The sequence below is a fragment of the Rattus norvegicus genome, chromosome 7, assembly GCF_021556685.1.
Source record: "Rattus norvegicus strain SHRSP/BbbUtx chromosome 7, alternate assembly SHRSP_T2T, whole genome shotgun sequence".
In the NCBI taxonomy this organism is placed as follows: domain Eukaryota; kingdom Metazoa; phylum Chordata; class Mammalia; order Rodentia; family Muridae; genus Rattus; species Rattus norvegicus.
In genome coordinates, this window is record NC_141540.1 from 2679449 (window position 1) to 2823627 (window position 144179).

A 144179-nucleotide genomic window follows, 5' to 3' on the forward strand; every position below is an offset into this window, starting at 1 on the left:
CATGGGACATGCTTGTATGAGTGTGCTTTTCAATATATAGCAACATATAATGGAACGGAATCTAAGTATCTTGGTAAGTTCAATAGGTTCCCAATAGGATTCGCATGTAATAAGCTTGTTATGCAAGATAGGGCAACCATTTAACGAACTGAAACACTGTTTCTTCGTGAATTAAGTTAGTTCCAAGGTGCAGGCTCTTGTAATATGTGTACTTTTAAAGATTTATCAAAATTTGGTGAGCCGAATATCAGGAACTTGGTGAATTCACTTAGTTACAAATAGGCCGCAGTAGTAATAAGTGGACTGTTCGCATATAGAAAAATTTTCAGGAATGGAATCAAAATTTCTAGGCGAATTCAGTGAGTTCCCAATGGGACATGCTTGTGTGAGTGTGCTTACAATATATAGCAACATTTTAAGGAACGGATTCTAAGTATCATGGTGAATTCAATAGGTCCCAATAGGATTCGCAATTAATAGGCTTGTTATTCAAGATAGAGCAATGTTTTAACGAATTGAAACACTGTTTCTTTGTGAATTCAGTTAGTTCCCAGTAGCATTCTCTTGTAATATGTGTACTTTTAAAGATTTATCAAAATTTGGTGAGCCGAATCTCAGTAACTTTGTGAATTCACTTAGTTCCCAAAAGGCCGCAGTAGTAATAAGTGGACTCTTCGGGGTATCGAAAAATTTTCACGAATGAAATGTAAATATCTATGCGAATTCAGTGAGTTCCCAATGGGACATGCTTGTATGAGTGTGCTTTTCAATATATAGCAAAATTTTAAGGAACGGATTCTAAGTATCATGGTGAATTCAGTAGGTTCCCAATAGGATTCTCATGTAATAAGCTTGTTATTCAAGATTGAGCAACGTCTTAACGAACTGATACACTGTTTGTTTGTGAATTCAGTAAGGCCCAGTGGCAGACTCCTGTAATTGTGTGCTTTAAAAGATTTATCAAAATTTGGTCAGCCGAATCTCAGTAAGTTGGTGAATTCGGTTAGTTCCCAATAGGCCGCAGTAGTAATAAGTGGACTGTTCGGGATATAGAAAAATTTTCAGGAATGGAATCAAAATTTCTAGGCTTATACAGGGAGTTCCCAATGGGACATGCTTGTATGAGTGTGCTTTTCAATACATAGCAACATTTTAAGTAACGGAATCTAAGTACCATGGTGAATTCAGTAGATCTCCAATAGGATTCACAAGTAAATAGCTTGTTATTCAAGATAGAGCAACGTTTTAAGAACTGAAACACTGTTTCTTTGTGAATTCAGTTAGTTCCCAGTAGCATGCTCTTGTAATATGTGTACTTTTAAAGATTTATCAAAATTAGTTGAGCCGAATCTGAGTAACATGGTGAATTTGGTTAGTTCCCAATAGGCCGCAGTAGTAATAAGTGGAATCTTCGGGATATAGAAAAATTTTCAGGAATGGAATCAAAATTTGTAGGCGAATTCAGTGAGTTCCGAATGGGACATGCTTGTATGAGTGTGCTTTTCAATATATAGCAACAGTTTAATGAACGTAATCTAAGTATCATAGTGAATTCAGTAGGTTCCCAATAGGATTCGCATTTAATAAGCTTGTTATTCAAATTGAGCAACGTTTTAACGGACTGAAGCACTGTTTCTTTGTGAATTCAGTTAGTTCCCAGTAGCAGGCACTTGTAATATGTATACTTTTAAAGATTTATCAAAATTTGTTGAGCCGAATCTCACATACTTAGTGAATTCAGTTTCTTCCCAATAAGGCTCAGTAGTAAAAAGTGGACTGTTCGGGATATAGAAAGATTTTCAGGAATGGAATGAAAATTTCTAGACGAATTCAGTGAGTTCCCAATGGGACATGCTTGTATGAGTGTGCTTTTCAATATATAGCAACATTTTAAGGAACAGAATCTAAGTATCATGGTGATTCAATAGGTCCCAATAGGATTCGCAAGTAATAAGCTTGTTATTCAAGATAGAGCAATGTTTTAACGAATTGAAACACTGTTTCTTTGTGAATTCAGTGAGTTCCCAGTAGCAGGCTCTTGTAATATGTGTCCTTTAAAATTTATCAAAATTTGGTGAGCCGAAGCTGAGTAACATATTGAATTCGGTTAGTTCCCAATAGGCCGCAGTAGTAATAAGGGGACTCTTCGGGATATAGAAAAATTTTCAGGAATGGAATCAAAATTTCTTGGCTAATTCAGTGAGTTCCGAATTGGACATGCTTGTATGAGTGTGCTTTTCAATATATAGCAACAGTTGAACGAACGGAATCTAAGTATCATGGTGAATTCAGTAGGTCCCAATAGGATTCACAAGTAATAATCTTGTTATTCAAGATAGAGCAACGTTTTAACGTACTCAAATACTGTTTCTTTGTGAATTTAGTTAGTTCCCAGTAGCAGCCTCTTGTAATATGTGTGCTTTTAAAGATTTATCAAAATTTGGTGAGCAGAATCTCAGATACTTGGTAAATTGAGTTTCTTCCAAATAGGGCTCAGTAGTAATAAGTGGACTTTTCGGGATTTAGAAAAATTTTCACTAATGAAATCAAAATTTCTAGGCGAATTCAGTGAGTTCCCAATGGGACATGCTTGTATGAGTGTGCATTTCAATATATAGCAACATGTTAAGGAACGGATTCTAAGTATCATGGTGAATTCAATAGGTTCCCAGTAGGATTCGCATGTCATAAGCTTGTTATTCAAGATAGAGCAAAGTTTTAACGAAGTGAATCACTGTTTCTTTGTGAATTCAGTTAGTTCCCAGTAGCAGGCTCTTTTAATATGTGTACTTTTAAAGATTTTCAAAATTTGGTGAGCCGAATCTGAGTAACATGGTGAATTAAGTTAGTTCCCAATAGGCCGCAGTAGCAATAAGTGGACTCTTAGGGATATAGAAAAATTTTCAGGAGTGGAATCAAAATTTCTAGGCGAATTCAGTGAGTTCCCAATGGGACATGCTTCTATGAGTGTGCTATTCAATATATAGCAACATTTTAAGGAACGGAATCTAAGTATCATGGTGAATTCAATAGGTCCCAATAGGATTCACAAGTAATAAACTTGTTATTCAAGATAGAGCAACGTTTTAACGAACTCAAACACTGTTTCTTTGTGAATTTAGTTAGTTCCCAGTAGCAGGCTCTTGTAATATGTGTACTTTTAAAGATTTATCAAAATTTCCTGAGTCGAATCTCAGTAAGTTCGTGAATTCGGGTAGTTCCAAATAGGCCGCAGTAGTAATAAGTGGACTGTTCGGGATATAGAAAAATTTTCACGAATGGAATCAAAATTTCTCGGCGAATTCAGTGAGTTCCCAATGGGACATGCTTGTATGAGTCTGCTTTTCAATATAGAGCAACATTTTGTGGAACGGAATCTAAGTATCATGGTGAATTCAGTAGGTTCCCAATAGGATTCGCATGTAATAAGCTTGTTATTCAAGATAGAGCAACGTTTTAACGAACTGAAACACTGTTTCTTTGTGAATTCAGTTAGTTCCAAGTAGCAGGCTCTTGTAATTTTGTGCTTTTAAAGATTTATCAAAATTTGGTGAGCAGAATCTCAGATACTTTGTGATTTCAGTTTCTTCCCAATAGGGCTCATTAGTAATAAGTGGACTGTTCGGGATATAGAAAAATTTTCACGAATGAAATCAAAATTTCTAGGCGAATTCAGGGAGTTCCCAATAGGACATGGTTGTATGAGTGTGCTTTTCAATACATAGCAACAGTTTAACGAACGGAATCTAAGTATCATGGTGAATTCAGTAGGTTCCCAATAGGATTCGCATTTAATAAGCTTGTTATTCAAGATAGATCAATGTTTTAACGAACTGAAACACTGTTTCTTTGTGAATTCAGTTAGTTTCCTGTAGCAGGTCTTTTAATATGTATACTTTTAAAGATTTATCAAACTTTGATGAGCCGAATGTCAGGAACTTGGTGAATTCACTTAGTTACCAATAGGCCGCAGTAGTAATAAGTGGACTGTTCGCATATAGAAAAATTTTCACGAATGGAATCAAAATTTCTGGGCGAATTCAGGGAGTTCCCAATAGGACATGGTTGTATGAGTGTGCTTTTCAATACATAGCAACAGTTTAACGAACGGAATCTAAGTATCATGGTGAATTCAGTAGGTTCCCAATAGGATTCGCATTTAATAAGCTTGTTATTCAAGATAGATCAATGTTTTAACGAACTGAAACACTGTTTCTTTGTGAATTCAGTTAGTTCCCAGTAGCAGGCTCTTGTAATATGTATACATTTAAAGATTTATCAAAATTTGTTGAGCCGAATCTCACATACTTCGTGAATTCAGTTTCTTCGCAATAGGGCTCAGTAGTAATAAGTGGACTGTTCGAGATATAGAAAAATTTTCAGGAATGGAATGAAAATTTCTAGGCGAATTCAGTGAGTTCCCAATGGGACATGCTTGTATGAGTGTGCTTTTCAATATATAGCAACATTTTAAGGAACGGAATCTAAGTGTCATGGTGAATTCAGTAGGTCCCAATAGGATTCTCAAGTATTAATCTTGTTATTCAAGATAGAGCAACGTTTTAACGTACTCAAATACTGTTTCTTTGTGAATTTAGTTAGTTCCCAGTAGCAGCCTCTTGTAATATGTGTGCTTTTAAAGATTTATCAAAATTTGGTGAGCAGAATCTCAGATACTTGGTAAATTGAGTTTCTTCCAAATAGGGCTCAGTAGTAATAAGTGGACTTTTCGGGATATAGAAAAATTTTCACTAATGAAATCAAAATTTCTAGGCGAATTCAGTGAGTTCCCAATGGGACATGCTTGTATGAGTGTGCATTTCAATATATAGCAACATGTTAAGGAACGGATTCTAAGTATCATGGTGAATTCAATAGGTTCCCAGTAGGATTCGCATGTCATAAGCTTGTTATTCAAGATAGAGCAAAGTTTTAACGAAGTGAATCACTGTTTCTTTGTGAATTCAGTTAGTTCCCAGTAGCAGGCTCTTTTAATATGTGTACTTTTAAAGATTTTCAAAATTTGGTGAGCCGAATCTGAGTAACATGGTGAATTAAGTTAGTTCCCAATAGGCCGCAGTAGCAATAAGTGGACTCTTAGGGATATAGAAAAATTTTCAGGAGTGGAATCAAAATTTCTAGGCGAATTCAGTGAGTTCCCAATGGGACATGCTTGTATGAGTGTGCTATTCAATATATAGCAACATTTTAAGGAACGGAATCTAAGTATCATGGTGAATTCAATAGGTCCCAATAGGATTCACAAGTAATAAACTTGTTATTCAAGATAGAGCAACGTTTTAACGAACTCAAACACTGTTTCTTTGTGAATTTAGTTAGTTCCCAGTAGCAGGCTCTTGTAATATGTGTACTTTTAAAGATTTATCAAAATTTCCTGAGCCGAATCTCAGTAAGTTCGTGAATTCGGGTAGTTCCAAATAGGCCGCAGTAGTAATAAGTGGACTGTTCGGGATATAGAAAAATTTTCACGAATGGAATCAAAATTTCTAGGCGAATTAGTGAGTTCCCAATGGGACACGCTTGTATGAGTGTGCTTTTCAATATATAGCAACATTTTAAGGAACGGATTCTAAGTATCATGTTGAATTCAGTTGGTTCCCAAAAGGATTCGTATGTAATAAGCTTGTCATACAAGATAGAGCAACGTTTTAACGAAGTGAATCACTGTTTCTTTGTGAATTCAGTTAGTTCCCAGTAGCAGGCTCTTTTAATATGTGTACTTTTAAAGATTTTCAAAATTTGGTGAGCCGAATCTGAGTAACATGGTGAATTAAGTTAGTTCCCAATAGGCCGCAGTAGCAATAAGTGGACTCTTCGGGATATAGAAAAATTTTCAGGAATGGAATCAAAATTTCTAGGCGAATTCAGTGAGTTCCCAATGGGACATGCATGTATGAGTGTTCTTTTCAATATGTAGCAACATTTGAAGGAACGGATTCTAAGTATCATGGTGAATTCAATAGGTCCCAAAAGGATTCGCAAGTTACAAGCTTGTTATTCAAGATAGAGCAATGTTTTAACGAATTGAAACACTGTTTCTTTGTGAATTCAGTTAGTTCCCAGTAGCAGGCTCTTGTAATATGTGTACTTTTAAAGATTTATCAAAATTTGGTGAGCCGAATCTCAGTAAATTTGTGAATTCACTTAGTTCCCAATAGGCCGCAGTAGTAATAAGTGGAATGTTCGGGGTATCGAAAAATTTTCACGAATGAAATGAAAATATCTATGCGAATTAGGTGAGTTCCCCATAGGATATGTTTGTATGAGTGTGCTTTTCAATATATAGCAACATTTTAAGGAACGGATTCTAAGCATCATGGTGAAATCAGTAGGTTCACAATAGGATTAGCAAGTAATAAGCTTGTTATTCAAGATAGAGCAACGTTTTAACGAACTGAAACACTGTTTCTTTGCGAACTCAGTAAGGCCCAGTAGCAGGCTCTTGTAATTGTGTGCTTTTAAAGATTTATCAAAATTTGGTGAGCCGAATCTCAGTAAGTTGGTGAGGTCGGTTAGTTCCCAATAGGCCGCAGTAGTAATAAGTGGACTGTTCGGGATAGAGAAAAATTTTCAGGAATAGAATCATAATTTCTTGGCGAATTCAGGGAGTTCCCAATGGGACATGCTTGTATGAGTGTGCTTTTCAATACATAGCAAAATTTTAAGTAACGGAATCTAAGTTCCATGGTGAATTCAGTAGATCTCCAATAGGATTCACAAGTAATAAGCTTGTTATTAAAGATAGAGCAACGTTTTAACGAACTGAAACACTGTTTCTTTGTGAATTCAGTTAGTTCCCAGTAGCAGGCTCTTGTAATATGTTTCTTTAAAATTTATCAAAATTTGTTGAGCCTAATCTGAGTAACATGGTGAATTTGGTTAGTTCCCAATAGGCCGCAGTAGTAATAAGTGGACTCTTCGGAATATAGAAAAATTTTCACGAATGGAATCAAAATTTCTAGGCGAATTCAGTGAGTTCCCAATGGGACATGCTTGTATGAGTGTGCTTTTCAATATATAGCAATAGTTTAACGAACGGAATCTAAGTATCATGGTGAATTCAGTAGGTTCCCAGTAGGATTTGCATTTAATAAGCTTGTTATTCAAGATAGGGCAAGGTTTTAACGGACTGAAACACTGTTTCTTTGTGAATTCAGTTAGTTCCCAGTAGCAGCCTCTTGTAATATGTATACTTTTAAAGTTTATCAAAATTTGTTGAGCCGAATCTCACATACTTCGTGAATTCAGTTTCTTCCAGTAGGGCACTGTAGTAATAAGTGGACTGTTCGGGATATAGAAAAATTTTCACGAATGGAATCAAAATTTCTAGGCGAATTCAGTGAGTTCCCAATGGGACATGCTTGTATGAGTGTGCTTTTCAATATATAGTAACATTTTAAGGAACGGAATCTAAGTATCATGGTGAATTCAGTAGGTCCCAATAGGATTCACAAGTAATAAGCTTGTTATTCAAGATAGAGCAACGTTTTAACGTACTCAAACACTGTTTCTTTGTGAATTTAGTTAGATCCCAGTAGCAGGCTCATGTAATATGTGTACTTTTAAAGATTTATCAAAATTTCCTGAGCCGAATCTCAGTAAGTTCGTGAATTCTGGTAGTTCCATATAGGCCGCAGTAGTAATAAGTTGACTCTCGGGATATAGAAAAATTTTCTCGAATGGAATCAAAATTTCTACTCGAATTCAGTGAGTTCCCAATGGGACATGCTTGTATGAGTGTACATTTCAATATATAGCAACATTTTAAAGAACGGATTCTAAGTATCATTGTGAATGCATTAGGTTCCCAAAAGGATTCGCATGTAATACGCTTGCTATTCAAGATAGAGCAACGTTTTAACGAACTGAAACACTGTTTCTTTGTGAATTCAGTTAGTTCCAAGTAGCAGGCTCTTGTAATCTTGTGCTTTTAAATATTTATCAAAATTTGGTGAGCAGAATCTCAGATACATGGTGAATTCAGTTTTTTCCCAATACGGCTCAGTAGTAATAAGTGGACTGTTGGGGATATAGAAAAATTTTCACGAATGAAATCAAAATTTCTAGGCGAATTAGGTGAGTTCCCAATGGGACATTCTTGTATGAGTGTGCTTTTCAATATATAGCAACATATTAAGGAACGGAATCTAAGTATCATGGTAAATTCAATAGTTCCCAATAGGATTCGCTTGTAATAAGCTTGTTATTCAAGATAGAGCAACGTTTTAACGAACTGAAACACTGTTTCTTTGTGAATTCAGTTAGTTCCCAGGAACAGGTCTTGTAATATGTGTACTTTTAAAGATTTATCAAAATTTGGTGAGCCCAATCTCAGTAACTTGGTGAATTCAGTTTCTTCCCAATAGGGCTCAGGAGTAATAAGTGGACTGTTCGGGATATGGAAAAATTTTCACGAATGGATTCAAAATTTCTAGGCGAATTCAGTGAGTTCCTAATGGGACATGCTTGTAAGAGTGTGCTTTTCAATATATAGCAACATTTTAAGGAACAGAATCTACGTATCATGGTGAATTCAATAGATTCCCAATAGGATTCCCAAGTAACCAGCTTGTTATTAAATATAGAGCAATTGTTTAACAAACTCAAACACTGTTTCTTTGTGAACTAAGTTAGTTCCCAGTAGCAGGCTCTTGTGATATGTGTACTTTTAAAGATTTATCAAAATTTGGTGAGGCGAATCTCAGTAACTTTGTGAATTCACTTAGTTCCCTACAGGCCGCAGTAGTAATAAATGGACTGTTAGGGATATCGAAAAATTTTCACGAATGGAATGAAAATTTCTAGGCGAATTCAGTGAGTTCCCAATGGGACATGCTAGTATGAGTATGCTTTTCAATATATAGCAACATTTAAAGGAACGGAATCTAAGTATCATGGTGAATTCAGTAGATCTCCAATAGGATTCGCATGTAAAAAGCTTGTTATTCAAGATAGAGCAACGTTTTAACGAACTGAAACACTGTTTCTTTGTAAATTCAGTTAGTTCCCAGTGCAGGCTCTTGTAATATGTGTACTTTTAAAGATTTATCAAAATTTGGTGAGCCGAATATCAGGAACTTGGTGAATTCACTTAGTTCCCAATAGGCCGCAGTAGTAATAAGTGGTCTGTTGGGGATATAGAAAAATTTTCACGAATGGAATCAAAATTTCTAGGCGAATTTAGTGAGTTCCCAATGGGACATGCTTGTATGAGTGTGCTTTTCAATATATAGCAACATTTTAAGGAACAGAATCTAAGTATCATGGTGAATTCAGTAGGTTCCCAATAGGATTCGCATGTAATAAGCTTGTTATTCAAGATAGAGCAACGTTTTAACGAAGTGAAACACTGTTTCTTTGTGAACTCAGTTAGTTCCCAGTAGCAGGCTCTTTTCATATGTGTACTTTTAAAGATTTTCAAAATTTGGTGAGCCGAATCTGAGTAACATGGTGAATTTGGTTAGTTCCCAATAGGCCGCAGTAGTAATAAGTGGACTCTTCGGGATATAGAAAAATTTTCACGAATGGAATCAAACTTTCTAGGTGAATTCAGTGAGTTCCCAATGGGACATGCTTGTATGAGTGTGCTTTTCAAAATAGAGCAACATTTTAAGGAACGGAATCTAAGTATCATGGTGAATTCAGTAGGTTGCCAAAAGGATTCGCATTTAATAAGCATGTTATTCAAGATAGAGCAACGTTTTAAGGAACTGAAGCACTGTTTCTTCGTGAATTTAGTTAGTTCTCAGTAGCAGGCTCTTGTTATATGTATACTTTTAAAGATTTCTCAAATTTGTTGAGCCGAATCTTACATACTTCGTGATTTCAGTTTCTTCCAGTAGGGCTCAGTAGTAATAAGTGGACTGTTTGGGATATAGAAAAATTTTCAGGAATGCAATCAAAATTTCTAGGCGAATTCAGTGAGTTCCCAATGGGACATGCTTGTATGAGTGTGCTTTTCAATATATAGCAACATTTTAAGGAACGGAATCTAAGTATCATGGTGAATTCAGTAGGTCCCAATAGGATTCACAAGTAATAAGCTTGTTATTCAAGATAGAGCAACGTTTTAACATACTCAAACACTGTTTCTTTGTGAATTTAGTTAGTTTCCAGTAGCAGGCTCTTGTAATATGTGTACTTTTAAAGATTTATCAAAATTTCCTGAGCCGAATCTCAGTAACTTCGTGAATTCGGGTAGTTCCAAATAGGCCGCAGTAGTAATAAGTGGACTGTTCTGGATATAGAAAAATTTTCAGGAATGGAATCAAAATTTCTAGGCGAATTCAGTGAGTTCCCAATGGGACACGCTTGTATGAGTGTGCATTTCAATATATAGCAACATTTTAAGGAACGGATTCTAAGTATCATGTTGAATTCATTAGGTTCCCAAAAGGATTCACATGTAATAAGCTTGTCATTCAAGATAGAGCAACGTTGTAACGAACTGAAACACTGTTTCTTTTTGAATTCAGTTAGTTCCAAGTAGCAGTCTCTTGTAATTTTGTGCTTTTAAAGATTTATCAAAATTTGGTGATCAGAATCTCAGATACTTGGTGAATTCAGTTTCTTCCCAATAGGGCTCAGTAGTAATAAGTGGACTGTTCGGGATATAGAAAAATTTTCAGGAATGGAATCAAAATTTCTAGGCGAATTCAGTGAGTTCCCAATGGGACATGCTTGTATGAGTGTGCTTTTCAATATATAGCAACATTTTAAGGAACGGATTCTAAGTATCATTGTGAATTCAGTAGGTCCCAATAGGATTCACAAGTAATAAGCTTGTTATTCAAGATAGAGCAACGTTTTAACGTACTCAAACACCGTTTCTTTGTGAATTTAGTTAGTTCCCAGTAGCAGGCTCTTGTAATATGTGTGCTTTTAAGGATTTATCAAAATTTCCTGAGCCGAATCTCAGTAACTTCGTGAAGTGGGTAGTTCCAAATAGGCCGCAGTAGTAATAAGTGGACTCTTCGGGATATAGAAAAATTTTCACGAATGGAAACACAATTTCTAGTCGAATTCAGTGAGTTCCCAATGGGACATGCTTGTATGAGTGTGCTTTTCAATATATAGCAACATTTTAAGGAACGGATTCTAAGTATCATTGTGAATTCAGTAGGTCCCAATAGGATTCACAAGTAATAAGCTTGTTATTCAAGATAGAGCAACGTTTTAACGTACTCAAACACTGTTTCTTTGTGAATTCAGTTAGTTCCCAGTAGCAGGTTCTTGTAATATGTGTGCTTTTAAAGATTTATCAAAATTTCCTGAGCCGAATCTCAGTAACTTCGTGAAGTGGGTAGTTCCAAATAGGCCGCAGTAGTAATAAGTGGACTTTCGGGATATAGAAAAATTTTCACGAATGGAAACACAATTTCTAGTCGAATTCAGTGAGTTCCCAATGGGACATGCTTGTATGAGTGTGCTTTTCTATATATAGCAACATTTTAAAGAACGGATTCTAAGTATCATTGTGAATGCATTAGGTTCCCAAAAGGATTCGCATGTAATACGTTTGCTATTCAAGATAGAGCAACGTTTTAACGAACTGAAACACTGTTTCTTTGTGAATTCAGTTAGTTCCAAGTAGCAGGCTCTTGTAATTTTGTGCTTTTAAAGATTTATCAAAATTTGGTGAGCAGAATCTCAGATACTTGGTGAATTCAGTTTCTTCCCAATAGGGCTCAGTAGTAATAAGTGGACTGTTTGAATATAGAAAAATTTTCACGAATGAAATCAAAATTTCTAGGCGAATTAGGTGAGTTCCCAATGGGACATGCTTGTATGAGTGTGCTTTTCAATATATAGCAACATATTAAGGAACGGAATCTAAGTATCATGGTAAATTCAATAGTTCCCAATAGGATTCGCTTGTAATAAGCTTGTCATTTAAGATAGAGCAACGTTTTTACGAACTGAAACACTGTTTCTTTGTGAATTCAGTAGTTCCCAGTAGCAGGTCTAGTAATATGTGTACTTTTAAAGATTTATCAAAATTTGGTGAGCCCAATCTCAGTAACTTGGTGAATTCAGTTTCTTCCCAATAGGGCTCAGTAGTAATAAGTGGACTGTTCGGGATATGGAAAAATTTTCACGAATGGATTCAAAATTTCTAGGCGAATTCAGTGAGTTCCTAATGGGACATGCTTGTAAGAGTGTGCTTTTCAATATATAGCAACATTTTAAGGAACAGAATCTACGTATCATGGTGAATTCAATAGGTTCCCAATAGGATTCGCAAGTAACCAGCTTGTTATTCAATATAGAGCAATGGTTTAACAAACTCAAACACTGTTTCTTTGTGAACTCAGTTAGTTCCCAGTAGCAGGCTCTTGTAATATGTGTACTTTTAAGGATTTATCAAAATTTGGTGAGGCGAATCTCAGTAACTTTGTGAATTCACTTAGTTCCCTACAGGCCGCAGTAGTAATAAATGGACTGTTAGGGATATCGAAAAATTTTCAGGAATGGAATGAAAATTTCTAGGCGAATTCAGTGAGTTCCCAATGGGACATGCTTTTATGAGTATGCTTTTCAATATATAGCAACATTTTAAGGAACGGAATCTAAGTATCATGGTGAATTCAGTAGATCTCCAATAGTATTCGCATGTAATAAGCTTGTTATTCAAGATAGAGCAACGTTTTAACGAACTGAAACACTGTTTCTTTGTAAATTCAGTTAGTTCCCTGTGCAGGCTCTTGTAATATGTGTACTTTTAAAGATTTATCAAAATTTGGTGAGCCGAATATCAGGAACTTGGTGAATTCACTTAGTTCCCAATATGCCGCAGTAGTAATAAGTGGATTGTTGTGGATATAGAAAAATTTTCACGAATGGAATCAAAATTTCTAGGCGAATTCAGTGAGTTCCCAATGGGACATGCGTGTATGAGTGTGCTTTTCAATATATAGCAACATTTTAAGGAACAGAATCTAAGTATCATGGTGAATTCAGTAGGTTCCCAATAGGATTCGCATGTAATAAGCTTGTTATTCAAGATAGAGCAAAGTTTTAACGAAGTGAAACACTGTTTCTTTGTGAATTCAGTTAGTTCCCAGTAGCAGGCTCTTTTCATATGTGTACTTTTAAAGATTTTCAAAATTTGGTACGCCGAATCTGAGTAACATGGTGAATTTGGTTAGTTCCCAATAGGCCGCAGTAGTAATAAGTGGACTCTTCGGGATATAGAAAAATTTTCACGAATGGAATCAAACTTTCTAGGTGAATTCAGTGAGTTCCCAATGGGACATGCTTGTATGAGTGTGCTTTTCAATATATAGCAACAGTTTAACGAACGGAATCTAAGTATCATGGTGAATTCAGTAGGTTGCCAAAAGGATTCGCATTTAATAAGCATGTTATTCAAGATAGAGCAACGTTTTAAGGAACTGAAGCACTGTTTCTTCGTGAATTCAGTTAGTTCCCAGTAGCAGGCTCTTGTAATTTGTATACTTTTAAAGATTTCTCAAAATTTGTTGAGCCGAATCTCACATACTTCGTGATTTCAGTTTCTTCCAGTAGGGCTCAGTAGTAATAAGTGGACTGTTCGGGATATAGAAAAATTTTCAGGAATGCAATCAAAATTTCTAGGCGAATTCCGTGAGTTCCCAATGGGACATGCTTGTATGAGTGTGCTTTTCAATATATAGCAACATTTTAAGGAACGGAATCTAAGTATCATGGTGAATTCAGTAGGTCCCAATAGGATTCACAGGTAATAAGCTTGTTATTCAAGATAGAGCAACGTTTTAACGTACTCAAACACTGTTTCTTTTTGAATTTAGTTAGTTCCCAGTAGCAGGCTCTTGTAATATGTGTACATTTAAAGATTTATCAAAATTTCCTGAGCAAAATCTCAGTAACTTCGTGAATTCGGGTAGTTCCAAATAGGCCGCAGTTGAAATAAGTGGACTGTTCGGGATATAGAAAAATTTTCAGGAATGGAATCAAAATTTCTAGGCGAATTCAGTGAGTTCCCAATGGGACACGCTTGTATGAGTGTGTTTTCAATATATAGCAACATTTTAAGGAACGGATTCTAAGTATCATGTTGAATTCAGTAGATTCCCAAAAGGAATCGCATGTAATAAGCTTGTCATTCAAGATAGAGCAACGTTGTAACGAACTGAAACACTGTTTTTTTGTTAATTCAGTTAGTTCCAAGTAGCAGGCTCTTGTAATTTTGTGCTTTTAAAGATTTATCAAAATTTGGTGATCAGAATCTCAGATACTTGGTGAATTCAGTTTCTTCCCAATAGGGCTCAATAGTAATAAGTGGACTCTTCGGGATATAGAAAAATTTTAACGATTGGAATCAAAATTTCTAGGCGAATTCAGTGAGTTCCCGATGGGTCATGCTTGTATGAGTGTGCTTTTTAATATATAGCAACAGTTTAACGAACGGAATCTAAGTATCATGGTGATTTCTGTATGTTCCCAATAGGATTCGCATGTAATAAGCATCTTATTCAAGATAGAGCAACGTTTTAACGAACTGAAACACTGTTTCTTTGTGAATTAGTTAGTTCTCAGTAGCAGGCTCTTGTAATATGTATACTTTTAAAGATTTCTCAAAATTTGTTGAGATGAATCTCAAATACTTGGTGAATTCAATTTCTTCCCAATAGGGCTCAGTAGTAATAAGTGGACTACTCGGGATATTGAAAAATTTTGAGGAATGGAATCAAAATTTCTAGGCGTATTCAGTGAGATCCCAATGGGACATGCTTGTATGAGTGTGCTTTTCAATATATAGCAACATTTTAAGGAACGGAATCTAAGTATCATGGGGAATTCAGTAGTTCCCAATAGGATTCACAAATAATAAGATTGTTATTCAAGATAGAACAACGTTTTAACGTACTCAAACACTGTTTCTTTGTGAATTTAGTTAGTTCCCAGTAGCAGGCTCTTGTAATATGTGTACTTTTAAAGATTTATCAAATTTGGTTAGCCGAATCTCAGTAACTTTGTGAATTCACTTAGATCCCAATAGGCCGCAGTAGTAATAAGTGGACTGTTCGGGGTATCAAAAAATTTTCACGAATAAAATGAAAAGATCTATGTGAATTCAGTAAGTTCCCAATGGGACATGCTTGTATGAGTGTGTTTTCAATATATAGCAACATTTTAAGGAACGGATTCTAAGTATCATGGTGAATTCAGTAGGTTCCCAATAGGATTCTCATGTTAAGCTTGTTATTCAAGATAGAGCAACGTTTTAACGAACTGAAACACTGTTTCTTTGTGAATTCAGTAAGGCCCAGTAGCAGGCTCTTGTAATTGTGTGCTTTAAAAGATTTATCAAAATTTGGTGAGCCGAATCTCAGTAAGTTGGTGAATTCGGTTAGTTCCCAATAGGCCGAAGTAGTAATAAGTGGACTGTTCAGGATATAGAAAAATTTTCAGGAATGGAATCAAAATTTCTAGGCGAATTCAGGGAGTTCCCAATGGGACATGCTTGTATGAGTGTGCTTTTCAATACATAGCCACATTTTAAGTAACGGAATCTAAGTACCATGGTGAATTCAGTAGATCTCCAATAGGATTCACAAGTAATAAGCTTGTTATTCAAGATAGAGCAACGTATTAACGAACTGAAACACTGTTTCTTTGTGAATTCAGTTAGTTACCAGTAGCAAGCTCTTGTAATATGTTTCCTTTAAAGATTTATCAAAATTTGGTGAGCCGAATCTGAGTAACATGGTGAATTTGGTTAGTTCCCAATAGGCCGCAGTAGTAATAAGTGGACTCTTCGGGATATAGGAAAATTTTGAGGAATGGAATCAAAATTTCTAGGCGAATTCAGTGAGTTCCCAATGGGACATGCATGTATGAGTGTGCTTTTCAATATATAGCAACAGTTTAACGAACGGAATCTAAGTATCATGGTGAATTCATTAGGTTCCCAATAGGATTCTCATGTAATAAGCTTGTTATTCAAGACAGGTCAACGTTTTAACGAACTGAAACATGTTTCTTTGTGAATTCAGTTAGTTCCCAGTAGCAGGCTCTTGTAATATGTATACTTTTAAAGATTTATCAAAATTTGTTGAGCCAAATCTCAGATACTTGGTGAATTCAGTTTCTTCCCAATAGGGCTCAGTAGTAATAAGTGGACTGCTCGGGATATAGAAAAATTTTCACGAATGGAATCACAATTTCTAGGCGAATTCAGTGAGTTCCCAATGGGACATGCTTGTATGAGTGTGATTTTCAATATATAGCAACAGTTTCACGAACGGAATCCAAGTATGATGGTGAATTCAGTAGGTTCCCAAAAGGATTCGCATATAATAAGCTTGTTATTCAAGATAGAGCAACGTTTTAACGAACCGAAACACTGTTTCTTTGTGAATTCAGTTAGTTCCACGTAGCAGGCTCTTGTAATTTTGTGCTTTTCAAGATTTATCAAAATTCGGTGAGCAGAATCTCAGATACTTGGTAAATTCAGTTTCTTCCCAATAGGGCTCAGTAGTAATAAGTGGACTGTTTGGGATATATAAAATTTTCACGATGAAATCAAAATTTCTAGGCGAATTCAGTGAGTTCCCAATGGGACATGCTTGTATGAGTGTGCTTTTCAATATATAGCAACATTTTAAGGAACGGAATCTGAGTATCATGGTGAATTCAATAGGTCCCAATTGGATTCGCAAGTAATAACCTTGTTTTCAAGATAGAGCAATGTTTTAACGAATTGAAACACTGTTTCTTTGTGAATTCAGTTAGTTCCCAGTAGCAGGCTCTTGTAATATGTGTACTTTTAAAGATTTATCAAAATATGGTGAGCCGAATCTCAGTAACTTTGTGAATTGACTTAGTTCCCAATAGGCCGCATTAGTAATAAGTGGACTGTTCGGGATATCGAAAAATTTTCACGAATGGAATGAAAATTTCTATGCGAATTCATTGAGTTCCCAATGGGACATGCTTGTATGAATGTGCTTTTCAATATATAGCAACATTTTAAGGAACGGATTCTAAGTATCATGGTGAATTCAGTAGGTTCCCAATAGGATTCGCATGTAATAAGCTTGGTATTCAAGATAGAGCAACGTTATAACGAACTGAAACACTGTTTCTTTGGGAATTCAGTAAGGCCCAGTAGCAGGCTCCTGTAATTGTGTGCTTTTAAAGATTTATCAAAATTTGGTGAGCCGAATCTCACATACTTCGTGAATTCAGTTTCTTCCAGTAGTGCTCAGTAGTAATAAGTGGACTGTTCAGGATATAGAAAAATTTTCAGGAATGGAGTCAAAATTTCTTGGCGAATTCAGTGAGTTCCCAATGGGAAATGCTTGTATGAGTGTGCTTTTCAATATATAGCAACATTTTAAGGAACGGAATCTAAGTATCATGGTGTATTCAGTAGTTCCCAATAGGATTCACAAATAATAAGCTTGTTATTCAAGATAGAACAACGTTTTAACGTACTCAAACACTGTTTCTTTGTGAATTTAGTTAGTTCCCAGTAGCAGGCTCTTGTAATATGTGTACTTTTAAAGATTTATCAAAATTTCCTGAGCCGAATCTCAGTAACTTCGTGAATTCGGGTAGTTCCAAATAGGCCGCAGTAGTAATAAGTGGACTGTTCGGGATATAGAAAAATTTTCACGAATGGAATCAAAATTTCTAGGCGAATTCAGTGAGTTCCCAATGGGACATGCTTGTATGAGTGTGCTTTTCAATATATAGCAACATTTCAAAGAACAGAATCTAAGTATCCTGGTGAATTCAGTAGGTTCCCAATAGGATCCTCATGTAATAAGCTAGTTATTCAAGATAGAGCAACGTTTTAACGAACTGAAACACTGTTTCTTTGTGAATTCAGTAAGGACCAGTAGCAGCCTTTAGTAATTGTGTGCTTTTAAAGATTTATCAAAATTTGGTGAGCCGAATATCAGTAAGTTGTTGAATTCGTTTAGTTCCCAATAGGCCGCCGTAGTAATAAGTGGACTGTTCGGGATATAGAAAAATTTGTAGGAATGGAATCAAAATTTGTAGGCGAATTCAGGGAGTTCCCAAAGGGACATGCTTGTATGAGTGTGCTTTTCAATATATAGCTACATTTTAAGTAACGGAATCTAAGTATCATGGTGAATTCAGTAGATCTCCAGATGATTCGCATGTAATAAGCATGTTATTCAAGATAGAGCAACTTTTTAACGAACTGAAACAATGTTTGTTTGTGAATTCAGTTAGTTCCCAGTAGCAGGCTCTTGTAATATATGTACTTTTAAAGATTTATCAAAATTTGGTGAGCCGAATCTGAGTAACATGGTGAATTCGGTTAGTTCCCAATAGGCCGCAGTAGTAAAAAGTGGACTCTTCGGGATATAGAAAAATTTTCACGAATCGAATCAAAATTTCTAGGCGAATTCAGTGAGTTCCCAATGGGACATCTTGTATCAGTGTGCTTTTCAATATATAGCAACAGTTTAACGAACGGAATCTAAGTATCATGGTGAACTCATTAGGTTCCCAAAAGGATTCGCATGTAATACTCTTTCTATTCAAGATAGAGCAACGTTTTAACAACTGAAACACTGTTTCTTTGTGAATTCAGTTAGTTCCAAGTAGCAGGCTCTTGTAATTTTGTGCTTTTAAAGATTTATCAAAATTTGGTGAGCAGAATCTCAGATACTTGGTGAATTCAGTTTCTTCCCAATAGGGATCAGTAGTAATAAATGGACTGTTCGGGATATAGAAAAATTTTCACGAATGAAATCAAAATTTCTAGGCGAATTAGGTGAGTTCCCAATGGGACATGCTTGTATGAGTGTGCTTTTCAATATATAGCAACATATTAAGGGCCGGGATCTAAGTATCATGGTAAATTCAATAGCTTCCCAATAGGATTCGCATGTAATAAGCATGTTATTCAAGATAGAGCAACGTTTTAAAGAACTGAAACACTGTTTCTTTGTGAATTCAGTTAGTTCCCAGTAGCAGGTCTTGTAATATGTGTACTTTTAAAGATTTATCAAACTTTGGTGAGCCGAATGTCAGGAACTTGGTGAATTCACTTAGTTACCAATAGGCCGCTGTAGTAATAAGTGGACTGTTCGCATATAGAAAAATTTTCAGGTTCGAATCAAAATTTCTAGGCGAATTCAGTGAGTTCCCAATGGGACATGCTTGTATGAGTGTGCTTTTCAATATATAGCAACATTTTAGGAACGCATTCTAAGTATCTTGTTGAATTCAGTAGGTTCCCAAAAGGATTCGCATGTAATAAGCTTGTTATTCAAGATAGAGCAACGTTTTAACGAACTGAAACACTGTTTCTTTGTGAATTCAGTTAGTTCCAAGTAGCAGGCTCTTGTTATTTTGTTCTTTTAAAGATTTATCAAAATTTGGTGAGCAGAATCTCATATACTTTGTGAATTCAGTTTCTTCCCAATAGGGCTCAGTAGTAATAAGTGGACTGTTCGGGATGTAGAAAAATTTTCACGAATGAAATCAAAATTTCTAGGAGAATTCAGGGAGTTCCCAATGGGACATGCATGTATGAGTGTGCTTTTCAATATATAGCAACATATTAAGGGACGGAATCTAAGTATCATGGTGAATTCAGTAGATCTCCAATAGGATTCGCATGTAATAAGCTTGTTATTGAAGATAGAGCAACGTTTTAACAACTGAAACACTGTTTCTTTGTGAATTCAGTTAGTTCCAAGTAGCAGGCTCTTGTAATTTTGTGCTTTTCAAGATTTATCAAAATTTGGTGAGCAGAATCTCAGATACTTGGTGAATTCAGTTTCTTCCCAATAGGGATCAGTAGTAATAAATGGACTGTTCGGGATATAGAAAAATTTTCACGAATGAAATAAAAATTTCTAGGCGAATTAGGTGAGTTCCCAATGGGACATGCTTGTATGAGTGTGCTTTTCAATATATAGCAACATATTAAGGGCCGGGATCTAAGTATCATGGTAAATTCAATAGCTTCCCAATAGGATTCGCATGTAATAAGCATGTTATTCAAGATAGAGCAACGTTTTAAAGAACTGAAACACTGTTTCTTTGTGAATTCAGTTAGTTCCCAGTAGCAGGTCTTGTAATATGTGTACTTTTAAAGATTTATCAAACTTTGGTGAGCCGAATGTCAGGAACTTGGTGAATTCACTTAGTTACCAATAGGCCGCTGTAGTAATAAGTGGACTGTTCGCATATAGAAAAATTTTCAGGTTCGAATCAAAATTTCTAGGCGAATTCAATGAGTGACCAATGGGACATGCTTCTATGAGTGTGCTTTTCAATATATAGCAACAGTTTAACGAAAGGAATCTAAGTATCATGGTGAATTCAGTATGTTCCCAATAGGATTCGGATGTAATAAGCTTGTTATTCAAGAAATAGCAACGCTTTAACGAACTGAAACACTGTTTCTTTGTGAATTCAGTCAGTTCCCAGTAGCAGGCTCTAGTAATATGTATACTTTTAAAGATTTATCAAAATTTGTTGAGCCGAATCTCAAATACTTCGTGAATTCAGTTTCTTCCAGTAGGGCTCAGTAGTAATAAGTGGACTGTTCTGGATATAGAAAAATTTTCAGGAATGGAATCAAAATTTCTACGCGAATTCAGTGAGTTCCCAATGGGACATGCTTGTATGAGTGTGCTTTTCAATATAGCAACATTTTAAGGAACGGAATCTAAGTATCAGGTGAATTCAGTAGGTCCCAATAGGATTCACAAATAATAAGCTTGTTATTCAAGATAGAGGAACGTTTTAACATACTTAAACACTGTTTCTTTGTGAATTTAGTTAGTTCCCAGTAGCAGGCTCTTGTACTATGTGTACTTTTAAAGATTTATCAAAATTTCCTGAGCCGAATCTCAGTAACTTCGTGAATTCGGGTAGTTCCAAATAGGCCGCAGTAGTAATAAGTGGACTGTTCGGGATATAGAAAAATTTTCACGAATGGAATCAAAATTTCTAGGCGAATTCAGTGAGTTCCCAATGGGACATGCTTGTATGCGTGTGCTTTTCAATATATAGCAACAGTTTAAGGAACGCATTCTAAGTATCTTGTTGAATTCAGTAGGTTCCCAAAAGGATTCGCATGTAATAAGCTTGTTATTCAAGATAGAGCAACGTTTTAACGAACTGAAACACTGTTTCTTTGTGAATTCAGTTAGTTCCAAGTAGCAGGCTCTTGTTATTTTGTTCTTTTAAAGATTTATCAAAATTTGGTGAGCAGAATCTCATATACTTGGTGAATTCAGTTTCTTCCCAATAGGGCTCAGTAGTAATAAGTGGACTGTTCGGGATGTAGAAAAATTTTCACGAATGAAATCAAAATTTCTAGGGGAATTCAGGGAGTTCCCAATGGGACATGCATGTATGAGTGTGCTTTTCAATATATAGCAACATATTAAGGGACGGAATCTAAGTATCATGGTGAATTCAGTAGATCTCCAATAGGATTCGCATGTAATAAGCTTGTTATTGAAGATAGAGCAACGTTTTAACGAACTGAAACACTGTTTCTTTGAGAATTCAGTTAGTTCCCAGTAGCAGGTCTTGTAATATGTGTACTTTTAAAGATTTATCAAACTTTGGTGAGTCGAATGTCAGGAACTTGGTGAATTCACTTAGTTACCAATAGGCCGCTGTAGTAATAAGTGGACTGTTCGCATATAGAAAAATTTTCAGGTTCGATTCAAAATTTCTAGGCGAATTCAGTGAGTTCCCAATGGGACATGCTTGTATGAGTGTGCTTTTCAATATATAGCAACATTTTAGGAACGGATTCTAAGTATCATGGTGAATTCATAAGGTCCCAATAGGATTCACATTTAATAAGCTTGTTATTCAAGATAGAGCAATGTTTTAACGAATTGAAACACTGTTTCTTTGTGAATTCAGTTAGTTCCCAGTAGCAAGCTCTTGTTATATGTTTCCTTTAAAGATTTATCAAAATTTGGTGAGCCGAATCTGAGTAACTTGGTGAATTTGGTTAGTTCCCAATAGGCCGCAGTAGTAATAAGTGGACTCTTCGGGATATAGAAAAATTTTCAGGAATGAAATCAAAATTTCTAGGCGATTTCAGTGAGTTCCCAATGGGACATGCTTGTATGAGTGTGCTTTTCAATATATAGCAACAGTTTAAAGAACGGAATCTTAGTATCATGGTGAATTCAGTATGTTCCCAATAGGATTCTCATGTAATAAGCTTGTTATTCAAGACAGGTCCACGTTTTAACGAACTGAAACATGTTTCTTTGTGAATTCAGTTAGTTCCCAGTAGCAGGCTCTTGTAATATGTATACTTTTAAAGATTTATCAAAATTTTTTGAGCCGAATGTCAGAAACTTGGTGAATTCAGTTTCTTCCCAATAGGGCTCAGTAGTAATAAGTGGACTGCTCGGGATATAGAAAAATTTTCACGAATGGAATCACAATTTCTAGGAGAATTCAGTGAGTTCCCAATGGGACATGCTTGTATGAGTGTGCTTTTCAATATATAGCAACAGTTTCACGAACGGAATCTAAGTATGATGGTGAATTCAGTAGGTTCCCAAAAGGATTCGCATATAATAAGCTTGTTATTCAAGATAGAGCAACGTTTTAACGAACTGAAACACTGTTTCTTTGTGAATTCAGTTAGTTCCACATAGCTGGCTGTTGTAATTTTGTGCTTTTCAAGATTTATCAAAATTTGGTGAACAGAATCTCAGATACTTGGTAAATTCAGTTTCTTCCCAATAGGGCTCAGTAGTAATAAGTGGACTGTTTGGGATATATAAAATTTTCACGATGAAGGCAAAATTTCTAGGCGAATTCAGTGAGTTCCCAATGGGACATGCTTGTATGAGTGTGCTTTTCAATATATAGCAACATTTTAAGGAACGGAATCTGAGTATCATGGTGAATTCAATAGGTCCCAATAGGATTCGCAAGTAATAACCTTGTTATTCAAGATAGAGCAATGTTTTAACGAATTGAAACACTGTTTCTTTGTGAATTCAGTTAGTTCCCAGTAGCAGGCTCTTGTAATATGTGTACTTTTAAAGATTTATCAGAATATGGTGAGCCGAATCTCAGTAACATTGTGAATTGACTTAGTTCCCAATAGGCCGCATTAGTAATAAGTGGACTGTTCGGGATATCGAAAAATTTTCAGGAATGGAATGAAAATTTCTATGCGAATTCATTGAGTTCCCAATGGGACATGCTTGTATGAATGTGCTTTTCAATATATAGCAACATTTTAAGGAACGGATTCTAAGTATCATGGTGAATTCAGTAGGTTCCCAATAGGATTCGCATGTAATAAGCTTAGTATTCAAGATAGAGCAACGTTATAACGAACTGAAACACTGTTTCTTTGGGAATTCAGTAAGGCCCAGTAGCAGGCTCCTGTAATTGTGTGCTTTTAAAGATTTATCAAAATTTGGTGAGCCGAATCTCACATACTTCGTGAATTCAGTTTCTTCCAGTAGTGCTCAGTAGTAATAAGTGGACTGTTCAGGATATAGAAAAAATTTTCAGGAATGGAGTCAAAATTTCTAGGCGAATTCAGTGAGTTCCCAATGGGAAATGCTTGTATGAGTGTGCTTTTCAATATATAGCAACATTTTAAGGAACGGAATCTAAGTATCATGGTGAATTCAGTAGTTCCCAATAGGATTCACAAATAATAAGCTTGTTATTCAAGATAGAACAACGTTTTAACGTACTCAAACACTGTTTCTTTGTGAATTTAGTTAGTTCCCAGTAGCAGGCTCTTGTAATATGTGTACTTTTAAAGATTTATCAAAATTTCCTGAGCCGAATCTCAGTAACTTCGTGAATTCGGGTAGTTCCAAATAGGCCGCAGTAGTAATAAGTGGACTGTTCGGGATATAGAAAAATTTTCACGAATGGAATCAAAATTTCTAGGCGAATTCAGTGAGTTCCCAATGGGACATGCTTGTATGAGTGTGCTTTTCAATATATAGCAACATTTTAAAGAACAGAATCTAAGTATCATGGTGAATTCAGTAGGTTCCCAATAGGATCCGCATGTAAAAAGCTAGTTATTCAAGAGAGAGCAACGTTTTAACGAACTGAAACACTGTTTCTTTGTGAATTCAGTAAGGCCCAGTAGCAGCCTTTAGTAATTGTGTGCTTTTAAAGATTTATCAAAATTTGTTGAGCCGAATATCAGTAAGTTGGTGAATTCGGTTAGTTCCCAATAGGCCGCCGTAGTAATAAGTGGACTGTTCGGGGTGTCAAAAAATTTTCACGAATAAAATGAAAAGATCTATGTGAATTCAGTGAGTTCCCAATGGGACATGCTTGTATGAGTGTGTTTTCAATATATAGCAACATTTTAAGGAACGGATTCTAAGTATCATGGTGAATTCAGGAGGTTCCCAATAGGATTCTCATGTTAAGCTTGTTATTCAAGATAGAGCAACGTTTTAACGAACTGAAACACTGTTTCTTTGTGAATTCAGTAAGGCCCAGTAGCAGGCTCTTGTAATTGTGTGCTTTAAAAGATTTATCAAAATTTGGTGAGCCGAATCTCAGTAAGTTGGTGAATTTGGTTAGTTCCCAATAGGCCGCAGTAGTAATAAGTGGACTGTTCGGGATATAGAAAAATTTTCAGGAATGGAATCAAAATTTCTAGGCGAATTCAGGGAGTTCCCAATGGGACATGCTTGTATGAGTGTGCTTTTCAATACATAGCCACATTTTAAGTAACGGAATCTAAGTACCATGGTGAATTCAGTAGATCTCCAATAGGATTCACAAGTAATAAGCTTGTTATTCAAGATAGAGCCACGTATTAACGAACTGAAACACTGTTTCATTGTGAATTCAGTTAGTTCCCAGTAGCAAGCTCTTGTTATTTTGTTCTTTTAAAGATTTATCAAAATTTGGTGAGCAGAATCTCATATACTTGGTGAATTCAGTTTCTTCCCAATAGGGCTCAGTAGTAATAAGTGGACTGTTCGGGATGTAGAAAAATTTTCACGAATGAAATCAAAATTTCTAGGGGAATTCAGGGAGTTCCCAATGGGACATGCTTGTATGAGTGTGCTTTTCAATATATAGCAACATATTAAGGAACGGAATCTAAGTAACATGGTGAATTCAGTAGATCTCCAATAGGATTCGCATGTAATAAGCTTGTTATTGAAGATAGAGCAACGTTTTAACGAACTGAAACACTGTTTCTTTGAGAATTCAGTTAGTTCCCAGTAGCAGGTCTTGTAATATGTGTACTTTTAAAGATTTATCAAACTTTGGTGAGTCGAATGTCAGGAACTTGGTGAATTCACATAGTTACCAATAGGCCGCTGTAGTAATAAGTGGACTGTTCGCATATAGAAAAATTTTCAGGTTCGAATCAAAATTTCTAGGCGAATTCAGTGAGTTCCCAATGGGACATGCTTGTATGAGTGTGCTTTTCAATATATAGCAACATTTTAGGAACGGATTCTAAGTATCATGGTGAATTCATAAGGTCCCAATAGGATTCACATTTAATAAGCTTGTTATTCAAGATAGAGCAATGTTTTAACGAATTGAAACACTGTTTCTTTGTGAATTCAGTTAGTTCCCAGTAGCAGGATCGTGTAATATGTGTACTTTTAAAGATTTATCAAATTTGGTTAGCCGAATCTCAGTAACTTTGTGAATTCACTTAGATCCCAATAGGCCGCAGTAGTAATAAGTGGACTGTTCGGGGTGTCAAAAAATTTTCACGAATAAAATGAAAAGATCTATGTGAATTCAGTGAGTTCCCAATGGGACATGTTTGTATGAGTGTGTTTTCAATATATAGCAACATTTTAAGGAACGGATTCTAAGTATCATGGTGAATTCAGGAGGTTCCCAATAGGATTCTCATGTTAAGCTTGTTATTCAAGATAGAGCAACGTTTTAACGAACTGAAACACTGTTTCTTTGTGAATTCAGTAAGGCCCAGTAGCAGGCTCTTGTAATTGTGTGCTTTAAAAGATTTATCAAAATTTGGTGAGCCGAATCTCAGTAAGTTGGTGAATTTGGTTAGTTCCCAATAGGCCGCAGTAGTAATAAGTGGACTGTTCAGGATATAGAAAAATTTTCAGGAATGGAATCAAAATTTCTAGGCGAATTCAGGGAGTTCCCAATGGGACATGCTTGTATGAGTGTGCTTTTCAATACATAGCCACATTTTAAGTAACGGAATCTAAGTACCATGGTGAATTCAGTAGATCTCCAATAGGATTCTCAAGTAATAAGCTTGTTATTCAAGATAGAGCAACGTATTAACGAACTGAAACACTGTTTCTTTGTGAATTCAGTTAGTTCCCAGTAGCAAGCTCTTGTATTATGTTTCCTTTAAAGATTTATCAAAATTTGGTGAGCCGAATCTGAGTAACATGGTGAATTTGGTTAGTTCCCAATAGGCCGCAGTAGTAATAAGTGGACTCTTCGGGATATAGAAAAATTTTCAGGAATGGAATCAAAATTTCTAGGCGATTTCAGTGTGTTCCCAATGGGACATGCATGTATGAGTGTGCTTTTCAATATATAGCAACAGTTTAACGAACGGAATCTAAGTATCATGGTGAATTCATTAGGTTCCCAATAGGATTCGCATTTAATAAGCTTGTTATTCAAGATAGAGCAACGTTTTAATGAACTGAGGCACTGTTTCCTTGTGAATTCAGTTAGTTCCCTTTAGCAGGCTCTTGTAATATGTATACTTTTAAAGACTTATCAAAATTTGTTGAGCCGAATCTCACATACTTCGTGAATTCAGTTTCTTCCCAATAGGGCTCAGTAGTAATAAGTGGACTGTTCGGGATATAGAAAAATTTTCAGGAATGGAATGAAAATTTCTAGGCGAATTCAGTGAGTTCCCAATGGGACATGCTTGTATGAGTGTGCTTTTCAATATTTAGCAACATTTTAAGGAACAGAATCTAAGTATCATGGTGAATTCAGTAGGTCCCAACAGGATTCACAAGTAATAATCTTGTTATTCAAGATAGAACAACGTTTTAACGTACTCAAACACTGTTTCTTTGTGAATTTAGTTAGTTCCCCGTAGCAGGCTCTTGTACTATGTGTACTTTTAAAGATTTATCAAAATTTCCTGAGCCGAATCTCAGTAACTTCGTGAATTCGGGTAGTTCCAAATAGGCCGCAGTAGTAGTAAGTGGACTGTTCAAGATATAGAAAAAATTTCACGAATGGAATCAAAATTTCTAGGCGATTTCAGTGAGTTCCCAATGGGACATGCTTGTATGAGTGTGCTTTTCAATATATAGCAACAGTTTAAAGAATGGAATCTTAGTATCATGGTGAATTCAGTATGTTCCCAATAGGATTCTCATGTAATAAGCTTGTTATTCAAGACAGGTCAACGTTTTAACGAACTGAAACATGTTTCTTTGTGAATTCAGTTAGTTCCCAGTAGCAGGCTCTTGTAATATGTATACTTTTAAAGATTTATCAAAATTTGTTGAGCCGAATCTCAGATACTTGGTGAATTCAGTTTCTTCGCAATAGGGCTCAGTAGTAATAAGTGGACTGCTCGGGATATAGAAAAATTTTCACGAATGGAATCAAAATTTTTAGGCGAATTCAGTGAGTTCCCAATGGGACATGCTTGTATGAGTGTGCTTTTCAATATATAGCAACAGTTTCACGAACGGAATCTAAGTATGATGGTGATTTCAGTAGGTTCCCAAAAGGATTCGCATATAATAAGCTTGTTATTCAAGATAGAGCAACGTTTTAACGAACTGAAACACTGTTTCTTTGTGAATTCAGTTAGTTCTACGTAGCAGGCTCTTGTAATTTTGTGCTTTTCAAGATTTATCAAAATTTGGTGAGCAGAATCTCAGATACTTGGTAAATTCAGTTTCTTCCCAATAGGGCTCAGTAGTAATAAGTGGACTGTTTGGGATATATAAAATTTTCACGAATGAAATCAAAATTTCTAGGCGAATTCAGGGAGTTCCCAATGGGACATACTTGTATGAGTGTGCATTTCACTATATAGCAACATATTAAGGAACGGAATCTAAGTATCATGGTAAATTCAATAGGTTCCCAATAGGATTCGCATGTAATAAGCTTGTTATTCAAGATAGAGCAACGTTTTAACGTACTCAAACACTGTTTCTTTGTGAATTCAGTTAGTTCCCAGTAGCAGGCTCTTCTAATATGTTTCCTTTTACGATTTACCAAAATTTGGTGAGCCGAATCTGAGTAACATGGTGAATTTGTTAGTTCCCAATAGGCCGCAGTAGTAATAAGTGGACTCTTCGGGATATAGAAAAATTTTCAGGAATGGAATCAAAATTTCTAGGCGAATTCAGTGAGTTCCCAATGGGACATGCATGTATGAGTGTGCTTTTCAATATATAGCAACAGTTTAACGAACGGAATCTAAGTATCATGGTGAATTCATTAGGTTCCCAATAGGATTCGCATTTAATAAGCTTGTTATTCAAGATAGAGCAACGTTTTAACGAACTGAGGCACTGTTTCCTTGTGAATTCAGTTAGTTCCAAGTAGCAGGCTCTTGTTATTTTGTTCTTTTAAAGATTTATCAAAATTTGGTGAGCAGAATCTCATATACTTGGTGAATTCAGTTTCTTCCCAATAGGGCTCAGTAGTAATAAGTGGACTGTTCGGGATGTAGAAAAATTTTCACGAATGAAATCAAAATTTCTAGGGGAATTCAGGGAGTTCCCAATGGGACATGCTTGTATGAGTGTGCTTTTCAATATATAGCAACATATTAAGGAACGGAATCTAAGTATCATGGTGAATTCAGTAGATCTCCAATAGGATTCGCATGTAATAAGCTTGTTATTGAAGATAGAGCAACGTTTTAACGAACTGAAACACTGTTTCTTTGAGAATTCAGTTAGTTCCCAGTAGCAGGTCTTGTAATATGTGTACTTTTAAAGATTTATCAAACTTTGGTGAGTCGAATGTCAGGAACTTGGTGAATTCACATAGTTACCAATAGGCCGCTGTAGTAATAAGTGGACTGTTCGCATATAGAAAAATTTTCAGGTTCGAATCAAAATTTCTAGGCGAATTCAGTGAGTTCCCAATGGGACATGCTTGTATGAGTGTGCTTTTCAATATATAGCAACATTTTAGGAACGGATTCTAAGTATCATGGTGAATTCATAAGGTCCCAATAGGATTCACATTTAATAAGCTTGTTATTCAAGATAGAGCAATGTTTTAACGAATTGAAACACTGTTTCTTTGTGAATTCAGTTAGTTCCCAGTAGCAGGATCGTGTAATATGTGTACTTTTAAAGATTTATCAAATTTGGTTAGCCGAATCTCAGTAACTTTGTGAATTCACTTAGATCCCAATAGGCCGCAGTAGTAATAAGTGGACTGTTCGGGGTGTCAAAAAATTTTCACGAATAAAATGAAAAGATCTATGTGAATTCAGTGAGTTCCCAATGGGACATGTTTGTATGAGTGTGTTTTCAATATATAGCAACATTTTAAGGAACGGATTCTAAGTATCATGGTGAATTCAGGAGGTTCCCAATAGGATTCTCATGTTAAGCTTGTTATTCAAGATAGAGCAACGTTTTAACGAACTGAAACACTGTTTCTTTGTGAATTCAGTAAGGCCCAGTAGCAGGCTCTTGTAATTGTGTGCTTTAAAAGATTTATCAAAATTTGGTGAGCCGAATCTCAGTAAGTTGGTGAATTTGGTTAGTTCCCAATAGGCCGCAGTAGTAATAAGTGGACTGTTCAGGATATAGAAAAATTTTCAGGAATGGAATCAAAATTTCTAGGCGAATTCAGGGAGTTCCCAATGGGACATGCTTGTATGAGTGTGCTTTTCAATACATAGCCACATTTTAAGTAACGGAATCTAAGTACCATGGTGAATTCAGTAGATCTCCAATAGGATTCTCAAGTAATAAGCTTGTTATTCAAGATAGAGCAACGTATTAACGAACTGAAACACTGTTTCTTTGTGAATTCAGTTAGTTCCCAGTAGCAAGCTCTTGTATTATGTTTCCTTTAAAGATTTATCAAAATTTGGTGAGCCGAATCTGAGTAACATGGTGAATTTGGTTAGTTCCCAATAGGCCGCAGTAGTAATAAGTGGACTCTTCGGGATATAGAAAAATTTTCAGGAATGGAATCAAAATTTCTAGGCGAATTCAGTGTGTTCCCAATGGGACATGCATGTATGAGTGTGCTTTTCAATATATAGCAACAGTTTAACGAACGGAATCTAAGTATCATGGTGAATTCATTAGGTTCCCAATAGGATTCGCATTTAATAAGCTTGTTATTCAAGATAGAGCAACGTTTTAATGAACTGAGGCACTGTTTCCTTGTGAATTCAGTTAGTTCCCTTTAGCAGGCTCTTGTAATATGTATACTTTTAAAGACTTATCAAAATTTGTTGAGCCGAATCTCACATACTTCGTGAATTCAGTTTCTTCCCAATAGGGCTCAGTAGTAATAAGTGGACTGTTCGGGATATAGAAAAATTTTCAGGAATGGAATGAAAATTTCTAGGCGAATTCAGTGAGTTCCCAATGGGACATGCTTGTATGAGTGTGCTTTTCAATATTTAGCAACATTTTAAGGAACAGAATCTAAGTATCATGGTGAATTCAGTAGGTCCCAACAGGATTCACAAGTAATAATCTTGTTATTCAAGATAGAACAACGTTTTAACGTACTCAAACACTGTTTCTTTGTGAATTTAGTTAGTTCCCCGTAGCAGGCTCTTGTACTATGTGTACTTTTAAAGATTTATCAAAATTTCCTGAGCCGAATCTCAGTAACTTCGTGAATTCGGGTAGTTCCAAATAGGCCGCAGTAGTAATAAGTGTACTGTTCGGGATATAGAAAAATTTTCACGAATGGAATCAAAATTTCTAGGCGAATTCAGTGAGTTCCCAATGGGACATGCTTGTATGCGTGTGCTTTTCAATATATAGCAACAGTTTAAGGAACGCATTCTAAGTATCTTGTTGAATTCAGTAGGTTCCCAAAAGGATTCGCATGTAATAAGCTTGTTATTCAAGATAGAGCAACGTTTTAACGAACTGAAACACTGTTTCTTTGTGAATTCAGTTAGTTCCAAGTAGCAGGCTCTTGTTATTTTGTTCTTTTAAAGATTTATCAAAATTTGGTGAGCATAATCTCATATACTTGGTGAATTCAGTTTCTTCCCAATAGGGCTCAGTAGTAATAAGTGGACTGTTCGGCATGTAGAAAAATTTTCACGAATGAAATCAAAATTTCTAGGGGAATTCAGGGAGTTCCCAATGGGACATGCTTGTATGAGTGTGCTTTTCAATATATAGCAACATATTAAGGAACGGAATCTAAGTATCATGGTGAATTCAGTAGATCTCCAATAGGATTCGCATGTAATAAGCTTGTTACTGAAGATAGAGCAACGTTTTAACGAACTGAAACACTGTTTCTTTGAGAATTCAGTTAGTTCCCAGTAGCAGGTCTTGTAATATGTGTACTTTTAAAGATTTATCAAACTTTGGTGAGTCGAATGTCAGGAACTTGGTGAATTCACTTAGTTACCAATAGGCCGCTGTAGTAATGAGTGGACTGTTCGCATATAGAAAAATTTTCAGGTTCGAATCAAAATTTCTAGGCGAATTCAGTGAGTTCCCAATGGGACATGCTTGTATGAGTGTGCTTTTCAATATATAGCAACATTTTAAGGAACGGATTCTAAGTATCATGGTGAATTCATAAGGTCCCAATAGGATTCACATTTAATAAGCTTGTTATTCAAGATAGAGCAATGTTTTAACGAATTGAAACACTGTTTCTTTGTGAATTCTGTTAGTTCCCAGTAGCAGGATCGTGTAATATGTGTACTTTTAAAGATTTATCAAATTTGGTTAGCCGAATCTCAGTAACTTTGTGAATTCACTTAGATCCCAATAGGCCGCAGTAGTAATAAGTGGACTGTTCGGGGTATCAAAAAATTTTCACGAATAAAATGAAAAGATCTATGTGAATTCAGTGAGTTCCCAATGGGACATGCTTGATTGAATGTGTTTTCAATATATAGCAACATTTTAAGGAACGGATTCTAAGTATCATGGTGAATTCAGTAGGTTCCCAATAGGATTCTCATGTTAAGCTTGTTATTCAAGATAGAGCAACGTTTTAACGAACTGAAACACTGTTTCTTTGTGAATTCAGTAAGGCCCAGTAGCAGGCTCTTGTAATTGTGTGCTTTAAAAGATTTATCAAAATTTCGTGAGCCGAATATCAGAAAGTTGGTGAATTCGGTTAGTTCCCAATAGGCCGCCGTAGTAATAAGTGGACTGTTCGGGATATAGAAAAATTTTTAGGAATGGAATCAAAATTTGTAGGCGAATTCAGGGAGTTCCCAAAGGGACATGCTTGTATGAGTGTGCTTTTCAATATATAGCTACATTTTAAGTAACGGAATCTAAGTATCATGGTGAATTCAGTAGGTCCCAATAGGATTCACAAATAATAAGCTTGTTAATCAAGATAGAGCAACGTTTTAACGTACTTAAACACTGTTTCTTTGTGAATTTAGTTAGTTCCCAGTAGCAGGCTCTTGTAATATGTGTACTTTTAAAGATTTATCAAATTTTCCTGAGCCGAATCTCAGTAACTTCGTGAATTCGGGTAGTTCCAAATAGGCCGCAGTAGTAATAAGTGGACTGTTCGGGATATAGAAAAATTTTTACGAATGGAATCAAAATTTCTAGGCGAATTCAGTGAGTTCCCAATGGGACATGCTTGTATGCGTGTGCTTTTCAATATATAGCAAGAGTTTAAGGAACGCATTCTAAGTATCTTGTTGAATTCAGTAGGTTCCCAAAAGGATTCACATGTAATAAGCTTGTTATTCAAGATAGAGCAACGTTTTAACGAACTGAAACACTGTTTCTTTGTGAATTCAGTTAGTTCCAAGTAGCAGGCTCTTGTTATTTTGTTCTTTTAAAGATTTATCAAAATTTGGTGAGCAGAATCTCATATACTTGGTGAATTCAGTTTCTTCCCAATAGGGCTCAGTAGTAATAAGTGGACTGTTCGGGATGTAGAAAAATTTTCACGAATGAAATCAAAATTTCTAGGGGAATTCAGGGAGTTCCCAATGGGACATGCTTGTATGAGTGTGCTTTTCAATATATAGCAACATATTAAGGAACGGAATCTAAGTATCATGGTGAATTCAGTAGATCTCCAATAGGATTCGCATGTAATAAGCTTGTTATTGAAGATAGAGCAACGTTTTAACGAACTGAAACACTGTTTCTTTGAGAATTCAGTTAGTTCCCAGTAGCAGGTCTTGTAATATGTGTACTTTTAAAGATTTATCAAACTTTGGTGAGTCGAATGTCAGGAACTTGGTGAATTCACTTAGTTACCAATAGGCCGCTGTAGTAATAAGTGGACTGTTTGCATATAGAAAAATTTTCAGGTTCGAATCAAAATTTCTAGGCGAATTCAGTGAGTTCCCAATGGGACATGCTTGTATGAGTGTGCTTTTCAATATATAGCAACATTTTAGGAAAGGATTCTAAGTATCATGGTGAATTCATAAGGTCCCAATAGGATTCACATTTAATAAGCTTGTTATTCAAGATTGAGCAATGTTTTAACGAACTCAAACACTGTTTCTTTGTGAATTCAGTTAGTTCCCAGTAGCAGGCTCTTGTAATATGTGTACTTTTAAAGATTTATCAAAATTTGGTGAGCCGAATCTCAGTAACTTTGTGAATTCACTTACTTCCCAATAGGCCGCAGTAGTAATAAGTGGACTGCTCGGGATATAGAAAAATTTTCACGAATGCAATCAAAATTTCTAGGCGAATTCAGTGAGGTCCCAATGAGACATGCTTGTATGAGTTTGCTTTTCAAAATAGAGCAACATTTTAAGGAACGGAATCTAAGTATCATGTGAATTCAGTAGGTTCCCAATAGGATTCGCATGTAATAAGCTTGTTATTCAAGATAGAGCAACGTTTTAACGAACTGAAACACTGTTTCTTTGTGAATTCAGTTAGTTCCCAGTAGCAGGCTCTTGAAATATGTATACTTTTAAAGATTTATCAAAATGTGTTGAGCCGAATCTCAGACACTTGATGAATTCAGTTTCTTCCCAATCGGGCTCAGTAGTAATAAGTGGACTGTTCGGGATATAGAAAAATCTTTAGGAATGGAATCAAAATTTCTAGGCGAATTCAGTGAGTTCCCAATGGGACATGCTCGTATGAGTGTGCTTTCAATATATAGCAACAGTTTAACGAAAGGAATCTAAGTATCATCGTGAATTCAATAGGTCCCAATAGGATTCGCAAGTAATAAGCTTGTTATTCAAGATAGAACAACGTTTTAACGCACTGAAACGCTGTTTCTTTGTGAATTCAGTCAGTTCCCAGTAGCAGGCTCTTGTAATATGTATACTTTTAAAGATTTATCAAAATTTGGTGAGCCGAATCTCAGATACTTGGTGAATTCAGTTTTGTCCCAATAGGGATCAGTAGTAATAAGTGGACTGTTCGGGATTTAGAAAACTTTCAAGAATGGAATCAAAATTTCTAGGCGAATTCAGTGAGTTCCTAATGTGACATGCTTGTATGAGTGTGCTTTTCAATATATAGCAACATTTTAAGGAACGGAATCTAAGTATCATGGTGAATTCAGTAGGTTCCCAATAGGATTCGCATGTAATAAGTTTGTTATTCAAGATAGAGCAACGTTTTAACGAATTGGAGCACTGTTTCTTTGTGAATTCAGTTAGGTTCCAGTAGCTGGCTATTGTAATATGTATACTTTTAAAGATTTATCATAATTTGGTGAGCCAAATCTCAGTAAGTTGGTGAATTCGGTTATTTCCCAATCGGCCGCAGTAGTAATAAGTGGACTGTTCGGGATATAGAAAAATTTTCAGGAATGGAATCAAAATTTGTAGGGGAAATCAGGGAGTTCCCAATGGGACATGCTTGTATGAGTGTGCTTTTCAATAGATAGCAACATTTTAAGTAACCGAATCTAAGTATCATGGTGAATTCAGTAGATCTCCAATAGGATTCGCAAGTAATAAGCTTGTTATTCAAGATCGAACAAAGTTTTAACGAACTGAAACACTGTTTCTTTGTGAATTCAGATAGTTCCCAGTAGCAGGCTCTTGTAATATGTGTCCTTTAAAGATTTATCAAAATTTCCTGAGCCGAATCTCAGTAACTTCGTGAATTCGGGTAGTTCCAAATAGGCCGCAGTAGTAATAAGTGGACTACTCGGGATATAGAAAAATTTTCAGGAATGGAATCAATATTTCTAGGCGAATTCATTGAGTTCCCAATGGGACATGCTTGTATGAGTGTGCTTTTCAATATATAGCAACAGTTGAACGAACGGAATCAAAGTATCATGGTGAATTCAGTAGGTTCCCAATAGGATTCGCATGTAATAAGCTTGTTATTCAAGACAGAGCAACGTTTTAACGAACTGAAACACTGTTTATTTGTGAATTCAGTCAGTTCCCAGTAACAGGCTCTTGTAATATGTATACTTTTAAAGATTTATCAAAATTTGATGAGCCGAATCTCAGATTCTTGTTGAATTCAGTTTCTTCCCGATAGGGCTCAGTAGTAATAAGTGGACTGTTCGGGATATAGAAAATTTTCACGAATGGAATCAAAATGTCTAGGCGAATTCTGTGAGTTCCTAATGGGACATGCTTGTATGAGTGTTCTTTTCAATATATAGGAACATTTTAAGGAACGGAATCTAAGTATCATGGTGAATTCTATAGGTTCCCAATAGGATTCGTAAGTAACAAGCATGTTATTCAAGATAGAGCAAAGTTTTAACGAACTCAAACACTGTTTCTTTGTGAACTCAGTTAGTTCCCAGTAGCAGGCAATTGTAATATGTGTACTTTTAAAGATTTATCAAAATTTGGTGAGGCGAATCTCAGTAACTTTGTGAATTCACTTACTTCCCATTAGGCCGCAGTAGTAATAAGTGGACTGCTCGGGATATAGAAAAATTTTCACGAATGCAATCAAAATTTCTAGGCGAATTCAGTGAGTTCCCAATGAGACATGCTTGTATGAGTTTGCTTTTCAAAATAGAGCAACATTTTAAGGAACGGAATCTAAGAATCATGGTGAATTCAGTAGGTTCCCAATAGGATTCGCATGTAATAAGCTTGTTATTCAAGATAGAGCAACGTTTTAACGAACTGAAACACTGTTTCTTTGTGAATTCAGTTGGTTCCCAGTAGCAGGTTCTTGTAATATGTATACTTTTAAAGATTTATCAAAATTTGTGAGCCGAATCTCAGATACTTGGTGAATTCAGTATTGTCCCAATAGGGCTCAGTAGTAATAAGTGGACTGTTCGGGATATAGAAAAATTTTCAAGAATGGAATCAAAATTTCTAGGCGAATTCAGTAAGTTCCTAATGTGACATGCTTGTATGAGTGTGCTTTTCAATATATAGCAACATTTTAAGGAACGGAATCTAAGTATCATGGTGAATTCAGTAGGTTCCCAATAGGATTCGCATGTAACAAGCTTGTTATTCAAGATAGAGCAACCTTTTAACGAACTGGAGCACTGTTTCTTTGTGAATTCAGTTAGGTTCCAGTAGCTGGCTATTGTAATATGTATACTTTTAAAGATTTATCAAAATTTGTTGAGCCGAATCTCAGATACTTGGTGAATTCAGTTTTGTCGCAATAGGGCTCAGTAGTATTACGTGGACTGTTCGGGTTATAGAAAAATTTTCACGAATAAAATCAAAATTTCTAGGCGAATTCAGTGAGTTCCCAATGGGACATGCTTGTATGAGTGTGCTTTTCAATATATAGGAACATTTTAAGGAACTGAATCTAAGTATCATGGTGAATTCAATAGGTCCCAATAGGATTCGCAAGTAATAAGCTTGTTATTCAAGATAGAGCAACGTTTTAATCAACTCAAACACTGTTTCTTTGTGAATTCAGTTAGTTCCCAGTAGCAGGTCTTGTAATATGTGTACTTTTAAAGATTTATCAAACTTTGGTGAGCCGAATGTGAGGCACTTGTTGAATTCACGTAGTTAAAAATAGGCCGCAGTAGTAATAAGTGGACTGTTCGGGATATAGAAAAATTTTCACGAATGGAATCAAAATTTCTAGGCGAATTCAGTGAGTTCCCAATGGGACATGCTTGTATGAGTGTTCTTTTCAATATATAGCAACATATTAAGGAACGGATTCTAAGTATCATGGTGAGTTCAGTAGGTTCCCAATAGGATTCGCATGTAATAAGCTTGTTATTCAAGATAGAGCAACGTTTTAACGAACTGAAACACTGTTTCTTTGTGAATTCAGTTAGTTCCCAGTAGCAGGCTCTTGTAATATGTATACTCTTAAAGATTTATCAAAATTTGTTGGCCGAATCTCAGACACTTGGTGAATTCAGTTTCTTCCAAATAGGGTTCAGTAGTAATAGGTGGACTGTTCGGGATATAAAAAAATCTTCAGGAAGGGAATCAAAATTTCTAGGCGAATTCAGTGAGTTCCCCATGGGACATGCTCGTATGAGTGTGCTTTTCAATATATAGCAACATTTTAAGGAACAGAATCTAAGTATCATCGTGAATTCAATAGGTCCCAATAGGATTCGCAAGTAATAATCTTGTTATTCAAGAAAGAGCAACGTTTTAACGAACTGAAACACTGTTTCTTTGTGAATTCAGTTAGTTCCCAGTATTAGGCTCTTGTAATATGTATACTTTTAAAGATTTATCAAAATTTGTTGTGCCGAATCTCAGACACTTTGTGAATTCAGTTTCTTCCAAATAGGGTTCAGTAGTAATAAGTGGACTGTCTGGGATATAGAAAAATCTTCAGGAATGGATTCAAAATTTCTAGGCGAATTCTGTGAGTTTCCAATGGGATATGCTTCTATGAGCATGCTTTTCAATATATAGCAACATTTTAAGGAACGTAATCTAAGTATCATTGTGAATTCAGTAGATCTCCAATAGGATTCGCATGTAATAAGCTTGTTATTCAAGATAGAGCAACGTTTTAACGAACTGAAACACTGTTTCTTTGTAAATTCAGTTAGTTCCCAGTAGCAGGCTCTTGTAATATGTGTACTGTTAAAGACTTATCAAAATTTGGTGAGCCGAATCTCAGTAACTTCGTGAATTCGGGTAGTTCCAAATAGGTGGCAGTAGTAATAAGTGGACTGTTCGGGATATCGAAAAATTTTCACGAATGGAATCAAAATTTCTAGGCGAATTCAGTGAGTTCCTTATGGGACATGCTTGTATGGGTTTGATTTTCACTATATAGCAACATTTTAAGGAACGGAATCTAAGTATCATGGTGAATTCAATAGGTCCCAATAGTATTCGCAAGTAATAAGCTTGTTATTCAAGATAGAGCAACGTTTTAACGAACTCTAACAATGTTTCTTTGTGAATTTAGTTAGTTCCCAGTATTAGGCTCTTGTAATATGTATACGTTTAAAGATTTATCAAAATTTGTTGAGTCGAATCTCAGATACTTGGTGAATTCAGTTTTTTCCCAATAGGGCTCAGTAGTAATAAGTGGAGTGTTCGGGATATAGACAAATTTTCACGAATGAAATCAAAATTTCTAGGCGAATTCAGGGAATTCCCAATGGGACATGCTTGTATGAGTGTGCTTTTCCATATATAGCAACATTTTAAGGAACGGAATCTAAGTATCATGGTGAAATCAACAGGTTCCACATAGGATTCTCATGTAATAAGCTTGTTATTCAAGATCGAGCAACGTTTTAACGAATGAAACACTGTTCCTTTGTGAATTCAGATAGTTCCCAGTAGCAGGCTCTTGTACTATGTGTCCTTTAAAGATTTATCAAAATTTGGTGATCCGAATCTGAGTAACATGGTGAATTCGGTTAGTTCCCAATAGGCCGCAGTAGTAATAAGTCTACTCTTCGGGATATAGAAAAATTTTCACGAATGGAATCAAAATTTCTAGGCGAATTCAATGAGTTCCCAATGTGACATGCTTGTATGAGTATGCTTTTCAATATATAGCAACAGTTTAACGAACGGAATCTAAGTATCATGGTGAATTCAGTAGGTTCACAATAGGATTCGCATTTAATAAGCTTGTTATTCAAGATAGAGCAACTTTTAAAGAACTGAAGCACTGTTTCTTGTGAATTCAGTTAGGTCCCAGTAGCAGGCTCTTGTAATATGTATACTTTTAAAGATTTATCAAAATTTGTTGACCCGAATCTCAGATACTTGGTGAATTCAGTTTTGTCCCAATAGGGTTCAGTAGTAGTAAGTGGACTGTTCGGGATATAGAAAAATTTTCAGGAATGGAATCAAAATATCTAGGCGAATTCAGTGAGTTCCCAATGGGACATGCTTGTGTGAGTGTGCTTTTCAATATATAGCAACATTTTAAGGAACGGAATCTAAGTATCATTGTGAAGTCAGTAGGTCCCAATACGATTCACAAGAAATAAGCTTATTATTCAGGATAGAGCAAAGTTTTAACGTACTCAAACACTGTTTCTTTGTGAACTTCGTTAGTTCCCAGTAGCAGGCTCTTGTAATATGTGTACTTTTAAAGATTTATCAAAATTTCCTGAGCCGAATCTCAGTAACTTCGTGAATTCGGGTAGTTCCAAATAGGCCGCAGTAGTAATAAGTGCACTGTTCGGGATATAGAAAAATTTTCACGAATGCAATCAATATTTCTAGGCGAATTCAGTGAGTTCCCAATGGGACATGCTTGTATGAGTGTGCTTTTCAATATATAGCAACAGTTTAACGAACGGAATCTAAGTATCATAGGGAATTCAGTAGATCTCCCATAGGATTCGCAGGTAATAAGCTTGTTATTCAAGATAGAGCAACGTTTTAACGAACTGAAACACTGTTTCTTTGTGAATTCAGTTAGTACCCAGTAGCAGGCTCTTGTAATATGTATACTTTTAAAGATTTATCAAAATTTGTTGAGCCGAATCTCAGAATCTTGGTGAATTCAGTTTCTTCCCAATAGGGTTCAGTAGCAATAAGTGGACTGTTCGGGATATAGAAAAATCTTCAGGAATGGAATCAAAATTTCTAGGCGAATTCAGTGAGTTCCCAATGGGACATGCTCGTATGAGTGTGCTTTTCAATATATAGCAACATTTTAAGGGACGGAATCTAGTATCATCGTGAATTCAATAGGTCCCAATAGGATTCGCAAGTAATAAGCTTGTTATTCAAGATAGAGCAACGTTTTAACGAACTGAACCACTGTTTCTTTGTGAATTCAGTCAGTTCCCAGTAGCAGGCTCTTGTAATATGTATACTTTTAAAGATTTATCAAAATTTGGTGAGCCGAATCTCAGTAACTTTGTGAATTCACTTAGTTCCCAATAGGCCGCAGTAGTAATAAGTGGACTGTTAGGGATATCGAAAAATTTTCAAGAATGGAATGAAAATTTCTAGGCGAATTCAGTGAGTTTCCAATGGGACATGCTTGTATGAGTATGCTTTTCAAGATATAGCAAAATTTTAAGGAACGGAATCTAAGTATCATGGTGAATTCAGTAGATCTCCAATAGGATTCGCATGTAATAAGCTTGTTATTCAAGATAGAGCAACGTTTTAATCAACTCAAACACTGTTTCTTTGTGAATTCACTTAGTTCCCAGCAGCAGGTCTTGTAATATGTGTACTTTTAAAGATTTATCAAACTTTGGTGAGCCGAATGTCAGGAACTTTGTGAATTCACTTAGTTACCAATAGGCCGCAGTAGGAACAAGTGGACTGTTCGGGATATAGAAAAATTTTCACGAATGGAATCACAATTTCAAGGTGAATACAATGAGTTCCAAATGGGACATGCTTGTATGAGTGTGCTTTTCAATATATAGCAAGAGTTTAACGAACAGAATCTAAGTATCATGGTGAATTCAGTATGTTCCCAATAGGATTCGGATGTAATAAGCTTGTTATTCAAGATAGAGCAACGTTTTAACGAACTGAAACACTGTTTCTTTGTGAATTCAGTTAGTTCCCAGTAGCAGGCTCTTGTAATATTTATACTTTTAAAGATTTATCAAAATTTGTTGAGCCGAATCTCAGACACTTTGTGAATTCAGTTTCTTCCCAATAGGGTTCAGTAGTAATAAGTGGACTGTTTGGGATATGGAAAAATCTTCATTAATGGATTCAAAATTTCTAGGCGAATTCTGTGAGTTTCCAATGGGATATGCTTCTATGAGCATGCATTTCAATATATAGCAACATTTTAAGGAACGTAATCTAACTATCATGGTGAATTCAGTAGATCTCCAATAGGATTCGCATGTAATAAGCTTGTTATTCAAGATAGAGCAACGTTTTAACGAACTGAAACAATGTTTCTTTGTAAATTCAGTTAGTTCCCAGTAGCAGGCTCTTGTAATATGTGTACTGTTAAAGACTTATCAAAATTTGGTGAGCCGAATCTCAGTAACTTCGTGTATTCGGGTAGTTCCAAATAGGTGGCAGTAGTAATAAGTGGACTGTTCGGGATATCGAAAAATTTTCACGAATGGAATCAAAATTTCTAGGCGAATTCAGTGAGTTCCTTATGGGACATGCTTGTATGAGTTTGATTTTCACTATATAGCAACATTTTAAGGAACAGAATCTAAGTATCATGGTGAATTCAATAGGTCCCAATAGTATTCGCAAGTAATAAGCTTGTTATTCAAGATAGAGCAACGTTTTAACGAACTCAAACAATGTTTCTTTGTGAATTTAGTTAGTTCCCAGTATTAGGCTCTTGTAATATGTATACGTTTAAAGATTTATAAAAATTTGTTGAGCCGAATCTCAGATACTTGGTGAATTCAGTTTTTTCCCAATAGGGCTCAGTAGTAATAAGTGGAGTGTTCGGGATATAGACAAATTTTCACGAATGAAATCAAAATTTCTAGGCGAATTCAGGGAGTTCCCAATGGGACATGCTTGTATGAGTGTGCTTTTCCATATATACCAACATTTTAAGGAACGGAATCTAAGTATCATTGTGAATTCAACAGGTTCCACATAGGATTCTCATGTAATAAGCTTGTTATTCAAGTTCGAGCAACGTTTTAACGAATGAAACACTGTTCCTTTGTGAATTCAGATAGTTCCCAGTAGCAGGCTCTTGTACTATGTGTCCTTTAAAGATTTATCAAAATTTGGTGATGCGAATCTGAGTAACATGGTGAATTCGGTTAGTTCCCAATAGGCCGCAGTAGTAATAAGTGGACTCTTCGGGATATAGAAAAATTTTCACGAATGGAATCAAAATTTCTAGGCGAATTCAATGAGTTCCCAATGTGACATGCTTGTATGAGTATGCTTTTCAATATATAGCAACAGTTTAACGAACGGAATCTAAGTATCATGGTGAATTCAGTATGTTCCCAATAGGATTCGCATTTAATAAGCTTGTTATTCAAGATAGAGCAACTTTTAAAGAACTGAAGCACTGTTTCTTGTGAATTCAGTTAGGTCCCAGTAGCAGGCTCTTGTAATATGTATACTTTTAAAGATTTATCAAAATTTGTTGACCCGAATCTCAGATACTTTGTGAATTCAGTTTTGTCCCAATAGGGCTCAGTAGTAATAAGTGAACTGTTCGATATAGAAAAATTTTCAGGAATGGAATCAAAATTTCTAGGCGAATTCAGTGAGTTCCCAATAGGACATGCTTGTGTGAGTGTGCTTTTCAATATATAGCAACATTTTAAGGAACGGAATCTAAGTATCATTGTGAAGTCAGTAGGTCCCAATACGATTCACAAGAATTAAGCTTATTATTCAGGATAGAGCAAAGTTTTAACGTACTCAAACACTGTTTCTTTGTGAATTTCGTTAGTTCCCAGTAGCAGGCTCTTGTAATATGTGTACTTTTAAGATTTATCAAAATTTCCTGAGCCGAATCTCAGTAAATTCGTGAATTCGGGTAGTTCCAAATAGGCCGCAGTAGTAATAAGTGGACTGTTCGGGATATAGAAAAATTTTCACGAATGGAATCAATATTTCTAGGCGAATTCAGTGAGTTCCCAATGGGAAATGCTTGTATGAGTGTGCTTTTCAATATATAGCAAAAGTTTAACGAACGGAATCTAAGTATCATGGGGAATTCAGTAGATCTCCAATAGGATTCGCAGGTAATAAGCTTGTTATTCAAAAGAGAGCAACGTTTTAACGAACTGAAACACTGTTTCTTTGTGAATTCAGTCAGTTCCCAGTAGCAGGCTCTTGTAATATGTATACTTTTAAAGATTTATCAAACTTTGGTGAGCCGAAAGTCAGGAACTTGGTGAATTCACTTAGTTATAAATAGGCCGCAGTAGTAACAAGTGGACTGTTCGGGATATCGAAAAATTTTCACGAATGGAATGAAAATTTCTATGCGAATTCAGTGAGTTCCCAATGGGACATGCTTGTATGAGTGTGCTTTTCAATATATAGCAACATTTTAAGGAACGGAATCTAAGTATCATGGTGAATTCAATAGGTTCCCTATAGGATTCGCAAGTAACAAGCTTGTTATTCAAGATAGAGCAAAGTTTTAACGAACTGAAACAAAGTTTCTTTGTGAATTCAGTTAGTTCCCAGTAGCAGGCTCTTGTAATATGTGTACATTTAAAGATTTATCAAAATTAGGTGAGCCGATTCTCAGTAACTTTTTGAAGTCACTTAGTTCCCAAAAGGCCTCAGTAGTAATAAGTGGAGTGTTCGGGATATAGAAAAATTTTCACGAATGGAATGAAAATTTCTAGGCGAATTCAGTGAGTTTCCAATGGGACATGCTTGTATGAGTGTGCTTTTCAATATATAGCAACATTTTAAGGAACGGAACCTAAGTATCATGGTGAAATCAATAGGTCCCAAAAGATTCGTAAGTAATAAGCTTGTTATTCAAGGTAGAGCAATGTTTTAACAAACTGAAACACTGTTTCTTTGTAAATTCAGTTAGTTCCGAGTAGCAGGCTCTTGTAATATGTGTACTTTTAAAGATTTATCAAAATTTGGTGAGCCGAATCTCAGTAACTTCGTGATTTCAGGTAGTTCCAAATAGGCCACAGTAGTAATAAGTGGACTGTTCGGGATATAGAAAAATTTTCTAGAATGGAATCAAAATTTTTGGGCAAATTCAGTGAGTTACCAATGGGACTTGCTTCTATGAGTGTGCTTTTCAATATATAGCAACAGTTTAACGAACGGAATCTAATTATCATGGTGAATTCAGTAGGTTCCCAATAGGATTCGCATGTAATAAGCTTGTTTCAAGATAGAGCAACGTTTTAACGAACTGAAACACTGTTTCCTTGTGAATTCAGTTAGTTCCAAGTACCAGGCTCTTGTAATTGTGTGCTCTTAAAGATTTATCAAAATTTGTTGAGCAGAATCTTAGATACTTGGTGAATTCAGTTTCTTCCCAATAGGGCTCAGTAGTAATAAGTGGACTGTTCGGGATATAGAAAAATTTTCACGAATGGAATCAAAATTTCTAGGCGAATTCAGTGAGTTCCCAATGGGACATGCTTGTATGAGTGTGCTTTTCAATATATAGCAATATTTTAAGGAACGTAATCTAAGTATCATGCTGAATTCAGTAGGTTCCCAATAGGATTCGCATATAATAAGCTTGTTATTCAAGATAGAGCAACGTTTTAGCGAACTGAAGCACTGTTTCTTTTTGAATTCAGTTAGTTCCTAGTAAGTGTCTCTTGTAATATGTATACTTTTAAAGATTTATCATAATTTGTTGAGCCGAATCTCAGACACTTGGTGAATTCAGTTTTGTCCCAATAGGGCTCAGTAGTAATAAGTGGACTGTTAGGGATATAGAAAAATTTTCAGGAATGGAATCAAAATTTCTAGGCCAATTCAGTGAGTTCCTAAAGGGACATGCTTGTATGAGTTTGCTTTTCAAGATATAGGAACATTTTAAGGAACGGAATCTAAGTATCATGGTGAATTCAATAGGTCCCAATAGGATTCGCAAGTAATAAGCTTGTTATTCAAGATAGAGCAACGTTTTAATGAACTCAAACACTGTTTCTTTGTGAATTTAGTTAGTTCCCAGAAGCAGGCTCTTGTAATATGTGTACTTTTAAAGATTTATCAAAATTTGGTGAGATGAATCTCAGTAACTTTGTGAATTCACTTAGTTCCAAATAGGCCGCAGTAGCATTAAGTGGACTGTTGGGGATATAGAAAAATTTTCAGGAATGAAATCAAAATTTCTAGGCGAATTCAGTGAATTCCCAATGGGACATGCTTGTGTGAGTGTTCTTTTCAATATATAGCAACATTTTAAGGAACGGATTCTAAGTATCATGTTGAATTCAGTAGGTTCCCAAAAGGATTCGCATGTAATAAGCTTTTCATTCAAGATAGAGCAACGTTTTAACGAACTGAAAAACTGTTTCTTTGTGAATTCAGTTAGTTCCAAGTAGCAGGCTCTTGTAATTTTGTGCTTTTAAAGACTTATCAAAATTTGGTGAGCAGAATCTCAGATACTTGGTGAATTAAGTTTCTTCCCAATAGGGCTCTGTAGTAATAAGTGGACTGTTCGGAATATCGAAAAATTTTCACGAATGGAATGAAAATTTCTATGCGAATTCAGTGAGTTCCCAATGAGACATGCTTGTATGAGTGTGCTTTTCAATATATAGCAACATTTTAAGGAACGGATTCTAAATATCTTGGTGAATTCAGTCGGTTCCCAATAGGATTCGCATGTAATAAGCTTGTTATTCAAGATAAAGCAACGTTTTAATGAACTGAAACACTGTTTCTTTGTGAATTCAGTAAGGCCCAGTAGCAAGCTCTTGCAATTGTGTGCTTTTAAAGATTTGTCAAAATTTGGTGAGCCGAATCTCAGTAAATTGGTGAATTCGGTGAGTTCCCAATAGGCCGCAGTAGTAATAAGTAGACTGTTCGGGATATAGAAAAATTTTCAGGAATGGAATCAAAATTTCTAGGCGAATTCAGGGATTTCCCATAGGACATGCTTGTATGAGTGTGCTTTTCAATATATAGCAACATTTTAAGTAATGGAATCTAAGTATCATGGTGAATTCAGTAGATCTCCAATAGGATTCGCTTGTAATAAGCTTGTTATTCAAGTTAGAGCAACGTTTTAACGAAATGAAGCACTGTTTCTTTGTGAATTCAGTTAGTTCCCAGTAGCAGGCTCTTGTAATTGTGTGCTTCTAAAGATTTATCAAAAATTGGTGAGCCGAATCTCAGTAACTTCGTGAATTCGGGTACTTCCAAATAGGTCGCAGTAGTAATAAGTGGACTGTTCCAGACATAGAAAAATTTTCACGAATGGAATCAAAATTTCAATGCGAATTCAGTGAGTTCCCAATGGGACATGCTTGTATGAGTGTGCTTTTCAATATATAGCAACATTTTAAGGAACGGAATCTAAGTGCATGGTGAATTCAGTAGAATTCCAACAGGATTCGCATGTAATAAGCTTTTTATTCAAGATAGAGCAACGTTTTAACGAACTGAAACACTGTTTCTTTGTGAATTCAGTTAGTTCCAAGTAGCAGGCTCTTGTAATTTTGTGCTTTTAAAGATTTATCAAAATTTGGTGAGATGAATGTCAGTAACTTTGTGAATTCACTTAGTTCCCAATAGGCCGCAGTAGTAATAAGTGGATTGTTCGGGATATAGAAAAATTTTCACGAATGGAATCAAAATTTCTAGGGGAATGCAGTGAGATCCCAATGGGACATGCTTGTAAGAGTGTGCTTTTCAATATATAGCAACAGTTTAACGAACGGAATCTAAGTATCATGGTGAATTCAATAGGTCCCAATAGGATTCACAAGTAATAAGCTTGTTATTCAAGATAGAGCAACGTTTTAACGAACTGAAGCACTGTTTCTTTGTGAATTCCGTTAGGTCCCAGTAGCAGGCTCTTGTAATTGTGTGCTTCTAAAGATTTATCAAAGTTTGGTGAGCCGAATCTCAGTAACTTCGTGAATTCGGGTATTTCCAAATAGGTCGCAGTAGTAATAAGTGGACTGTTCCAGATATAGAAAAATTTTCACGAATGGAATCAAAATTTCAATGTGAATTCAGTGAGATCCCAATGGGACATTCTTGTATCAGTGTGCTTTTCAATATATAGCAACATTTTAAGGAACGTAATCTAAGTATCATGGTGAATTCAGTAGATCTCCAATAGGATTCGCATGTAATAAGCTTGTTATTCAAGATAGAGCAACGTTTTAACGAACTGAAACACTGTTTCTTTGTAAATTCAGTTAGTTCCCAGTAGCAGGCTCTTGTAATATGTGTACTTTTAAAGATTTATCAAAATTTGGTGAGCTGAATGTCAGGAACTTGGTGAATTCACTTAATTACCAAGAGGCCGCAGTAGTAATAAGTGGACTCTTCAGGATATAGAAAAATTTTAACGAATGGAATGAAAATTTCTAGGCGAATTCAGTGAGTTCCGAATGGGACATGCTTTTATGAGTATGCATTTCAATATATAGCAACAGTTTAACGAACGGAATCTCAGTATCATGGTGAATTCAGTAGGTTCCCAATAAGATTCGTGTATAATAAGCTTGATATTCAAGAAAGAGCAACGTTTTAACGAACAGAAGCACTGTTTCTTTGTGAATTCAATTAGTTCCCAGTAGCAGGCTCTTGTAATATGTGTACTTGTAAAGATTTATCAAAACTTGGTGAGCCGAATCTCACTTGCTTTGTGAATTAACTTAGTTCCCAATAGGCCGCAGTAGTAATAAGTGGACTGTTCGGGATATCGAAAAATTTTCACGAATGGAATGAAAATTTCTAGGCGAATTCAGTGAGTTCCCAATGGGACATGCTTGTAAGAGTGTGCTTTTAAATATATAGCAACATATTAAGGAACGGAATCTAAGTATCATGGTGAATTCAGTAGATCTCCATTAGGATTCACAAGTAATAAGCTTGTTATTCAAGATAGAGCAACGTTTAACGAAATGAAACACTGTTTCTTTGTAAATTCAGTTAGTTCCCAGTAGCAGGCTCTTGTAATTGTGTGCTTTAAAGATTTATCAAAATTTGGTGAGCCGAATATCAATAACGTGGTGTATTCGGTTAGTTCCCAATAGGCCGCAGTAGTAAAAAGTGGACAGTTCGGGATATAGAAAAATTTTCAGGAATGGAATGAAAATTTCTAGGCGAATTCAGTGAGTTCCCAATGGGACATGCTTGTATGAGTTTGCTTTTCAATATATAGCAACATTTCAATGAACGGATTCTAAGTATCATGGTGAATTGAATAGGTTCCATATCGGATTCGCATGTAATAAGCTTGTTATTCAAGACAGAGCAACGTTTTAACGAACTGAAACACTGTTTCTTTGTGAATTCTGTAAGGCCCAGTAGCAGGCTCTTGTAATTGTATGCTTTTAAAGATTTATCAATATTTGGTGAGCCAAATCTCAGTAAGTTGGTGAATTCGGTTAGTTCCCAATAGGCCGCAGTAGTAATAAGTGGACAGTTCGGGATATAGAAAAATTTTCCCTAATGGAAACAAAATTTCTAGGGAATTCAGGGAGTTCCCAATGGGACAAGCTTGTATCGGTGTGCTTTTCAATATAGCAACATTTTAAAGAACAGAATCTAAGTATCATTTTGAATTCAGTAGATCACGAATAGGATTCGCATGTAATAAGCTTGTTATTCAAGATAGAGCAACGTTTTAACGAACTGAAACACTGTTTCTTTGTTAATTCAGTTAGTTCCCAATAGCAGGCTCTTGTAATATGTGTATTTTTAAAGATTTATCAAAATTTGGTGAGCCGAGTCTGAGTAACATGGTGAATTCGATTAGTTCCCAATAGGCCGCAGTAGTAATAAGTGGATTGTTCGGGATATAGAAAAATTTTCACGAATGGAATCAAAATTTCTAGGGGAATTCAGTGAGTTCCCAATGGGACATGCTTGTATGAGTGTGCTTTTCAATATATAGCAACAGTTTAACGAACGGAATCTAAGTATCATGGTGAATTCAATAGGTCCCAATAGGATTCACAAGTAATAAGATTGTTATTCAAGATAGAGCAACGTTTTAACGAACTCAAACACTGTTTCTTTGTGATTTTAGTTAGTTCCCAGTAGCAGGCTCTTGTAATATGTGTACTTTTAAAGATTTATCAAAATTTGGTGAGTTGAATCTCAGTAACTTTGTGAATTCACTTAGTTCCCAATAGGCCGCAGTAGTAATAAGTAGACTGTTCAAGATATAGAAAAATTTTCACGAATGGAATAAAAATTTCTAGGCGAATTCAGTGAGATCCCAATGGGACATGCTTGTATGAGTGTGCTTTTCAATATATAGCAACATTTTAAGGAACGGAATCTAAGTATCATGGGGAACCCAGTAGGTTCCCAATAGGATTCGCATGTAATAAGCTTGTTATTCAAGATAGAGCAACGTTTTAACGAACTGAAACACTGTTTCTTTGTGAATGCAGTTAGTTCCCAGTAGCAGGCTCTTGTAATTGTGTGCTTTTAAAGATTTATCAAAATTTGGTGACCCGAATCTCAGTAACTTCGTGATTTCGAGTAGTTCCAAATAGGCCGGAATAGTAATAAGTGGACTGTTCGGATATAGAAAAATGTTCACGAATGAAATCAAAATTTCTAGGCGAATTCAGTGAGTTCCCAATGGGACATGCTTGTATGAGTGTGCTTTTCAATATATAGCAACATTTTAGGAACGGAATCTAAGTATAATGGTGAATTCAGAAGGTTCCCAATAGGATTCGCATGTAATAAGCTTGTTATTCAAGATACAGCAACGTTTTATCGAACTGAAACACTGTTTCATTGTGAATTCAGTTAGATCCCAGTGGCAGGCTCTTGTAATATGAGTACTTTTATAGATTTATCAAAATTTGGTGAGCCGATTCTCAGTAACTGGGTGAATTCACTTAGTTCCCAATAGGCCTCAGTAGCAATAAGTGGACTGTTCGGGATATAGAAAAATTTTCAGGATTGGAATCAAAATTTCTAGGTGAATTCAGTGCGTTCCCAATGGGACATGCTTTTATGTGCGTGCTTTTCAATATATAGCAACAGTTTAAGGGACGGAATCTAAGTATCATGGTGAATCTCTAGATTCCGTATAGGATTCGCATGTAATAAGCATGTTTTTCAAGATAGAGCAACGTTTTAACGAACTGAAGCACTGTTTCTTTGTGAATTCAGTTAGTTCCCAGTAGCAGGCTCTTGTAATATTTATACTTTTAAAGATTTACCAAAATATGTTGAGCCGAATCTCAGTAACTTTGTAAATTCAGTTTCTTCCCAATAGGGCTCAGTAGTGATATGTGGACTGTTCGGGATATATAAAAATTTTCACGAATGGAATCAAAATTTCTAGGCGAATTCAGTGAGTTCTCAATGGGACATGCTTGTATGAGTGTGCTTTTCAATATATAGCAACAGTTTAAAGGACGGAATCTAAGTATCATGGTGAATCTCTAGGTTCCCAATAGGATTCGCATGTAATAAGCTTGTTTTTCAAGATAGAGCAACGTTTTAACGATTTGAAACACTGTTTCTTTGTGAATTCAGTTAGTTCCCAGTAGCAGGCTCTTGTAATATTTATACCTTTAAAGATTTACCAAAATATGTTGAGCCGAATCTCAGTAACTTGGTGAATTCAGTTTCTTCCCAATAGGGCTCAGTAGTGATATGTGGACTGTTCAGGATATATAAAAATTTTCACGAATGGATGAAAATTTCTAGGCGAATTCAGTGAGTTCCCAATGGGACATGCTTGTATGAGTGTGCTTTTCAATATATAGCAACATTTTAAGGAACAGAATCTAAGTATCATGTTGAATTCAATAGGTCCCAATAGGATTCGCGAGTAATAAGCTTGTTATTCAAGATAGAGGAACGTATTAACGAACTGAAACACTGTTTCTTTGTGAATTCGGTTAGGTCCCAGTAGCAAGCTCTTGTAATTGTGTACTTTTAAAGATTTATCAAAATTTGGTGAGCCGAATGTCAGTAACTTTGTGAATTCACTTAGTTCCCAATAGGCCGCAGTCGTAATAAGTGGACTGTTCGGGATATTGAAATATTGTCACGAATGGAATGAAAATTTTTAGGCGAATTCAGTGAGTTCCCAATGGGACATGCTTGTATGAGTGTGCTTTTCAATATTTAGCAACATTTAAGGAACGGAATCTAAGTATCATGGTGAATTCAGTAGGTCCCAACAGGATTCACAAGTAATAATCTTGTTATTCAAGATAGAGCAACGTTTTAACGTACTCAAACACTGTTTCTTTGTGAATTTAGTTAGTTCCCAGTAGCAGGCTCTTGTACTATGTGTACTTTTAAAGATTTAGCAAAATTTCCTGAGCCGAATCTCAGTAAGTTCGTGAATTCGGGTAGTTCGAAATGGGCCGCAGTAGTAATAACTGGACTGTTCGGGATATAGAAAAATTTGCACGAATGGAATCAAAATTTCTAGTCGAATTCAGTGAGTTCCCAATGGGACATGCTTGTATGAGTGTGCTTTTTAATATATAGCAACATTTTAAGGAACGGATTCTAAGTATCATGGTGAAATCAGTAGGTTCCCAATAGGATTGGCATGTAATAAGCTTGTTATTCAAGATAGAGCAAAGTTTTAACGAACTGAAACACTGTTTCTTTGTGAATTCAGTTAGTTCCACGTAGCAGGCTCTTGTAATTTTGTGCTTTTCAAGATTTATCAAAATTTCGTGAGCAGAATCTCAGATACTTTGTAAATTCAGTTTCTTCCCAATAGGGCTCAGTAGTAATAAGTGGACTGTTTGGGATATATAAAATTTTCACGAATGGTATCAAAAATTCTAGGCGAATTCAGTGAGTTCCCAATGGGACATGCTTGTATGAGTGTGCATTTAAATATATAGCAACATATTAAGGAACGGAATCTAAGTATCATGGTAAATTCAATAGGTTCCCAAATAGGATTCGCATGTAATAAGCTTGTTATTCAAGATAGAGAAACGTTTTAACGAACTGACACAGTTTCTTTGTGAATTCAGTTAGTTCCCAGTAGCAGGCTCTTTTAATATGTGTATTTTTAAAGATTTATCAAAATTTGGTGAGCCGAATCTGAGTAACATGGTGAATTTGATTAGTTCCCAAAAGGCCGCAGTAGTAATAAGTGGACTCTTCAGAATATAGAAAAATTTTCAGGAATGGAATCAAAATTTCTAGGCGAATTCAGTGAGTTCCCAATGGGGCAATGTTGTATGAGTGTGCTTTTCAATATATAGCAACAGTTTAACGAACGGAATCTAAGTATCATGTTGAATTTAGTAGGTTCCCAGTAGGATTTGCATTTAATAAGCTTGTTATTCAAGATAGAGCAACGTTTTAACGAACTGAAGCACAGTTTCTTTGTGAATTCAGTTAGTTCCCAGTAAAAGGCTCTTGTAATATGTATACTTTTAAAGATTTATCAAAATTTGTTGAGCCGAATCTCACATACTTCGTGAATTCAGTTTCTTCCAGTAGTTCTCAGTAGTAATAAGTGGACTGTTCGGGATATAGAAAAATTTTCAGGAATGGAACCAAAATTTTAGGCGAATTCAGTGAGTTCCCAATGGGACATGCTTGTATGAGTGTTCTTTTTTAATATATAGTAACATTTTAAGGAACGGAATCTAAGTATCATGGTGAATTTAGTAGGTCCCAATAGGATTCACAAGTAATAAGCTTGTTATTCAAGAGAGAGCAACGTTTTAACGTACTCAAACACTGTTTCTTTGTGAATTTAGTTAGTTCCCAGTAGCAGGCTCTTATAATATGTGTACTTTTAAAGATTTATCAAAATTTCCTGAGCTGAATCTCAGTAACTTCGTGAATTCGGGTAGTTCCAAATAGGCCGCAGTAGTAATAAGTGGACTGTTCTGGATATAGAAAATTTTTCACGAATGAAATCAAAATTTCTAGGCGAATTAGGTGAGTTCCCAATGGGACATGCTTGTATGAGTGTGCTTTTCAATATGTAGCAACATATTAAGGACCGGAATCTAAGTATCATGGTAAATTCAATAGGTTCCCAATAGGATTCGCATGTAATAAGCTTGTTATTCAAGATAGAGCAACGTTTTAACGGACTGAAACACTGTTTCTTTGTGAATTCAGTTAGTTCCCAGTAGCAGGTCTTGTAATATGTGTACTTTTAAAGATTTATCAAACTTTGCTGAGCCGAATGTCAGGAACTTTGTGAATTCACTTAGTTACCAATAGGCCGCAGTAGTAATAAGTGGACTGTTCGGGATATAGAAAAATATTCACGAATGGAATCAAAATTTCTAGGCGAATTCAGTGAGTTCCCAATGGGACATGCTTGTATGAGTGTGCTTTTCAATATATAGCAACATTTTAAGGAACGGAATCTAAGTATCATGGTGAATTCAGTAGATCTCCAATAGGATTCACATGTAATAAGCTTGTTATTCAAGATAGAGCAACGTTTTAACGAACTGAAACAATGTTTCTGTGTAAATTCAGTTAGTTCCCAGTCGCAGGCAATTGTAATATATGTACTGTTAAAGACTTATCAAAATTTGGTGAAGCGAATCTCAGTAACTTCGTGAATTCGTGTAGTTCCAAATAGGCCGCAGTAGTAATAAGAGGACTGTTCAAGATTAGAAAAAATTTCACGAATGGAATCAAAATTTCTAGGCGATTTCAGTGAGTTCCCAAAGGGACATGCTTGTATGAGTGTGCTTTTCAATATATGGCAACAGTTTAAAGAACAGAATCTTAGTATCATGGTGAATTCAGTATGTTCCCAATAGTATTCTCATGTAATAAGCTTGTTATTCAAGACAGGTCAACGTTTTAACGAACTGAAACATGTTTCTTTGTGAATTCAGTTAGTTCCCAGTAGCAGGCTCTTGTAATATGTATACTTTTAAAGATTTATCAAAATTTGTTGAGCCGAATCTCAGATACTTGGTGAATTCAGTTTCTTCCCAATAGGGCTCATTAGTAATAAGTGGACTGTTCGGGATATAGAAAAATTTTCACGAATGGTATCAAAAATTCTAGGCGAATTCAGTGAGTTCCCAATGGGACATGCTTGTATGAGTGTGCTTTTCAATATATAGCAACAGTTTCACGAACGGAATCTAAGTATGATGGTGAATTCAGTAGGTTCCCAAAATGATTCGCATATAATAAGCTTGTTATTCAAGATAGAGCAACGTTTTAACGAACTCAAACACTGTTTCTTTGTGAATTTAGTTAGTTCCCACTAGAAGGCTCTTATAATATGTATACTTTTAAAGATTTATCAAAATTTGTTGAGCCGAATCTCAGATACTTGGTGAATTCAGTTTTTGCCCAATAGGGCTCAGTAGTAATAAGTGGACTGTTCGGGATATCGAAAAATTTTCACGAATGAAATCAAAATATCTAGGCGAATTCAGGGAGTTCCCAATGGGACATGCTTGTATGAGTGTGCTTTTTAATATATAGCAACATTTTAAGGAACGGATTCTAAGTATCATGGTGAATTCAGTAGGTTCCCAATAGGATTGGCATGTAATAAGCTTGTTATTCAAGATAGAGCAACGTTTTAACGAACTGAAACACTGTTTCTTTGTGAATTCAATTAGTTCCACGTAGCAGGCTCTTGTAATTTTGTGCTTTTCAAGATTTATCAAAATTTGGTGAGCAGAATCTCAGATACTTGGTAAATTCAGTATCTTCCCAATAGGGCTCAGTACTAATAAGTGGACTGTTTGGGATATATAAAATTTTCACGAATGAAATCAAAATTTCTAGGCGAATTCAGGGAGTTCCCAATGGGACATACTTGTATGAGTGTGCATTTCAATATATAGCAACATTTTAAGGAACAGAATCTAAGTATCATGGTAATTTCAATAGGTTCCCAATAGGATTCGCATGTAATAAGCTTGTTATTCAAGATAGTGCAACGTTTTAACGAACTGAAACACTGTTTCTTTGTGAATTCAGTTAGTTCCCAGTAGCAGGCTCTTGTAATATGTTTCCTTTAAAGATTTATCAAAATTTGGTGAGCCGAATTTGAGTAACATGGTGAATTTGGTTAGTTCCCAATGGGCCGCAAGGTAATAAGTGGACTCTTCGGTATATAGAAAAATTTTCAGGAATGGAATCAAAATTTCTAGGCGAATTCAGTGAGTTCCCAATGGGACATACATGTATGAGTGTGCTTTTCAATATATAGCAACAGTTTAACGAACAGAATCTAAGTATCATGGTGAATTCATTAGGTTCCCAATAAGATTCTCATTTAATAAGCTTGTTATTCAAGATAGAGCAACGTTTTAACGAACTGAAGCACTGTTTCCTTGTGAATTCAGTAGTTCCCAGTAGCAGGCTCTTGTAATATGTATACTTTTACAGACTTATCAAAATTTGTTGAGCCGAATTTCACATACTTCGTGAATTCAGTTTCTTCCCAATAGGGCTCAGTAGTAATAAGTGGACTGTTCGGGATATAGAAAAATTTTCAGGAATGGAATGAAAATTTCTAGGCGAATTCAGTGAGTTCCCAATGGGACATGCTTGTATGAGTGTGCTTTTCAATATTTAGCAAAATTTTAAGGAACGGAATCTAAGTGTCATAGTGAATTCAGTAGGTCCCAACAGGATTCACAAGTAATAATCTTGTTATTCAAGATAGAGCAACGTTTTAACGTACTCAAACACTGTTTCTTTGTGAATTTAGTTAGTTCCCAGTAGCAGGCTCTTGTACTATGTGTACTTTTAAATATTTAGCAAAATTTCCTGAGCCGAATCTCAGTAAGTTCGTGAATTCGGGTAGTTCCAAATAGGCCGCAGTAGTAATAACTGGACTGTTCGGGATATAGAAAAATTTGCACGAATGGAATCAAAATTTCTAGGCGAATTCAGTGAGTTCCCAATGGGACATGCTTGTATGAGTGTGCTTTTTAATATATAGCAACATTTTAGGAACGGATTCTAAGTATCATGGTGAAATCAGTAGGTTCCCAATAGGATTGGCATGTAATAAGCTTGTTATTCAAGATAGAGCAACGTTTTAACGAACTGAAACACTGTTTCTTTGTGAATTCAGTTAGTTCCACGTAGCAGGCTCTTGTAATTTTGTGCTTTTCAAGATTTATCAAAATTTGGTGAGCAGAATCTCAGATACTTTGTAAATTGAGTTTCTTCCCAATAGGGCTCAGTAGTAATAAGTGGACTGTTTGGGATATATAAAATTTTCACGAATGAAATCAAAATTTCTAGGCGAATTCAGGGAGTTCCCAATGGGACATACTTGTATGAGTGTGCATTTCAATATATAGCAACATATTAAGGAACAGAATCTAAGTATCATGGTAAATTCAATAGGTTCCCAATAGGATTTGCATGTAATAAGCTTGTTATTCAAGATAGAGCAACGTTTAACGAACTGAAACACTGTTTCTTTGTGAATTCAGTTAGTTCCCAGTAGCAGGCTCTTTTAATATGTGTACTTTTAAAGATTTATCAAAATTTGTTGAGCCGAATCTGAGTAACATGGAGAATTTGATTAGTTCCCAAAAGGCCGCAGTAGTAATAAGTGGACTCTTCGGAATATAGAAAAATTTTCAGGAATGGAATCAAAATTTCGAGGCGAATTCAGTGAGTTCCCAATGTGGCATGCTTGTATGAGTGTGCTTTTCAATATGTAGCAACAGTTTAACGAACGGAATCTAAGTATCATTTTGAATTTAGTAGGTGCCCAGTAGGATTTGCATTTAATAAGCTTGTTATTCAAGATAGGCAACGTTTTAACGAACTGAAGCACAGTTTCTTTGTGAATTCAGTTAGTTTTCAGTAGAAGGCTCTTGTAATATGTATACTTTTAAAGATTTATCAAAATTTGTTGAGCCGAATCTCACATACTTCGTGAATTCAGTTTCTTCCAGTAGTTCTCAGTAGTAATAAGTGGACTGTTCAGGATATAGAAACATTTTCAGGAATGGAATCAAAATTTCTAGGCGAATTCAGTGAGTTCCCAATGGGACATGCTTGTATGAGTGTGCTTGTCAATATATAGCAACATTTTAAGGAACGGAATCTAAGTATCATGGTGAATTTAGTAGGTCCCAATAGGATTCACAAGTAATAAGCTTGTTATTCAAGATAGAGGAACGTTTTAACGTACTCAAACACTGTTTCTTTGTGAATTTAGTTAGTTCCCAGTAGCAGGCTCTTGTAATATGTGTACTTTTAAAGATTTATCAAAATTTCCTGAGACGAATCTCAGTAACTTCGTGAATTCGGGTAGTTCCAAATAGGCCGCAGTAGTAATAAGTGGACTGTTCGGGATACGGAAAAATTTTCACAAATGGAATCAAAATTTCTAGTCGAATTCAGTGAGTTCCCAATGGGACATGCTTGTATGAGTGTGCTTTTCAATATATAGCAACATTTTAAAGAACGGAATCTAAGTATCATGGTGAATTCAGTAGATCTCCAATAGGATTCGCATGTAATAAGCTGGTTATTCAAGATAGAGCAACGTTTTAACGAACTGAAACACTGTTTCTTTGTTTACTCAGTTATTTCCAAGTAGCAGGCTCTTGTAATTTTTTGCTTTTAAAGATTTATCAAATTTGGTGAGCAGAATCTCAGATACTTGGTGAATTCAGTTTCTTCCCAATAGGGCTCAGTAATAATAAGTGGACTGTTCGGGATATAGAAAATTTTTCACGAATGAAATCAAAATTTCTAGGCGAATTAGGTGAGTTCCCAATGGGACATGCTTGTATGAGTGTGCTTTTCAATATGTAGCAACATATTAAGGACCGGAATCTAAGTATCATGGTAAATTCAATAGGTTCCCAATAGGATTCGCATGTAATAAGCTTGTTATTCAAGATAGAGCAACGTTTTAACGGACTGTAACACTGTTTCTTTGTGAATTCAGTTTGTTCCCAGTAGCAGGTCTTGTAATATGTGTACTTTTAAAGATTTATCAAACTTTGCTGAGCCCAATGTCAGGAAGTTTGTGAATTCACTTAGTTAGCAATAGGCCGCAGTAGTAATAAGTGGACTGTTCGGGATATAGAAAAATATTCACGAATGGAATCAAAATTTCTAGGCGAATTCAGTGAGTTCCCAATGGGACATGCTTGTATGAGTGTGCTTTTCAATATATAGCAACATTTTAAGGAACAGAATCTAAGTATCATGTTGAATTCAATAGGTCCCAATAGGATTCGCGAGTAATAAGCTTGTTATTCAAGATAGAGCACATATTAACGAACTGGAACACTTTTTCTTTGTGAATTCAGTTAGGTCCCAGTAGCAGGCTCTTGTAATTGTGTGCTTTTAAAGACTTATCAAAATTTGGTGAGCCGAAGGTCGCTAAGGTGGTGAATTCGGTTAGTTCCCAATAGTCCTCAGTAGTATTAAGTGGACTTTTCGGGATATAGAAAAATTTTCACGAATTGAATCAAAATTTCTAGCGAATTCAGTGAGTTCCCAATGGGACATGCTTGTATGAGTGTGCTTTTCAATATATAGCTACATTTTAAGGAACGGAATCTAAGTATCATGGTGAATTCAGTAGGTTCCCAATAGGATTCGCAAGTAATAAGCTTGTTATTCAAGATAGAGCAATGTTTTAACGAACTGAAACACTGTTTCTTTGTGAATTCAGTTAGATCCCAAGAGCAGGATCTTGTAATATGTGTACTTTTAATGATTTATCAAAATTTGGTGATCCGAATGTCAGCAACTTTGTGAATTCACTTAGTTCCCCATAGGCCGCAGTCGTAATCAGTGGACTGTTCGGGATATTGAAATATTGTCACGAATGGAATGAAAATTTCTAGGCGAATTCAGTGAGTTCCCAATGGGACATGCTTGTATGAGTGTGCTTTTCAATATATAGCAACATTTTAAGGAACAGAAGCTAAGTATCTTGGTGAATTCAGTAGGTTCCCAATAGGATTCGCATGTAATAAGCTTGTTATTCAACATAGAGCAACGTTTTAACGAAATGAAACACTGTTTCTTTGTGTATTCAGTTAGTTCCAAGTAGCAGGCTCTTGTAATATGAGTACTTTTAAAGATTTATCAAAATTTTCTGAGCGGCATCTTAGTTACTGTGTGAATTCACTTAGTTCCCAATAGGCCTCAGTAGTAATAAGTGGACTGTTCGGGATATTGAAAAATTTTCAGGATTGGAATCAAAATTTCTAGGCGAATTCAGGGAGTTCCCAATGGGACATGCTTGTATGAGTGTGCTTTTCAATATATAGCAACATTTAAGGAACGGAATCTAAGTATCATGGTGAATTCAATAGGTCCCAATAGGATTCGCGAGTAATAAGCTTGTTATTCAAGATAGAGCAACGTTTTAACGAATTGAAACACTGTTTCTTTGTGAATTCAGGTAGTTCCCAGTAGCAGTCTCTTGTAATATGTGTACTTTTAAAGATTTATCAAAATTTGGTAATCACAGATTGAGTAACTTTGTGAATTCAGTTAATTCCCATTAGACCGCAGTAGTGATAAGTGGACTGTTCGGAATATAGAAAATTTTTCACGAATGGAATCAAAATTTCTAAGCGAATTCAGTGAGTTCCCAATGGGACATTCTTGTATGAGTGTGCTTTTCAATATATAGCAACATTTTAAGGAACGGAATCTAAGTATCATGGTGAATTCAGAAGGTTCCCAATAGGATTCGCATGTAATAAGCTTGTTATTCAAGATACAGCAACGTTTTAACGAACTGGAACACTATTTCTTTGTGAATTCAGTTAGTTCCCAGTAGCAGGCTCTTGTAATATGTGTACTTTTAAAGATTTATCCAAATTTGGTGAGATGAATCTCAGTAACTTTGTGAATTCACTTAGTTCCGAATAGGCCGCAGTACTAATAAGTGGACTGTTCGGGATATAGAAATATTGTCACGAATGGAATGAAAATTTCTAGGCGAATTCAGGGGGTTCCCAATGGGACATGCTTGTATGAGTGTGCTTGTCAATATATAGCAACATTTTAAGGAACGGATTCTAAGTATCATGGCGAATTCAGTAGGTTTCAATAATATTCGCATGTATAGGCTTGTCATTCAAGATAGAGCAAAATTTAACGAACTGAAACACTGTTTCTTTGTGAATTCAGTTAGTTCCCAGTAGCAGGCTCTTGTAATATTTATACTTTTAAAGATTTATCATAATTTGTTGAGCCGAATCTCAGTAACTTGGTGATTTCAGTTTCTTCCCAATAGGGCTCAATAGTAATAAGTGGACAGGTCGGGATATAGAAAAATGTTCACGAATGGAATCAATTTTCTAGGCGAATTCAGAGAGTTCCCAATGGGACATGCTTGTATGAGTGTGCTCTTCAATATATAGCAACATTTTAAGGAACGGAATCTAAGTATCATGGTGAATTCAATAGGTCCCAATAGGATTCGCGAGTAATAAGCTTGTTATTGAAGATAGAGCAACGTTTTAACGAATTGAAACACTGTTTCTTTGTGAATTCAGGTAGTTCCCAGTAGCAGTCTCTTGTAATATGTGTACTTTTAAAGATTTATCAAAATTTGGTAATCACAGTCTGAGTAACTTTGTGAATTCAGTTAATTCCCAAAAGACCGCAGTAGTGATAAGTGGACTGTTCGGAATATAGAAAATTTTTCACAAATGGAATCAAAATTTCTAAACAAATTCAGTGAGTTCCCAATGGGACATTCTTGTATGAGTGTGCTTTTCAATATATAGCAACATTTTAAGGAACGGAATCTAAGTATCATGGTGAATTCAGAAGGTTCCCAATAGGTTTCGCATGTAATAAGCTTGTTATTCAAGATACAGCAACGTTTTAACGAACTGGAACACTGTTTCTTTGTGAATTCAGTTAGTTCCCAGTAGCAGGCTCTTGTAATATGTGTACTTTTAAAGATTTATCCAAATTTGGTGACAAGAATCTCAGTAACTTTGTGAATTCACTTAGTTCCCAATAGGCCGCAGTACTAATAAGTGGACTGTTCGGGATATAGAAATATTGTCACGAATGGAATGAAAATTTCTAGGCGAATTCAGGGGGTTCCCAATGGGACATGCTTGTATGAGTGTGCTTGTCAATATATAGCAACATTTTAAGGAACGGATTCTAAGTATCATGGCGAATTCAGTAGGTTTCAAAAGGATTCGCATGTATAGACTTGTCATTCAAGATAGAGCAAAGTTTTAACGAACTGAAACACTGTTTCTTTGTGAATTCAGTTAGTTCCCAGTAGCAGGCTCTTGTAATTGTGTGCTTTTAAAGATTTATCAAAATTTGGTGAGCCGAATATCAGTAACTTGGTGAATTCGGTTAGTTCGCAATAGGCCGCAGTAGTAATAAGTGGACTGTTCGGGATATAGAAAAATTTTCACGACTGTAATCAAAATTTCTAGGCGAATTCCATGAGTTCCTAATGGGACATGCTTGTATGAGTGTGCTTCCAATATATAGCAACATTTTATGGAACGGATTCTAAGTATCATGGCGAATTCAGTAGGTTCACAGTAGGATTCACATGTATAGGCTTGTCATTCAAAATAGAGCAAAGTTTTAACGAACTGAAACACTGTTTCTTTGTGAATTCAGTTAGTTCCCTGTAGCAGGCTCTTGTAATATTTATACTTTTAAAGATTTATCAAAATTTGTTGAGCCGAATCTCAGTAACTTGGTGTATTCAGTTTCTTCCCAATAGGGCTCAATAGTAATAAGTGGACTGGTCGGGATATAGAAAAATGTTCACGAATGGAATCAAAATTTCTAGGCGAATTCAGAGAGTTCCCAATGGGACATGCTTGTATGAGTGTGCTTTTCAATATATAGCAACATTTTAAGGAACGGAATCGAAGTATCATGGTGAATTCAATAGGTTCCCAATAGGATTCGCAAGTATTAAGCTTGTTATTCAAGATAGAGCAACGTTTTAACGAACTGAAACACTGTTTCTTTGTGAATTCAGGTAGTTCCCAGTAGCAGTCTCTTGTAATATGTGTACTTTTAAAGATTTATCAAAATTTGTTGATCCCAGTCTGAGTAACTTTGTGAATTCAGTTAATTCCCAATAGGCCGCAGTAGTGATACGTGGACTGTTCGGAATATAGAAAAATTTTCACCGATGGAATCAAAATTTCTAAGCGAATTCAGTGAGTTCCCAATGGGACATGCTTGTATGAGTGTGCTTTTCAATATATAGCAACACTTTAAGGAACGGAATGTAAGTATCATGTTGAATTCAATAGGTTCCCAATAGGATTCGTAAGTAATAAGCTTGTTATTCAAGACAGAGCAATGTTTTAACGAACTGAAACACTGTTTGTCTGTGAATTCATTTATTTCCCAGTAGCAAGCTCTTGTAATATGTGTACTTTTAAAGATTTATCAAAATTAGTGAGCCGAATCTCAGTAACTTCGTTAATTGGGGTAGTTCCAATTAGGCCGAGGTAGTAATAAGAAGACTGTTCGGGATATAGAAAAATTTTCACGAATAGAATCAAAATTTCTAGGCGAATTCAGTGAGTTCCCAATGGGACATGCTTGCATGAGTGTGCTTTTCAATATATAGCAACATTTAAGGAACGGAATCTAAGTATCATGGTGAATTCAGAAGGTTCCCAATAGGATTCGCATGTAATAAGCTTGTTATTCAAGATACAGCAACGTTTTAACGAACTGAAACACTGTTTCTTTGTGAATTCAGTTAGTTCCCAGTAGCTGGCTCTTGTAATATGTGTACTTTTAAAGATTTATCAAAATTTAGAGAGCCGAATCTCAGTAACTTGGTGTATTCAGTTTGTTCCCAATAGGCCTCAGTAGTAATAAGTGGACTGTTCGGGATATAGAAAAATTTTCACGAACTGAATCAAAATTTCTAGGCAAATTCAGTGAGTTCCCAATGGGACATGATTGTATGAGTGTGCTTTTCAATATATAGCAACATTTTAACGAACGGAATCTAAGTATCATGGTGAATTCAATAGGTTCCCAATAGAATTCGCATGTAATAAGCTTGTTTTTCAAGATAGAGCAACGTTTTAACGAACTGAAACACTGTTTCTTTGTGTATTCAGTTAGTTCCCAGTAGCAGGCTCTTGTAATATGTGTACTTTTAAAGATTTATCAAAATTTGTTGAGATGAATTTCAGGAAGTTGGTGAATTCACTTAGTTCCAAATAGGCCGCAGTAGTAATAAGTGGACTGTTCGGGATATAGAAAAATTTTAACGAATGGAATCAAAATTTCTAGGCGAATTCCGTGAGTTCCTAATGTGAAATGCCTGTATGAGTGTGCGTCTCAATATATAGCAACATTTTAAGGAACGGATTCTAAGTATCATGGCGAATTCAGTAGGTTCCCAGTAGGATTCGCATGTATAGGCTTGTCATTCAAAATAGAGCAAAGTTTTAACGAACTGAAACACTGTTTTTTTGTGAATTCAGTTAGTTCCCAGTAGCAGACTCTTGTAATATTTATACTTTTAAAGATTTATCAAAATTTGTTGAGCCGAACCTCAGTAACTTGGTGATTTCAGTTTCTTCCCAATAGGCCTCAATAGTAATAAGTGGACTGGTCGGGATATAGAAAAATGTTCACGAATGGAATCAAAATTTCTAGGCGAATTCAGTGAGTTCCCAATGGGACATGCTTGTATGAGTGTGCTTTTCAATATATAGCAACATTTTAAGGAACGGAATCTAAGTATCATGGTGAATTCAATAGGTCCCAATAGGATTCGCGAGTAATAAGCTCCTTATTCAAGATAGAGCAATGTTTTAACGAACTGAAACACTGTTTCTTTGTGAATTCAGGTAGTTCCCAGTAGCAGTCTCTTGTAATATGTGTACTTTTAAAGATTTATCAAAATTTGGTGATCCCAGTCTGAGTAACTTTGTGAATTCAGTTAATTCCCAATAGGCCGCAGTAGTGATAAGTGGACTGTTCGGAATATAGAAAATTTTTCACGAATGGAATCAAAATTTCTAAGCGAATTCAGTGAGTTCCCAATGGGACATGCTTGTATGAGTGTGCTTTTCAATATATAGCAACACTTTTAGGAACGAAATGTAAGTATCATAGTGAAATCAATAGGTTCCCAATAGGATTCGTAAGTAATAAGCTTGTTATTCAAGATAGAGCAATGTTTTAACGAACTGAAACACTGTTCCTCTGTGAAGTCAGTTAGTTCCCAGTAGCAAGCTCTTGTAATATGTGTACTATTAAAGTTTTATCAAAATTAGTGAACTGAATCTCAGTAACTTCGTTAATTGGGGTAGTTCCAAATAGGCCGAGGTAGTAATAAGAAGACTGTTCGGGATATAGAAAAATTTTCACAAATAGAATCAAAATTTCTAGGCGAATTCAGTGAGTTCCCAATGGGACATGCTTGCATGAGTGTGCTTTTCAATATATTGCAACATTTTAAGGAACGGAATCTAAGTTTCATGGTGAATTCAGAAGGTTCCCAATAGGATTCGCATGTAATAAGCTTGTTATTCAAGATACAGCAACGTATTAACGAACTGTAACACTGTTTCTTTGTGAATTCAGTTAGTTCCCAGTAGCAGGCTTTTGTAATATGTGTACTTTTAAAGATTTATCAAAATTTGGTGAGATGAATCTCAGGAAGTTGGTGAATTCACTTAGTTCCCAATAGGCCGCAATAGTTAAAAGTGGACTGTTCGGGATATAGAAAAATTTTCACGAATGGAATCAAAATTTCTAGGCGAATTCCGTGAGTTCCTAATGGGAAATGCTTTATGAGTGTGCTTGTCAATATATAGCAACATTTTAAGGAACGGATTCTAAGTATCATGGCGAATACAGTAGGTTCCCAGTAGGATTCGCATGTATAGGCTTGTCATTCAAAATATAGCAACGTTTTAACGAACTGAAACACTGTTTCTCTGTGAATTCAGTTAGTTCCCAGTAGCAGGCTCTTGTAATATGTGTACTTTTAAAGATTTATCAAAATTAATTGAGCCGAATCTCAGTAACTGGGTGTATTCAGTTTGTTCCCAATAGGCCTCAGTAGTAATAAGTGGACGGTTCGGGATATAGAAAAATTTTCACGAATGGAATCAAAATTTCTAGGCAAATTCAGTGAGTTCCCAATGGGACATGATTGTATGACTGTGCTTTTCAATATATAGCAACATTTTAAGGAACGGAATCTAAGTATCATGGTGAATTCAATAGGTCCCAATAGGATTCGCGAGTAATAAGCTTGTTATTGAAGATAGAGCAACGTTTTAACGAATTGAAACACTGTTTCTTTGTGAATTCAGGTAGTTCCCAGTAGCAGTCTCTTGTAATATGTGTACTTTTAAAGATTTATCAAAATTTGGTAATCACAGTCTGAGTAACTTTGTGAATTCAGTTAATTCCCAAAAGACCGCAGTAGTGATAAGCGGACTGTTCGGAATATAGAAAAATTTTCATGAATGGAATCAAAATTTCTAAACAAATTCAGTGAGTTCCCAATGGGATATTCTTGTATGAGTGTGCTTTTCAATATATAGCAACATTTTAAGGAACGGAATCTAAGTATCATGGTGAATTCAGAAGGTTCCCAATAGGATTCGCATGTAATAAGCTTGTTATTCAAGATACAGCAACGTTTTAACGAACTGGAACACTGTTTCTTTGTGAATTCAGTTAGTTCCCAGTAGCAGGCTCTTGTAATATGTGTACTTTTAAAGATTTATCCAAATTTGGTGACAAGAATCTCAGTAACTTTGTGAATTCACTTAGTTCCCAATAGGCCACAGTGCTAATAAGTGGAATGTTCGGGATATAGAAATATTGTCACGAATGGAATGAAAATTTCTAGGCGAATTCAGGGGGTTCCCAATGGGACATGCTTGTATGAGTGTGCTTGTCAATATATAGCAACATTTTAAGGAACGGATTCTAAGTATCATGGCGAATTCAGTAGGTTTCAAAAGGATTCGCATGTATAGACTAGTCATTCAAGATAGAGCAAAGTTTTAACGAACTGAAACACTGTTTCTTTGTGAATTCAGTTAGTTCCCAGTAGCAGGCTCTTGTAATTGTGTGCTTTTAAAGATTTATCAAAATTTGGTGAGCCGAATATCAGTAACTTGGTGAATTCGGTTAGTTCGCAATAGGCCGCAGTAGTAATAAGTGGACTGTTCGGGATATAGAAAAATTTTAACGACTGGAATAAAAATTTCTAGGCAAATTCCGTGAGTTCCTAATGGACATGCTTGTATGAGTGTGCTTCCAATATATAGCAACATTTTATGGAACGGATTCTAAGTATCATGGCGAATTCAGTAGGTTCACAGTAGGATTCACATGTATAGGCTTGTCATTCAAAATAGAGCAAAGTTTTAACGAACTGAAACACTGTTTCTTTGTGAATTCAGTTAGTTCCCTGTAGCAGGCTCTTGTAATATTTATACTTTTAAAGATTTATCAAAATTTGTTGAGCCGAATCTCAGTAACTTGGTGTATTCAGTTTCTTCCCAATAGGGCTCAATAGTAATAGGTGGACTGCTCGGGATATACAAAAATGTTCTGAATGGAATCAAAATTTCTAGGCGAATTCAGAGAGTTCCCAATGGGACATGCTTGTATGAGTGTGCTTTTCAATATATAGCAACATTTTAAGGAACGGAATCGAAGTATCATGGTGAATTCAATAGGTTCCCAATAGATTTGCAAGTAATAAGCTTGTTATTCAAGATAGAGCAACGTTTTAACGAACTGAAACACTGTTTCTTTGTGAATTCAGGTAGTTCCCAGTAGCAGTCTCTTGTAATATGTGTACTTTTAAAGATTTATCAAAATTTGTTGATCCCAGTCTGAGTAACTTTGTGAATTCAGTTAATTCCCAATAGGCCGCAGTAGTGATACGTGGACTGTTCGGAATATAGAAAAATTTTCACCAATGGAATCAAAATTTCTAGGCGAATTCAGAGAGTTCCCAATGGGACATGCTTGTATGAGTGTGCTTTTCAATATATAGCAACACTTTAAGGAACGGAATGTAAGTATCATGTTGAATTCAATAGGTTCCCAATAGGATCGTAAGTAATAAGCTTGTTATTCAAGACAGTGCAATGTTTTAACGAACTGAAACACTGTTTCTCTGTGAATTCATTTAGTTCCCAGTAGCAAGCTCTTGTAATATGTGTACTTTTAAAGATTTATCAAAATTAGTGAGCCGAATCTCAGTAACTTCGTTAATTGGGGTAGTTCCAAATAGGCCGAGGTAGTAATAAGAAGACTGTTCGGGATATAGAAAAATTTTCACGAATAGAATCAAAATTTCTAGGCGAATTCAGTGAGTTCCCAATGGGACATGCTTGCATGAGTGTGCTTTTCAATATATAGCAACATTTAAAGAACGGAATCTAAGTATCATGGTGAATTCAGAAGGTTCCCAATAGGATTCGCATGTAATAACCTTGTTATTCAAGATACAGCAACGTTTTAACGAACTGAAACACTGTTTCTTTGTGAATTCAGTTAGTTCCCAGTAGCTGGCTCTTGTAATATGTGTACTTTTAAAGATTTATCAAAATTTAGAGAGCCGAATCTCAGTAACTTGGTGTATTCAGTTTGTTCCCAATAGGCCTCAGTAGTAATAAGTGGACTGTTCGGGATATAGAAAAATTTTCACGAACTGAATCAAAATTTCGAGGCAAATTCAGTGTGTTCCCAATGGGACATGATTGTATGAGTGTGCTTTTCAATATATAGCAACATTTTAACGAACGGAATCTAAGTATCATGGTGAATTCAATAGGTTCCCAGTAGAATTCGCATGTAATAAGCTTGTTTTTCAAGATAGAGCAATGTATTAACGAACTGAAACACTGTTTCTTTGTGTATTCAGTTAGTTCCCAGTAGCAGGCTCTTGTAATATGTGTACTTTTAAAGATTTATCAAAATTTGTTGAGATGAATTTCAGGAAGTTGGTGAATTCACTTAGTTCCAAATAGGCCGCAGTAGTAATAAGTGGACTGTTCGGGATATAGAAAAATTTTAACGAATGGAATCAAAATTTCTAGGCGAATTCCGTGAGTTCCTAATGTGAAATGCCTGTATGAGTGTGCGTCTCAATATATAGCAACATTTTAAGGAACGGATTCTAAGTATCATGGCGAATTCAGTAGGTTCCCAGTAGGATTCGCATGTATAGGCTTGTCATTCAAAATAGAGCAAAGTTTTAACGAACTGAAACACTGTTTTTTTGTGAATTCAGTTAGTTCCCAGTAGCAGACTCTTGTAATATTTATACTTTTAAAGATTTATCAAAATTTGTTGAGCCGAACCTCAGTAACTTGGTGATTTCAGTTTCTTCCCAATAGGGCTCAATAGTAATAAGTGGACTGGTCGGGATATAGAAAAATGTTCACGAATGGAATCAAAATTTCTAGGCGAATTCAGAGAGTTCCCAATGGGACATGCTTGTATGAGTGTGCTTTTCAATATATAGCAACATTTTAAGGAACGGAATCGAAGTATCATGGTGAATTCAATAGGTTCCCAATAGATTTGCAAGTAATAAGCTTGTTATTCAAGATAGAGCAACGTTTTAACGAACTGAAACACTGTTTCTTTGTGAATTCAGGTAGTTCCCAGTAGCAGTCTCTTGTAATATGTGTACTTTTAAAGATTTATCAAAATTTGTTGATCCCAGTCTGAGTAACTTTGTGAATTCAGTTAATTCCCAATAGGCCGCAGTAGTGATACGTGGACTGTTCGGAATATAGAAAAATTTTCACCAATGGAATCAAAATTTCTAGGCGAATTCAGAGAGTTCCCAATGGGACATGCTTGTATGAGTGTGCTTTTCAATATATAGCAACACTTTAAGGAACGGAATGTAAGTATCATGTTGAATTCAATAGGTTCCCAATAGGATCGTAAGTAATAAGCTTGTTATTCAAGACAGTGCAATGTTTTAACGAACTGAAACACTGTTTCTCTGTGAATTCATTTAGTTCCCAGTAGCAAGCTCTTGTAATATGTGTACTTTTAAAGATTTATCAAAATTAGTGAGCCGAATCTCAGTTACTTCGTTAATTGGGGTAGTTCCAAATAGGCCGAGGTAGTAATAAGAAGACTGTTCGGGATATAGAAAAATTTTCACGAATAGAATCAAAATTTCTAGGCGAATTCAGTGAGTTCCCAATGGGACATGCTTGCATGAGTGTGCTTTTCAATATATAGCAACATTTAAAGAACGGAATCTAAGTATCATGGTGAATTCAGAAGGTTCCCAATAGGATTCGCATGTAATAACCTTGTTATTCAAGATACAGCAACGTTTTAACGAACTGAAACACTGTTTCTTTGTGAATTCAGTTAGTTCCCAGTAGCTGGCTCTTGTAATATGTGTACTTTTAAAGATTTATCAAAATTTAGAGAGCCGAATCTCAGTAACTTGGTGTATTCAGTTTGTTCCCAATAGGCCTCAGTAGTAATAAGTGGACTGTTCGGGATATAGAAAAATTTTCACGAACTGAATCAAAATTTCGAGGCAAATTCAGTGTGTTCCCAATGGGACATGATTGTATGAGTGTGCTTTTCAATATATAGCAACATTTTAACGAACGGAATCTAAGTATCATGGTGAATTCAATAGGTTCCCAGTAGAATTCGCATGTAATAAGCTTGTTTTTCAAGATAGAGCAATGTATTAACGAACTGAAACACTGTTTCTTTGTGTATTCAGTTAGTTCCCAGTAGCAGGCTCTTGTAATATGTGTACTTTTAAAGATTTATCAAAATTTGTTGAGATGAATTTCAGGAAGTTGGTGAATTCACTTAGTTCCAAATAGGCCTCAGTCGTAATAAGTGGACTTTTCGGGACATAGAAAAATTTTCAGGAATGGAATCAAAATTTCTAGGCGAATTCCGTGAGTTCCTAATGTGAAATGCCTGTATGAGTGTGCGTCTCAATATATAGCAACATTTTAAGGAACGGATTCTAAGTATCATGGCGAATTCAGTAGGTTCCCAGTAGGATTCGCATGTATAGGCTTGTCATTCAAAATAGAGCAAAGTTTTAACGAACTGAAACACTGTTTTTTTGTGAATTCAGTTAGTTCCCAGTAGCAGACTCTTGTAATATTTATACTTTTAAAGATTTATCAAAATTTGTTGAGCCGAACCTCAGTAACTTGGTGATTTCAGTTTCTTCCCAATAGGGCTCAATAGTAATAAGTGGACTGGTCGGGATATAGAAAAATGTTCACGAATGGAATCAAAATTTCTAGGCGAATTCAGTGAGTTCCCAATGGGACATGCTTGTATGAGTGTGCTTTTCAATATATAGCAACATTTTAAGGAACGGAATCTAAGTATCATGGTGAATTCAATAGGTCCCAATAGGATTCGCGAGTAATAAGCTTCTTATTCAAGATAGAGCAATGTTTTAACGAACTGAAACAGTGTTTCTTTGTGAATTCAGGTAGTTCCCAGTAGCAGTCTCTTGTAATATGTCTACTTTTAAAGATTTATCAAAATTTGGTGATCCCAGTTTGAGTAACTTTGTGAATTCAGTTAATTCCCAATAGGCCGCAGTAGTGATAAGTGGACTGTTCGGAATATAGAAAATTTTTCACGAATGGAATCAAAATTTCTAAGCGAATTCAGTGAGTTCCCAATGGGACATGCTTGTATGAGTGTGCTTTTCAATATTTAGCAACACTTTAAGGAACGAAATTAAGTATCATACTGAAATCAATAGGTTCCCAATAGGATTCGTAAGTAATAAGCTTGTTATTCAAGATAGAGCAATGTTTTAACGAACTGAAACACTGTTCCTCTGTGAAGTCAGTTAGTTCCCAGTAGCAAGCTCTTGTAATATGTGTACTATTAAAGATTTATCAAAATTAGTGAGCCGAATCTCAGTAACTTCGTTAATTGGGGTAGTTCCAAATAGGCCGAGGTAGTAATAAGAAGACTGTTCGGGATATAGAAAAATTTTCACAAATAGAATCAAAATTTCTAGGCGAATTCAGTGAGTTCCCAATGGGACATGCTTGCATGAGTGTGCTTTTCAATATATTGCAACATTTTAAGGAACGGAATCTAAGTTTCATGGTGAATTCAGAAGGTTCCCAATAGGATTCGCATGTAATAAGCTTGTTATTCAAGATACAGCAACGTTTTAACGAACTGTAACACTGTTTCTTTGTGAATTCAGTTAGTTCCCAGTAGCAGGCTTTTATAATATGTGTACTTTTAAAGATTTATCAAAATTTGGTGAGATGAATCTCAGGAAGTTGGTGAATTCACTTAGTTCCCAATAGGCCGCAATAGTTATAAGTGGACTGTTCGGGATATAGAAAAATTTTCACGAATGGAATCACAATTTCTAGGCGAATTCCGTGAGTTCCTAATGGGAAATGCTTTATGAGTGTGCTTCTCAATATATAGCAACATTTTAAGGAACGGATTCTAAGTATCATGGCGAATTCAGTAGGTTCCCAGTAGGATTCGCATGTATAGGCTTGTCATTCAAAATATAGCAACGTTTTAACGAACTGAAACACTGTTTCTCTGTGAATTCAGTTAGTTCCCAGTAGCAGGCTCTTGTAATATGTGTACTTTTAAAGATTTATCAAAATTAATTGAGCCGAATCTCAGTAACTGGGTGTATTCATTTTGTTCCCAATAGGCCTCAGTAGTAATAAGTGGACGGTTCGGGATATAGAAAAATTTTCACGAATGGAATCAAAATTTCTAGGCAAATTCAGTGAGTTCCCAATGGGACATGATTGTATGACTGTGCTTTTCAATATATAGCAACATTTTAAGGAACGGAATCTAAGTATCATGGTGAATTCAATAGTTTCCCAATAGGATTCGCATGTAATAAGCTTTTTTTCAAGATAGAGCAATGTATTAACGAACTGAAACACTGCTTCTTTGTGAATTCAGTTAGTTCCCAGTAGCAGGCTCTTGTAATATGTGTACTTTTAAAGATTTATCAAAATTTGGTGATCCCAATCTGAGTAACTTGGTGAATTCAGTTAATTCCCAATAGGCCGCAGTCGTAATAAGTGGACTGTTCGGGATTATAGAAATATTGTCACGAATGGATTGAAAATTTCTAGGTGAATTCAGTGAGTTCCCAATTGGACATGCTTGTATGAGTGTGTTTTTCAATATATAGCACCATTTTAAGGAACGGTATCTAAGTATCATTGTGAATTCAGTTGGTTCCCAATAGGTTTGGCATGTAATAAACTTGTTATTCAAGATAGAGCAATGTTTGAACGAACTGAAACACTGTTTCTTTGTGAATTCACTTGGTTCCCAGTAGCAGGCTCTTGTAATTGTGTGCTTTTAAAGATTTATCAAAATTTGGTGAGCCGAATCTCAGTAACTTGGTGAATTCGTGTAGTTTGCAATAGGCCGCAGTACTAATAAGTGGACTTTCGGGATAAAGAAAAATTTTCAGGAACGGAATCAAAATAACTAGGCGAATTCAGTGAGTTCCCAATGGGACATGCTTGTGTGTGTGTGCTTTTCAATATATAGTAACATTTTCAGGAACGGAATCTAAGTATCATGGTGAATTCAGTAGGTTCCCAATAGGATTCGCATGAAATAAGCTTGTTATTAAAGATACAACAACGTTTTAACCAACTGAAACACTGTTTCTTTGAGAATTAACTTAGTTCCCAGAGGCAGGCTCTTGTAATATGTGTACTTTTAAAGATTTATCAAAATTTGGTGAGCCGAATGTCAGTAACTTTGTGAATTCACTTAGTTCCCAATAGGCCGCAGTCGTAATAAGTGGACTGTTCGGGATATAGAAATATTGTCACTAATGGAATGAAAATTTCTAGGCGAATTCAGTGGGTTCCCAATGGGACATGCTTGTATGAGTGTTCTTTTCAATATATAGCAACATTTTAAGGAACGGATTCTAAGTATCATGGCGAATTCAGTAGGTTTCAATAGGATTCGCATGTATAGGCTTGTCATTCAAGATAGAGCAAAGTTTTAACGAACTGAAACACTGTTTCTTTGTGAATTCAGTTAGTTCCCAGTAGCAGGCTCTTGTAATATGTATACTTTTAAAGATTTATCAAAATTTGTTGAGCCGAATCTCAGTAACTTGGTGAATTCAGTTTCTTCCCAATAGGGCTCAGTAGTAATAAGTGGACTGTTCGGGATATAGAAAAATTTTCACGAATCGAATCAAAATTTCTAGGCGAAATCAATGAGGTCCCAATGGGATATGCTTGTATGAGTGTGCTTTTCAATATGTAGCAACATTTTAAGGAACGGAATCTAAGTATCATGGTGATTTCAATAGGTCCCAATAGGATTCGCAAGTAATAAGCTTGTTATTCAAGATACAGAAACGTTTTAACGAACTGAAACACTGTTTCTTTGTGAATTCAGTTAGTTCCTAGTAGCACGCTCTTGTAATATATGTACTTTTAAAGATTTATCAAAATTTGGTGAGATGAATCTCAGAAACTTTGTGAATTCACTTAGTTCCCAATAGGCCGCAGTACTAATAAGTGGACTTTCGGGATAAAGAAAAATTTTCAGGAACGGAATCAAAATAACTAGGCGAATTCAGTGAGTTCCCAATGGGACATGCTTGTGTGTGTGTGCTTTTCAATATATAGTAACATTTTCAGGAACGGAATCTATGTATCATGGTGAATTCAGTAGGTTCCCAATAGGATTCGCATGAAATAAGCTTGTTATTAAAGATACAACAACGTTTTAACCAACTGAAACACTGTTTCTTTGAGAATTAACTTAGTTCCCAGAGGCAGGCTCTTGTAATATGTGTACTTTTAAAGATTTATCAAAATTTGGTGAGCTGAATGTCAGTAACTTTGTGAATTCACTTAGTTCCCAATAGGCCGCAGTCGTAATAAGTGGACTGTTCGGGATATAGAAATATTGTCACTAATGGAATGAAAATTTCTAGGCGAATTCAGTGGGTTCCCAATGGGACATGCTTGTATGAGTGTTCTTTTCAATATATAGCAACATTGTAAGGAACGGATTCTAAGTATCATGGCGAATTCAGTAGGTTTCAATAGGATTCGCATGTATAGGCTTGTCATTCAAGATAGAGCAAAGTTTTAACGAACTGAAACACTGTTTCTTTGTGAATTCAGTTAGTTCCCAGTAGCAGGCTCTTGTAATATGTATACTTTTAAAGATTTATCAAAATTTGTTGAGCCGAATCTCAGTAACTTGGTGAATTCAGTTTCTTCCCAATAGGGCTCAGTAGTAATAAGTGGACTGTTCGGGATATAGAAAAATTTTCACGAATCGAATCAAAATTTCTAGGCGAAATCAATGAGGTCCCAATGGGATATGCTTGTATGAGTGTGCTTTTCAATATGTAGCAACATTTTAAGGAACGGAATCTAAGTATCATGGTGATTTCAATAGGTCCCAATAGGATTCGCAAGTAATAAGCTTGTTATTCAAGATACAGAAACGTTTTAACGAACTGAAACACTGTTTCTTTGTGAATTCAGTTAGTTCCTAGTAGCACGCTCTTGTAATATGTGTATTTTTAAAGATTTATCAAAATTTGGTGATCCCAGTCTGAGTAACTTTGTGAATTCAGTTAATTCCCAATAGGCCGCAGTAGTGATACGTGGACTGTTCGGAATATAGAAAAATTTTCACCAATGGAATCAAAATTTCTAAGCGAATTCAGTAAGTTCCCAATGGGACATGCTTGTATGAGTGTGCTTTTCAATATATAGCAACACTTTAAGGAACGGAATGTAAGTATCATGTTGAATTCAATAGGTTCCCAATAGGATTCGTAAGTAATAAGCTTGTTATTCAAGACAGTGCAATGTTTTAACTAACTGAAACACTGTTTCTCTGTGAATTCATTTAGTTCCCAGTAGCAAGCTCTTGTAATATGTGTACTTTTAAAGATTTATCATAATTAGTGAGCCGAATCTCAGTAACTTCGTTAATTGGGGTAGTTCCAAATAGGCCGAGGTAGTAATAAGAAGACTGTTCGGGATATAGAAAAATTTTCACGAATAGAATCAAAATTTCTAGGCGAATTCAGTGAGTTCCCAATGGGACATGCTTGCATGAGTGTGCTTTTCAATATATAGCAACATTTAAGGAACGGAATCTAAGTATCATGGTGAATTCAGAAGGTTCCCAATAGGATTCGCATGTAATAAGCTTGTTATTCAAGATACAGCAACGTTTTAACGAACTGAAACACTGTTTCTTTGTGAATTCAGTTAGTTCCCAGTAGCTGGCTCTTGTAATATGTGTACTTTTAAAGATTTATCAAAATTTAGAGAGCCGAATCTCAGTAACTTGGTGTATTCAGTTTGTTCCCAATAGGCCTCAGTAGTAATAAGTGGACTGTTCGGGATATAGAAAAATTTTCACGAACTGAATCAAAATTTCGAGGCAAATTCAGTGTGTTCCCAATGGGACATGATTGTATGAGTGTGCTTTTCAATATATAGCAACATTTTAACGAACGGAATCTAAGTATCATGGTGAATTCAATAAGTTCCCAATAGAATTCGCATGTAATAAGCTTGTTTTTCAAGATAGAGCAATGTATTAACGAACTGAAACACTGTTTCTTTGTGTATTCAGTTAGTTCCCAGTAGCAGGCTCTTGTAATATGTGTACTTTTAAAGATTTATCAAAATTTGTTGAGATGAATTTCAGGAAGTTGGTGAATTCACTTAGTTCCAAATAGGCCGCAGTAGTAATAAGTGGACTGTTCGGGATATAGAAAAATTTTAACGAATGGAATCAAAATTTCTAGGCGAATTCCGTGAGTTCCTAATGTGAAATGCCTGTATGAGTGTGCGTCTCAATATATAGCAACATTTTAAGGAACGGATTCTAAGTATCATGGCGAATTCAGTAGGTTCCCAGTAGGATTCGCATGTATAGGCTTGTCATTCAAAATAGAGCAAAGTTTTAACGAACTGAAACACTGTTTTTTTGTGAATTCAGTTAGTTCCCAGTAGCAGACTCTTGTAATATTTATACTTTTAAAGATTTATCAAAATTTGTTGAGCCGAACCTCAGTAACTTGGTGATTTCAGTTTCTTCCCAATAGGGCTCAATAGTAATAAGTGGACTGGTCGGGATATAGAAAAATGTTCACGAATGGAATCAAAATTTCTAGGCGAATTCAGTGAGTTCCCAATGGGACATGCTTGTATGAGTGTGCTTTTCAATATATAGCAACATTTTAAGGAACGGAATCTAAGTATCATGGTGAATTCAATAGGTCCCAGTAGGATTCGCGAGTAATAAGCTTCTTATTCAAGATAGAGCAATGTTTTAACGAACTGAAACACTGTTTCTTTGTGAATTCAGGTAGTTCCCAGTAGCAGTCTCTTGTAATATGTGTACTTTTAAAGATTTATCAAAATTTGGTGATCCCAGTTTGAGTAACTTTGTGAATTCAGTTAATTCCCAATAGGCCGCAGTAGTGATAAGTGGACTGTTCAGAATATAGAAAATTTTTCACGAATGGAATCAAAATTTCTAAGCGAATTCAGTGAGTTCCCAATGGGACATGCTTGTATGAGTGTGCTTTTCAATATTTAGCAACACTTTAAGGAACGAAATTAAGTATCATACTGAAATCAATAGGTTCCCAATAGGATTCGTAAGTAATAAGCTTGTTATTCAAGATAGAGCAATGTTTTAACGAACTGAAACACTGTTCCTCTGTGAAGTCAGTTAGTTCCCAGTAGCAAGCTCTTGTAATATGTGTACTATTAAAGATTTATCAAAATTAGTGAGCCGAATCTCAGTAACTTCGTTAATTGGGGTAGTTCCAAATAGGCCGAGGTAGTAATAAGAAGACTGTTCGGGATATAGAAAAATTTTCACAAATAGAATCAAAATTTCTAGGCGAATTCAGTGAGTTCCCAATGGGACATGCTTGCATGAGTGTGCTTTTCAATATATTGCAACATTTTAAGGAACGGAATCTAAGTTTCATGGTGAATTCAGAAGGTTCCCAATAGGATTCGCATGTAATAAGCTTGTTATTCAAGATACAGCAACGTTTTAACGAACTGTAACACTGTTTCTTTGTGAATTCAGTTAGTTCCCAGTAGCAGGCTTTTGTAATATGTGTACTTTTAAAGATTTATCAAAATTTGGTGAGATGAATCTCAGGAAGTTGGTGAATTCACTTAGTTCCCAATAGGCCGCAATAGTTAAAAGTGGACTGTTCGGGATATAGAAAAATTTTCACGAATGGAATCAAAATTTCTAGGCGAATTCCGTGAGTTCCTAATGGGAAATGCTTTATGAGTGTGCTTCTCAATATATAGCAACATTTTAAGGAACGGATTCTAAGTATCATGGCGAATTCAGTAGGTTCCCAGTAGGATTCGCATGTATAGGCTTGTCATTCAAAATATAGCAACGTTTTAACGAACTGAAACACTGTTTCTCTGTGAATTCAGTTAGTTCCCAGTAGCAGGCTCTTGTAATATGTGTACTTTTAAAGATTTATCAAAATTAATTGAGCCGAATCTCAGTAACTGGGTGTATTCAGTTTGTTCCCAATAGGCCTCAGTAGTAATAAGTGGACGGTTCGGGATATAGAAAAATTTTCACGAATGGAATCAAAATTTCTAGGCAAATTCAGTGAGTTCCCAATGGGACATGATTGTATGACTGTGCTTTTCAATATATAGCAACATTTTAAGGAACGGAATCTAAGTATCATGGTGAATTCAATAGTTTCCCAATAGGATTCGCATGTAATAAGCTTTTTTTCAAGATAGAGCAATGTATTAACGAACTGAAACACTGCTTCTTTGTGAATTCAGTTAGTTCCCAGTAGCAGGCTCTTGTAATATGTGTACTTTTAAAGATTTATCAAAATTTGGTGATCCCAATCTGAGTAACTTGGTGAATTCAGTTAATTCCCAATAGGCCGCAGTCGTAATAAGTGGACTGTTCGGGATTATAGAAATATTGTCACGAATGGATTGAAAATTTCTAGGTGAATTCAGTGAGTTCCCAATTGGACATGCTTGTATGAGTGTGTTTTTCAATATATAGCACCATTTTAAGGAACGGTATCTAAGTATCATTGTGAATTCAGTTGGTTCCCAATAGGTTTGGCATGTAATAAACTTGTTATTCAAGATAGAGCAATGTTTGAACGAACTGAAACACTGTTTCTTTGTGAATTCACTTGGTTCCCAGTAGCAGGCTCTTGTAATTGTGTGCTTTTAAAGATTTATCAAAATTTGGTGAGCCGAATCTCAGTAACTTGGTGAATTCGTGTAGTTTGCAATAGGCCGCAGTACTAATAAGTGGACTTTCGGGATAAAGAAAAATTTTCAGGAACGGAATCAAAATAACTAGGCGAATTCAGTGAGTTCCCAATGGGACATGCTTGTGTGTGTGTGCTTTTCAATATATAGTAACATTTTCAGGAACGGAATCTAAGTATCATGGTGAATTCAGTAGGTTCCCAATAGGATTCGCATGAAATAAGCTTGTTATTAAAGATACAACAACGTTTTAACCAACTGAAACACTGTTTCTTTGAGAATTAACTTAGTTCCCAGAGGCAGGCTCTTGTAATATGTGTACTTTTAAAGATTTATCAAAATTTGGTGAGCCGAATGTCAGTAACTTTGTGAATTCACTTAGTTCCCAATAGGCCGCAGTCGTAATAAGTGGACTGTTCGGGATATAGAAATATTGTCACTAATGGAATGAAAATTTCTAGGCGAATTCAGTGGGTTCCCAATGGGACATGCTTGTATGAGTGTTCTTTTCAATATATAGCAACATTTTAAGGAACGGATTCTAAGTATCATGGCGAATTCAGTAGGTTTCAATAGGATTCGCATGTATAGGCTTGTCATTCAAGATAGAGCAAAGTTTTAACGAACTGAAACACTGTTTCTTTGTGAATTCAGTTAGTTCCCAGTAGCAGGCTCTTGTAATATGTATACTTTTAAAGATTTATCAAAATTTGTTGAGCCGAATCTCAGTAACTTGGTGAATTCATTTTCTTCCCAATAGGGCTCAGTAGTAATAAGTGGACTGTTCGGGATATAGAAAAATTTTCACGAATCGAATCAAAATTTCTAGGCGAAATCAATGAGGTCCCAATGGGATATGCTTGTATGAGTGTGCTTTTCAATATGTAGCAACATTTTAAGGAACGGAATCTAAGTATCATGGTGATTTCAATAGGTCCCAATAGGATTCGCAAGTAATAAGCTTGTTATTCAAGATACAGAAACGTTTTAACGAACTGAAACACTGTTTCTTTGTGAATTCAGTTAGTTCCTAGTAGCACGCTCTTGTAATATGTGTACTTTTAAAGATTTATCAAAATTTGGTGAGATGAATCTCAGAAACTTTGTGAATTCACTTAGTTCCCAATAGGCCGCAGTACTAATAAGTGGACTTTCGGGATAAAGAAAAATTTTCAGGAACGGAATCAAAATAACTAGGCGAATTCAGTGAGTTCCCAATGGGACATGCTTGTGTGTGTGTGCTTTTCAATATATAGTAACATTTTCAGGAACGGAATCTAAGTATCATGGTGAATTCAGTAGGTTCCCAATAGGATTCGCATGAAATAAGCTTGTTATTAAAGATACAACAACGTTTTAACCAACTGAAACACTGTTTCTTTGAGAATTAACTTAGTTCCCAGAGGCAGGCTCTTGTAATATGTGTACTTTTAAAGATTTATCAAAATTTGGTGAGCTGAATGTCAGTAACTTTGTGAATTCACTTAGTTCCCAATAGGCCGCAGTTGTAATAAGTGTACTGATCGGGATATAGAAATATTGTCGCGAATGGAATGAAAATTTCTAGGCGAATTCAGTGAGTTCCCAATGGGACATGCTTGTATGAGTGTGCTTTTCAATATATAGCAATATTTTAATGAACGGAATCTAAGTATCATGGTGAATTCAGCAGGTTCCCAATAGGATTCGCATGTAATAAGCTTGTTATTCAAGATAGAGCAACGTTTTAACGAACTGAAACACTGTTTCTTTGTGAATTCAGTTAGTTCCCAGTAGCAGGCTCTAGTAATATGTGTACTTTTAAAGATTTATCAAAATTTGGTGAGCCGAATCTCAGTAACTGGGTGAATTCAGTTAGTTCCCAATAGGCCTCAGTCGTAATAAGTGGACTTTTCGGGACATAGAAAAATTTTCAGGAATGGAATCAAAATTTCTAGGCGAATTCAGGGATTTCCCAATGGGACATGCTTGTATGAGTGTGCTTTTCATTATATAGCAAAATTTTAAGGAACAGAATATAAGTATCATGGTGAATTCAATAGGTTCCCAATAGGATTCAAAAGTAATAAGCTTGTTATTCAAGATAGAGCAACGTTTTAACGAACTGAAACACTGTTTCTTTGTAAATTCAGTTAGTTCCCAGTAGCAGGCTCTTGTAATATGTGTACTTTTAAAGATTTATCAAAATTTGTTGAGCCGAATCTCAGTAACTTGGTGAATTCAGTTTCTTCCCAATAGGGCTCAGTAGTAATAAGTGGACTCTTCAGGATATAGAAAAATTTTCACGAATCGAATCAAAATTTCTAGGCGAAATCGGTGAGGTCCCAATGGGATATGCTTGTATGAGTGTGCTTTTCAAAATGTAGCAACATTTTAAGGAACGGAATCTAAGTATCATGGTGAATTCAATAGGTCCCAATAGGGTTCGCAAGTAATAAGCTTGTTATTCAAGTTACAGCAACGTTTTAACGAACTGAAACACTGTTTCTTTGTGAATTCAGTTAGTTCCTAGTAGCAGGCTCTTGTAATATGTGTACTTTTAAAGATTTATCAAAATTTGGTGATCCCAGTCTGAGTAACTTTGTGAATTCAGTTAATTCCCAATAGGCCGCAGTAGTGATAAGTGGACTGTTCGGAATATAGAAAATTTTTCACGAATGTAATCAAAATTTCTAAGCGAATTCAGTGAGTTCCCAATGGGACATGCTTGTATGAGTGTGCTTTTCAATATATACCAACACTTTAAGGAAAGGAATGTAAGTATCATATTGAATTCAATAGGTTCCCAATAGGATTCGTAAGTAATAAGCTTGTTATTCAAGATAGAGCAATGTTTTAACGGACTGAAACACTGTTTCTCTGTGAATTCAGTTAGTTCCCAGTAGCAGGCTCTTGTAATATGTGTACTTTTAAAGATTTATCAAAATTAGTGAGCCGAATCTCAGTAACTTCGTTAATTCGGGTAGTTCCAAATAGGCCGAGGTAGTAATAGGAAGACTGTTCGGGATATAGAAAAATTTTCACGAATAGAATCAAAATTTCTTGGCGAATTCAGTGAGTTCCCAATGGGACATGCTTTCATGAGTTTGCTTTTCAATATATAGCAACATTTTAAAGAACGGAATCTAAGTTTCATGGTGAATTCAGAAGGTTCCCAATAGGATTCGCATGTAATAAGCATGTTATTCAAGATACAGCAACGTTTTAGCGAACTGAAACACTGTTTCTTTGTGAATTCAGTTAGTTCCCAGTAGCAGGCTTTTGTAATATGTGTACTTTTAAAGATTTATCAAAATTTGGTGAGATGAATCTCAGGAAGTTGGTGAATTCACTTAGTTCCCAATAGGCCGCTGTAGTTATAAGTGGACGGTTCGGGATATAGAAAAATTTTCAGGAATGGAATCAAAATTTCTAGGCGAATTCCGTGAGTTCCTAATGGGAAATGCTTTATGAGTGTGCTTCTCAATATATAGCAACATTTTAAGGAACGGATTCTAAGTATCATGGCGAATTCAGTAGGTTCCCAGTAGGATTCGCATGTATAGGCTTGTCATTCAAAATATAGCAACGTTTTAACGAACTGAAACACTGTTTCTCTGTGAATTCAGTTAGTTCCCAGTAGCAGGCTCTTGTAATATGTGTACTTTTAAAGATTTATCAAAATTAATTGAGCCGAATCTCAGTAACTGGGTGTATTCAGTTTGTTCCCAATAGGCCTCAGTAGTAATAAGTGGACGGTTCGGGATATAGAAAAATTTTCACGAATGGAATCAAAATTTCTAGGCAAATTCAGTGAGTTCCCAATGGGACATGATTGTATGACTGTGCTTTTCAATATATAGCAACATTTTAAGGAACGGAATCTAAGTATCATGGTGAATTCAATAGTTTCCCAATAGGATTCGCATGTAATAAGCTTTTTTTCAAGATAGAGCAATGTATTAACGAACTGAAACACTGCTTCTTTGTGAATTCAGTTAGTTCCCAGTAGCAGGCTCTTGTACTATGTGTACTTTTAAAGATTTATCAAAATTTGGTGATCCCAATCTGAGTAACTTGGTGAATTCATTTAATTCCCAATAGGCCGCAGTCGTAATAAGTGGACTGTTCGGGATTATAGAAATATTGTCACGAATGGATTGAAAATTTCTAGGCGAATTCAGTGAGTTCCCAATTGGACATGCTTGTATGAGTGTGTTTTTCAATATATAGCACCATTTTAAGGAACGGTATCTAAGTATCATTGTGAATTCAGTTGGTTCCCAATAGGTTTGGCATGTAATAAACTTGTTATTCAAGATAGAGCAATGTTTGAACGAACTGAAACACTGTTTCTTTGTGAATTCACTTGGTTCCCAGTAGCAGGCTCTTGTAATTGTGTGCTTTTAAAGATTTATCAAAATTTGGTGAGCCGAATCTCAGTAACTTGGTGAATTCGTGTAGTTTGCAATAGGCTGCAGTAGTAATAGGTGGACTGCTGTGGATATAGAAAAATTTTCACGAATGGAATCAAAATTTCTAGGCGAATTCCGTGAGTTCCTAAAGGGACTAGCTTGTATGAGTGTGCTTTTCAATATATAGCAACACTTTAAGGAACGGAGTCTAAGTATCATGGTGAATTCAGTAGGTTCCCAATAGGATTCGCATGTAATAAGCTTGTTATTAAAGATACAACAACGTTTTAACCAACTGAAACACTGTTTCTGTGTGAATTCAGTTAGTTCCCAGTAGCAGGCTCTTGTAATTGTGTGCTTTTAAAGATTTATCAAAATTTGGTGAGCCGAATGTCAGTAAGTTGGTGTATTCATTTTGTTCCCAATAGGCCGCAGTAGTGATAAGTGGATTGTTCGGAATATAGAAAATTTTTCACGAATGGAATCAAAATTTCTAAGCGAATTCAGTGAGTTCCCAATGTGACATGCTTGTATCAGTATGCTTTTCAATATATAGCAACACTTTAACGAACGGAATCTAAGTATCATGGTGAATTCAGTAGGTTCCCAATAGGATTCGTAAGTAATAAGCTGGATATTCAAGATAGAGCAAAGTTTTAACGAACTGAAACACTGTTTCTTTGTGAATTCAGTTAGTTCCCAGTAGCAGGCTCTTGTAATATGTATACTTTTAAAGATTTATCAAAATTTGTTGAGCCGAATCTCAGTAACTTGGTGAATTCAGTTTCTTCCCAATAGGGCTCAGTAGTAATAAGTGGACTGTTCGGGATATAGAAAAATTTTCACGAATCGAATCAAAATTTCTAGGCGAAATCAATGAGGTCCCAATGGGATATGCTTGTATGAGTGTGCTTTTCAATATGTAGTAACATTTTAAGGAACGGAATCTAAGTATCATGGTGATTTCAATAGGTCCCAATAGGATTCGCAAGTATAAGCTTGTTATTCAAGATACAGAAACGTTTTAACGAACTGAAACACTGTTTCTTTGTGAATTCAGTTAGTTCCTAGTAGCAGGCTCTTGTAATATGTGTATTTTTAAAGATTTATCAAAATTTGGTGATCCCAGTCTGAGTAACTTTGTGAATTCAGTTAATTCCCAATAGGCCGCAGTAGTGATAAGTGGACTGTTCGGAATATAGAAAATTTTTCACGAATGGAATCAAAATTTCTAAGCGAATTCAGTGAGTTCCCAATGGGACATGCTAGTATGAGTGTGCTTTTCAATATATACCAACACTTTAAGGAACGGAATGTAAGTATCATGTTGAATTCAATAGGTTCCCAATAAGATTCGTAAGTAATAAGCATGTTATTCAAGATAGAGCAATGTTTTAACGAACTGAAACACTGTTTCTCTGTGAATTCAGTTAGTTCCCAGTAGCAAGCTCTTGTAATATGTGTACTTTTAAAGATTTATCAAAATTAGTGAGCCGAATCTCAGTAACTTCGTTAATTGGGGTAGTTCCAAATAGGCCGAGGTAGTAATAAGAAGACATTTCGGGATATAGAAAAATTTTCACGAATAGAATCAAAATTTCTAGGCGAATTCAGTGAGTTCCCAATGGGACATGCATGCATGAGTGTGCTTTTCAATATATAGCAACATTTTAAGGAACGGAATCTAAGATTCATGGTGAATTCAGAAGGTTCCCAATAGGATTCGCATGTAATAAGCTTGTTATTCAAGATACAGCAACGTTTTAACGAACTGAAACACTGTGTCTTTGTGAATTCAGTTAGTTCCCATTAGCAGGCTTTTGTAATATATGTACGTTTAAAGATTTATCAAAATTTGGTGAGATGAATCTCAGGAAGTTGGTGAATTCACTTAGTTCCCAATAGGCCGCAGGCGTAATAAGTGGACTGTTCGGGATTATAGAAATATTGTCACGAATGGATTGAAAATTTCTAGGGGAATTCAGTGAGTACCCAATGGGACATGCTTGTATGAGTGTGCTTTTCAATATGTAGCAACATTTTAAGGAACGGAATCTAAGTATCATGGTGAATTCAATAGGTCCCAATGGATTCGCATGTAATAAGCTTGTTATTCAAGATAGACCAACGTTTTAATGAACTGAATCACTGTTTCTTTGTGAATTCAGTTAGTTCCCAGTAGCAGGCTCTTGTAATATGTGTACCTTTAAAGATTTATCAAAATTTGGCGAGACGAATGTCAGTAACTTTGTGAATTCACTTAGTTCCAAATAGGCCGTAGTCGTAATAAGTGGACTGTTCGGGATATTGAAATATTGTCAAGAATGGAATGAAAATTTCTAGTCGAATTCAGTGGGTTCCCAATGGGACATGATTGTATGAGTGTGCTTTTCAATATATAACAACATTTTAAGGAACGGATTCTAAGTATCATGGCGAATTCAGTAGGTTCCCAATAAGATTTGCATGTAATAAGCTTGTTATTCAAGATAGAGCAATGTTTTAACGAATTGAAACACTGTTTCTTTGTGAATTCAGTTAGTTCCCAGTAGCAGGCTCTTGTAATATGTGTGCTTTTAAAGATTTATCAAAATTTGGTGAGCCGAATCTCAGTAACTGGGTGAATTCAGTTAGTTCCCTATAGGCCTCAGTAGTAATAAGTGGACTGTTCGGGATATAGAAAAATTTTCAGGAATGGAATGAAAATTTCTAGGCAAATTCAGGGAGTTCCCAACGGGACGTGCTTGTATGAGTGTGCTTTTCATTATATAGCAACATTTAAAGGAACAGAATCTAAGTATCATGGTGAATTCTATAGGTTCTGAATAGTATTCGCATGTAATAAGATTGTTTTTCAAGATAGAGCAACGTTTTAACGAACTGAAGCACTGTTTTTTTGTGAATTCAGTTAGTTCCCAGTAGCAGGCTCTTGTAATATGTGTACTTTTAAAGAATTATCAAAATTTGGTGAGATGAATCTCAGTAACTTTGTGAATTCACTTAGTCCCCTATAGGCCGCAGTTGTAATAAGTGTACTGATCGGGATATAGAAATATTGTCGCGAATGGAATGAAAATTTCTAGGCGAATTCAGTGAGTTCCCAATGGGACATGCTTGTATGAGTGTGCTTTTCAATATATAGCAATATTTTAAGGAACGGAATCTAAGTATCATGGTGAATTCAGCAGGTTCCCAATAGGATTTGCATGTAATAAGCTTGTTATTCAAGATAGAGCAACGTTTTAACGAACTGAAACACTGTTTCTTTGTGAATTCAGTTAGTTCCCAGTAGCAGGCTCTAGTAATATGTGTACTTTTAAAGATTTATCAAAATTTGGTGAGCCGAATCTCAGTAACTGGGTGAATTCAGTTAGTTCCCAATAGGCCTCAGTCGTAATAAGTGGACTTTTCGGGACATAGAAAAATTTTCAGGAATGGAATCAAAATTTCTAGGCGAATTCAGGGATTTCCCAATGGGACATGCTTGTATGAGTGTGCTTTTCATTATATAGCAAAATTTTAAGGAACAGAATATAAGTATCATGGTGAATTCAATAGGTTCCCAATAGGATTCAAAAGTAATAAGCTTGTTATTCAAGATAGAGCAACGTTTTAACGAACTGAAACACTGTTTCTTTGTGAATTCAGTTAGTTCCCAGTAGCAGGCTCTTGTAATATGTGTACTTTTAAAGATTTATCAAAATTTGTTGAGCCGAATCTCAGTAACTTGGTGAATTCAGTGTCTTCCCATTAGGGCTCAGTAGTAATAAGTGGACTCTTCAGGATATAGAAAAATTTTCACGAATCGAATCAAAATTTCTAGGCGAAATCAGTGAGGTCCTAATGGGATATGCTTGTATGAGTGTGCTTTTCAAAATGTAGCAACATTTTAAGGAACGGAATCTAAGTATCATGGTGAATTCAATAGGTCCAAATAGGGTTCGCAAGTAATAAGCTTGTTATTCAAGTTACAGCAACGTTTTAACGAACTGAAACACTGTTTCTTTGTGAATTCAGTTAGTTCCTAGTAGCAGGCTCTTGTAATATGTGTACTTTTAAAGATTTATCAAAATTTGGTGATCCCAGTCTGAGTAACTTTGTGAATTCAGTTAATTCCCAATAGGCCGCAGTAGTGATAAGTGGACTGTTCGGAATATAGAAAATTTTTCACGAATGTAATCAAAATTTCTAAGCGAATTCAGTGAGTTCCCAATGGGACATGCTTGTATGAGTGTGCTTTTCAATATATACCAACACTTTAAGGAAAGGAATGTAAGTATCATATTGAATTCAATAGGTTCCCAATAGGATTCGTAAGTAATAAGCTTGTTATTCAAGATAGAGCAATGTTTTAACGAACTGAAACACTGTTTCTCTGTGAATTCAGTTAGTTCCCAGTAGCAGGCTCTTGTAATATGTGTACTTTTAAAGATTTATCAAAATTTGGTGAGCCGAATCTCAGTAACTTCGTTAATTCGGGTAGTTCCAAATAGGCCGAGGTAGTAATAAGAAGACTGTTCGGGATATAGAAAAATTTTCAAGAATAGAATCAAAATTTCTTGGCGAATTCAGTGAGTTCCCAATGGGACATGCTTTCATGAGTTTGCTTTTCAATATATAGCAACATTTTAAAGAACGGAATCTAAGTTTCATGGTGAATTCAGAAGGTTCCCAATAGGATTCGCATGTAATAAGCTTGTTATTCAAGATACAGCAACGTTTTAGCGAACTGAAACACTGTTTCATTGTGAATTCAGTTAGTTCCCAGTAGCAGGCTTTTGTAATATGTGTACTTTTAAAGATTTATCAAAATTTGGTGAGATGAATCTCAGGAAGTTGGTGAATTCACTTAGTTCCCAATAGGCCGCAGTAGTTATAAGTGGACTGTTCGGGATATAGAAAAATTTTCAGGAATGGAATCAAAATTTCTAGGCGAATTCCGTGAGTTCCTAATGGGAAATGCTTTATGAGTGTGCTTCTCAATATATAGCAACATTTTAGGAACGGATTCTAAGTATCATGGCGAATTCAGTAGGTTCCCAGTAGGATTCGCATGTATAGGCTTGTCATTCAACATATAGCAACGTTTTAACGAACTGAAACACTGTTTCTCTGTGAATTCAGTTAGTTCCCAGTAGCAGGCTCTTGTAATATGTGTAATTTTAAAGATTGATCAAAATTAAGTGAGCCGAATCTCAGTAACTGGGTGTATTCAGTTTGTTCCCAATAGGCCTCAGTAGTAATAAGTGGACTGTTCGGGATATAGAAAAATTTTCACGAATGGAATCTAAATTTCTAGGCAAATTCAGTGAGTTCCCAATGGGACATGATTGTATGAGTGTGCTTTTCACTATATAGCAACATTTTAACGAACGGAGACTAAGTAATATGGTGAATTCAATATGTCCCAATGGATTCGCAAGTAATAAGCTTGTTATTCAAGATAGAGCAAAGTTTTAACGAACTGAAACACTGTTTCTTTGTGAATTCAGTTAGTTCCAAGTAGCAGGCTCTTGTAATATGTGCACTTTTAAAGATTTATCAAAATTTGGTGAGCCGAATCTCCGTAACTTCGTTAAATCGGGTAGTTCCAAATAGGCCGAGGTAGTAATACGTGGACTGTTCGGGATATAGAAAAATTTTCACGATTGGAATGAAAATTTCTAGGCTAATTCAGTGAGTACCCAATGGGACACTCTTTTATGAGTGTGCTTTTCAATATATAGCAACATTTTAACGAACGGAGACTAAGTAATATGGTTAATTCAATAGGTCCCAATGATTCGCAAGTAATAAGCTTGTTATTCAAGATAGAGCAAAGTTTTAACGAACTGAAACACTGTTTCTTTGTGAATTCAGTTAGTTCCAAGTAGCAGGCTCTTGTAATATGTGTACTTTTAAAGATTTATCAAAATTTGGTGAGATGAATCTCAGTAACTTTGTGAATTCACTTAGTGCCCAATAGGCCGCAGTAGTAATAAGTGGACTGTTCGGGATATAGAAAAATTTTCAGGAATGGAATCAAAATTTCTAGGCAAATTCAGTGAGTTCCCAATGGGACATGTTTGTATGAGTGTGCTTTTCAATATATAGCAACATTTACATGAACGAAATCTAAGTATCATGGTGAATTCAGTAGGTTCCCAATAGATTTCGCAAGTAATAAGCTTGTTATTAAAGATAGAGCAACGTTTTAACTAACCGAAACAATGTTTCTTGGTGAATTCAGTTAGTTCCCAGTAGCAGGCTCTTGTAATAAGTGTACTTTTAAAGATTTATCAAAATTTGGTGAGCTGAATGTCAGTAACTTTGTGAATTCACTTAGTTCCCAATAGGCCACAGTCGTAATAAGTGGACTGTTCGGGATTATAGAAATATTGTCACAAATGGATTGAAAATTTCTAGGGGAACTCAGTGAGTTCCCAATTGGACATGCTTGTATGAGTGTGTTTTTCAATATATAGCAACATTTTAAGGAACGGTATCTAAATATCATTGTGAATTCAGTAGGTTCCCAATAGGTTTGGCATGTAATAAACTTGTTATACAAGATAGAGCAATGTTTGAACGAACTGAAACACTGTTTCTTTGTGAATTCACTTAGTTCCCAGTAGCAGGCTCTTGTAATTGTCTGCTTTTAAAGATTTATCAAAATTTGGTGAGCCGAATCTCAGTAACTTGGTGAATTCGTGTAGTTTGCAATAGGCCGCAGTAGTAATAGGTGGACTGCTGTGGATATAGAAAAATTTTCACGAATGGAATCAAAATTTCTAGGCGAATTCAGTGAGTTCCCAATGTGACATGCTTGTATCAGTATGCTTTTCAATATAGAGCAACACTTTAACGAACGGAATCTAAGTATCATGGTGAATTCAGTAGGTTCCCAATAGGATTCGTAAGTAATAAGCTGGATATTCAAGATAGAGCAAAGTTTTAACGAACTGAAACACTGTTTCTCTGTGAATTCAGTTAGTTCCCAGTAGCAAGCTCTTGTAATATGTGTACTTTAAAGATTTATCAAAATTTGGTGAGCCGAATCTCCATAACTTCGTTAATTCCGGTAGTTCCAAATAGGCCGAGGTAGTAATAAGTGGTCTGTTCGGGATATAGAAAAATTTTCAGGAATGGAATCAAAATTTCTAGTCTAATTCAGTGAGTACCCAATGGGACATGCTTTTATGAGCGTGCTTTTCAATATATAGCAACATTTTAAGGAACGGAATCTAAGTATCATGGTGAATTCAATAGGTCCCAATGGATTCGCAAGTAATAAGCTTGTTATTCAAGATAGAGCAAAGTTTTAACGAACTGAAACACTGTTTCTTTGTGAATTCAGTTAGTTCCAAGTAGCAGGCTCTTGTAATATGTGTACTTTTAAAGATTTATCAAAATTTGGTGAGATGAATCTCAGTAACTTTGTGAATTCACTTAGTTCCCAATAGGCCGCAGTAGTAATAAGTGGACTGTTCGGGATATAGAAAAATTTTCACGAATGGAATCAAAATTTCTAGGCCAATTCAGTGAGTTCCCAATGGGACACGCTTGTATGAGTGTGCTTTTCAATATATAGCAACATTTTAAGGAACGGAATATAAGTATCATGGTGAATTCAATAGGTCCCAATGGATTCGCATGTAATAAGCTTGTTATTCAAGATAGACTAACGTTTTTACGAACTGAATCACTGTTTCTTTGTGAATTCAGTTAGTTCCCAGTAGGAGGCTCTTGTAATATGTGTACTTTTTAAGATTTATCAAAATTTGGTGAGCCGAATCTCAGTAACTGGGTGAATTCAGTTAGTTCCCTATAGGCCTCAGTAGTAATAAGTGGACTGTTCGGGATATAGAAAAATTTTCAGGAATGGAATGAAAATTTCTAGGCAAATTCAGGGAGTTCCCAACGGGACGTGCTTGTATGAGTGTGCTTTTCATTATATAGCAACATTTAAAGGAACAGAATCTAAGTATCATGGTGAATTCTATAGGTTCTGAATAGTATTCGCATGTAATAAGATTGTTTTTCAAGATAGAGCAACGTTTTAACGAACTGAAGCACTGTTTTTTTGTGAATTCAGTTAGTTCCCAGTAGCAGGCTCTTGTAATATGTGTACTTTTAAAGAATTATCAAAATTTGGTGAGATGAATCTCAGTAACTTTGTGAATTCACTTAGTCCCCTATAGGCCGCAGTTGTAATAAGTGTACTGATCGGGATATAGAAATATTGTCGCGAATGGAATGAAAATTTCTAGGCGAATTCAGTGAGTTCCCAATGGGACATGCTTGTATGAGTGTGCTTTTCAATATATAGCAATATTTTAAGGAACGGAATCTAAGTATCATGGTGAATTCAGCAGGTTCCCAATAGGATTTGCATGTAATAAACTTGTTATTCAAGATAGAGCAACGTTTTAACGAACTGAAACACTGTTTCTTTGTGAATTCAGTTAGTTCCCAGTAGCAGGCTCTAGTAATATGTGTACTTTTAAAGATTTATCAAAATTTGGTGAGCCGAATCTCAGTAACTGGGTGAATTCAGTTAGTTCCCAATAGGCCTCAGTCGTAATAAGTGGACTTTTCGGGACATAGAAAAATTTTCAGGAATGGAATCAAAATTTCTAGGCGAATTCAGGGATTTCCCAATGGGACATGCTTGTATGAGTGTGCTTTTCATTATATAGCAAAATTTTAAGGAACAGAATATAAGTATCATGGTGAATTCAATAGGTTCCCAATAGGATTCAAAAGTAATAAGCTTGTTATTCAAGATAGAGCAACGTTTTAACGAACTGAAACACTGTTTCTTTGTGAATTCAGTTAGTTCCCAGTAGCAGGCTCTTGTAATATGTGTACTTTTAAAGATTTATCAAAATTTGTTGAGCCGAATCTCAGTAACTTGGTGAATTCAGTGTCTTCCCATTAGGGCTCAGTAGTAATAAGTGGACTCTTCAGGATATAGAAAAATTTTCACGAATCGAATCAAAATTTCTAGGCGAAATCAGTGAGGTCCTAATGGGATATGCTTGTATGAGTGTGCTTTTCAAAATGTAGCAACATTTTAAGGAACGGAATCTAAGTATCATGGTGAATTCAATAGGTCCAAATAGGGTTCGCAAGTAATAAGCTTGTTATTCAAGTTACAGCAACGTTTTAACGAACTGAAACACTGTTTCTTTGTGAATTCAGTTAGTTCCTAGTAGCAGGCTCTTGTAATATGTGTACTTTTAAAGATTTATCAAAATTTGGTGATCCCAGTCTGAGTAACTTTGTGAATTCAGTTAATTCCCAATAGGCCGCAGTAGTGATAAGTGGACTGTTCGGAATATAGAAAATTTTTCACGAATGTAATCAAAATTTCTAAGCGAATTCAGTGAGTTCCCAATGGGACATGCTTGTATGAGTGTGCTTTTCAATATATACCAACACTTTAAGGAAAGGAATGTAAGTATCATATTGAATTCAATAGGTTCCCAATAGGATTCGTAAGTAATAAGCTTGTTATTCAAGATAGAGCAATGTTTTAACGAACTGAAACACTGTTTCTCTGTGAATTCAGTTAGTTCCCAGTAGCAGGCTCTTGTAATATGTGTACTTTTAAAGATTTATCAAAATTTGGTGAGCCGAATCTCAGTAACTTCGTTAATTCGGGTAGTTCCAAATAGGCCGAGGTAGTAATAAGAAGACTGTTCGGGATATAGAAAAATTTTCAAGAATAGAATCAAAATTTCTTGGCGAATTCAGTGAGTTCCCAATGGGACATGCTTTCATGAGTTTGCTTTTCAATATATAGCAACATTTTAAAGAACGGAATCTAAGTTTCATGGTGAATTCAGAAGGTTCCCAATAGGATTCGCATGTAATAAGCTTGTTATTCAAGATACAGCAACGTTTTAGCGAACTGAAACACTGTTTCATTGTGAATTCAGTTAGTTCCCAGTAGCAGGCTTTTGTAATATGTGTACTTTTAAAGATTTATCAAAATTTGGTGAGATGAATCTCAGGAAGTTGGTGAATTCACTTAGTTCCCAATAGGCCGCAGTAGTTATAAGTGGACTGTTCGGGATATAGAAAAATTTTCAGGAATGGAATCAAAATTTCTAGGCGAATTCCGTGAGTTCCTAATGGGAAATGCTTTATGAGTGTGCTTCTCAATATATAGCAACATTTTAGGAACGGATTCTAAGTATCATGGCGAATTCAGTAGGTTCCCAGTAGGATTCGCATGTATAGGCTTGTCATTCAACATATAGCAACGTTTTAACGAACTGAAACACTGTTTCTCTGTGAATTCAGTTAGTTCCCAGTAGCAGGCTCTTGTAATATGTGTAATTTTAAAGATTGATCAAAATTAAGTGAGCCGAATCTCAGTAACTGGGTGTATTCAGTTTGTTCCCAATAGGCCTCAGTAGTAATAAGTGGACTGTTCGGGATATAGAAAAATTTTCACGAATGGAATCTAAATTTCTAGGCAAATTCAGTGAGTTCCCAATGGGACATGATTGTATGAGTGTGCTTTTCACTATATAGCAACATTTTAACGAACGGAGACTAAGTAATATGGTGAATTCAATATGTCCCAATGGATTCGCAAGTAATAAGCTTGTTATTCAAGATAGAGCAAAGTTTTAACGAACTGAAACACTGTTTCTTTGTGAATTCAGTTAGTTCCAAGTAGCAGGCTCTTGTAATATGTGCACTTTTAAAGATTTATCAAAATTTGGTGAGCCGAATCTCCGTAACTTCGTTAAATCGGGTAGTTCCAAATAGGCCGAGGTAGTAATACGTGGACTGTTCGGGATATAGAAAAATTTTCACGATTGGAATGAAAATTTCTAGGCTAATTCAGTGAGTACCCAATGGGACACTCTTTTATGAGTGTGCTTTTCAATATATAGCAACATTTTAACGAACGGAGACTAAGTAATATGGTTAATTCAATAGGTCCCAATGATTCGCAAGTAATAAGCTTGTTATTCAAGATAGAGCAAAGTTTTAACGAACTGAAACACTGTTTCTTTGTGAATTCATTTAGTTCCAAGTAGCAGGCTCTTGTAATATGTGTACTTTTAAAGATTTATCAAAATTTGGTGAGATGAATCTCAGTAACTTTGTGAATTCACTTAGTGCCCAATAGGCCGCAGTAGTAATAAGTGGACTGTTCGGGATATAGAAAAATTTTCAGGAATGGAATCAAAATTTCTAGGCAAATTCAGTGAGTTCCCAATGGGACATGTTTGTATGAGTGTGCTTTTCAATATATAGCAACATTTACATGAACGAAATCTAAGTATCATGGTGAATTCAGTAGGTTCCCAATAGATTTCGCAAGTAATAAGCTTGTTATTAAAGATAGAGCAACGTTTTAACTAACCGAAACAATGTTTCTTGGTGAATTCAGTTAGTTCCCAGTAGCAGGCTCTTGTAATAAGTGTACTTTTAAAGATTTATCAAAATTTGGTGAGCTGAATGTCAGTAACTTTGTGAATTCACTTAGTTCCCAATAGGCCACAGTCGTAATAAGTGGACTGTTCGGGATTATAGAAATATTGTCACAAATGGATTGAAAATTTCTAGGGGAACTCAGTGAGTTCCCAATTGGACATGCTTGTATGAGTGTGTTTTTCAATATATAGCAACATTTTAAGGAACGGTATCTAAATATCATTGTGAATTCAGTAGGTTCCCAATAGTTTTGGCATGTAATAAACTTGTTATACAAGATAGAGCAATGTTTGAACGAACTGAAACACTGTTTCTTTGTGAATTCACTTAGTTCCCAGTAGCAGGCTCTTGTAATTGTCTGCTTTTAAAGATTTATCAAAATTTGGTGAGCCGAATCTCAGTAACTTGGTGAATTCGTGTAGTTTGCAATAGGCCGCAGTAGTAATAGGTGGACTGCTGTGGATATAGAAAAATTTTCACGAATGGAATCAAAATTTCTAGGCGAATTCAGTGAGTTCCCAATGTGACATGCTTGTATCAGTATGCTTTTCAATATATAGCAACACTTTAACGAACGGAATCTAAGTATCATGGTGAATTCAGTAGGTTCCCAATAGGATTCGTAAGTAATAAGCTGGATATTCAAGATAGAGCAAAGTTTTAACGAACTGAAACACTGTTTCTCTGTGAATTCAGTTAGTTCCCAGTAGCAAGCTCTTGTAATATGTGTACTTTAAAGATTTATCAAAATTTGGTGAGCCGAATCTCCATAACTTCGTTAATTCCGGTAGTTCCAAATAGGCCGAGGTAGTAATAAGTGGTCTGTTCGGGATATAGAAAAATTTTCAGGAATGGAATCAAAATTTCTAGTCTAATTCAGTGAGTACCCAATGGGACATGCTTTTATGAGCGTGCTTTTCAATATATAGCAACATTTTAAGGAACGGAATCTAAGTATCATGGTGAATTCAATAGGTCCCAATGGATTCGCAAGTAATAAGCTTGTTATTCAAGATAGAGCAAAGTTTTAACGAACTGAAACACTGTTTCTTTGTGAATTCAGTTAGTTCCAAGTAGCAGGCTCTTGTAATATGTGTACTTTTAAAGATTTATCAAAATTTGGTGAGATGAATCTCAGTAACTTTGTGAATTCACTTAGTTCCCAATAGGCCGCAGTAGTAATAAGTGGACTGTTCGGGATATAGAAAAATTTTCACGAATGGAATCAAAATTTCTAGGCCAATTCAGTGAGTTCCCAATGGGACACGCTTGTATGAGTGTGCTTTTCAATATATAGCAACATTTTAAGGAACGGAATATAAGTATCATGGTGAATTCAATAGGTCCCAATGGATTCGCATGTAATAAGCTTGTTATTCAAGATAGACTAACGTTTTTACGAACTGAATCACTGTTTCTTTGTGAATTCAGTTAGTTCCCAGTAGGAGGCTCTTGTAATATGTGTACTTTTTAAGATTTATCAAAATTTGATGAGCCGAATATCACTAACTTTGTGAATTCACTTAGTTCCAAATAGGCCGTAGTCGTAATAAGTGGACTGTTCGGGATATTGAAATATTGTCAAGAATGGAATGAAAATTTCTAGGCGAATTCAGTGGGCTCCCAATGGGACATGATTGTATGAGTGTGCTTTTCAATATATAACAACATTTTAAGGAACGGATTCTAAGTATCATGGCGAATTCAGTAGGTTCCAATAGGATTCGCATGTATAGGCTTGTCATTCAAGATGGAGCAAAGTTTTAACGAACTGAAACACTGTTTCTTTGTGAATTCAGTTAGTTCCCAGTAGCAGGCTCTTGTAATATGTATACTTTTAAAGATTTATCAAAATTTGTTGAGCCGAATCTCAGTAACTTGGTGAATTCAGTTTCTTCCCAATAGGGCTCAGTAGTAATAAGTGGACTCTTCGGGATATAGAAAAATTTTCATGAATGGATTCAAAATTTCTCGGCGAATTCAGTGAGGTCCCAATGAGATATGCTTGTATGAGTGTGCTTTTCAATATATAGCAACATTTTAAGGAACGGAATCTCAGTATCATGGTGAATTCAATAAGTCCCAATAGGATTCGCAAGTAATAAGCTTGTTATTCAAGATACAGCAACGTTTTAACGAACTGAAACACTGTTTCTTTGTGAATTCAGTTACTTCCAAGTAGCAGGTTCTTGTAATATGTGTACTTTTAAAGATTTATCAAAATTTGGTGAGATGAATCTCAGAAACTTTGTGAATTCACTTAGTTCCCAATCGGCCGCAGTAGTAATAAGTGGACTGTTCGGGATATAGAAAAATTTTCACGAATGGAATCAAAATTTCTAGGCGAACTCAGTGAGTTCCCAATTGGACATGCTTGTATGAGTGTGCTTTTCAATATATAGCAACATTTTAAGGAACGGAATCTAAGTATCATGGTGAATTCAATAGGTTCCCTATAGTATTCGCATGTAATAAGCTTGTTATTCAAGATGGAGCAAAGTTTTAACGAACTGAAACACTGTTTCTTTGTGAATTCAGTTAGTTCCCAGTAGCAGGCTCTTCTAATATGTGTACTTTTAAAGATTTATCAAAATTTGGTGAGATGAATCTCAGGAACTTGGTGAATTCACTTAGTTCCCAATAGGCGGCAGTAGTAATATGTGGACTGGTCGGTATATAGAAAAATTTTCACGAATGTAATCAAAATTTCTAGGCGAATTCAGTGAGTTCCCAATGGGACATGCTTGTATGAGTGTGCTTTTCAATATATAGCAACATTTTAAGGAACGGAATCTAAGTATCATGGTGAATTCAATAGGTCCCAATAGGATTCGCGAGTAATAAGCTTGTTATTGAAGATAGAGCAACGTTTTAACAACTTAATCACTGTTTCTTTGTGAATTAAGTTAGTTCCCAGTAGCAGTCTTTTGTAATATGTGTACTTTTAAAGATTTATCAAAATTTGGTGATCCCAATCTGCGTAACTTGGTGAATTCAGTTAATTCCCAGTAGGCCGCAGTAGTAATAAGTGGACTGTTCGGGATATAGAAAATATTTCAGGAATGGAATCAAAATTTCTGAGCGAATTCAGTAAGTTCCCAATGGGACATGCTTGTATGAGTGTGCTTTTCAATATATAGCAACATTTTAAGGAAAGGAATCTAAGTATCATGTTGAATTCAATAGGTCCCAATAGGATTCGCAAGAAATAAGCTTGTTATTCAAGATAGAGCAACGTTTTAACCAACTGAAACACTGTTTCTTTGTGAATTCAGTTAGTTTCCAGTAGCAGGCTCTTGTAATATGTGTACTTTTAAAGATTTATCAAAATTTGGTGTGATGAATCTCAGGAACTTGGTGAATTCACTTAGTTCCCAATAGGCCGCAGTAGTAATAAGTGGACTGTTCGGGATATAGAAAAAGTTTCGAATGGAATCAAAATTTCTAGGCGAATTCAGTGAGTTCCCAATGGGAAATGCTTGTATGAGTGTGCTTTTCAATATATAGCAACTATTTAAGGAACAGAATCTAAGTATCATGGTGAATTCAATAGGTCCCAATAGGATTCGCAAGTAATAAGCTTGTAATTCAAGATTGAGCAACGTTTTAACGAACTGAAACACTGTTTCTTTGTGAATTCAGTTAGTTCCCAGTAGCCTGATCTTGTAATAAATGTACTATTAAAGATTTATCAAAACTTGGTGAGCCAAAAGTGAGTAACTTGGTGAATTCAGTTATTTCCCAATAGGCCGCAGTAGTAATAAGTCGACTCTTCGGAATATAGAAAATTTTTTACGAATGGAATCAAAATTTCTAAGCGAATTCAGTGAGTTCCCAATGGGACATGCTTGTATGAGTGTGCTTTTCAATATATAGCAACACTTTAAGGAACGGAATCTAAGTTTCATGGTGAATTCAATAGGTCCAATGGATTCGCAAGTAATAAGCTTGTTATTCAAGAAAGAGAAACGTTTTAACTAACTGAAACACTGTTTCTTGGTGAATTCAGTTAGTTCCAAGTAGGAGGCTCTTGTAATATGTGTACTTTTAAAGATTTATCAAAATTTGGTGAGATGAATCTCAGTAACTTTGTGAATTCACTTAGTTCCCAATAGGCCGCAGTAGTAATAAGTGGACTGTTCGGGATATAGAAAAATTTTCACGAATGGAATCAAAATTTCTAGGCCAATTCAGTGAGTTCCCAATGGGACACGCTTGTATGAGTGTGCTTTTCAATATATAGCAACATTTTAAGGAACGGAATATAAGTATCATGGTGAATTCAATAGGTCCCAATGGATTCGCATGTAATAAGCTTGTTATTCAAGATAGACTAACGTTTTTACGAACTGAATCACTGTTTCTTTGTGAATTCAGTTAGTTCCCAGTAGGAGGCTCTTGTAATATGTGTACTTTTTAAGATTTATCAAAATTTGGTGAGCCGAATATCAGTAACTTTGTGAATTCACTTAGTTCCAAATAGGCCGTAGTCGTAATAAGTGGACTGTTCGGGATATTGAAATATTGTCAAGAATGGAATGAAAATTTCTAGGCGAATTCAGTGGGCTCCCAATGGGACATGATTGTATGAGTGTGCTTTTCAATATATAACAACATTTTAAGGAACGGATTCTAAGTATCATGGCGAATTCAGTAGGTTCCAATAGGATTCGCATGTATAGGCTTGTCATTCAAGATGGAGCAAAGTTTTAACGAACTGAAACACTGTTTCTTTGTGAATTCAGTTAGTTCCCAGTAGCAGGCTCTTGTAATATGTATACTTTTAAAGATTTATCAAAATTTGTTGAGCCGAATCTCAGTAACTTGGTGAATTCAGTTTCTTCCCAATAGGGCTCAGTAGTAATAAGTGGACTCTTCGGGATATAGAAAAATTTTCATGAATGGATTCAAAATTTCTCGGCGAATTCAGTGAGGTCCCAATGAGATATGCTTGTATGAGTGTGCTTTTCAATATATAGCAACATTTTAAGGAACGGAATCTCAGTATCATGGTGAATTCAATAAGTCCCAATAGGATTCGCAAGTAATAAGCTTGTTATTCAAGATACAGCAACGTTTTAACGAACTGACACACTGTTTCTTTGTGAATTCAGTTACTTCCAAGTAGCAGGTTCTTGTAATATGTGTACTTTTAAAGATTTATCAAAATTTGGTGAGATGAATCTCAGAAACTTTGTGAATTCACTTAGTTCCCAATCGGCCGCAGTAGTAATAAGTGGACTGTTCGGGATATAGAAAAATTTTCACGAATGGAATCAAAATTTCTAGGCGAACTCAGTGAGTTCCCAATTGGACATGCTTGTATGAGTGTGCTTTTCAATATATAGCAACACTTTAAGGAACGGAATCTAAGTATCATGGTGAATTCAATAGGTTCCCTATAGTATTCGCATGTAATAAGCTTGTTATTCAAGATGGAGCAAAGTTTTAACGAACTGAAACACTGTTTCTTTGTGAATTCAGTTAGTTCCCAGTAGCAGGCTCTTCTAATATGTGTACTTTTAAAGATTTATCAAAATTTGGTGAGATGAATCTCAGGAACTTGGTGAATTCACTTAGTTCCCAATAGGCGGCAGTAGTAATATGTGGACTGGTCGGTATATAGAAAAATTTTCACGAATGTAATCAAAATTTCTAGGCGAATTCAGTGAGTTCCCAATGGGACATGCTTGTATGAGTGTGCTTTTCAATATATAGCAACATTTTAAGGAACGGAATCTAAGTATCATGGTGAATTCAATAGGTCCCAATAGGATTCGCGAGTAATAAGCTTGTTATTGAAGATAGAGCAACGTTTTAACAACTTAATCACTGTTTCTTTGTGAATTAAGTTAGTTCCCAGTAGCAGTCTTTTGTAATATGTGTACTTTTAAAGATTTATCAAAATTTGGTGATCCCAATCTGCGTAACTTGGTGAATTCAGTTAATTCCCAGTAGGCCGCAGTAGTAATAAGTGGACTGTTCGGGATATAGAAAATATTTCAGGAATGGAATCAAAATTTCTGAGCGAATTCAGTAAGTTCCCAATGGGACATGCTTGTATGAGTGTGCTTTTCAATATATAGCAACATTTTAAGGAAAGGAATCTAAGTATCATGTTGAATTCAATAGGTCCCAATAGGATTCGCAAGAAATAAGCTTGTTATTCAAGATAGAGCAACGTTTTAACCAACTGAAACACTGTTTCTTTGTGAATTCAGTTAGTTTCCAGTAGCAGGCTCTTGTAATATGTGTACTTTTAAAGATTTATCAAAATTTGGTGTGATGAATCTCAGGAACTTGGTGAATTCACTTAGTTCCCAATAGGCCGCAGTAGTAATAAGTGGACTGTTCGGGATATAGAAAAAGTTTCGAATGGAATCAAAATTTCTAGGCGAATTCAGTGAGTTCCCAATGGGAAATGCTTGTATGAGTGTGCTTTTCAATATATAGCAACTATTTAAGGAACAGAATCTAAGTATCATGGTGAATTCAATAGGTCCCAATAGGATTCGCAAGTAATAAGCTTGTAATTCAAGATTGAGCAACGTTTTAACGAACTGAAACACTGTTTCTTTATGAATTCAGTTAGTTCCCAGTAGCCTGATCTTGTAATAAATGTACTATTAAAGATTTATCAAAACTTGGTGAGCCAAAAGTGAGTAACTTGGTGAATTCAGTTATTTCCCAATAGGCCGCAGTAGTAATAAGTCGACTCTTCGGAATATAGAAAATTTTTTACGAATGGAATCAAAATTTCTAAGCGAATTCAGTGAGTTCCCAATGGGACATGCTTGTATGAGTGTGCTTTTCAATATATAGCAACACTTTAAGGAACGGAATCTAAGTTTCATGGTGAATTCAATAGGTCCAATGGATTCGCAAGTAATAAGCTTGTTATTCAAGAAAGAGAAACGTTTTAACTAACTGAAACACTGTTTCTTGGTGAATTCAGTTAGTTCCAAGTAGGAGGCTCTTGTAATATGTGTACTTTTAAAGATTTATCAAAATTTGGTGTGATGAATCTCAGGAACTTGGTGAATTCACTTAGTTCCCAATAGGCCGCAGTAGTAATAAGTGGACTGTTCGGGATATAGAAAAATTTTCACGAATGGAATCAATATTTCTAGGCGAATTCAGTGAGTTCCCAATGGGACATGCTTGTATGAGTGTGCTTTTCAATATATAGCAACATTTTAAGGAACGGAATCTAAGTATCATGGTGAATTCGGTAGTTCCCAATAGGATTCGCATGTAATAAGCTTGTTATTCAAGATAGAGCAACGTTTTAATGAACTGAAACACTGTTTCTTTGTGAATTCAGTCAGTTCCCAGTAGCAGGCTCTTGTAATTGTGTGCTTTTAAAGATTTATCAAAATTTGGTGAGCCGAATGTCTGTAAGTTGGTGTATTCATTTTGTTCCCAATAGGCCTCAGTAGTCATAAGTGGATTGTTCGGAATATAGAAAATTTTTCACGAATGGAATCAAAATTTCTAAGCGAATTCAGTGAGTTCCCAATGTGACATGCTTGTATCAGTGTGCTTTTCAATATATAGCAACACTTTAACGAACGGAATCTAAGTATCATGGTGAATTCAGTACGTTCCCAATAGGATTCGTAAGTAATAAACTGGATATTCAAGATAGAGCAAAGTTTTAACGAACTGAAACACTGTTTTTCTGTGAATTCAGTTAGTTCCCAGTAGCAAGCTCTTGTAATATGTGTACTTTTAAAGATTTATCAAAATTTGGTGAGCCGAATCTATGTAACTTCGTTAATTCCGGTAGTTCCAAATAGGGCGAGGTAGTAATAAGTGGTCTGTTCGGGATATAGAAAAATTTTCAGGAATGGTATCAAAATTTCTAGTCTAATTCAGTGAGTTCCCAATGGGACATGCTTTTATGTGCGTGCTTTTCAATATATAGCAACATTTTAAGGAACGGAATCTAAGTATCATGGTGAATTCAATAGGTCCCAATGGATTCGCAAGTAATAAGCTTGTTATTCAAGATAGAGCAAAGTTTTAACGAACTAAAACACTGTTTCTTTGTGAATTCAGTTAGTTCCAAGTAGCAGGCTCTTGTAATATGTGTACTTTTAAAGATTTATCAAAATTTGGTGAGATGAATCTCAGTAACTTTGTGAATTCACTTAGTTCCCAATAGGCCGCAGTAGTAATAAGTGGACTGTTCGGGATATAGAAAAATTTTCACGAATGGAATCAAAATTTCTAGGCCAATTCAGTGAGTTCCCAATGGGACATGCTTGTATGAGTGTGCTTTTCAATATATAGCAACATTTTAAGGAACGGAATCTAAGTATCATGGTGAATTCAATAGGTCCCAATGGATTCGCATGTAATAAGCTTGTTATTCAAGATAGACCAACGTTTTAACGAACTGAATCACTGTTTCTTTGTGAATTCAGTTAGTTCCCAGTAGCAGGCTCTTGTAATATGTGTACTTTTAAAGATTTATCAAAATTTGGTGAGCCGAATGTCAGTAACTTTGTGAATTCACTTAGTTCCAAATAGTCCGTAGTCGTAATAAGTGGACTGTTCGGGATATTGAAATATTGTCAAGAATGGAATGAAAATTTCTAGGCGAATTCAGTGGGTTCCCAATGGGACATGATTGTATGAGTGTGCTTTTCAATATATAACAACATTTTAAGGAACGGATTCTAAGTATCATGGCGAATTCAGTAGGTTCCAATAGGATTCGCATGTATAGGCTTGTCATTCAAGATGGAGCAAAGTTTTAACGAACTGAAACACTGTTTCTTTGTGAATTCAGTTAGTTCCCAGTAGCAGGCTCTTGTAATATGTATACTTTTAAAGATTTATCAAAATTTGTTGAGCCGAATCTCAGTAACTTGGTGAATTCAGTTTCTTCCCAATAGGGCTCAGTAGTAATAAGTGGACTCTTCGGGATATAGAAAAATTTTCATGAATGGATTCAAAATTTCTCGGCGAATTCAGTGAGGTCCCAATGAGATATGCTTGTATGTGTGTGCTTTTCAATATATAGCAACATTTTAAGGAACGGAATCTCAGTATCATGGTGAATTCAATACGTCCCAATAGGATTCGCAAGTAATAAGCTTGTTATTCAAGATACAGCAACGTTTTAACGAACTGAAACACTGTTTCTTTGTGAATTCAGTTACTTCCAAGTAGCAGGTTCTTGTAATATGTGTACTTTTAAAGATTTATCAAAATTTGGTGAGATGAATCTCAGAAACTTTGTGAATTCACTTAGTTCCCAATCGGCCGCAGTAGTAATAAGTGGACTGTTCGGGATATAGAAAAATTTTCACGAATGGAATCAAAATTCTAGGCGAATTCAGTGAGTTCCCAATGGGACATGCTTGTATGAGTGTGCTTCTCAATATATAGCAACATTTTAAGGAACGGTATCTAAGTATCATTGTGAATTCAGTAGGTTCCCAATAGGATTGGCATGTAATAAGCTTGTTATTCAAGATAGAGAAACGTTTGAACGAAATGAAACACTGTTTCTTTGTGAATTCAGTTAGTTTCCAGTAGCAGGCTCTTGTAATATGTGTACTTTTAAAGATTTATCAAAATTTGGTGTGATGAATCTCAGGAACTTGGTGAATTCACTTAGTTCCCAATAGGCCGCAGTAGTAATAAGTGGACTGTTCGGGATATAGAAAAAGTTACGAATGGAATCAAAATTTCTAGGCGAATTCAGTGAGTTCCCAATGGGACATGCTTGTATGAGTGTGCTTTTCAATATATAGCAACTATTTAAGGAACAGAATCTAAGTATCATGGTGAATTCAATAGGTCCCAATAGGATTCGCAAGTAATAAGCTTGTAATTCAAGATTGAGCAACGTTTTAACGAACTGAAACACTGTTTCTTTGTGAATTCAGTTAGTTCCCAGTAGCCTGATCTTGTAATAAATGTACTATTAAAGATTTATCAAAACTTGGTGAGCCAAAAGTGAGTAACTTGGTGAATTCAGTTATTTCCCAATAGGCCGCAGTAGTAATAAGTGGACTGTTCGGAATATAGAAAATTTTTTACGAATGGAATCAAAATTTCTAAGCGAATTCAGTGAGTTCCCAATGGGACATGCTTGTATGAGTGTGCTTTTCAATATATAGCAACACTTTAAGGAACGGGATCTAAGTATCATGGTGAATTCAATAGGTCCAATGGATTCGCAAGTAATAAGCTTGTTATTCAAGATAGAGAAACGTTTTAACTAACTGAAACACTGTTTCTTGGTGAATTCAGTTAGTTCCAAGTAGGAGGCTCTTGTAATATGTGTACTTTTAAAGATTTATCAAAATTTGGTGAGATGAATCTCAGGAACTTTGTGAATTCACTTAGTTCTCCATAGGCCGCAGTAGTAATAAGTGGACTGTTCGGGATATAAAAAAATTTTCTTGATTGGAATCAAAATTTCTAGGCGAATTCAGTGAGTTACCCATGGGACATGCTTGTATGAGTGTGCTTGTCAATATATAGCAACATTTTAAGGAACGGAATCTAAGTATCATGTTGAATTCAATAGGTCCCAATAGGATTCGCAAGAAATAAGCTTGTTATTCAAGATAGAGCAACGTTTTAACCAACTGAAACACTGTTTCTTTTTGAAAACAGTTAGTTCCCAGTAGCAGGCTCTTGTAATATGTGTACTTTTAAAGATTTATCAAAATTTGGTGTGATGAATCTAAGGAACTTGGTGAATTCACTTAGTTCCCATTAGGCCGCAGTAGTAATAAGTGGACTGTTCGGGACATGGAAAATTTTCACGAATGGAATCAAAATTTCTAGGCGAATTCAGTGAGTTCCCAATGGGGCATGCTTGTATGAGTGTGCTTTTCAATATATTGCAACATTTTAAGGAACGGAATCTAAGTATCATGGTGAATTCGGTAGTTCCCAATAGGATTCGCATGTAATAAGCGTGTTATTCAAGATAGAGCAACGTTTTAATGAACTGAAACACTGTTTCTTTGTGAATTCGGATAGGTCCCAGTAGCAGGCTCTTGTAATATGTGTACTTTTAAGTATTTATCAAAATTTGTTGAGCCGAATCTCAGTAACTTTGTGAATTCAGTTGGTTCCCGATAGGCCTCAGTAATATTAAGTGGATTGTTCGAGATATAGAAAAATTTTCATGAATGGAATAAAAATTTCTAGGTGAATTCAGGGAGTTCCCAATGGGACATGCTTGTATGAGTGTGCTTTTCAATATATAGCAACATTTTAAGGAAAGGAATCTAAGTATCATGGTGAATGCAATAGGTCCTAATAGGATTCGCGAGTAATAAGCTAGTTATTCAAGATAGAGCAACGTTTTAACGAACTGAAACAGTGTTTCTTTGTGAATTCAGTTAGTTCCCAGTAACCTGATCTTGTAATAAATGTACTTTTAAAGAGTTATCAAAATTTGGTGAGCCAAAACTGAGTAACTTGGTGAATTCAGTTAATTCCCAATAATCCACAGTAGTAATAAGTGGACTGTTGGGAATATAGAAAAATTTTCACGAATGGAATCAAAATTTCTAAGCGAACTCAGTGAGTTCCCAATGGGACATGCTTGTATGAGTGTGCTTTTCAATATATAGCAGGATTTTAAGGAACGGAATCTAAGTATCATGGTGAATTCAATAGGTCCCAATAGGATTCGCAAGTAATAAGCTTGTTATTCAAGATAGAGCAAAGTTTTAACGAACTGAAACACTGTTTCTTTTTGAATTCAGTTAGTTCCAAGTAGCAGGCTCTTTTAATATGTGTACTTTTAAAGATTTATCAAAATTTGGTGAGATGAATCTCAGTAACTTTGTGAATTCACTTAGTTCCCAATAGGCCGCTGTAGTAATAAGTGGACTGTTCGGGATATAGAAATATTTTCACGATTGGAATCAAAATTTCTAGGCGAATTCAGTGATTTACCCTTGGGACACGCTTGTATGAGTGTGCTTTTCAATATACAGCAACATTTTAAGGAACGGAATCTAAGTATCATGGTGAATTCAAAAGTTCCCAATAGGATTCGCAAGTAATAAGCTTGTTATTCAAGATAGACCAACGTTCTAACGAACTGAATCACTGTTTCTTTGTGAATTCAGTTAGTTTCCAGTAGCAGGCTCTTGTAATATGTGTACTTTTAAAGATTTATCAAAATTTGGTGAACCCAATCTGAGTAATTTGGTGAATTCAGTTAATTCCCAAAGGCTGCAGTAGTAATAAGTGGACTGTTCGGAATATAGAACAATTTTCACGAATGGAATCAAAATTTCTAAGCGAATTCAGTGAATTCCCAATGGGACATGCTTGATGAGTGTGCTTTTCAATATATAGCAACATTTTAAGGAACGGAATCTAAGTATCATGGTGAATTCAATAAGTTCCCAATAGGATTCGCAAGTAATAAGCTTGTTATTCAAGATAGAGCAATGTTTTAACGAACTGAAACACTGTTTCTTTGTGAATTCAGTGAGTTCCCAGTAGCAGGCTCTTGTAATATGTGTACTTTTAAAGATTTATCAAAATTTGGTGAGCCGAATCTCAGTAACTTTTTGAATTTACTTATTTCCCAATAGGCTGCAGTAGTTATAAGTGGACTGTTCGGGATAGAGAAAAATTTTCAGGAACGGAATCAAAATACCTAGGCAAATTCAGCGAGTTCCCAATGGGACAATCTTGTATGAGTGTGCTTTTCAATATATAGCAACATTGTAAGGAATGGAATCTAAGTATCATGTTGAATTCAATAGGTCCCAATAGGATTCGCAAGAAATAAGCTTGTTATTCAAGATAGAGCAACGTTTTAACCAACTGAAACACTGTTTCTTTGTGAATTCAGTTAGTTTCCAGTAGCAGGCTCTTGTAATATGTGTACTTTTAAAGATTTATCAAAATTTGGTGTGATGAATCTCAGGAACTTGGTGAATTCACTTAGTTCCCAATAGGCCGCAGTAGTAATAAGTGGACTGTTCGGGATATAGAAAAAGTTTCGAATGGAATCAAAATTTCTAGGCGAATTCAGTGAGTTCCCAATGGGACATGCTTGTATGAGTGTGCTTTTCAATATATAGCAACTATTTAAGGAACAGAATCTAAGTATCATGGTGAATTCAATAGGTCCCAATAGGATTTGCAAGTAATAAGCTTGTAATTCAAGATTGAGCAACGTTTTAACGAACTGAAACACTGTTTCTTTGTGAATTCAGTTAGTTCCCAGTAGCCTGATCTTGTAATAAATGTACTATTAAAGATTTATCAAAACTTGGTGAGCCAAAAGTGAGTAACTTGGTGAATTCAGTTATTTCCCAATAGGCCGCAGTAGTAATAAGTGGACTGTTCGGAATATAGAAAATTTTTTACGAATGGAATCAAAATTTCTAAGCGAATTCAGTGAGTTCCCAATGGGACATGCTTGTATGAGTGTGCTTTTCAATATATAGCAACACTTTAAGGAACGGGATCTAAGTATCATGGTGAATTCAATAGGTCCAATGGATTCGCAAGTAATAAGCTTGTTATTCAAGATAGAGAAACGTTTTAACTAACTGAAACACTGTTTCTTGGTGAATTCAGTTAGTTCCAAGTAGGAGGCTCTTGTAATATGTGTACTTTTAAAGATTTATCAAAATTTGGTGAGATGAATCTCAGGAACTTTGTGAATTCACTTAGTTCTCCATAGGCCGCAGTAGTAATAAGTGGACTGTTCGGGATATAAAAAAATTTTCTTGATTGGAATCAAAATTTCTAGGCGAATTCAGTGAGTTACCCATGGGACATGCTTGTATGAGTGTGCTTGTCAATATATAGCAACATTTTAAGGAACGGAATCTAAGTATCATGTTGAATTCAATAGGTCCCAATAGGATTCGCAAGAAATAAGCTTGTTATTCAAGATAGAGCAACGTTTTAACCAACTGAAACACTGTTTCTTTTTGAAAACAGTTAGTTCCCAGTAGCAGGCTCTTGTAATATGTGTACTTTTAAAGATTTATCAAAATTTGGTGTGATGAATCTAAGGAACTTGGTGAATTCACTTAGTTCCCATTAGGCCGCAGTAGTAATAAGTGGACTGTTCGGGACATGGAAAATTTTCACGAATGGAATCAAAATTTCTAGGCGAATTCAGTGAGTTCCCAATGGGGCATGCTTGTATGAGTGTGCTTTTCAATATATTGCAACATTTTAAGGAACGGAATCTAAGTATCATGGTGAATTCGGTAGTTCCCAATAGGATTCGCATGTAATAAGCGTGTTATTCAAGATAGAGCAACGTTTTAATGAACTGAAACACTGTTTCTTTGTGAATTCGGATAGGTCCCAGTAGCAGGCTCTTGTAATATGTGTACTTTTAAGTATTTATCAAAATTTGTTGAGCCGAATCTCAGTAACTTTGTGAATTCAGTTGGTTCCCGATAGGCCTCAGTAATATTAAGTGGATTGTTCGAGATATAGAAAAATTTTCATGAATGGAATAAAAATTTCTAGGTGAATTCAGGGAGTTCCCAATGGGACATGCTTGTATGAGTGTGCTTTTCAATATATAGCAACATTTTAAGGAAAGGAATCTAAGTATCATGGTGAATGCAATAGGTCCTAATAGGATTCGCGAGTAATAAGCTAGTTATTCAAGATAGAGCAACGTTTTAACGAACTGAAACAGTGTTTCTTTGTGAATTCAGTTAGTTCCCAGTAACCTGATCTTGTAATAAATGTACTTTTAAAGAGTTATCAAAATTTGGTGAGCCAAAACTGAGTAACTTGGTGAATTCAGTTAATTCCCAATAATCCACAGTAGTAATAAGTGGACTGTTGGGAATATAGAAAAATTTTCACGAATGGAATCAAAATTTCTAAGCGAACTCAGTGAGTTCCCAATGGGACATGCTTGTATGAGTGTGCTTTTCAATATATAGCAGGATTTTAAGGAAAGGAATCTAAGTATCATGGTGAATTCAATAGGTCCCAATAGGATTCGCAAGTAATAAGCTTGTTATTCAAGATAGAGCAAAGTTTTAACGAACTGAAACACTGTTTCTTTTTGAATTCAGTTAGTTCCAAGTAGCAGGCTCTTTTAATATGTGTACTTTTAAAGATTTATCAAAATTTGGTGAGATGAATCTCAGTAACTTTGTGAATTCACTTAGTTCCCAATAGGCCGCTGTAGTAATAAGTGGACTGTTCGGGATATAGAAATATTTTCACGATTGGAATCAAAATTTCTAGGCGAATTCAGTGATTTACCCTTGGGACACGCTTGTATGAGTGTGCTTTTCAATATACAGCAACATTTTAAGGAACGGAATCTAAGTATCATGGTGAATTCAAAAGTTCCCAATAGGATTCGCAAGTAATAAGCTTGTTATTCAAGATAGACCAACGTTCTAACGAACTGAATCACTGTTTCTTTGTGAATTCAGTTAGTTTCCAGTAGCAGGCTCTTGTAATATGTGTACTTTTAAAGATTTATCAAAATTTGGTGAACCCAATCTGAGTAATTTGGTGAATTCAGTTAATTCCCAAAGGCTGCAGTAGTAATAAGTGGACTGTTCGGAATATAGAACAATTTTCACGAATGGAATCAAAATTTCTAAGCGAATTCAGTGAATTCCCAATGGGACATGCTTGATGAGTGTGCTTTTCAATATATAGCAACATTTTAAGGAACGGAATCTAAGTATCATGGTGAATTCAATAAGTTCCCAATAGGATTCGCAAGTAATAAGCTTGTTATTCAAGATAGAGCAATGTTTTAACGAACTGAAACACTGTTTCTTTGTGAATTCAGTGAGTTCCCAGTAGCAGGCTCTTGTAATATGTGTACTTTTAAAGATTTATCAAAATTTGGTGAGCCGAATCTCAGTAACTTTTTGAATTTACTTAGTTCCCAATAGGCTGCAGTAGTTATAAGTGGACTGTTCGGGATAGAGAAAAATTTTCAGGAACGGAATCAAAATACCTAGGCAAATTCAGCGAGTTCCCAATGGGACAATCTTGTATGAGTGTGCTTTTCAATATATAGCAACATTGTAAGGAATGGAATCTAAGTATCATGTTGAATTCAATAGGTCCCAATAGGATTCGCAAGAAATAAGCTTGTTATTCAAGATAGAGCAACGTTTTAACCAACTGAAACACTGTTTCTTTGTGAATTCAGTTAGTTTCCAGTAGCAGGCTCTTGTAATATGTGTACTTTTAAAGATTTATCAAAATTTGGTGTGATGAATCTCAGGAACTTGGTGAATTCACTTAGTTCCCAATAGGCCGCAGTAGTAATAAGTGGACTGTTCGGGATATAGAAAAAGTTTCGAATGGAATCAAAATTTCTAGGCGAAGTCAGTGAGTTCCCAATGGGACATGCTTGTATGAGTGTGCTTTTCAATATATAGCAACTATTTAAGGAACAGAATCTAAGTATCATGGTGAATTCAATAGGTCCCAATAGGATTTGCAAGTAATAAGCTTGTAATTCAAGATTGAGCAACGTTTTAACGAACTGAAACACTGTTTCTTTGTGAATTCAGTTAGTTCCCAGTAGCCTGATCTTGTAATAAATGTACTATTAAAGATTTATCAAAACTTGGTGAGCCAAAAGTGAGTAACTTGGTGAATTCAGTTATTTCCCAATAGGCCGCAGTAGTAATAAGTGGACTGTTCGGAATATAGAAAATTTTTTACGAATGGAATCAAAATTTCTAAGCGAATTCAGTGAGTTCCCAATGGGACATGCTTGTATGAGTGTGCTTTTCAATATATAGCAACACTTTAAGGAACGGGATCTAAGTATCATGGTGAATTCAATAGGTCCAATGGATTCGCAAGTAATAAGCTTGTTATTCAAGATAGAGAAACGTTTTAACTAACTGAAACACTGTTTCTTGGTGAATTCAGTTAGTTCCAAGTAGGAGGCTCTTGTAATATGTGTACTTTTAAAGATTTATCAAAATTTGGTGAGATGAATCTCAGGAACTTTGTGAATTCACTTAGTTCTCCATAGGCCGCAGTAGTAATAAGTGGACTGTTCGGGATATAAAAAAATTTTCTTGATTGGAATCAAAATTTCTAGGCGAATTCAGTGAGTTACCCATGGGACATGCTTGTATGAGTGTGCTTGTCAATATATAGCAACATTTTAAGGAACGGAATCTAAGTATCATGTTGAATTCAATAGGTCCCAATAGGATTCGCAAGAAATAAGCTTGTTATTCAAGATAGAGCAACGTTTTAACCAACTGAAACACTGTTTCTTTTTGAAAACAGTTAGTTCCCAGTAGCAGGCTCTTGTAATATGTGTACTTTTAAAGATTTATCAAAATTTGGTGTGATGAATCTAAGGAACTTGGTGAATTCACTTAGTTCCCATTAGGCCGCAGTAGTAATAAGTGGACTGTTCGGGACATGGAAAATTTTCACGAATGGAATCAAAATTTCTAGGCGAATTCAGTGAGTTCCCAATGGGGCATGCTTGTATGAGTGTGCTTTTCAATATATTGCAACATTTTAAGGAACGGAATCTAAGTATCATGGTGAATTCGGTAGTTCCCAATAGGATTCGCATGTAATAAGCGTGTTATTCAAGATAGAGCAACGTTTTAATGAACTGAAACACTGTTTCTTTGTGAATTCGGATAGGTCCCAGTAGCAGGCTCTTGTAATATGTGTACTTTTAAGTATTTATCAAAATTTGTTGAGCCGAATCTCAGTAACTTTGTGAATTCAGTTGGTTCCCGATAGGCCTCAGTAATATTAAGTGGATTGTTCGAGATATAGAAAAATTTTCATGAATGGAATAAAAATTTCTAGGTGAATTCAGGGAGTTCCCAATGGGACATGCTTGTATGAGTGTGCTTTTCAATATATAGCAACATTTTAAGGAAAGGAATCTAAGTATCATGGTGAATGCAATAGGTCCTAATAGGATTCGCGAGTAATAAGCTAGTTATTCAAGATAGAGCAACGTTTTAACGAACTGAAACAGTGTTTCTTTGTGAATTCAGTTAGTTCCCAGTAACCTGATCTTGTAATAAATGTACTTTTAAAGAGTTATCAAAATTTGGTGAGCCAAAACTGAGTAACTTGGTGAATTCAGTTAATTCCCAATAATCCACAGTAGTAATAAGTGGACTGTTGGGAATATAGAAAAATTTTCACGAATGGAATCAAAATTTCTAAGCGAACTCAGTGAGTTCCCAATGGGACATGCTTGTATGAGTGTGCTTTTCAATATATAGCAGGATTTTAAGGAAAGGAATCTAAGTATCATGGTGAATTCAATAGGTCCCAATAGGATTCGCAAGTAATAAGCTTGTTATTCAAGATAGAGCAAAGTTTTAACGAACTGAAACACTGTTTCTTTTTGAATTCAGTTAGTTCCAAGTAGCAGGCTCTTTTAATATGTGTACTTTTAAAGATTTATCAAAATTTGGTGAGATGAATCTCAGTAACTTTGTGAATTCACTTAGTTCCCAATAGGCCGCTGTAGTAATAAGTGGACTGTTCGGGATATAGAAATATTTTCACGATTGGAATCAAAATTTCTAGGCGAATTCAGTGATTTACCCTTGGGACACGCTTGTATGAGTGTGCTTTTCAATATACAGCAACATTTTAAGGAACGGAATCTAAGTATCATGGTGAATTCAAAAGTTCCCAATAGGATTCGCAAGTAATAAGCTTGTTATTCAAGATAGACCAACGTTCTAACGAACTGAATCACTGTTTCTTTGTGAATTCAGTTAGTTTCCAGTAGCAGGCTCTTGTAATATGTGTACTTTTAAAGATTTATCAAAATTTGGTGAACCCAATCTGAGTAATTTGGTGAATTCAGTTAATTCCCAAAGGCTGCAGTAGTAATAAGTGGACTGTTCGGAATATAGAACAATTTTCACGAATGGAATCAAAATTTCTAAGCGAATTCAGTGAATTCCCAATGGGACATGCTTGATGAGTGTGCTTTTCAATATATAGCAACATTTTAAGGAACGGAATCTAAGTATCATGGTGAATTCAATAAGTTCCCAATAGGATTCGCAAGTAATAAGCTTGTTATTCAAGATAGAGCAATGTTTTAACGAACTGAAACACTGTTTCTTTGTGAATTCAGTGAGTTCCCAGTAGCAGGCTCTTGTAATATGTGTACTTTTAAAGATTTATCAAAATTTGGTGAGCCGAATCTCAGTAACTTTTTGAATTTACTTAGTTCCCAATAGGCTGCAGTAGTTATAAGTGGACTGTTCGGGATAGAGAAAAATTTTCAGGAACGGAATCAAAATACCTAGGCAAATTCAGCGAGTTCCCAATGGGACAATCTTGTATGAGTGTGCTTTTCAATATATAGCAACATTGTAAGGAATGGAATCTAAGTATCATGTTGAATTCAATAGGTCCCAATAGGATTCGCAAGAAATAAGCTTGTTATTCAAGATAGAGCAACGTTTTAACCAACTGAAACACTGTTTCTTTGTGAATTCAGTTAGTTTCCAGTAGCAGGCTCTTGTAATATGTGTACTTTTAAAGATTTATCAAAATTTGGTGTGATGAATCTCAGGAACTTGGTGAATTCACTTAGTTCCCAATAGGCCGCAGTAGTAATAAGTGGACTGTTCGGGATATAGAAAAAGTTTCGAATGGAATCAAAATTTCTAGGCGAAGTCAGTGAGTTCCCAATGGGACATGCTTGTATGAGTGTGCTTTTCAATATATAGCAACTATTTAAGGAACAGAATCTAAGTATCATGGTGAATTCAATAGGTCCCAATAGGATTTGCAAGTAATAAGCTTGTAATTCAAGATTGAGCAACGTTTTAACGAACTGAAACACTGTTTCTTTGTGAATTCAGTTAGTTCCCAGTAGCCTGATCTTGTAATAAATGTACTATTAAAGATTTATCAAAACTTGGTGAGCCAAAAGTGAGTAACTTGGTGAATTCAGTTATTTCCCAATAGGCCGCAGTAGTAATAAGTGGACTGTTCGGAATATAGAAAATTTTTTACGAATGGAATCAAAATTTCTAAGCGAATTCAGTGAGTTCCCAATGGGACATGCTTGTATGAGTGTGCTTTTCAATATATAGCAACACTTTAAGGAACGGGATCTAAGTATCATGGTGAATTCAATAGGTCCAATGGATTCGCAAGTAATAAGCTTGTTATTCAAGATAGAGAAACGTTTTAACTAACTGAAACACTGTTTCTTGGTGAATTCAGTTAGTTCCAAGTAGGAGGCTCTTGTAATATGTGTACTTTTAAAGATTTATCAAAATTTGGTGAGATGAATCTCAGGAACTTTGTGAATTCACTTAGTTCTCCATAGGCCGCAGTAGTAATAAGTGGACTGTTCGGGATATAAAAAAATTTTCTTGATTGGAATCAAAATTTCTAGGCGAATTCAGTGAGTTACCCATGGGACATGCTTGTATGAGTGTGCTTGTCAATATATAGCAACATTTTAAGGAACGGAATCTAAGTATCATGTTGAATTCAATAGGTCCCAATAGGATTCGCAAGAAATAAGCTTGTTATTCAAGATAGAGCAACGTTTTAACCAACTGAAACACTGTTTCTTTTTGAAAACAGTTAGTTCCCAGTAGCAGGCTCTTGTAATATGTGTACTTTTAAAGATTTATCAAAATTTGGTGTGATGAATCTAAGGAACTTGGTGAATTCACTTAGTTCCCATTAGGCCGCAGTAGTAATAAGTGGACTGTTCGGGACATGGAAAATTTTCACGAATGGAATCAAAATTTCTAGGCGAATTCAGTGAGTTCCCAATGGGGCATGCTTGTATGAGTGTGCTTTTCAATATATTGCAACATTTTAAGGAACGGAATCTAAGTATCATGGTGAATTCGGTAGTTCCCAATAGGATTCGCATGTAATAAGCGTGTTATTCAAGATAGAGCAACGTTTTAATGAACTGAAACACTGTTTCTTTGTGAATTCGGATAGGTCCCAGTAGCAGGCTCTTGTAATATGTGTACTTTTAAGTATTTATCAAAATTTGTTGAGCCGAATCTCAGTAACTTTGTGAATTCAGTTGGTTCCCGATAGGCCTCAGTAATATTAAGTGGATTGTTCGAGATATAGAAAAATTTTCATGAATGGAATAAAAATTTCTAGGTGAATTCAGGGAGTTCCCAATGGGACATGCTTGTATGAGTGTGCTTTTCAATATATAGCAACATTTTAAGGAAAGGAATCTAAGTATCATGGTGAATGCAATAGGTCCTAATAGGATTCGCGAGTAATAAGCTAGTTATTCAAGATAGAGCAACGTTTTAACGAACTGAAACAGTGTTTCTTTGTGAATTCAGTTAGTTCCCAGTAACCTGATCTTGTAATAAATGTACTTTTAAAGAGTTATCAAAATTTGGTGAGCCAAAACTGAGTAACTTGGTGAATTCAGTTAATTCCCAATAATCCACAGTAGTAATAAGTGGACTGTTGGGAATATAGAAAAATTTTCACGAATGGAATCAAAATTTCTAAGCGAACTCAGTGAGTTCCCAATGGGACATGCTTGTATGAGTGTGCTTTTCAATATATAGCAGGATTTTAAGGAAAGGAATCTAAGTATCATGGTGAATTCAATAGGTCCCAATAGGATTCGCAAGTAATAAGCTTGTTATTCAAGATAGAGCAAAGTTTTAACGAACTGAAACACTGTTTCTTTTTGAATTCAGTTAGTTCCAAGTAGCAGGCTCTTTTAATATGTGTACTTTTAAAGATTTATCAAAATTTGGTGAGATGAATCTCAGTAACTTTGTGAATTCACTTAGTTCCCAATAGGCCGCTGTAGTAATAAGTGGACTGTTCGGGATATAGAAATATTTTCACGATTGGAATCAAAATTTCTAGGCGAATTCAGTGATTTACCCTTGGGACACGCTTGTATGAGTGTGCTTTTCAATATACAGCAACATTTTAAGGAACGGAATCTAAGTATCATGGTGAATTCAAAAGTTCCCAATAGGATTCGCAAGTAATAAGCTTGTTATTCAAGATAGACCAACGTTCTAACGAACTGAATCACTGTTTCTTTGTGAATTCAGTTAGTTTCCAGTAGCAGGCTCTTGTAATATGTGTACTTTTAAAGATTTATCAAAATTTGGTGAACCCAATCTGAGTAATTTGGTGAATTCAGTTAATTCCCAAAGGCTGCAGTAGTAATAAGTGGACTGTTCGGAATATAGAACAATTTTCACGAATGGAATCAAAATTTCTAAGCGAATTCAGTGAATTCCCAATGGGACATGCTTGATGAGTGTGCTTTTCAATATATAGCAACATTTTAAGGAACGGAATCTAAGTATCATGGTGAATTCAATAAGTTCCCAATAGGATTCGCAAGTAATAAGCTTGTTATTCAAGATAGAGCAATGTTTTAACGAACTGAAACACTGTTTCTTTGTGAATTCAGTGAGTTCCCAGTAGCAGGCTCTTGTAATATGTGTACTTTTAAAGATTTATCAAAATTTGGTGAGCCGAATCTCAGTAACTTTTTGAATTTACTTAGTTCCCAATAGGCTGCAGTAGTTATAAGTGGACTGTTCGGGATAGAGAAAAATTTTCAGGAACGGAATCAAAATACCTAGGCAAATTCAGCGAGTTCCCAATGGGACAATCTTGTATGAGTGTGCTTTTCAATATATAGCAACATTGTAAGGAATGGAATCTAAGTATCATGTTGAATTCAATAGGTCCCAATAGGATTCGCAAGAAATAAGCTTGTTATTCAAGATAGAGCAACGTTTTAACCAACTGAAACACTGTTTCTTTGTGAATTCAGTTAGTTTCCAGTAGCAGGCTCTTGTAATATGTGTACTTTTAAAGATTTATCAAATTTGGTGTGATGAATCTCAGGAACTTGGTGAATTCACTTAGTTCCCAATAGGCCGCAGTAGTAATAAGTGGACTGTTCGGGATATAGAAAAAGTTTCGAATGGAATCAAAATTTCTAGGCGAATTCAGTGAGTTCCCAATGGGACATGCTTGTATGAGTGTGCTTTTCAATATATAGCAACTATTTAAGGAACAGAATCTAAGTATCATGGTGAATTCAATAGGTCCCAATAGGATTTGCAAGTAATAAGCTTGTAATTCAAGATTGAGCAACGTTTTAACGAACTGAAACACTGTTTCTTTGTGAATTCAGTTAGTTCCCAGTAGCCTGATCTTGTAATAAATGTACTATTAAAGATTTATCAAAACTTGGTGAGCCAAAAGTGAGTAACTTGGTGAATTCAGTTATTTCCCAATAGGCCGCAGTAGTAATAAGTGGACTGTTCGGAATATAGAAAATTTTTTACGAATGGAATCAAAATTTCTAAGCGAATTCAGTGAGTTCCCAATGGGACATGCTTGTATGAGTGTGCTTTTCAATATATAGCAACACTTTAAGGAACGGGATCTAAGTATCATGGTGAATTCAATAGGTCCAATGGATTCGCAAGTAATAAGCTTGTTATTCAAGATAGAGAAACGTTTTAACTAACTGAAACACTGTTTCTTGGTGAATTCAGTTAGTTCCAAGTAGGAGGCTCTTGTAATATGTGTACTTTTAAAGATTTATCAAAATTTGGTGAGATGAATCTCAGGAACTTTGTGAATTCACTTAGTTCTCCATAGGCCGCAGTAGTAATAAGTGGACTGTTCGGGATATAAAAAAATTTTCTTGATTGGAATCAAAATTTCTAGGCGAATTCAGTGAGTTACCCATGGGACATGCTTGTATGAGTGTGCTTGTCAATATATAGCAACATTTTAAGGAACGGAATCTAAGTATCATGGTGAATTCAAAAGTTCCCAATAGGATTCGCAAGTAATAAGCTTGTTATTCAAGATAGACCAACGTTCTAACGAACTGAATCACTGTTTCTTTGTGAATTCAGTTAGTTTCCAGTAGCAGGCTCTTGTAATATGTGTACTTTTAAAGATTTATCAAAATTTGGTGAACCCAATCTGAGTAATTTGGTGAATTCAGTTAATTCCCAAAGGCTGCAGTAGTAATAAGTGGACTGTTCGGAATATAGAACAATTTTCACGAATGGAATCAAAATTTCTAAGCGAATTCAGTGAATTCCCAATGGGACATGCTTGATGAGTGTGCTTTTCAATATATAGCAACATTTTAAGGAACGGAATCTAAGTATCATGGTGAATTCAATAAGTTCCCAATAGGATTCGCAAGTAATAAGCTTGTTATTCAAGATAGAGCAATGTTTTAACGAACTGAAACACTGTTTCTTTGTGAATTCAGTGAGTTCCCAGTAGCAGGCTCTTGTAATATGTGTACTTTTAAAGATTTATCAAAATTTGGTGAGCCGAATCTCAGTAACTTTTTGAATTTACTTAGTTCCCAATAGGCTGCAGTAGTTATAAGTGGACTGTTCGGGATAGAGAAAAATTTTCAGGAACGGAATCAAAATACCTAGGCAAATTCAGCGAGTTCCCAATGGGACAATCTTGTATGAGTGTGCTTTTCAATATATAGCAACATTGTAAGGAATGGAATCTAAGTATCATGTTGAATTCAATAGGTCCCAATAGGATTCGCAAGAAATAAGCTTGTTATTCAAGATAGAGCAACGTTTTAACCAACTGAAACACTGTTTCTTTGTGAATTCAGTTAGTTTCCAGTAGCAGGCTCTTGTAATATGTGTACTTTTAAAGATTTATCAAATTTGGTGTGATGAATCTCAGGAACTTGGTGAATTCACTTAGTTCCCAATAGGCCGCAGTAGTAATAAGTGGACTGTTCGGGATATAGAAAAAGTTTCGAATGGAATCAAAATTTCTAGGCGAATTCAGTGAGTTCCCAATGGGACATGCTTGTATGAGTGTGCTTTTCAATATATAGCAACTATTTAAGGAACAGAATCTAAGTATCATGGTGAATTCAATAGGTCCCAATAGGATTTGCAAGTAATAAGCTTGTAATTCAAGATTGAGCAACGTTTTAACGAACTGAAACACTGTTTCTTTGTGAATTCAGTTAGTTCCCAGTAGCCTGATCTTGTAATAAATGTACTATTAAAGATTTATCAAAACTTGGTGAGCCAAAAGTGAGTAACTTGGTGAATTCAGTTATTTCCCAATAGGCCGCAGTAGTAATAAGTGGACTGTTCGGAATATAGAAAATTTTTTACGAATGGAATCAAAATTTCTAAGCGAATTCAGTGAGTTCCCAATGGGACATGCTTGTATGAGTGTGCTTTTCAATATATAGCAACACTTTAAGGAACGGGATCTAAGTATCATGGTGAATTCAATAGGTCCAATGGATTCGCAAGTAATAAGCTTGTTATTCAAGATAGAGAAACGTTTTAACTAACTGAAACACTGTTTCTTGGTGAATTCAGTTAGTTCCAAGTAGGAGGCTCTTGTAATATGTGTACTTTTAAAGATTTATCAAAATTTGGTGAGATGAATCTCAGGAACTTTGTGAATTCACTTAGTTCTCAATAGGCCGCAGTAGTAATAAGTGGACTGTTCGGGATATAAAAAAATTTTCTTGATTGGAATCAAAATTTCTAGGCGAATTCAGTGAGTTACCCATGGGACATGCTTGTATGAGTGTGCTTGTCAATATATAGCAACATTTTAAGGAACGGAATCTAAGTATCATGTTGAATTCAATAGGTCCCAATAGGATTCGCAAGAAATAAGCTTGTTATTCAAGATAGAGCAACGTTTTAACCAACTGAAACACTGTTTCTTTTTGAAAACAGTTAGTTCCCAGTAGCAGGCTCTTGTAATATGTGTACTTTTAAAGATTTATCAAAATTTGGTGAGCCGAATCTCAGTAACTGCGTTAATTCGGGTAGTTCCCAACAGGCCGCAGTAGCAATAAGTGCACTGTTCGGGATATAGAAAATTTTTCACGAATGGAATCAAAATTTCTAGGCTAATTCAGTGAGTTCCCAATGGGACATGCTTTTATGAGCGTCCTTTTCAATATATAGCAGGATTTTAAGGAACGGAATCTAAGTATCATGGTGAATTCAATAGGTCCCCATAGGATTCGCAAGTAATAAGCTTGTTATTCAAGATAGAGCAAAGTTTTAATGAACTGAAACACTGTTTCTTTTTGAATTCAGTTAGTTCCAAGTAGCAGGCTCTTGTAATATGTGTACTTTTAAAGATTTATCAAAATTTGGTGAGATGAATCTCAGTAACTTTGTGAATTCACTTAGTTACCAATAGGCCGCTGTAGTAATAAGTGGACTGTTCGGGATATAGAAATATTTTCACGATTGGAATCAAAATTTCTAGGCGAATTCAGTGATTTACCCTTGGGACATGCTTGTATGAGTGTGCTTTTCAATATATACCAACATTTTAAGGAATGGAATCTAAGTATCATGGTGAATTCAGTAGGTTCCAAATACGATTCACATATAATAAGCTTGTTATTCAAGATAGAGCAACGTTTTAACGAACTGAAACACTGTTTCTTTGTGAATTCAGTGAGTTCCCAGTAGCAGGCCCTTGTAATATGTGTACTTTTAAAGATTTATCAAAATTTGGTGAGCCGAATCTCAGTAACTTTTTGAATTCACTTAGTTCCCAATAGGCTGCAGTAGTAATAAGTGGACTGTTCGGGATAGAGAAAAATTTTCAGGAACGGAATCAAAATACCTAGGCAAATTCAGCGAGTTCCCAATGGGACAATCTTGTATGAGTGTGCTTTTCAATATATAGCAACATTTTCAGGAACGGAATCTAAGTGTCATGGTGAATACAGTAGGTTCCCAATAGGATTCGCATGTAATAAGCTTGTTATTCAAGATACAACAAAGTTTTAACGAAGTGAAACACTGTTTCTTTGTGAATTCACTTAGTTCCCAGTAGCAGGCTCTTGTAATATGTGTACTTTTAAAGATTTATCAAAATTTGGTGAGCCGAATATCAGTAACTTTGTGAATTCACTTAGTTCCCAATAGGCCGCAGTCGTAATAAGTGGACTGTTCGGGATATTGAAATATTGTCACGAATGGAATGAAAATTTCTAGGCGAATTCAGTGGGTTCCCAATGGGACATGCTTGTATGAGTGTGCTTTTCAATATATAACAACATTTTAAGGAACGGATTCTAAGTATCATGGCGAATTCAGTAGGTTCCAATAGGATTCGCATGTATAGGCTTGTTATTCAAGATGGAGCAAAGTTTTAACGAACTGAAACACTGTTTCTTTGTGAATTCAGTTAGTTCCCAGTAGCAGGCTCTTGTAATATGTATACGTTTAAATATTTATCAAAATTTGGTGAGCCGAATCTCAGTAAATTGGTGAATTCGGTTAGTTCGGAATAGGCCGCAGTAGTAATAATGGACTGTTCGGGATATAGAAAAATTTTAACAAATGGAATCAAAATTTGTAGGCGAATTCCATGAGTTCCTAATGGGCCATGTTTGTATGAGTGTGCTTTTCAATATATAGCAACACTTTAAGGAACGGATTCTAAGTATCATGGTGAATTCAGTAGGTTCCCAATAGGATTCGCATGTAATAAGCTTGTTCTTCAAGATAGAGCAACGTTTTAACTAACTGAAACACTGTTTCTTTGTGAATTCAGTGAGTTCCCAGTAGCAGGCTCTTGTAATATGTGTACTTTTAAAGATTTATCAAAATTTGGTGAGATGAATTCAGTAACTTTTTGAAATAACTTAGTTCCCAATAGGCCGCAGTAGTAATAAGTGGACTGTTCGGGATAAAGAAAAATTTTCAGGAACGGAATCAAAATAACTAGGCGAATTCAGCGAGTTCCCAATGGGACATGCTTGTATGAGTGTGCTTTTCAATATATAGCAACATTTTCAGGAATGGAATCTAAGTATCATGGTGAATACAGTAGGTTCCCACCAGGATTCGCATGTAATACGCTTGTTATTCAAGATACAACAAAGTTTTAACGAACTGAAATACTGTTTCTTTGTGAATTCACTTAGTTCCCAGTAGCAGGCTCTTGTAATATGTGTACTTTTAAAGATTTATCAAAATTTGGTGAGCCGAATGTCAGTAACTTTGTGAATTCACTTAGTTCCCAATAGGCCGCAGTCGTAATAAGAGGACTGTTCGGGATATTGAAATATTGTCACGAATGGAATGAAAATTTTAGGCGAATTCAGTGGGTTTCCAATGGGACATGCTTGTATGAGTGTGCTTTTCAATATATAACAACATTTTAAGGAACGGATTCTAAGTATCATGGCGAATTCAGTAGGTTCCAGGAGGATTCGCATGTATAGGCTTGTCATTCAAGATGGAGCAAAGTTTTAACGAATTGAAACACTGTTTCTTTGTGAATTCAGTTAGTTCCCAGTAGCAGGCTCTTGTAATATGTATACTTTTAAAGATTTATCAAAATTTGGTGAGCCGAATCTCAGTAACATGGTGAATTCAATTAGTTCGGAATAGGCCGCAGTAGTAATAATGGACTGTTCGGGATATAGAAAAATTTTCACGAATGGAATCAAAATTTGTAGGCGAATTCCATGAGTTCCTAATGGCACATGTTTGTATGAGTGTGCTTTTCAATATATAGCAACACTTAACAGAACGGATTCTAAGTATCATGGTGAATTCAGTAGGTTCCCAATAGGATTCGCATGTACTAAGCTTGTTATTCAAGATAGAGCAACGTTTTAACGAACTGAAACACTGTTTCTTTGTGAATTCAGGTAGTTCCCAGTAGCAGGCTCTTGTAATATGTGTACTTTTAAAGATTTATCAAAATTTGGTCTGCCGAATCTCAGTAACTGGGTGAATTCAGTTTGTTCCCAATAGGCCGTAGTAGTAAGTGGACAGTTCGGGATATAGAAATATTTTCAGGAATGGAATCAAAATTTCTAGGCGAATTCAGTGAGTTCCCAATGGGACATGCTTGTATGAGTGTGCTTTTCAGAATATATAGCAACATTTTAAGAAACAGAATCTAAGTATCATGGTGAATTCAATATGTTCCCAATAGGATTCGCATGTAATAAGCTTGTTTTTCAAGATTGAGCAACGTATTAACGAATGGAAATAGTCTTTCTTTTTGAATTCAGTCAGTACCCAGTAGCACGCTCTTGTAATATGTGTACTTTTAAAGATTTATCAAAATTTGGTGAACCGAATCTCAGGAACTTGGTGAATTCACTTAGTTCCCAAACGGCCGCAGTAGTAATAAGTGGACTGTTCTTGATATAGACATATTGGCACGAATGGAATGAAAATTTCTAGGCGAATTCAGTGGGTTCCCAATGGGACATGCTTGTATGAGTGTGCTTTTCAATATAAAGCAACATTTTAAGGAACGGATTCTAAGTATCATGGCGAACTCAGTAGGTTCCCAATAGGATTCGCATGTATAGGCTTGTCATTCAAGATAGAGCAAAGTTTTAACGAACTGAAACACTGTTTTTTTGTGAATTCAGTTAGTTCACAGTAGCAGGCTCTTGTAATATGTATACTGTTAAAGATTTATTAAAATTTGTTGAGCCGAATCTCAGTAACTTGGTGAATTCACTTAGTTCCCAAAAGGCCGCAGTAGTAATAAGTGTACTTTTCGGTATATAGAAAAATTTTCATGAATGGAATCAAAGTTTCTAGGTGAATTCAGTGAGTTCCCAATGGGACATGCTTGTATGAGTGTGTTTTTCAATATATAGCACCATTTTAAGGAGCGGTATCTAAGTATCATGGTGAATTCAGTAGGTTCCCAATAGGATTCGCATGTAATAAGCTTGTTCTTCAAGATAGAGCAACGTTTTAACGAACTGAAACACTGTTTCTGTGTGAATTCAGTTAGTTCCCAGTAGCAGGCTCTTGTAATTGTGTGCTTTTAAAGATTTATCAAAATTAGGTGAGCCGAATCTCAGTAACTTGGTGAATTCCGTTAGTTCGCAACTGCCGCAGTAGTAATAAGTGGACTGTTCGGGATATATAAAAATTTTCACGAATGGAATCAAAATTTCTAGGCGAATTCCGTGAGTTCCTAATGGGACATGCTTGTATGAGTGTGCTTTTCAATATATAGCAACACTTTAAGGAACGGATTCTAAGTATCATGTGAATTCAGTAGGTTCCCAATAGGATTCGCATGTAATAAGCTTGTTATTCAAGATAGAGCAACGTTTTAACGAACTGAAACACTGTTTCTGTGTGAATTCAGTTAGTTCCCAGTAGCAGGCTCTCGTAATTGTGTCCTTTTAAAGATTTATCAAAATTTGGTGAGCCGAATCTCAGTAACTTAGTGAATTCGGTTAGTTCCCTATAGGCCTCAGTAGTATTAAGTGGACTGTTCGGGATATAGAAAAATTTTCACGAATAGAATCAAATTTTCTAGGCGAATTCATTGAGATCCCAACGGGACATGCTTGCATCAGTGTGCTTCTCATTTTATAGCAACATTTTAAGGAACGGAATCTAAGTATCATGGTGAATTCAGTAGGTTCCCAATAGGATTCGCATGTACTAAGCTTGTTATTCAAGATAGAGCAACGTTTTAACGAACTGAAACACTGTTTCTTTGTGAATTCAGGTAGTTCCCAGTAGCAGGCTCTTGTAATATGTGTACTTTTAAAGATTTATCAAAATTTGTTCTGCCGAATCTCAGTAACTGGGTGAATTCAGTTTGTTCCCAATAGGCCGTAGTAGTAATAAGTGGACAGTTCGGGATATAGAAATATTTTCAGGAATGGAATCAAAATTTCTAGGCGAATTCAGTGAGTTCCAAATGGGACATGCTTGTATGAGTGTGCTTTTCAGAATATATAGCAACATTTTAAGAAACAGAATCTAAGTATCATGGTGAATTCAAAATGTTCCCAATAGGATTCGCATGTAATAAGCTTGTTTTTCAAGATTGAGCAACGTATTAACGAACGGAAATACTCTTTCTTTTTGAATTCAGTCAGTTCCCAGTAGCACGCTCTTGTAATATGTGTACTTTTAAAGATTTATCAAAATTTGGTGAACCGAATCTCAGGAACTTGGTGAATTCACTTAGTTCCCAAAAGGCCGCAGTAGTAATAAGTTCTTGATATAGACATATTGGCACGAATGGAATGAAAATTTCTAGGCGAATTCAGTGGGTTCCCAATGGGACATGCTTGTATGAGTGTGCTTTTCAATATAAAGCAACATTTTAAGGAACGGATTCTAAGTATCATGTGAATTCAGTAGGTTCCCAATAGGATTCGCATGTAATAAGCTTGTTATTCAAGATAGAGCAACGTTTTAACGAACTGAAACACTGTTTCTGTGTGAATTCAGTTAGTTCCCAGTAGCAGGCTCTCGTAATTGTGTCCTTTTAAAGATTTATCAAAATTTGGTGAGCCGAATCTCAGTAACTTAGTGAATTCGGTTAGTTCCCTATAGGCCTCAGTAGTATTAAGTGGACTGTTCGGGATATAGAAAAATTTTCACGAATAGAATCAAATTTTCTAGGCGAATTCATTGAGATCCCAACGGGACATGCTTGCATCAGTGTGCTTCTCATTTTATAGCAACATTTTAAGGAACGGAATCTAAGTATCATGGTGAATTCAGTAGGTTCCCAATAGGATTCGCATGTACTAAGCTTGTTATTCAAGATAGAGCAACGTTTTAACGAACTGAAACACTGTTTCTTTGTGAATTCAGGTAGTTCCCAGTAGCAGGCTCTTGTAATATGTGTACTTTTAAAGATTTATCAAAATTTGTTCTGCCGAATCTCAGTAACTGGGTGAATTCAGTTTGTTCCCAATAGGCCGTAGTAGTAATAAGTGGACAGTTCGGGATATAGAAATATTTTCAGGAATGGAATCAAAATTTCTAGGCGAATTCAGTGAGTTCCAAATGGGACATGCTTGTATGAGTGTGCTTTTCAGAATATATAGCAACATTTTAAGAAACAGAATCTAAGTATCATGGTGAATTCAAAATGTTCCCAATAGGATTCGCATGTAATAAGCTTGTTTTTCAAGATTGAGCAACGTATTAACGAACGGAAATACTCTTTCTTTTTGAATTCAGTCAGTTCCCAGTAGCACGCTCTTGTAATATGTGTACTTTTAAAGATTTATCAAAATTTGGTGAACCGAATCTCAGGAACTTGGTGAATTCACTTAGTTCCCAAAAGGCCGCAGTAGTAATAAGTTCTTGATATAGACATATTGGCACGAATGGAATGAAAATTTCTAGGCGAATTCAGTGGGTTCCCAATGGGACATGCTTGTATGAGTGTGCTTTTCAATATAAAGCAACATTTTAAGGAACGGATATAAGTATCATGGCGAATTCAGTAGGTTCCCAATAGGATTCGCATGTATAGGCTTGTCATTCAAGATAGAGCAAAGTTTTAACGAACTGAAACACTGTTTTTTTGTGAATTCAGTTAGTTCACAGTAGCAGGCTCTTGTAATATGTATACTTTTAAAGATTTATTAAAATTTGTTGAGCCGAATCTCAGTAACTTGGTGAATTCACTTAGTTCCCAAAAGGCCGCAGTAGTAATAAGTGTACTTTTCGGTATATAGAAAAATTTTCATGAATGGAATCAAAGTTTCTAGGTGAATTCAGTGAGTTGCCAATGGGACATGCTTGTATGAGTGTGTTTTTCAATATATAGCAACATTTTAAGGAGCGGTATCTAAGTATCATGGTGAATTCACTAGGTTCCCAATAGGATTGGCATGTAATAAGCTTGTTATTCAAGATAGAGCAACGTTTGAACAAAATGAAACACTGTTTCTTTGTGAATTCATTTAGTTCCCAGTAGCAGGCTCTTGTAATTGTGTGCTTTTAAAGATTTATCAAAATTAGGTGAGCCGAATCTAAGTAACTTGGTGAATTCCGTTAGTTCGCAACTGCCGTTGTAGTAATAAGTGGACTGTTCGGGATATATAAAAATTTTCACGAATGGAATCAAAATTTCTAGGCGAATTCCGTGAGTTCCTAATGGGACATGCTTGTATGAGTGTGCTTTTCAATATATAGCAACACTTTAAGGAACGGATTCTAAGTATCATGTGAATTCAGTAGGTTCCCAATAGGATTCGCATGTAATAAGCTTGTTATTCAAGATAGAGCAACGTTTTAACGAACTGAAACACTGTTTCTGTGTGAATTCAGTTAGTTCCCAGTAGCAGGCTCTCGTAATTGTGTCCTTTTAAAGATTTATCAAAATTTGGTGAGCCGAATCTCAGTAACTTAGTGAATTCGATTAGTTCCCTATAGGCCTCAGTAGTATTAAGTGGACTGTTCGGGATATAGATAAATTTTCACGAATAGAATCAAATTTTCTAGGCGAATTCATTGAGATCCCAACGGGACATGCTTGCATGAGTGTACTTCTCATTTTATAGCAACATTTTAAGGAACGGAATCTAAGTATCATAGTGAATTCAGTAGGTTCCCAATAGGATTCGCATGTAATAAGCTTGTTATTCAAGATAGAGCAACGTTTTAACGAATAGAAACACTGTTTCTTTGTGAATTCAGTTAGTTCCCAGTAGCAGGGTCTTGTAATATGTGTACTTTTAAAGATTTATCAAAATTTAGTGAGCCGAATCTCAGTAACTGGGTGTATTCAGTTTGTTCCCAATAGGCCTCAGTAGTAATAAGTGGACTGTTCGGGTTAAAGAAAAATTTTCGGGAATGGAATCAAAATTTCTAGGCGAATTCAGTGAGTTCCCAATTGGACATGCTTGTATGAGTGTGCTTTCAATATATAGCAACATTTTAAGGAACTGAATCTAAGTATCATGGTGAATTCAATAGGTTCCCAATAGGATTCGCATGTAATAAGCTTGTTCTTCAAGATAGAGCAACGTTTTAACTAACTGAAACACTGTTTCTTTGTGAATTCAGTGAGTTCCCAGTAGCAGGCTCTTGTAATATGTGTACTTTTAAAGATTTATCAAAATTTGGTGAGATGAATTCAGTAACTTTTTGAAATAACTTAGTTCCCAATAGGCCGCAGTAGTAATAAGTGGACTGTTCGGGATAAAGAAAAATTTTCAGGAACGGAATCAAAATAACTAGGCGAATTCAGCGAGTTCCCAATGGGACATGCTTGTATGAGTGTGCTTTTCAATATATAGCAACATTTTCAGTAACGGAATCTAAGTATCATGGTGAATACAGTAGGTTCCCAATAGGATTCGCATGTAATACGCTTGTTATTCAAGATACAACAAAGTTTTAACGGACTGAAATACTGTTTCTTTGTGAATTCACTTAGTTCCCAGTAGCAGGCTCTTGTAATATGTGTACTTTTAAAGATTTATCAAAATTTGGTGAGCCGAATGTCAGTAACTTTGTGAATTCACTTAGTTCCCAATAGGCCGCAGTCGTAATAAGAGGACTGTTCGGGATATTGAAATATTGTCACGAATGGAATGAAAATTTCTAGGCGAATTCAGTGGGTTCCCAATGGGACATGCTTGTATGAGTGTGCTTTTCAATATATAACAACATTTTAAGGAACGGATTCTAAGTATCATGGCGAATTCAGTAGGTTCCAATAGGATTCGCATGTATAGGCTTGTCATTCAAGATGGAGCAAAGTTTTAACGAATTGAAACACTGTTTCTTTGTGAATTCAGTTAGTTCCCAGTAGCAGGCTCTTGTAATATGTATACTTTTAAAGATTTATCAGAATTTGGTGAGCCGAATCTCAGTAACTTGGTGAATTCGATTAGTTTGGAATAGGCCGCAGTAGTAATAATGGACTGTTCGGGATATAGAAAAATTTTCACGAATGGAATCAAAATTTGTAGGCGAATTCCATGAGTTCCTAATGGCACATGTTTGTATGAGTGTGCTTTTCAATATATAGCAACACTTAACAGAACGGATTCTAAGTATCATGGTGAATTCAGTAGGTTCCCAATAGGATTCGCATGTAATAAGCTTGTTATTCAAGATACAGCAACGTTTTAACGAACTGAAACACTGTTTCTTTGTGAATTCAGGTAGTTCCCAGTAGCAGGCTCTTGTAATATGTGTACTTTTAAAGATTTATCAAAATTTGGTCTGCCGAATCTCAGTAACTGGGTGAATTCAGTTTGTTCCCAATAGGCCGTAGTAGTAATAAGTGGACAGTTTGGGATATAGAAATATTTTCAGGAATGGAATCAAAATTTCTAGGCGAATTCAGTGAGTTCCCAATGGGACATGCTTGTATGAGTGTGCTTTTCAGAATATATAGCAACATTTTAAGAAACAGAATCTAAGTATCATGGTGAATTCAATATGTTCCCAATAGGATTCGCATGTAATAAGCTTGTTTTTCAAGATTGAGCAACGTATTAACGAACGGAAATACTCTTTCTTTTTGAATTCAGTCAGTACCCAGTAGCACGCTCTTGTAATATGTGTACTTTTAAAGATTTATCAAAATTTGGTGAACCGAATCTCAGGAACTTGGTGAATTCACTTAGTTCCCAAACGGCCGCAGTAGTAATAAGTGGACTGTTCTTGATATAGACATATTGGCACGAATGGAATGAAAATTTCTAGGCGAATTCAGTGGGTTCCCAATGGGACATGCTTGTATGAGTGTGCTTTTCAATATAAAGCAACATTTTAAGGAACGGATTCTAAGTATCATGGCGAACTCAGTAGGTTCCCAATAGGATTCGCATGTATAGGCTTGTCATTCAAGATAGAGCAAAGTTTTAACGAACTGAAACACTGTTTTTTTGTGAATTCAGTTAGTTCACAGTAGCAGGCTCTTGTAATATGTATACTTTTAAAGATTTATCAAAATTTAGTGAGCCGAATCTCAGTAACTTGGTGAATTCACTTAGTTCCCAAAAGGCCGCAGTAGTAATAAGTGTACTTTTCGGTATATAGAAAAATTTTCATGAATGGAATCAAAGTTTCTAGGTGAATTCAGTGAGTTCCCAATGGGACATGCTTGTATGAGTGTGTTTTTCAATATATAGCAACATTTTAAGGAGCGGTATCTAAGTATCATGGTGAATTCACTAGGTTCCCAATAGGATTGGCATGTAATAAGCTTGTTCTTCAAGATAGAGCAACGTTTTAACGAACTGAAACACTGTTTCTGTGTGAATTCAATTAGTTCCCAGTAGCAGGCTCTTGTAATTGTGTGCTTTTAAAGATTTATCAAAATTAGGTGAGCCGAATCTCAGTAACTTGGTGAATTCCGTTAGTTCGCAACTGCCGCAGTAGTAATAAGTGGACTGTTCGGGATATATAAAAATTTTCACGAATGGAATCAAAATTTCTAGGCGAATTCCGTGAGTTCCTAATGGGACATGCTTGTATGAGTGTGCTTTTCAATATATAGCAACACTTTAAGGAACGGATTCTAAGTATCATGTGAATTCAGTAGGTTACCAATAGGATTCGCATGTAATAAGCTTGTTATTCAAGATAGAGCAACGTTTTAACGAACTGAAACACTGTTTCTGTGTGAATTCAGTTAGTTCCCAGTAGCAGGCTCTCGTAATTGTGTCCTTTTAAAGATTTATCAAAATTTGGTGAGCCGAATCTCAGTAACTTAGTGAATTCGGTTAGTTCCCTATAGGCCTCAGTAGTATTAAGTGGACTGTTCGGGATATAGAAAAATTTTCACGAATAGAATCAAATTTTCTAGGCGAATTCATTGAGATCCCAACGGGACATGCTTGCATGAGTGTGCTTCTCATTTTATAGCAACATTTTAAGGAACGGAATCTAAGTATCATAGTGAATTCAGTAGGTTCCCAATAGGATTCGCATGTAATAAGCTTGTTATTCAAGATAGAGCAACGTTTTAACGAATAGAAACACTGTTTCTTTGTGAATTCAGTTAGTTCCCAGTAGCAGGGTCTTGTAATATGTGTACTTTTAAAGATTTATCAAAATTTAGTGAGCCGAATCTCAGTAACTGGGTGTATTCAGTTTGTTCCCAATAGGACTCAGTAGTAATAAGTGGACTGTTCGGGTTAAAGAAAAATTTTCGGGAATGGAATCAAAATTTCTAGGCGAATTCAGTGAGTTCCCAATTGGACATGCTTGTATGAGTGTGTTTTTCAATATATAGCAACATTTTAAGGAACTGAATCTAAGTATCATGGTGAATTCAATAGGTTCCCAATAGGATTCGCATGTAATAAGCTTGTTCTTCAAGATAGAGCAACGTTTTAACTAACTGAAACACTGTTTCTTTGTGAATTCAGTGAGTTCCCAGTAGCAGGCTCTTGTAATATGTGTACTTTTAAAGATTTATCAAAATTTGGTGAGATGAATTCAGTAACTTTTTGAAATAACTTAGTTCCCAATAGGCCGCAGTCGTAATAAGAGGACTGTTCGGGATATTGAAATATTGTCACGAATGGAATGAAAATTTCTAGGCGAATTCAGTGGGTTCCCAATGGGACATGCTTGTATGAGTGTGCTTTTCAATATATAACAACATTTTAAGGAACGGATTCTAAGTATCATGGCGAATTCAGTAGGTTCCAATAGGATTCGCATGTATAGGCTTGTCATTCAAGATGGAGCAAAGTTTTAACGAATTGAAACACTGTTTCTTTGTGAATTCAGTTAGTTCCCAGTAGCAGGCTCTTGTAATATGTATACTTTTAAAGATTTATCAAAATTTGGTGAGCCGAATCTCAGTAACTTGGTGAATTCGATTAGTTCGGAATAGGCCGCAGTAGTAATAATGGACTGTTCGGGATATAGAAAAATTTTCACGAATGGAATCAAAATTTGTAGGCGAATTCCATGAGTTCCTAATGGCACATGTTTGTATGAGTGTGCTTTTCAATATATAACAACACTTAACGGAACGGATTCTAAGTATCATGGTGAATTCAGTAGGTTCCCAATAGGATTCGCATGTACTAAGCTTGTTATTCAAGATAGAGCAACGTTTTAACGAACTGAAACACTGTTTCTTTGTGAATTCAGGTAGTTCCCAGTAGCAGGCTCTTGTAATTGTGTGCTTTTAAAGATTTATCAAAATTAGGTGAGCCGAATCTCAGTATCTTGGTGAATTCCGTTTGTTCCCAATAGGCCGTAGTAGTAATAAGTGGACTGTTCGGGATATATAAAAATTTTCAGGAATGGAATCAAAATTTCTAGGCGAATTCCGTGAGTTCCTAATGGGACATGCTTGTATGAGTGTGCTTTTCAATATATAGCAACACTTTAAGGAACGGAATCTAAGTATCATGGTGAATTCAATATGTTCCCAATAGGATTCGCATGTAATAAGCTTGTTTTTCAAGATTGAGCAACGTTTTAACGAACGGAAACACTCTTTCTTTTTGAATTCAATTAGTTCCCAGTAGCAGGCTCTCGTAATTGTGTCCTTTTAAGGATTTATCAAAATTTGGTGAGCCGAATCTCAGTAACTTAGTGAATTCGGTTAGTTCCCAAACGGCCTCAGTAGTATTAAGTGGACTGTTCTTGATATAGACATATTGGCACGAATGGAATGAAAATTTCTAGGCGAATTCAGTGGGTTCCCAACGGGACATGCTTGCATGAGTGTGCTTCTCATTTTATAGCAACATTTTAAGGAACGGAATCTAAGTATCATGGCGAATTCAGTAGGTTCCCAATAGGATTCGCATGTAATAAGCTTGTTATTCAAGATAGAGCAACGTTTTAACGAACTGAAACACTGTTTTTTTGTGAATTCAGTTAGTTCCCAGTAGCAGGCTCTTGTAATATGTATACTTTTAAAGATTTATTAAAATTTGTTGAGCCGAATCTCAGTAACTTGGTGAATTCACTTAGTTCCCAAAAGGCCGCAGTAGTAATAAGTGTACTTTTCGGTATATAGAAAAATTTTCATGAATGGAATCAAAGTTTCTAGGTGAATTCAGTGAGTTCCCAATGGGACATGCTTGTATGAGTGTGTTTTTCAATATATAGCAACATTTTAAGGAGCGGTATCTAAGTATCATGGTGAATTCAGTAGGTTCCCAATAGGATTCGCATGTAATAAGCTTGTTCTTCAAGATAGAGCAACGTTTTAACGAACTGAAACACTGTTTCTGTGTGAATTCAGTTAGTTCCCAGTAGCAGGCTCTTGTAATTGTGTGCTTTTAAAGATTTATCAAAATTAGGTGAGCCGAATCTCAGTAACTTGGTGAATTCCGTTAGTTCGCAACTGCCGCAGTAGTAATAAGTGGACTGTTCGGGATATATAAAAATTTTCACGAATGGAATGAAAATTTCTAGGCGAATTCAGTGGGTTCCCAATGGGACATGCTTGTATGAGTGTGCTTTTCAATATATAACAACATTTTAAGGAACTGATTCTAAGTATCATGGCGAATTCAGTAGGTTCCAATAGGATTCGCATGTATAGGCTTGTCATTCAAGATGGAGCAAAGTTTTAACGAATTGAAACACTGTTTCTTTGTGAATTCAGTTAGTTCCCAGTAGCAGGCTCTTGTAATATGTATACTTTTAAAGATTTATCAAAATTTGGTGAGCCGAATCTCAGTAACTTGGTGAATTCGATTAGTTCGGAATAGGCCGCAGTAGTAATAATGGACTGTTCGGGATATAGAAAAATTTTCACGAATGGAATCAAAATTTGTAGGCGAATTCCATGAGTTCCTAATGGCACATGTTTGTATGAGTGTGCTTTTCAATATATAGCAACACTTAACGGAACGGATTCTAAGTATCATGGTGAATTCAGTAGGTTCCCAATAGGATTCGCATGTACTAAGCTTGTTATTCAAGATAGAGCAACGTTTTAACGAACTGAAACACTGTTTCTTTGTGAATTCAGGTAGTTCCCAGTAGCAGGCTCTTGTAATATGTGTACTTTTAAAGATTTATCAAAATTTGGTCTGCCGAATCTCAGTAACTGGGTGAATTCAGTTTGTTCCCAATAGGCTGTAGTAGTAATAAGTGGACAGTTCGGGATATAGAAATATTTTCAGGAATGGAATCAAAATTTCTAGGCGAATTCAGTGAGTTCCCAATGGGACATGCTTGTATGAGTGTGCTTTTCAGAATATATAGCAACATTTTAAGAAACAAAATCTAAGTATCATGGTGAATTCAAAATGTTCCCAATAGGATTCGCATGTAATAAGCTTGTTTTTCAAGATTGAGCAACGTATTAACGAACGGAAATACTCTTTCTTTTTGAATTCAGTCAGTTCCCAGTAGCACGCTCTTGTAATATGTTTACTTTTAAAGATTTATCAAAATTTGGTGAACCGAATCTCAGGAAGTTGGTGAATTCACTTAGTTCCCAAAAGGCCGCAGTAGTAATAAGTGGACTGTTCTTGATATAGACATATTGGCACGAATGGAATGAAAATTTCTAGGCGAATTCAGTGGGTTCCCAATGGGACATGCTTGTATGAGTGTGCTTTTCAATATAAAGCAACATTTTAAGGAACGGATTCTAAGTATCATGGCGAATTCAGTAGGTTCCCAATAGGATTCGCATGTATAGGCTTGTCATTCAAGATAGAGCAAAGTTTTAACGAACTGAAACACTGTTTTTTTGTGAATTCAGTTAGTTCACAGTAGCAGGCTCTTGTAATATGTATACTTTTAAAGATTTATCAAAATTTAGTGAGCCGAATTTCAGTAACTTGGTGAATTCACTTAGTTCCCAAAAGGCCGCAGTAGTAATAAGTGTACTTTTCGGTATATAGAAAAATTTTCATGAATGGAATCAAAGTTTCTAGGTGAATTCAGTGAGTTCCCAATGGGACATGCTTGTATGAGTGTGTTTTTCAATATATAGCAACATTTTAAGGAGCGGTATCTAAGTATCATGGTGAATTCAGTAGGTTCCCAATAGGATTGGCATGTAATAAGCTTGTTATTCAAGATAGAGCAACGTTTGAACGAAATGAAACACTGTTTCTTTGTGAATTCATTTAGTTCCCAGTAGCAGGCTCTTGTAATTGTGTGCTTTTAAAGATTTATCAAAATTAGGTGAGCCGAATCTAAGTAACTTGGTGAATTCCGTTAGTTCGCAACTGCCGCAGTAGTAATAAGTGGACTGTTCGGGATATATAAAAATTTTCACGAATGGAATCAAAATTTCTAGGCGAATTCCGTGAGTTCCTAAAGGGACATGCTTATATGAGTGTGCTTTTCAATATATAGCAACACTTTAAGGAACGGATTCTAAGTATCATGTGAATTCAGTAGGTTCCCAATAGGATTCGCATGTAATAAGCTTGTTATTCAAGATAGAGCAACGTTTTAACGAACTGAAACACTGTTTCTGTGTGAATTCAGTTAGTTCCCAGTAGCAGGCTCTTGTAATATGTATACTTTTAAAGATTTATCAAAATTTGGTGAGCCGAATGTCAGTAACTTTGTGAATTCACTTAGTTCCCAATAGGCCGCAGTCGTAATAAGAGGACTGTTCGGGATATTGAAATATTGTCACGAATGGAATGAAAATTTCTAGGCGAATTCAGTGGGTTCCCAATGGGACATGCTTGTATGAGTGTGCTTTTCAATATATAACAACATTTTAAGGAACGGATTCTAAGTATCATGGCGAATTCAGTAGGTTCCAGGAGGATTTGCATGTATAGGCTTGTCATTCAAGATGGAGCAAAGTTTTAACGAATTGAAACACTGTTTCTTTGTGAATTCAGTTAGTTCCCAGTAGCAGGCTCTTGTAATATGTATACTTTTAAAGATTTATCAAAATTTGGTGAGCCGAATCTCAGTAACATGGTGAATTCGATTAGTTTTGAATAGGCCGCAGTAGTAATAATGGACTGTTCGGGATATAGAAAAATTTTCACGAATGGAATCAAAATTTGTAGGCGAATTCCATGAGTTCCTAATGGCACATGTTTGTATGAGTGTGCTTTTCAATATATAGCAACACTTAACAGAACGGATTCTAAGTATCATGGTGAATTCAGTAGGTTCCCAATAGGATTCGCATGTACTAAGCTTGTTATTCAAGATAGAGCAACGTTTTAACGAACTGAAACACTGTTTCTTTGTGAATTCAGGTAGTTCCCAGTAGCAGGCTCTTGTAATATGTGTACTTTTAAAGATTTATCAAAATTTGGTCTGCCGAATCTCAGTAACTGGGTGAATTCAGTTTGTTCCCAATAGGCCGTAGTAGTAAGTGGACAGTTCGGGATATAGAAATATTTTCAGGAATGGAATCAAAATTTCTAGGCGAATTCAGTGAGTTCCCAATGGGACATGCTTGTATGAGTGTGCTTTTCAGAATATATAGCAACATTTTAAGAAACAGAATCTAAGTATCATGGTGAATTCAATATGTTCCCAATAGGATTCGCATGTAATAAGCTTGTTTTTCAAGATTGAGCAACGTATTAACGAATGGAAATAGTCTTTCTTTTTGAATTCAGTCAGTACCCAGTAGCACGCTCTTGTAATATGTGTACTTTTAAAGATTTATCAAAATTTGGTGAACCGAATCTCAGGAACTTGGTGAATTCACTTAGTTCCCAAACGGCCGCAGTAGTAATAAGTGGACTGTTCTTGATATAGACATATTGGCACGAATGGAATGAAAATTTCTAGGCGAATTCAGTGGGTTCCCAATGGGACATGCTTGTATGAGTGTGCTTTTCAATATAAAGCAACATTTTAAGGAACGGATTCTAAGTATCATGGCGAACTCAGTAGGTTCCCAATAGGATTCGCATGTATAGGCTTGTCATTCAAGATAGAGCAAAGTTTTAACGAACTGAAACACTGTTTTTTTGTGAATTCAGTTAGTTCACAGTAGCAGGCTCTTGTAATATGTATACTGTTAAAGATTTATTAAAATTTGTTGAGCCGAATCTCAGTAACTTGGTGAATTCACTTAGTTCCCAAAAGGCCGCAGTAGTAATAAGTGTACTTTTCAGTATATAGAAAAATTTTCATGAATGGAATCAAAGTTTCTAGGTGAATTCAGTGAGTTCCCAATGGGACATGCTTGTATGAGTGTGTTTTTCAATATATAGCACCATTTTAAGGAGCGGTATCTAAGTATCATGGTGAATTCAGTAGGTTCCCAATAGGATTCGCATGTAATAAGCTTGTTCTTCAAGATAGAGCAACGTTTTAACGAACTGAAACACTGTTTCTGTGTGAATTCAGTTAGTTCCCAGTAGCAGGCTCTTGTAATTGTGTGCTTTTAAAGATTTATCAAAATTAGGTGAGCCGAATCTCAGTAACTTGGTGAATTCCATTAGTTCGCAACTGCCGCAGTAGTAATAAGTGGACTGTTCGGGATATATAAAAATTTTCACGAATGGAATCAAAATTTCTAGGCGAATTCCGTGAGTTCCTAATGGGACATGCTTGTATGAGTGTGCTTTTCAATATATAGCAACACTTTAAGGAACGGATTCTAAGTATCATGTGAATTCAGTAGGTTCCCAATAGGATTCGCATGTAATAAGCTTGTTATTCAAGATAGAGCAACGTTTTAACGAACTGAAACACTGTTTCTGTGTGAATTCAGTTAGTTCCCAGTAGCAGGCTCTCGTAATTGTGTCCTTTTAAAGATTTATCAAAATTTGGTGAGCCGAATCTCAGTAACTTAGTGAATTCGGTTAGTTCCCTATAGGCCTCAGTAGTATTAAGTGGACTGTTCGGGATATAGAAAAATTTTCACGAATAGAATCAAATTTTCTAGGCGAATTCATTGAGATCCCAACGGGACATGCTTGCATCAGTGTGCTTCTCATTTTATAGCAACATTTTAAGGAACGGAATCTAAGTATCATAGTGAATTCAGTAGGTTCCCAATAGGATTCGCATGTAATAAGCTTGTTATTCAAGATAGAGCAACGTTTTAACGAATAGAAACACTGTTTCTTTGTGAATTCAGTTAGTTCCCAGTAGCAGGGTCTTGTAATATGTGTACTTTTAAAGATTTATCAAAATTTAATGAGCCGAATCTCAGTAACTGGGTGTATTCAGTTTGTTCCCAATAGGCCTCAGTAGTAATAAGTGGACTGTTCGGGTTAAAGAAAAATTTTCGGGAATGGAATCAAAATTTCTAGGCGAATTCAGTGAGTTCCCAATTGGACATGCTTGTATGAGTGTGCTTTCAATATATAGCAACATTTTAAGGAACTGAATCTAAGTATCATGGTGAATTCAATAGGTTCCCAATAGGATTCGCATGTAATAAGCTTGTTCTTCAAGATAGAGCAACGTTTTAACTAACTGAAACACTGTTTCTTTGTGAATTCAGTGAGTTCCCAGTAGCAGGCTCTTGTAATATGTGTACTTTTAAAGATTTATCAAAATTTGGTGAACCGAATCTCAGGAACTTGGTGAATTCACTTAGTTCCCAAACGGCCGCAGTCGTAATAAGTGGACTGTTCTTGATATAGACATATTGGCACGAATGGAATGAAAATTTCTAGGCGAATTCAGTGGGTTCCCAATGGGACATGCTTGTATGAGTGTGCTTTTCAATATAAAGCAACATTTTAAGGAACGGATTCTAAGTATCATGGTGAATTCAGTAGGTTCCCAATAGGATTCGCATGTATAGGCTTGTCATTCAAGATAGAGCAAAGTTTTAACGAACTGAAACACTGTTTTTTTGTGAATTCAGTTAGTTCCCAGTAGCAGGCTCTTGTAATATGTATACTGTTAAAGATTTATTAAAATTTGTTGAGCCGAATCTCAGTAACTTGGTGAATTCACTTAGTTCCCAAAAGGCCGCAGTAGTAATAAGTGTACTTTTCGGTATATAGAAAAATTTTCATGAATGGAATCAAAGTTTCTAGGTGAATTCAGTGAGTTCCCAATGGGACATGCTTGTATGAGTGTGTTTTTCAATATATAGCAACATTTTAAGGAGCGGTATCTAAGTATCATGGTGAATTCAGTAGGTTCCCAATAGGATTCGCATGTAATAAGCTTGTTCTTCAAGATAGAGCAACGTTTTAACGAACTGAAACACTGTTTCTGTGTGAATTCAGTTAGTTCCCAGTAGCAGGCTCTTGTAATTGTGTGCTTTTAAAGATTTATCAAAATTAGGTGAGCCGAATCTCAGTAACTTGGTGAATTCCGTTAGTTCGCAACTGCCGCAGTAGTAATAAGTGGACTGTTCGGGATATATAAAAATTTTCACGAATGGAATCAAAATTTCTAGGCGAATTCCGTGAGTTCCCAATGGGACATGCTTGTATGAGTGTGCTTTTCAATATATAGCAACACTTTAAGGAACGGATTCTAAGTATCATGTGAATTCAGTAGGTTACCAATAGGATTCGCATGTAATAAGCTTGTTATTCAAGATAGAGCAACGTTTTAACGAACTGAAACACTGTTTCTGTGTGAATTCAGTTAGTTCCCAGTAGCAGGCTCTCGTAATTGTGTCCTTTTAAAGATTTATCAAAATTTGGTGAGCCGAATCTCAGTAACTTAGTGAATTCGGTTAGTTCCCTATAGGCCTCAGTAGTATTAAGTGGACTGTTCGGGATATAGAAAAATTTTCACGAATAGAATCAAATTTTCTAGGCGAATTCATTGAGATCCCAACGGGACATGCTTGCATGAGTGTGCTTCTCATTTTATAGCAACATTTTAAGGAACGGAATCTAAGTATCATAGTGAATTCAGTAGGTTCCCAATAGGATTCGCATGTAATAAGCTTGTTATTCAAGATAGAGCAACGTTTTAACGAATAGAAACACTGTTTCTTTGTGAATTCAGTTAGTTCCCAGTAGCAGGGTCTTGTAATATGTGTACTTTTAAAGATTTATCAAAATTTAGTGAGCCGAATCTCAGTAACTGGGTGTATTCAGTTTGTTCCCAATAGGCCTCAGTAGTAATAAGTGGACTGTTCGGGTTAAAGAAAAATTTTCGGGAATGGAATCAAAATTTCTAGGCGAATTCAGTGAGTTCCCAATTGGACATGCTTGTATGAGTGTGCTTTCAATATATAGCAACATTTTAAGGAACTGAATCTAAGTATCATGGTGAATTCAATAGGTTCCCAATAGGATTCGCATGTAATAAGCTTGTTCTTCAAGGTAGAGCAACGTTTTAACTAACTGAAACACTGTTTCTTTGTGAATTCAGTGAGTTCCCAGTAGCAGGCTCTTGTAATATGTGTACTTTTAAAGATTTATCAAAATTTGGTGAGATGAATTCAGTAACTTTTTGAAATAACTTAGTTCCCAATAGGCCGCAGTCGTAATAAGAGGACTGTTCGGGATATTGAAATATTGTCACGAATGGAATGAAAATTTCTAGGCGAATTCAGTGGGTTCCCAATGGGACATGCTTGTATGAGTGTGCTTTTCAATATATAACAACATTTTAAGGAACGGATTCTAAGTATCATGGCGAATTCAGTAGGTTCCAATAGGATTCGCATGTATAGGCTTGTCATTCAAGATGGAGCAAAGTTTTAACGAATTGAAACACTGTTTCTTTGTGAATTCAGTTAGTTCCCAGTAGCAGGCTCTTGTAATATGTATACTTTTAAAGATTTATCAAAATTTGGTGAGCCGAATCTCAGTAACATGGTGAATTCGATTAGTTCGGAAAAGGCCGCAGTAGTAATAATGGACTGTTCGGGATATAGAAAAATTTTCACGAATGGAATCAAAATTTGTAGGCGAATTCCATGAGTTCCTAATGGCACATGTTTGTATGAGTGTGCTTTTCAATATATAGCAACACTTAACGGAACGGATTCTAAGTATCATGGTGAATTCAGTAGGTTCCCAATAGGATTCGCATGTACTAAGCTTGTTATTCAAGATAGAGCAACGTTTTAACGAACTGAAACACTGTTTCTTTGTGAATTCAGGTAGTTCCCAGTAGCAGGCTCTTGTAATATGTGTACTTTTAAAGATTTATCAAAATTTGGTCTGCCGAATCTCAGTAACTGGGTGAATTCAGTTTGTTCCCAATAGGCTGTAGTAGTAATAAGTGGACAGTTCGGGATATAGAAATATTTTCAGGAATAAAATCAAAATTTCTATGCGAATTCAGTGAGTTCCCAATGGGACATGCTTGTATGAGTGTGCTTTTCAGAATATATAGCAACATTTTAAGAAACAGAATCTAAGTATCATGGTGAATTCAAAATGTTCCCAATAGGATTCGCATGTAATAAGCTTGTTTTTCAAGATTGAGCAACGTATTAACGAACGGAAATACTCTTTCTTTTTGAATTCAGTCAGTTCCAGTAGCACGCTCTTGTAATATGTGTACTTTTAAAGATTTATCAAAATTTGGTGAACCGAATCTCAGGAAGTTGGTGAATTCACTTAGTTCCCAAAAGGCCGCAGTAGTAATAAGTGGACTGTTCTTGATATAGACATATTGGCACGAATGTAATGAAAATTTCTAGGCGAATTCAGTGGGTTCCCAATGGGACATGCTTGTATGAGTGTGCTTTTCAATATAAAGCAACATTTTAAGGAACGGATTCTAAGTATCATGGCGAATTCAGTAGGTTCCCAATAGGATTCGCATGTATAGGCTTGTCATTCAAGATAGAGCAAAGTTTTAACGAACTGAAACACTGTTTTTTTGTGAATTCAGTTAGTTCACAGTAGCAGGCTCTTGTAATATGTATACTTTTAAAGATTTATTAAAATTTGTTGAGCCGAATCTCAGTAACTTGGTGAATTCACTTAGTTCCCAAAAGGCCGCAGTAGTAATAAGTGTACTTTTCGGTATATAGAAAAATTTTCATGAATGGAATCAAAGTTTCTAGGTGAATTCAGTGAGTTCCCAATGGGACATGCTTGTATGAGTGTGTTTTTCAATATATAGCAACATTTTAAGGAGCGGTATCTAAGTATCATGGTGAATTCAGTAGGTTCCCAATAGGATTGGCATGTAATAAGCTTGTTATTCAAGATAGAGCAACGTTTGAACGAAATGAAACACTGTTTCTTTGTGAATTCATTTAGTTCCCAGTAGCAGGCTCTTGTAATTGTGTGCTTTTAAAGATTTATCAAAATTAGGTGAGCCGAATCTCAGTAACTTGGTGAATTCCGTTAGTTCGCAACTGCCGCAGTAGTAATAAGTGGACTGTTCGGGATATATAAAAATTTTCACGAATGGAATCAAAATTTCTAGGCGAATTCCCTGAGTTCCTAAAGGGACATGCTTGTATGAGTGTGCTTTTCAATATATAGCAACACTTTAAGGAACGGATTCTAAGTATCATGTGAATTCAGTAGGTTCCCAATAGGATTCGCATGTAATAAGCTTGTTATTCAAGATAGAGCAACGTTTTAACGAACTGAAACACTGTTTCTGTGTGAATTCAGTTAGTTCCCAGTAGCAGGCTCTTGTAATATGTATACTTTTAAAGATTTATCAAAATTTGGTGAGCCGAATGTCAGTAACTTTGTGAATTCACTTAGTTCCCAATAGGCCGCAGTCGTAATAAGAGGACTGTTCGGGATATTGAAATATTGTCACGAATGGAATGAAAATTTCTAGGCGAATTCAGTGGGTTCCCAATGGGACATGCTTGTATGAGTGTGCTTTTCAATATATAACAACATTTTAAGGAACGGATTCTAAGTATCATGGCGAATTCAGTAGGTTCCAATAGGATTCGCATGTATAGGCTTGTCATTCAAGATGGAGCAAAGTTTTAACGAATTGAAACACTGTTTCTTTGTGAATTCAGTTAGTTCCCAGTAGCAGGCTCTTGTAATATGTATACTTTTAAAGATTTATCAAAATTTGGTGAGCCGAATCTCAGTAACATGGTGAATTCGATTAGTTCGGAAAAGGCCGCAGTAGTAATAATGGACTGTTCGGGATATAGAAAAATTTTCACGAATGGAATCAAAATTTGTAGGCGAATTCCATGAGTTCCTAATGGCACATGTTTGTATGAGTGTGCTTTTCAATATATAGCAACACTTAACGGAACGGAATCTAAGTATCATGGTGAATTCAATAGGTTCCCAATAGGATTCGCAAGTAATAAGCTTGTTTTTCAAGATAGAGCAACGCATTAACGAACTTAAACACTGTTTCTTTGTGAATTCAGTTAGTTCCCAGTAGCAGGCTCTTCTAATATGTGTACTTTTAAAGATTTATCAAAATTTGGTGAGATGAATCTCAGGAACTTGGTGAATTCACTTAGTTCCCAATAGGCCGCAGTAGTAATATGTGGACTGGTCGGGATATAGAAAATTTTTCACGAATGGAATCAAAATTTCTAGGCGAATTCAGTGAGTTCCCAATGGGACATGCTTGTATGAGTGTGCTTTTCAATATATAGCAACATTTTAAGGAAAGGAATCTAAGTATCATGGTGAATTCAATAGGTACCAATAGGATTCGCGAGTAATAAGCTTGTTATTGAAGATAGAGCAACGTTTTAACAACTGAAACACTGTTTCTTTGTGAATTAAGTTAGTTCCCAGTAGCAGTCTCTTGTAATATGTGTACTTTTAAAGATTTATCAAAGTTTGGTGTGATGAATCTCAGGAACTTGGTGAATTAACTTAGTTCCCAATAGGCCGCAGTAGTAATAAGTGGACTGTTCGGGATATAGAAAAATTTTCGAATGGAATCAAAATTTCTAGGCGAATTCAGTGAGTTCCCAATGGGACATGCTTGTATGAGTGTGCTTTTCAATATATAGCAACATTTTAAGGAACAGAATCTAAGTATCATGGTGAATTCAGTAGGTCCCAATAGGATTCGCGATTAATAAGCTTGTAATTCAAGATAGAGAAACGTTTTAACGAACTGAAACACTGTTTCTTTGTGAATTCAGTTAGTTCCCAGTAGCCTGATCTTGTAATAAATGTATTTTTACAGATTTATCAAAATTTGGTGAGCCAAAACTGAGTAACTTGGTGAATTCAGTTAATTCCCAATAGGCCGCAGTAGTAATAAGTGGACTGTTCGGAATATAGAAAATTATTTACGAATGGAATCAAAATTTCTAAGTGAATTCAGTGAGTTCCCAATGTGACATGCTTGTATGAGTGTGCTTTTCTATATATAGCAACACTTTAAGGAACGGAATCTAAGTATTGTG